A 144,179-nucleotide genomic window follows, 5' to 3' on the forward strand; every position below is an offset into this window, starting at 1 on the left:
TGTGCAGCAGGTACAGTCTTATAACTCTTAACAAAATTCAAAACTCCAATTTAGACCTACTGATGTGATAGCTGCTCTTCAGAGTAGAACAATAAAAGCCACCTACACAATTATAACGTGCGGTAGCCCCAACTTCTTTTTCCAAGTTTATTTATTTATTTTGAGAGAGAGAGAGAGAGAGAGAGAGAGCAGGGGAGGGGCAGGGTGGGGGGAGAGAGAGAGAGAGACAGAAAGAGAGAGAATCCCAAGCAGGCTTCACGTCATCCGTGCAGAGCTCAAACTCACCAATCGGGAGGTCATGACCTGAACCAAGACCAAGAGTTGGAGGCTTAACCGACTGAGCCACCCAGGAGCCCCAGCTCCAACTTCTGGAGAAGAATGGGCCTCATTCTACCACAGGAAGACAATTTTATAGAAAAAGCACTTATCCCAATGAAAACGACTGTGTTTCTAACACGTTTGCAATTGCTTTCTGGTTGTCGATATTCTCTGTTCTGCTTCAGACGATGGTCAACAGGATGTCACCAAGCAAACTCCTACAGCTCAAAGTCTCCGGGCACGGTTTCTATAAGCTTCTGTTGCCCAATCCCCTAACCTGTAGATGAGGGATGAAATGAATACTGATTGGCTACCTACTTGGTATATAACCCTGCTAGTCACTGAAGACAATACAAAGACGGATAAGGTGAATATTTTTTTTTTTTAAGTTTATTTATTTTTGGGACAGAGAGAGACAGAGCATGAACGGGGGAGGAGCAGAGAGAGGGAGACACAGAATCGGAAACAGGCTCCAGGCTCTGAGCCATCAGCCCAGAGCCCGACGCGGGGCTCGAACTCACGGACCGCGAGATCGTGACCTGGCTGAAGTCGGACGCTTAACCGACTGCGCCACCCAGGCGCCCGGATAAGGTGAATATTGACCTCAGGTTGCTCACATGTGTACTGGAGACATTGAAGTCTATGTTGTCATGTTAAAATATGTGGTACAGACAGGATGCCCACAAAACGCTCACAATCTTCAACGACCGTATCCCAATATACTACACTAGTGACAGGCATTATAAGTCATTTGTTACCAAGAACTTTTAAGTTGCTGAAGGTTGAAAAACGGTGTACTTAAAATGTAATTTTGTCAACAGTACTGCCTGTCACTTGCCATCACTTACAGTAAACCCTTGGATCGCGAGTAACTTCTTCTGCGAGTGTTCCGAAAGAGGAGAAACCATTTCCAGTAAATTTTGACTTGATCAATGAGCGATGCCTTGCCATACGAGTAGTACACGACGCCGAATGTCACATGATCACAAGTGAGTCAATGGCTCTTGAAATTCGCTTTGATGTACAACGCTTTGGATCACAAACGTGGTTCTGGAACGATGTATGCTCGCAAACCAAGGTTTTACTGTACGTTTTCCTGAGAGAAAGAAGAATGTGTCAGTCGTGTGAGTATTTTGCCCTGGGACTCCTCTGCATGGGTGCGGGTGGCAAGAGTGTAGACAACATTAGGAAAGGGGAAATGGGTGCAGAGGGTCTAGCTGGAATCTTGTTTATATCCTTGTGAAAATACCTCTTTCTCTGGGGATTGTATTTCCATCGTCTTGCTTTTCTCTCTTGGGCCTCTCTTGTGTCCACGCTTTCCAGGTAAATGGCCCCCAAACTTCCAATTACTTCCCAGTCGCCTTTAGACCGTTCTCAATCATGATATGAAGTAAGTAAACCATGGCATGTGCCAGAACCAAACCCGGGCATCATGGGCCTCTGCAAAGATTGTGGTTTGTGTATCTAGTAACGATGTCCACCCCAGGCATAGTTGGCTGTGTGTTTCTGTGTTTGTGTGGCAGGCGTAGGAAGGAGGGAAGGTCTACGTGAAACTGATCGGCTTCCCTGCTTTGTAGTTACAGAAGTAGTGGGAAGTACAACTTCGTGGATTCCAGAAAGAACAAAAGTACCTTACCTTTCCAGGACCAGTGTTTGAATAGGGGAGAGAATCTCTCCCTTTTTTTTCATGAGAAGCTGAGGCTCACAGAGCTTAAAACTTTGCCCAAAGCCACACATCTCGTAGAATATGACTGCTCAGTATTTTTCTCTCCTAAGTCAGCAGTGGAACAAATGGTCATTCTTCTGTAACTGCGATTTTCCCTCCTCCTGTTAGCCCTCTCTGTCTTTTTCCGACTCTACTGACCACACCTGTGTGTCACTTTGCCAATACTGGCAGAGAGCCAGGCCTGGGTGACATCTAACAATAAAATCCCTTTGTACCCACAGCTCGTTTTGCTCGTGGTATCGGCGAGGCACCTTCCTTGGCTTGTCCCTTAAGATCTAAGCAGAGTGTCTTTTCGAAACAAGCAAGTTTCTCACCTTTCCCGTCTTCTATCCTATTGTATCAAGAAATAGCAATAGACACAGTTCAGCTTCTCAAGGTTAACTTGCTGACTGCTGACATTGGGATTTTCCGGGGTCTTGTCTTGTCTTGTCTTGCACTGTACGTTGTGTAAAAACCAGAAGTGTGGCAGGTGCTCACAGATGAGCCAGCGCTCGAAAACGTATGGCACCTTTCCCTAAACCTTGAATGGCAGGCTGCCTGGAACTCCCTGACTCGTGCTCCACTGACCTTTATGTGATTTCCAATACTCCCACCTGATCAGCTTACAAAAATGCCCAAGAATGCCTTGTTTTGGTTGGGGGGGGGGTTGTGTTTTGCTTTGATTTTTTTGTTCTCATCTTTGGAGCACCTGTATATGTGGGAGATGCTGAAGCCACCTCTATCCCCTTCAGCTTTATCTTGGGGAAATAGGATTGTTTAACATTTTATACAGATTCAAAGTCTTCACCCATATGTCGTCTCTGATTTCCATCTCATTCCATCCATTCTACTGTAGCACACTGCACATGTCTGCCTCGCGGGGCCAGAATTTCAATTAATGTTTGGATTTGGATTCTTCGAGATGGATGTGGCCCTTTTGCAGTGCAAAAGGGAGACTGTCTGTTACTGGAAAGTATCAGGGTGGGAGTGGGGAGAAACCAAAGGGTCGATGAATCAGTAGAAAATGCCTCTGCCTGACTTCCATCCTGACTCTTGGAGTCTAAAAACTCTATACTGTAGAAATCTTGGTGGGAGGGGCTGAAAGATGGGGCTACCTCCAAAGGCCATACTAATATTCATGCTGATAGGTTTTTATCCTACGAGTCTGGCACTGTCTCTCTTCACATCGAATGGAGCGGTCCCGATGCAGCAAATGGCATAGACAGGTGCATATGTGCTCACGTGATCCTTAGCCAGACTATCAACTCCCCCAGGAATGAGTCAGAGTTCTATTGCTTCTGGACAAAGAGGGGTCAAAACGGGATCATCGAGAAGCTCTGAATAGAATCGCAGGATGACGACTCGGTGAGAACGCGTTGGGTTTTGCAGCCAAGTTTGGGGACGTTGGGCACTGAGGCTCAGTGGCAAAGGGTGAAGGCGCAGGTCTCAATATCTGTGAGCGGAGGCATTCATTTACCGCAGTAAAATGTTGATGGCGGCAGCACGCTACCTTTGTCCTCTCCTTGGCAGAGAAAAGCATCAAGAGAGTAATGAGATAGCACTGATCCAGCCTGAAACTTACCGAGCAGGAATTGCCCAAAAGAGTGGAAAAGAAAGAAGACAATGTTTCACCCAATTCATTCTCTGCTATGTTACTGTAAATCTCATCAGTGTAGTGAGCATGGGACTGGATTCTTCTGGTTGACCTGTGGTGTTTGGAGATACAGCGAGAGGCCCCCAACTTAGGATCATTAAAGACCACTGTAGAATCCAACATTCTTTTTTTTTTTTTCCAGCAGACTAAAAAAAAAAAAAAATCTGTGCTACTGTCAAAAAAAATTGTTAAATAAATACACCTGCCCTGCTGGAGGATGAAGCAAATCTGAACGGATTGCCAAGCTTCTGACTAATGAATCACATAGTGGGGCTGACAGAGGAGGAATCATAGCTGTATGCAAAGACAGAGATATTGGGCTGTGTCCACACTGACGGCCCCACTCACTAAAGCGTTTGTTTTACGAGTAACAAGTTTAGTTGGTACTATCTGAATAGTGCAAATGTTTGCTTTAAAAATGGAGGTGCACTTCACTGGGTCATTTTCAGGAACTGTAATAGCGATTCCATTTGTTGTAATTAAAACAGACCTCTTTTTTCTTTTTTTAATATGGGAGCTATTAAAATAGACAGACATTTTCAGAACATTCCTCCTTCACGTTCAGTGGGAAAATACTCCTGCTGAAGCAAACACCGAATTTGCTCGTTTCAAATATGAATGAAAGTGGGATTGCAGCTGAATGATGGCACAGGGGAGCTCAACTCTCTGCTTGAAATTCTTCTTTTATGTTTTAATTTCTACAGTAAGAATGTGCTATATTTGAGATTTAAATATATACATGTAGATATCATTATAGATGAGGTGTCAGCGACACTGGGTTCATGAGTGTGGTGATTAGCAGCATAGGATTTTAAATATGACAGATCTCGGTTCATATTTCATCTGTACTAATTATTAAATACATGGCCTTGGGCACGTTACCTAACCTCATTCGGAAAATGAAGATAATAGTACTTACCTTAAAGGATTGCTGAGAGATTATGATAATGTATGTAGAGTGTTTTCCATAGTGCCTGGCACACGAAGGGATCCAGTTAATAATTAGCTATTGTTTGTATCACTTACATAGTGCTTTATTATTTTCTAACTCCTTGCAAACGCTATTTTATTCAAATGTCCCAGTACAGCTGAAAAAAGTCAAAACCAAAGACAGATTTCAATAATGGCTGGTACTTTTTCCTAATGGAATGGTCACCGATGTAGACAGCCCCCACCCCCGTGCCCCCAAGCCCCCAGCTCCTTGCGGATGTCTGTTCTCTCTGTTTCTAGTTGTGTCCAATGAGATCTTGCCTTTATGCTCAATAGTTCAATGTTCAAATATGCTCAAACTGCAACATATAGTTTTGGAAATGGTGACCGCTGAGCTCGCGTATCATTATCCAGAATATAGGGATATATCCTTGAAGTGTTTTTAACGTTTCTGGAAAAAGCAAAAATAGATTAAAATCAAGAGGGTCTTTTTGTTTGTTTTTTTGTTTTTTGTTTTAAATATGAAATTTATTGTCAAATTGGTTTCCACACAACACCCAGTGCTCATCCCAACAGGTGCCCTCCTCAACGCCCATCACCCCCCCCCCCCACCCCCATCAAACCTCAGTTTATTCTCAGTTTTTAAGAGTCTCTTATGGTTTGGCTCCCTCCTTCTCTTTTTTTTCCCCTTCCCCTCCCCCATGGTCTTCTGTTAAGTTTCTCAAGATCCACATAAGAGTGAAAACATACGGTATCTGTCTTTCTCTGTGTGACTTATTTCACTTAGCATAACACTCTCTAGTTCCATCACGTTGCTACGAAAGACCTGATTTCATTCTTTCTCATTGCCAAGTAGTATTCCATTGTGTATATAAACCACAATTTCTTTATCCATTCATCAGTGGATGGACATTTAGGCTCTTTCCACGATTTGGCTATTGTTGAGAGTGCTGCTATAAACATTGGGGTACAAGTGCCCCTATGCATCAGCACTCCTGTATCCCTTGGGTAAATTTCTAGTAGCGCTATTGCTGGGTCCTAGGGTAGATCTAATTTTTATTTTTTGAGGAACCTCCACACTGTTTTCCAGATTAGCTGTACCAGTTTGCATTCCCACCAACAGTTCAAGAGGGTTCCAGTTTCTCCACATCCTTGCCAGACTCTATAGTCTCATGATTTGTTCATTTTAGCCACTCTGACTGGCATGAGGTGGTGGTATCTCAGTGTGGTTTTGATTTGTATTTCCCTGATGAGGAGTGACATTGAGCATCTTTTCATGTGCCTGTTGGCCATCTGGATGTCTTCTTTAGAGAAGTGTCTATTCATGTTTTCTGCCTATTTCTTCACTGGATTATTTGTTTTTTGGGTGTGGAGTTTGGTGAGTTCTTTATAGATTTTGGATACTAGCCCTTTGTCTGATATGTCATCTGCAAATATCTTTTTTTTTTAAGATTTTATTTTTAAGCAATCTACACACATCATGGGGTTTGAACTCACAACCTCAAGACCAAGAGCCACACGCTCTAGTGACTGAGCCAGTCAGGTGTCCCTAAATAAGTTTCTTTCTTTCTTTCTTTCTTTCTTTCTTTCTTTCTTTCTTTTTTTAATATTTTATTTTTGGAGTGAGATCTACTCCAACGTGGGGCTCAAACTCACAGCCTTGAGATCAAGAGCCCCGTGCTCTCCTGACTGCCAATCAGGTGCCCCAGAATCAGGAGGTTTTTTTATGAAGAGAAATGCTCAAATTCAGCCTCAATGGTAGATACTTAGGTTCACTGTGACAGAGCAGATCTAAGGATCATCTCAAATGGCATCCACATCAAGCTATATTGATCTAGATCTAATAAAAGAAAAAAAAGCTCTAATATCGAAGAAAACAAAATCTAGAAAAGGCTACAACTATATTTCTATTCTTGCCTCTTATGGACTTAAGTTTTATACTTGTATGCTTTTTCATTTTTACCTTTAGGAAGGACATCTTTCTGGCATACGCTTCTTAGAGAATTCCCTTGTGGAAAAAGACTTAGACTGATGGTTCTTTAAGCATTACCTGGAGAGCTTGTTAAATAAAATACAGATTGCTGAGCCTCGGCCCCAGAATTTCTGATTCATTTAGGAACTACTCTCAGGTTCTCAGATGATGCTGATGTTGTTGGTTTGGAACCTATTCTTGGAGAACATCTGCATTCAAATAAGGAAGGGTCACAGAGATTTTGTATTTGTAGCCGATTAGAGAGCAGAAACTAATTTTTATTCACCTATGGTATGGACACAGTGATGCCACTTGTCACCTAATGACTTGGCAAATGAGACTTTAAAGTATAGATAAGGTCAGTGGAGTGCCTGGCTGTCTCAGTCGGTAGAGCTTGTGACTCTTGATCTCAGGGTTGTAAGTTGGAGCCCTGCGACGGGCGTAGAGATCGCTGAAAAAATCTTAAATAAATAGAGAAATAAAGTATGTATCAGGTCAAAAATAAAAATAATTTTAAAAAGTCTATCAGTTCAATGAGTATTTATCTGATATGTACCGTGTGTCAGGCACTGTACGAGATCCTAGAGGTAGAGCATAAACAAATTAGACAAAATCAGTGAACCTCATAGGTTCTAGTAGGGGATGGCAACAAACAATATTGAAACATACCAGATAATGATAGCTTCTATGAAGAACAAGAAAACCAAATAAGGGGGTAGAAAAGGACAGAGGTGGGGCACCTGGGAGGCTCGGTCGGTTGAGCCTCCAACTTCGACTCATGTCATGATCTCACAGTTCGTGAGTTCGAGCTATGCACATCAGGCTCGCTGCTGTCAGCGTGGAGCCTCCTTTGGATCCTCTGTCCCCCTCTCTCTCTCTGCCCCTCCCCCGCTCGCACATTCTCTCTCTTTCTCCGAAAAATAATAAAAGTAAATATTAAAAAGAGAGACAAGGGCAGAGGTGAGATACTGTTTTCTAAAAGATGGCCAAGGGGAAGCATCTTTGAGGAAGGGAGATTGAGTAGAGACCTGAATGAAGTAAAAACGCAAGCCAAGAGAACGTCTTGGGGCTAAGCTCTCCAGGTAGAGGGACAGGCCCTGAGGTCGGCTTAGAGTCTTTAAAAGACAGTGTGTGGATCATTGTGGCTAGTGAAGGCTGAACAGTGAATGAAGAAATGAATGATAGGACCCAGTTCACATGGAGCCTTGCAGGCCGTCATAAAGACTTTGGATTTTATTGTGAGTGAGATGAGACTTGAACAACATGAAGTGGACAACATTTGCAAGATGGCTTGGATTTGTCACTTTAATCTATTTTTTTTTAATTTTTTTTTAACGTTTATTTATTTTTGAGACAGAGAGAGACAGAGCATGAACGGGGGAGGGGCAGAGAGAGAGGGAGACACAGAGTCTGAAACAGGCTCCAGGCTCTGAGCGGTCAGCCCAGAGCCCGACGCGGGGCTCGAACTCACGGACCGCGAGATCATGACCTGAGCCGAAGTTGGACGCCCAACCGACTGAGCCACCCAGGCGCCCCTGTCACTTTAATTTAGATGGTTTGATATTATATGCACAAAGTCATCGATGGCATTAGATTTTGCAAATTTCAACATCAAAAATTTCTCATTGTTATTCTTTTCCCCCCTGGGGACAACTTTAGACAAATCTCATGTTTAACTTTAAGTTAGCCCAATCATTTGTCAAGAGTGAACGAAACAAATACCATTTTCCCTAGAATGCTTGCTGTCATGTTGGTGGTATTTCTTTAATTTGCTTACTGTCTTTTCTGACACTTGTTTGTCTTTTCCCACCGTACAGTACACACTGAAGAGCTTACAGACCACAACTGGAATTTCTTCTCCTCGGTGATGCCGACTGCTATCTTGTCTTTTTTCCAGGGGATCTGGAAACATGCAACAAGAAAATGCACGTCAGCTCCTCAAATACAGGGAATAGAGAATTCTGATAAGCTTGGAGATGTCCTGATAGGCTGAACCCCTCTGTGAGTGAAGAAATGGTTAAAATAAGGACAACTCCCTTCAGTGATCTCTTGCTCTGATGCCAATGGGTCACGTAACATTTGTGGAGTTTGAGACAAAGCAGAGCAGTCATCAAAAGACAAATTCTGTATGGATCCACTTATACGAGGTATCGAGAGCAGTCAAATTCACAGGAACAGAAAACAGAATGGTGGTTGCCAGGGGCTGTGGGAAGGGAGGAATGGGGAACTGTTTTTTAATGAGCCTCACGTTTCAGTTTTGCAAGATGAGAACTTCTGGAGGTTGGTTGTACGACAACACGAATATACTTAACGCTACTGAATAGTACGCTTCAACATGGTTGAGATGGTCAATCCGATGTTGTGTGCATTTTACCACATTTAAAAATAATGCAGTAGGGGCGCCTGGGTGGCTCAGTCAGTTAAACGTCCGACTTCGGCTCAGGTCATGATCCCGTGGTTCGTGGGTTCAAACCCTATGTTGGGCTCTGTGCTGCCAGCTCAGAGCCTGGAGCCTGCTTCGGATTCTGTGTGTGTCTCTCGCTGCCCCTCCCTCACTCGTGCTCCGTCTCTCTGTCTCTTGAAGAGAAATAAACATTAAAACAAGAAAATAAAAATAATGCAAGAAACGGGTTGAATCTAATAGTGGCGATAGTGAAAATGAAGTAACAATACAACCGTGCTGCGGAATGATAAAATCAAAATCAGAATATGGATAAGATCGTATCCCCTAGATGGCCCTAGATCAATTCAGTAGACAGTTCCGGTCGATTATGTATATGACAGAAGGCGAGGTGCCATAGATGCAGACAGGAGTAAGAAGATGACTTTTGCCCACCAATAACCTGGACTCTGACAACAGCAACAAAAAAAGAATGTTACTGATGCTATACTAGAAGGATGACCAGAGAGGTTTGGAAATCTGATAACTTAGGGAAGGCGTAAAGGAAGGTGACTCCTAAATTTGGTTTTGGAGGGTGAGTTTGCACCTTGGATGGGGGAATAAAGGGCATTCTAGCCACAGGGAACCGACTGTGGCGGGAGACACTGTGTAGTTTTCATGTGAACTCCAATGCAGAAACCGGCAACGATGGAAAGGAGAGGTATTTTGAGAAAGATTTGGGAGGCAGAGATCACAGGTCCTGGTAACTAGTTGAGATGAAGGCAGAAAGGAGCAGTAAATTGAAAATGGCCTCTGTCTTGTTTGGTTGGTTGGTTTTGTTTTTGTTATTTTTGGCCTGGCTACTGGCTGGGAGTACTATACACCTAGATATAGATCTGGAAATAGACACAGAGATGGGGATTTAGAGTCTAACTCTTAGGTCTGGGTCTGTGTTTAGGCAAGTGTAGGTACTTCTCCACATGGGTTTATTTGAGGGAGGTCAGAATTTCTGTTTAAAATGGCCATTCAATCTTCCCGACCTGAAATACCCAACGTAGTCGCGAACTGATGACGTACGAAAGGGTTACTCCCAGAAGAAGACCGCAGAGAAAAATCTCCGTCACGTAATATCAATGATACCATACGTTAAGTCATTCAACATGCCTGTCGTCTCCCTGCTAGCATGCCTTTCCGGTGACTTGGTGACCACAAGGTAAAATTTCCTTTTTCAGACTACCTTGCAGCTAGAGTGCGGGCATATGACCTGGTTGGGCAGAAGTTGCATTTGGGGAGATAGAGGTTGTGACGCGCAGAGCAGCTGAGGCACCCGGGTCCTCTGAATCAGCCGTGGCACGGTCCGTAGCTCCAGGCTCAATCGAAACGGAAGGTCACGGCAGTCTTCCTTCTGCTATAACCATCCTGGGGTACGGTTGGGCTTTTCTCATTGCTGCCTCATTGCTCCGGGCTATTTGGCCTCCAAGCCCGGTTCCTGGCACTCTCAGAGATTCTATGGGGGCACCCAACCTATTTTACTGAATCTCTTTCTCCTTAAAATTAACTGGAGTGGATTCAGTTGTCTATACCGAAGAACTCTGGCCAACGTACATGGGGCTGGCCTTCTCTCATGAGCACATTCGACTAAATCAACTGGTTGACACTTAAGCCCCTTAGAGTACTCAGGTTAGAGAGGTTTCAGCGGTGGAAGCAATGGGGTATTGCAGCTCTGAGGTCAGACAGATCAGGTTTAAGTTCTGGTTCTACCGTACGCCATCCATGTTCCGTACTCAGGTAAGTTCCTTAACCTCCATATATTTTAGTTCCTTCAACTGTAAATTGGAGATGATCACAGCCTCTGACTCATAATGTCATAAGGGTAACACGAGATAATTAGTATAAAGACCTTATCCTAGTACCTGGAAAACGTGCTCAAAAAAATGTATATATTTGCTCAGAGTAACAATGCATGTGTAGGCTTTGTGCTGCTCACAAGGGTTTCTTGGCTTGCCACTGAGACTTGTTTTTGTGTGTGGCTAAGCACGCCTATTTCTCTGTACAATACACAACAATTACAATCTATTCTATCCTTATTTTATGAATTCTCTCAGTAAACGAATGAAAGCAAGAAGAAAAAGGAGGAGGAGGAGGAGGAGAAAGAAGAAGAACACAAGGAAGACAGTTCTGTGTATTAACTCAAGTCTGAACTTGGATCAACCTATGAACTTCCATGATGGCTCTTAGAATTTTTAGCAGTCAAGAACTGTGGCATTTCAAATGCTAGGGCTATGCCTAGGTTCCTTTTAGGATCAGGAAGTTGTTTCACTCTGTTTCCGGTTTGAGAATTGCAATCTCTTTTGTGTAGGTGGGGTGGACAAGAGGTGAGGCAACTCTCCTCACAAAGGCCATGAAAGTTCATTCACCCGTGTTCAAGGGGCCTAGTGGATTTTTGCCCAACTGTACGTATGACTAAAAAGTAATGAGACATACATCCACACGAATGTTATCCATTTGGAAAACCATACACATAGGTCAGTGGTCTGCCATCATCTAAATCATTTTTAGAACTTGTTCTTGTCCTTTTGTATTGTCTTAAGGGACAGTTTCTACTTCTCCCTTTTCCTTTTGCACATGCATGCACATATGGCCGTACATAGATGCTATTTCATGATCTTGAATAGTTTTAAACTCCAAATGGGGACACATGGCTAGGTTACTTTGCTAATATTCTTCATCAAATTTATTGCTGTTTCAACACAGTTAGGCCCCTTTAAGATCCCTCTCAGCTCCAAGAAGGAAGCCAAGATGTAGAAACAAGTTACACACGAATAATTAGTTCCTGCTAAGGCAATTTCTAAGTCTACTCCTTATAATAACTTCCTCGTCCTCCTCATTGTTATCATCTCACCTTTGAAGATTAGAAAAAGTTTTTTTCTGGTGATCAAATCCCCTCACATTGGATGATATGAATATTTTCCTATGTAGGAAATTCAAAGGAATATGCTATAAAAACTGTCGACTGGTACCGTTAAGTGAGTGAAGAGGCAGGCTACAGTGTGGGAGAAGATATTTATAACACATCAGCCTGACAAACAATATATATCTGGAATATATAAAGAACCCCTACAAATCAAAAAGGAAAAAGGAAGACAGACCAACGAAAATACATGGGCAAAAGTGCTGAATGGTCACTTGACCAAAGAAGGTATCCAGATAACCTGTACACATGTTGGAGGGTGCTCACCACCGTCAGTCAGCGGGAAAATGCAAAATAAAACCATAATGAAATGCTGGTACACACTCCCTTGTATGGTTAAAATTAGATGGATGAACAATACCAAGTCCTGGTGAGAATGCGGCGCCTTTAGGATGCTCCCGTTTTGCCGATGGAAGTATAAACTATTACAATCACGTTTGAAAAGCACTTGATGGTATTTAAAAAAGTTAATCATGGTAACATACACACAACATAAGATTTACTACCTTGACCATTTTTAAATGTACCCTTCGGTGGTACTAAGTACATTCGCATCGTTGTGCGGCCATCTCCGTAACCCATCCCCAGAACTCTTTTAATCTTGCAAACCGGAAACTCTGTACGATTAGACAACTCTCTATGACTGCCTCCGGCCAGAACATTCTACGTTCTGTCTCTCTGAAGTCGACTAGTCTAGGTACCTCATATAAGTGGAATAATACATTATTTGTCTTTTTGCGACTGCTTCATTTCATTTAGCATAAGGCCCTTAAGGTTCATGTATGTTGTTTCATGGCAAAATTTCTTCTTAAGGCTAATATTCCATTGCGTGTCTATACAACATTTTGTTTATCCATTCATCCGTCGATGAACATGTGAGTTGCTTCTACCCTCTGGCTCTTGTGAATAATGTTGCTATGAACACGGGTAGGAATCTACCCCCAAAACCAAGAGCACACTGTATACCCTGTTATGTTAGCCACCTTGACAATAAATTATATTAAAATTAAAGAAATAAATATCTGTTCAGGACTCTGCTTTAGTGCTTTTGGGTTGGCAGTACTTTTTTTTTTTTTTTACAAGCTAAATACTTTGATATAGTTTAACAACTCCACTTTTGAATAAGGAATGCTATGCCCGTAAGAAAGTGTGCACAATGATATGCATAGTGGTGTTATTTGTAACAGCTCCACGTTAAACACAACCCAAGCGTCCTTTGGTAGTAGAATGCATACAAAAACTGTGGTAGGTTCACACAACCCAATGTTATATAGCAATAAACACAAGAATATGGATTACTTTAAGAACACAATGTTGAGCGAAAGAAGCCAGAATACCCAAGAATGCATAACGTATGCTTCTATTCATATATAGTTCAAAAATTGTCAAAACTGGTCTGTGTTTATACTGCTTAGAAAAATCGTTTCTCTGGGGGAAGAGTAATGGCTGGTAGTGAACATAAAGGAGCCTTCTGAGGTTTTCGAAATGTGCTACATCTTGATCTGGGTCCTGGTTACATGGATGTACACATACATAAAATGAATTGACTTGTCTACTTGGGATTAGCGCCCGAGGCTATGGCTGTTGATTCACTGAAAGAGGAGTCCAGGGGCGTTTGGGTGGCTCAGTCGGTTAAGCATCCGACTTCGGCTCAGGTCATGAGCTCATCGTTCGTGAGTTCGAGCTCCACATCCAGCTGTCTTCTGTCCGCACGGAGCACTCTTCGGATCCTCTGTCCCCCTCTCTCTCTGTTCCGACCCTGCTCACGCTTTCTCTCTCTCTCGAAAATAAATAAACATTAAAAAATATACAAAGAGGCAATATTAATATGATCGTATTTGTTCTGATATGGTTATTAGAGACAGGCACATTACTTTATAGGCACTCCTATTGGGTCCTATCCACAGTAGAGAATCTAAGAAATAGAAACAAGTGTATCTCTGGGGGCAATATCAGAATATGGTGATCTAGGAACTTACCTTGGACTTGGACTTTGGCCTTTGCAAAATACTGAGCAGTCACCGTTAACTAGTTTAATGCCCAAGGCTAAAGAACTCATGAAACATTTTTAAGCATTTCCATCTCATTGGTTGTCTTGATTTTTACCAGTCATTAAAAAAAAGAAAACACTGCCTTTTACTCCCTTTAAGGTTGAAAGGTGACCATCTGAATTCTATTTAATGCTGCATTTGTGTTTGGTTATGGTTCAAAAATGTTCCTTTAATCATGAAATGGGGAATTCTTTTTGGATGCCAGATATCATATGCTATTCCAGACCCTTTCCAATTGTGAACACTAATGTTTCTTGTATACTAACCTTTCCTCAGTTGTTTCCTTGATTTGGCTATCTTCCCACAAGTCACGAAGTAAAGAGTTAACATTAGTCATTGCGAAGAACTTTCAAGTTTCAAATCCCAATCTGCTGCCAATAAATGTGGAGAAAATTAGTAGATGTCATGTTGCGACACATGCGAAAAGAGCAAACGTTAAAAATGTCACATGCTACTTCAGATCTATAGGACTTCCGGTTAGCGTTATTTATTAATATTTAGAGAAAACAGCTTTTCTTACACCGTGTGTTTTCCCGGGAAAGGAAGAAACAGCACCCGATAAATGCCAATCCTCTTGTATGCCAGTGTAGAGATATTTTTGAAAAACAAAGCAAAGACTGTAATACGGGCACCCAGATATCACCTTTACTACAGGGAAGGGCCAATTTGAGCGTTTGTCGTTAGGTCTGGTATCCAACTGGATGTGCTCACTGATCTCCAGAATTAGGCAAATACATCTATTCAGTCTTAGAACTGGATGGGGGGCCAGGCTGGCTCAGTCCATGGAGCATGTGACTCTTGATCTCAGGGTTGTGGGTTCGAAGCGCAGGTTGGGTGTGGAGAACTTAGGCTGTCCGTAGGAAGGCTTGCGCCGAAGAGGAAACAGGCAAAATCAAGCCAATCATGCCCAGTTCTTCTTCCCAAGTTTATGGATCACGTGTGCTCTCCCAAGTCCATGCCGGCAGCATAAATAAAGGATTCAGAAAAAGGTCCCTAGGAGACTAAGAGGACTCTGCAAAAAGGGAACATTGGAACTGGTAAAGTGTCCCTAACATAACTTTTTCCGATAACTATCTCATTGCCTCTTTCTTCCTCATTACACACACACACACACACACACAGTAGGTAAAAATAAAGAATGAAAAAAAAACATGTAAATACAGACAGAAGGCATAATCAAAACCAAAGCCTAAATGGATTAATATTCCTTTATTATCAGCCATGGCACTACTCCCAAATTAAAAAAAAAAATATTTCTAAAACCATCAACTACAGCATCAAGGCAAGCGGAAAGAAAAGCCCATGTAGAAAACCTGACTATGATCATATTTGTTTTCCACCAGCTTCAGAATCTGAACTGTAAAATATTAAGATTATATTCCCTCAGATGCTTTTACTATTCAATGCAAAGAATAATGCGTAGAACATTTCCAGAAAAATATTAAATCTTCATTTTATAAAGCATAAGCCAATTTCTCCCACACCTAATTTTGTATTGCAACCTCTGTTCTTTCCCAGAAGCTCACTTTATCACAAGGAGGTCCTTCTTTTTTTTCCACCCCAAACTTGCTAATTTATTTTAAATGTAAATCATCTTAAATTAAAACTAAATTTAATTCCGGTGTAGCTCACATTCAGTGTTATAGTAGTTTCAGGTGTGTGCCACAAAGTGATTCAACAGTTCTATACATTCGTTACTCTGTGCCTATGCATTACTCAGTGATAAGTGGACTCTTTTTAAAAAAAATATTTTTTTAACATTTATTCATCTTTGAGAGACAGAGTGCGAGCTGCGGAGGGGCAGAAAGAGAGACACACACACACACACACACACACACACACACAGAATCTGAAGCAGGCTCCAGGCTCTGAGCTGTCAGCACAGAGCCCGAAGCGGGGCTCGAACTCCCAAACCGCGAGATCATGATCTGAGCCGAGTGGAGGCTTAACCCACGGAGCCACACAGGTGCCCCGGTAAGTGGACTCTTTAATGCTCATCCCCTATTTTCCCCAACTCCCCACGCTCCTCCCCTCCGGTAACCATCAGTTTGTTCTCTATAGTTCAGAGTCTGTTTCTTGGTTCGTCTCTTTTTTCTTTCTTTTGTTTCTTTTTTTAAGTTTATTTATTCTTTTTGAGAAAGAGAAAGAGAGAGGGAACCAGCGGGGGAGGGAAAAAGAGAAGGTGACAGAAGAACCGAAGTGGGCTCCATGCTGATGGCAGCAAGTCTGATTACCGGGCTGGAACCCACGACCCGGGAGATCATGACCTGAGCTGAAGTCAGATGCTTAACCCGCCGAGCCCCCCAGGTGCCCCTGTTTTATTTCTTAAATGCAAGGAGATCCTTCTTATCACATAGCTTTCCAGGCCGTGTTGCTAGACTGCTCCTCAGGTACTTTTCTGTGCTACTTTCTGATAACGCTCCTGCAAAGCGGTCTTGTCTACAGTCTGTCTGCTATTCTAAAAGATAGAGGTCCTCATTTTATGCTTTTCTAGAATGCAAAGTCATATGCATTGGATTCCGCTATGTGAAATAAGGATTTGAACACATTTTCCGAAAGATAGTTCATTTCATAGCAAGAGAACCAAATAAATTGCTCCCCAAATAAAATTACTGTTGGTATAAAAGTAAATGGAAAATAAAGCTTTAAATTACCTCCCCATTATTTAAAAAAAAAAAAATGAAAAGAACAGCACTATTTCCAGAGTGTATCCTATGAGTCAGACACTGGGTTTCAGGCACTTTTCATATGTTATTTTACTTAATCCTCACAAAAATCTCACGAGGAAGGTGGCATGATTCCCATTTGGCACATAAAGAAACTAAAGATTAAAGAGACCTAAAGGTGGCTACTAAGTGATGGAGGTAGAATTTGAACCCAAGAGTGGCTGACTTCAAAGTTCCTGGTCTTTCTTTATCAGGTTAGAAAAATGGAATGTAAGGGGGGGGTGCATTTTTTGGATAGTTTTAACATTTTCTTTAACCTTTATTCATTTTTTGAGAGACAGAGCGTTAGCGGGAGAGGGGCAGAGAGAGGGGGAGACACAGAAGCCGAAGGCTTCGAGCCGTCGGCACAGAGCCCGACGCGGGGCTCGAACCCACAGACCGTGAGATCATGACCTGAGCCGGAGTCGGTCGCTTCACCGACTGAGCCACCCAGGCGCCCCTTGCATAATTGAGGTGAATTGAGAAATTCCTGACCTTATCGGCTATAATTTACCAATTATAATCAGCTATAATGTCATATACCATTGTCTGGCTATTTTGGTGAAAATGTAGATACTCCCTCCTAGACACCATTGACGGTATTTTATGCACCAGACCACACCATGTCAGACTAAATAGCATTGTGATATCTGCAAAATTTGACTCAAAGACTCTTAGGAAATCATTGGTGATCACAAAGTTCTGTCATGATTTCGCCCAAGACAGGAGGTGCTGAATACTATGTGATACTTAGACTTCCCAGCCAAAGGTTGCACATTCCCTATTTCTAGCCCAGTGCTTCCCCCATACCCTAACATATTTCCCAGAAGCGTGATAATGCCTTTTTTGGATCCTAGGGTTTTGGATAGACCTTTCAGGATTCCTAGACGTTTCTTTGTAACTTTCCCTAATTGCCTCAAACTATGCTAGAAGTCATAACTCGTTTGAACTGGAAAAAAAACCCAAAAAGCCCCACACATGAAAATATAGCTGCTTTTGTGCTTTGGGGGCGAGTGGTTTCTTTATTTTTAAAGGAAACAGAAAAGAAATCAGCAAATGTGTCACGACACCAGCCTAATCCTAAACCACTCTAACTATGCCAGCCAGCCAGTTGTTGAAGCAAACTGACCTGTTCAATTACCTAACTATCCAGCCAAAATCCACTATGCCATTGGATAGGCAAAAGCAAAGGCAAAAAAAAGAAAATCCATTAAAAAAAATTTTTTTTAACCTTTATTGACTTTTGAGACAGAGAGAGAGAGAGAGAGCATGAATGGGGGAGGTTCAGAGAGAGAGGGAGACACAGAATCCGAAACAGGCTCCAGGCTCCGAGCTGTCAGCACAGAGCCCAACGCGGGGCTCGAACTCACGGACCGTGAGATCATGACCTGAGCCGAAGTCGGACGCTCAACCGACTGAGCCACCCAGGTGCCCCAGAAAATCCATTTTTTGACCAAATTTAAAAATTTATAGCAAATGTATCCTCAAAAGGCATCGGGTTAAAAAAAAAAACAGTTACAGAGCAAGCCTCGTTTTGAAATGACGGCGAGCCAAATGGCTGCCTGTCTAAGTGAAAATGATCACATGTATTAGGATTCTCCGTTGAAAGCCACTGAGGCTGACTCTGACTTGATTTTAAGAGAAGTGTACAGAATGGACGGGAAGACTGTGTAACTAAGCTAATAAATCGTGGACCAAAGATGGTGCTACGAGAAAAGTGCAATGAAAATTAAAGTTAAGAAGTTGTGATTGATTCTGGGCACGATGCGCGGGGCTCGAACTCACGGACTGTGAGATCATGACCTGAGCTGAAGTCGGACGCTGAACCGACTGAGCCACCCAGGCGCCCCTGGGTGTTTTTTTTTTTTTTAATGTTTATTATTTATTTTAAGAGGGAGGGAGGGAGAGAGAGAATCCCAGGCAGGCTCTGGGCTGTCAGCTCAGACGTGGGGCTTGAACTCATGACCTGGAGGTCGTGATGTGAGCTGAAATCAAGATTCAGATGTCCCTGGATACGGGGCTTTTCTTCTCTGCTAGACCGATGTTCCCTTATAGGAAACAAAATAGGGATTTCCTATTTTGTCAGCATCTAGTGCCATTCATTGTATACATTTAAGATCATTTAATATGTATTTCTTTAATACCTACTCTATGCTCAGCACTATATACTACATCCTGGAGATAATAAAGTGAGCCAGAAAAAGGCTTGACTTGTTTCCTCATGGAGCTTACAGTCTGGTGGCTGAAACAGATATTCAAATGATCACATTAATGGATGCATTTTTCAAACTGTCAGAAGTGCCGTGAGGGAGAAGAAACGAATCCTACAAAAGCATACCACGGCGGGGGGACCAAGCCTTGTCTCTGAGGAGTAGAAGACTTCCGTGCCGCAGTGACAGTTGAGATGAAGTCTGAGAGACGAGTAAGGATTTGGCTTCGTGATGGGGGGAAAGAGGTATCTCTTCTCCCGTCCAAAACGTATCTTTCTTCCTGCATTCTTAAAATTTTTTTTTTCAACGTTTATTTATTTTTGGGACAGAGAGAGACAGAGCATGAACGGGGGAGGGGCAGAGAGAGAGGGAGACACAGAATCGGAAACAGGCTCCAGGCTCTGAGCCATCAGCCCAGAGCCCGACGCGGGGCTCGAACTCACGGACTGCGAGATCGTGACCTGGCTGAAGTCGGATGCTTAACCGACTGCGCCACCCAGGCGCCCCTCTTCCTGCATTCTTATTTATACCCTTGCTTCCTCGGAAGCTCATCAAGTCTCCTTTACTTCCCCTCCATTCTCCATGGCCCCTCTCCGCTAGATACTTTCCGCGGAGATATTATGCTTCAGTCTCCGTGACCTCCAAAAAACCGAAACCATAGACAAGCGTTTCTCTGAATCCTGCATCCCTCTACATTACTTCCTGTCTTTAACTATTTTTCTTGGCGAAATTTCTAGAATAACAGTACCCTCCACTTCCTCAATTCCCACTCACTTTCTAAGCTTCCTAACTATGGAAACTTGCATAACCATTTCACTAACAAGATCTTGCCAGGGTCACCAATGCCACCTTGCTGCAAAATTCAGTGGATATTTTTCAAGTCTCATTTTATTTGACTCTTAAAATATATGTGTATATATATATATATATACTCAAGTGTAATTAACACACAGTGTTCTGTTAGTTTCAGGCATACGGTATAACAATTTCATCTTTTTTTTTAAAGGTTTTTTAAATTTATTTTGGGAGAGAGAGTGAGAGCATGAGCAGGGGAGGGGCAGAAGGAGAGAGAGAAAGAGAGAGAGAGAGAGTGAGAGGCCCAAGCAGGCTCTGCACTTGTCAGTACAGAGTCCGCCACGAGGCTCGATCTCATGAACGAGAGACCATGACCAAGAGTCAGCAGCTTAACTGACTGAGCCACCCAGGCAGCCCAATGATTTCATCTTTTTTGGCTCTTGACTACTAGCCATCTTTTGGGTGTCATGACACTGCTCTTTCTCTGTGTTCCACCTTTTTCTCAGTGTACTTAAGAGCCTCTTTTATTTCTATCTCTTAAATATTGGGATTTCACCTTTGGCCCGGGCTCTCCTCATCCCACGCATTATAGCTGGGTGAGCTCTTTTACCCCACCTCTTGGCCCCTGGGCAAATCCTTTCCGTTTTGTGGAGCCTTGCTCAAAACTTAAACATTGTGACACTTTCTCTGACTCCCTTAGTCACTCTCAGGGCTTACCTTTCTAAGCTTCACGGCATTCTGTGTATATATACTCCTGTAAAAGCAAGACTTATTTTTATTATGTTTATCCATGTGCCAGCCTGTATCTCCAGCTAGATTGGCGGGTCCTTGAAAATGGGGCCATCTCTTCGTACTGAGCTTTTAGCCCAGTGCCTGGCCGAGAGCAGATAATCAATAAACATTTATAGGTGAGTGGATGGGTGGCTTTTGGTCAGTGCTTTGTCATCTTTCCAGCCCTGTAGACGATGCCAAGGGAAAGCTGTGGCCCCCTGAAGGGTGCACAGGCAGTAGATGGCAGAATCGAGCTCTTGCTGTTTCCATGCACTAGAATAGGATGTCTCTTTGCGTAGTGATTAGGCTCCGCAAACTGCCTTCAGGCGAATTATCCCGTATCACTTTCATAACAATCCTGCGGACGGAATAGGGTAATTTTTTGCCTTTCATATATCTATATATAAGGAAACTGAAGTTCAGAAAGGCCGTGATTGATGTTTACAGAGGTAGTGAGTGGCAGAGCGAAACCGCGAGCCAAGCTCTTTAGAGTGCAAGCCCAGTGTACCATCCACTCCGTTCTGAGGCAAGGGAAAGAACAAGGTCTCCTCCAGGAAGCCTTCCTTGGATTTGTCAGCCCACGCTGACCTCAGTCTTCCCCCAGGCTACTGGGACACTTCCAGTTTAGGTCATCGAGATTTTCCACTCCCTTGTTATGGGGGTGCTGGTTGTATCTCTGGTATGCCTTCCTGGATCGAGTGTGAGCTTCTTGAGGGCAAGGAGTCTATCTTCTGGTTCTAGCCTTCTGCACCTAGGAGGCATTCAGGAAATACTGGTACTTTGATTTGCCTTGCATCCTTCACTCTTTATTTTTTTTTAATATTTTAATGTTGTATTTATTTTTGACAGAGAGAGAGAGAGAGAGAGAGAGAGAGAGAACATGTGGGGGAGGGGCAGAGAGAGGGAGACACAGCGTCCGAGCTGGCAGCACAGAGCCTGACGCGGGGCTCGAACTCACGAACCGCGAGATCATGACCCGAGCCGAAATCGGACGCTTAACCCGCTGAACCACCCAGGCGCCCCGTGCGTCCTTCACCCTTGATGTCAGTAGTAGGTGAGCGAAGGGAGCCCCCCAAGGGAAGAATGTGAACATCTCTGCATCTTTAGCTCTGCCGTGTAAGCCATATTGGCGAGGAACTGGACACAAGGGCTTGCATTGTGTCAAAAGGGAGAACCAACACCACATAGTCCTGTCTTGTTTTTCTTTCGAGTTCTGTGACCGGGGGGTGTGTGTATTTTAGGGAAGAAACACACTATCAATCCTGTTTGATAAACCGACAGGGTCGGGGCCCCAGCAACCTCCTTGTTCTGGTTATTCAAGGGAAGTTAGACACAACAGATGTGATTTGCATTCACACCTACAGTTGAAGGCTTTGAGGACTTACTGGTGTGCCTCCTGAGACTACTTCTGTCCCCACTTTCGGTCTCTCTGATAAGAAGCCTCTGCACCTGGGCAGTGCTTGATGCTTTATGGTTTTCTACGTGGCCACTGCTGGTACCTTAGTCCAGATCACCATCGTCTCACGCCTACGCTATTGCAACATCCTCCGAACTGGTTTCCCTGGCTCAGTCTTTTGCTGTTTACAATCCATTCCTCACGCTGCAACCAGAGTGACTGATCTAAGACACAAACTTGATCATGTCCCACCCGTGTTTAAAATTCTTTGGTGTCTTGGGACGCCTGGGTGGCACAGCCGGTCAAGTGTCTGACTCTTGATCTCGGCTCAGGTCACGACCTCACGCTTGGCGAGTTCTAGCCTTCAGTGTGCTTTAAAAACAACAACAACAAAACCCCAAAACAACTCTTTGTGATCTGTCTCCTGCCCAGCTCTTCAGCTTTATCTCCTACTATCCCTTACCCCCCTCTTCCACTCCGAGCTCCAGCCCTCCTGAAATGCTTCTAGACCCACCGGGGTGCTGTTTTGGGCTCTGTTCTTTACACCACAGTGCCTTTGCACATGTCCCTTCTGCCTACCTGCCTCTGACCTCTAATGGTCCTTTTCTCCATCTTGAAAGACTTGACTCAAATCTCACTTTCTCAGGGAATCCTCCCCTAAGTCATCAGCCATTATTACTTCTCTCGTTTGCATATACCTGCTCCTCCTTGTCGTGTCATCAATATCTGTTTAGCTGTCGACGTCCACAACCTGTGAGTTTCTTGAATGTGGGAACGATGACCCACTCCCTCCGCCCCCACCCCCCCCCCACCTTGTTCCCTCGGCACTGCACAGAGAGTAGGTATTCAGGAATGCTGTTAAAGTGAATAATTATTATATTTCCTAACTTAAAGGACTCTTTCTGACCTCAGAGTTGCAACAAAATAACCAGTTGTTCAACTGTCCTCAGGCTTCGGGGCTGGGTTGGGTGTGGTCCTTTCTTGAGAAAGGATGAATTTAAATGTCTTGTCAAGTTTCTTCTTAATTCAAGATTACATAAATAAACAGAAGGTTGAATAATCGGCTCTGCGATGCTGAAGCCAAAAAAAACAGCTCCTCTTCTTCGCTTTATACCTTCCAATGCTTCCTGAATATATCATTCTCTCTAGGTCCTTCTCCTATACCGATCACCTATAACAGGAGTTGCCTGGGTGATTTGTGGCCCCTGGCTCTACTGAAGCTCAACCAGGACCACTGTATTCCATCATATACATAAACACACACACGTATATATACACCTAATCTCTTATTTAGGGCTCACAAATGCCCTATGAGAGAGTTACTATGGTGATCCGTATTTTGTAGATGAAGAAACACAGAGGTTGATCAACTTGTGCAAGGCCATACAACTCGGACGTGATGGAGACTGGATTTAAACTTGGATCTGATTGTAGATAGCCTATGTTTTAACCATGACCCCGCATTCCCTCGCCTATTTTTACAAGAACGGATGGAGCTAGTCGTTTGCCCCCTTCCCTCCCCTTAAGAGCTCCACTGGGGCCAAGCTATGAGGTTCCAAAGATCCCCTTGTCCATTTCTTTTTCTATGATTATTTCTCATTGAGATATGCTGTAAGGACTCCTAAAATGGCACACTCAATAGTGATCCTCAGGAGTTGTGGTTGCTGCCCCTCTGTTACCTTCCTCAGAGGCAATTTGATCTTTTTAAGCTAAACGCTACCCACAGCTGAGTCTGAGATAGGCAAATGCACATGTCTGGGGAAGCCTCTGTTCCAAAAGCGTGAGAAGTCCTCAGAAAGTGGGATATTTCACGAAGGAAAGGAAAACCTCACATGTAGCAAAAAGAGAACCGTGTCCTGAAGGAAGGGAGTGGAAGAAGGAATAAAGCCCCCCCCCCTTTTTTTTTAACTATGTCGCCCCTCAAAACACCTGGAATAAATCGTCACTGCAGGTGTCTCATAGAACAGAACAAAGAACCCTGGACTTGAACCCAGAGGCCTGGGCTCGATTTCCGCATCTATACCCTACTAATAATGCAACCTGAGCTGGCCACTGCACCAGTCTGAGCTTCCCTTTTCCTCATTGTTAAACTGGAGATGAAAACAGGAACTACCTCACCGGCTCCTTCCTAGAATGAAATGAATTCAGTCATGTTTTAACAAAGCTTTATGTACTTCCGCTCATATGAGATATTATTCCAACTCACCTTGGTTCAGTGCAAAGCCACCGATCTCATTACCTTTCTTTCAATACCGGTCCTTCTTTGGCCACAGCCTGACTCCACGGAGCGCCACCTCCCCCCCTCCCCCCAGCAACCCCCAGGCTCACCGAAAAGGCAGCGCTACGATTGTTTGGTCGACGTGAGCAGATAATACTCATGGCGATCTGTGGCAGTTGACTTAATTATGATACAGAATATCTGGGTGCCAGGAGGCCTACATCTAAGCATTCCTGTTGCCTATTTCTAGACAAGTAGAAGGACACCAGACAGAAAGAACAGTCGGAGCCAGTTGCTCTAGTGGGAGAGGGAAGAAAAAAATGGTCTGTTTTGGGACCAGTGAATCGCACCAGTTCAAGGGTCTTGAAACTCGAAATTTGTTTGAACGTCGGAGTGACTGAGGGGTCAGTGAAGAGGACGGGAGTACAGAAGGAATAGGCCACCATGTTTCCTGGGGTCACAACTTCCCCAGGGTGGTTAGCATGTTGCTGACTGCAGATTCCACACTGGAAAGAGTCCTAACGGAATGGAAATTGAGGCGATGCAAATTAGAAAGCCAAGTATCTCTTAGAGCTCAGGTTGAAGGGCAGGGTGGAACAGCATACGTGAAGATCAACGTCTAAGGTTGAGTATCGTGGGGCCAAAACAGACGGAATAATATCTTTGTGGTGCCATCACTGGTCCAAGTCTCCACTTTGATTGCCTTCTCCTTCTTTATGGCCTTCCTCAAATACTTCCTATTCATAGAATTTATAGCAGAAATAATGTATTTCTGTGTGTTTCAGTGTATGAGGCAATTCGTAGCAGTGAACAAAATGAAAATGTAAGAATTGGGGCATGTCAGAGGAAAGTCAGTAAAAACGCTATTTTTGTGTGGAAGAGGTCTCTCGGATCAAAGTGCTCACATAAGGCTTAAAAATCAAATGGTATGCTTGTTTACTAACATATTCTGAGATTCTTCCCCCACCCCCCGCCGCCCCGCAGATGTAAAAACTGTAAAAAAAAAAAAAAACAGGGCTATGCTCGCATATGGAGGTAATTTGTTCAGATGCGCAACTGGGCTCGAGCCATCAGTAACCCAGTTACAAATTCTGAACCCCCTGTATTTTCTTATTTCAGAGTATATTCTCCTCCATTTAAAGACAAAAACCAAATCAGAATTTCTCTGAAAGATACCACACGGAGGGTTCTGAGTAGAGAAAAACATCACTGGCACCAGTTTGGACACTGGATTATACCAGGTCTGTCTGAATTTAAACTCAGGAACTCTCATATATTGAAGTCCAACATAAATCGTTCAGTTTTCAAGTTCCCTTAAGCTAGGAAAATTAAGACTTCCTGTTCTTCAGGGAGAAAAAGGGCCTAACAACTTAAGAGGTTAGAAAATGTCTTGAAGCTCTTCATAATTGAGCATAAATGAATCCAAACCATATGGACTGCATTTCCTTTTTTCACTTTGAACACTGAGGGGAAAAACATGTTTGGCAAAATGCTTCTTGGTTTTGTTTTTTTTTTTTCAAACCCAAATATGTTACTTTCACCCCTGAGCCTTCTTCCCAAGCTGCACCATATGCCTGGAATGTTCCCAGGGCTCTTCAGTCTGTAGTCTGCAGCTCCTGAGAGGCCTACCTTTTTCGAGAAGTCATCCCTGGGTGACTAGAAAGAACATTCCAAATGCCTCCTGAACCTTACCGGGTAACATAGAACTTTCAAGACTCCCGTCCTTCCACCTTCTGCTTATGTATGTTGCTACTTGTGTTTGCTAAAGGCTTATTTTGTTCAGATGTAATAGCTCATGTCACTTAGTCTATATTTAAAAACCACTTATTTAGCATCTAGTGGATCCATATTTTGATGGACAAATGCCTGCATCAGCACGATCTTACATTATACTTAATGATGCAACCCCATAGAGAACTAAACATAGCCCTGGCTAATCATCCTCAAGTAAGACACAGCTTAGAAGAGGGATTGGAATGGTCCTACCTGAGGAGGAAGCCTCTTGATGATGGGATTTGAAAGGCCCCAGTAAGTCTTCCCCAAAAGTATCAGATTCGCTTGCTTGAACGCATAAAGCTATTTAAAAGGACAAGTGGCTCTTAAAATAGAAAAGTGAAATTTTATTTATTTAAAAACACGGTTTTAAAAAAATTTTTTTTAACATTTATTTATTTTTGAGACAGAGAGAGACAGAGCATGAACGGGGGAGGGGCAGAGAGAGAGGGAGACACAGAATCGGAAACAGGCTCCAGGCTCTGAGCTGTCAGCACAGAGCCTGACGCGGGGCTCGAACTCACGGACCGCGAGCCGAAGTCGGACGCTTAACCGACTGAGCCACCCAGGCGCCCCAAAAACACGTTTTTAAAGTAGGCTCCACACCCAACGTGGGACTTGAATCACACCCCCGGGATCAAGAGTTGCAGGTTCCATCCACTGAACCAGCCGGGCACCCCCTAGAAGTAAAATTTTAAATGGTGCCATTCGCTTTCTTCCTCCTAGCTAGCTCCCGGAATTTTACACACTAAGGGAGGGTGGGGGGGATGCATGTTTCAATAGGAGTGGTAAGCAAATGAGAACAATTTGGAAGGATATGCACGATAGACTTTTATTTTGTGATACATCAGAGCTACTTGTTATTTGAGCGAGTTGAAGTTAGAAGACAGAGGAAAGACAGAAAGTGAGAGTGGATATGCGTGTGTGTGGGGGGGGGGGCGGAGACACATGAAAACGTGAGAACTCGCGAGAGAAAGCATGTTTGGTAGAAGAGGATATAAACAACTTCACTTTAATTAGAATTTGACTTACGTTTAGGACTTGAAGAGAAACCCCACAGAAAGATAACTCAGGTTGGAAAGGAAACTGCCTAGGATACATATAATATTTAGTCTTTATATTTTATTTGCCTTATTTCTTTCCCTAATGAAGCTGGAAGCATTTGGGGGGTGGGTTAGAGACTGTCTTACCCTCACGTCAACACCTAACCAAGCCTTAGCCCAGAGGGGACGTTCAATTCTTGGTTGACCGATTATAGCAGCTACTCAAAGCTTCGTGAACAGAGAGGATGCCCTTGGCACTGTGTCAGGCATTGCAGAAGATACACAATCTACGAGAGGATAAAACAATCTTGATGGTTCTATGTGGAAGAGGAAACCCTGTATGTGGGAATAACCAAAGCCAGGTGAGGATGACCCCACGGGTTACCGGATTTCCATGCAGACCCTGGGACCTTATACCAGGAGAACATGTGATTAAGTCTAAAGGAAGTTTTCGGCAAAGGAAATGGTGTAGTATTTTGTACGGTGGAATTCAAATTTAGGAAACTTGTTACCCTGAAATGATATAGGCTGAAAATATTTGGGGGTAGCTTATCTTACTTTCTCCATTTCATATTTCCTTTTTTATATAGTTTTTTAATGTTTGTTTATTTTTGAGAGAGAGAGAGAGAGAGAGGCGGAGGAACAGAGAGAGAGGGAGACACAGAATCTGAAGCAGGCTTCAGGCTTTGAGCTGTCAGCATAGCTGACCTGAGCCAACGATGGATGCTTAACCAACTGAGCCACCCAGGCACCCCAATCCCCATTTCATGTTTCTCAAGGACTTTCTCCTCCTACCTCTTTTTCTATTGTCCTTCTCATAACTCTCTTAGGACTCTTTCTATGGCGAGGAGGGGAGAGATAGACTGATAAACACGTTCAATAAGTAGATTTGTTTTTATTTATTTTGTTCTAAAGGCTATTTATTTTGAGAAAGAGAGAGAAAGAAAGAGAGAGAGAATGTTGGCAGGGCAGAGAGAGAGAGAGAGAGAGAGAGGGAGAGAGAGAATCCTAAGCAGACTCCAAACTGTCAGTGCAGAGACGGATGCGGGGCTCGAACTCATGAACTGTGACATCATGACCTGAGCTAAAGCCAAGAGCCCGACGCTTAACCGACTGAGCCACCCAGGCACCCCTAGGTTCATTAGATAGGTTTAAAAGGGTGATTTCACACTGACAAAATAAGACGAAGTTAATTATTTGGGATATAGCCCTCACCTCTTAAAACTAAACTGCCGGGAGCACATTTCCACAGAAACCTTAGTTAGAAATCACTTTCAGTCTTAGTGGCTTATTTCTTTAAAATTCCTGTAGGAATTCAAGAGAGAGTGAGCCTCTAAGGAGGAGGTGGGTCTTGGCCGAGCCAGGCAATGAGAAAAGCGAGAGTGGGTGGGGAACACATTTAAATTATGGATCCAGAAAAAGGGAGTGAAACCGGGATGGATGGGGATTACGAGGAGCTGCCCCGGGCTTAGGTGAGATAAGGAAGAGGGTAATGCTTATCTTATTTTGACTGACATTAGGGAGCAGATACGACACCGTGCTAAGCACTTTGCATGCATGACCTCATTTAATTAATGCACAATTTATGAAATAAGGACTGTGATTTTATTCATGTTACAGACGAGAAAATAGAATTTCAGAGATCAAACGATTTCCCCAAAGTCACCCAGCTAATACAGGCTATGAAAGCAGAACTGCCATAGCCCCATTTAACCACTTTAGTATACTGCCTTAAATGGATTCACTTTGTTTGGGTCCCGGGGTGTTCACACGGGAGAAGAGTCAATGGCCACATGTGGTTATATCTCCGTCCGTGGGCTCACGTTATGATAACTTGGGGGAACAGGAAGTACTGAGACGATTGAGACAGATTCCAAGTCCTGCCTTTACAACTTGCCTGTCTGGATGTTTGCTCAGGTACAACCACGCGAAGGAGATGGGTCATGTGGAGCATGTTGTGGAAACAGGTCGGAATGACGAAGGGACCCACTATCGTATCTCCTGAGGGATAGATAAGAAATGTGGGATGATTAGCTTGAGAGGAAAAGCCTATTGACATGTGATAGCTGTCTTCAAATATTTGATAGACGGTCAGGTAGAAGTAGCATTGGACTTATCCTATGTAGCACTAGAGGAGAAATGTGGGGATAATGGGAAAACATTAGAGGAAGATAATTCTGGATCAACAGAAAACAACTACATAAACATAACGCAGTTTCATAACATTATCTTGTGCCTTGGACCCTTTTGGAAATCTGGCAAATCCTATGAATTCTGCTTAGAATAATGGTTTAAAAAAATTTTTTTAGGGGCGCCTGGGTGGCGCAGTCGGTTAAGCGTCCGACTTCAGCCAGGTCACGATCTCGCGGTCCGGGAGTTCGAGCCCCGCGTCGGGCTCTGGGCTGATGGCTCAGAGCCTGGAGCCTGTTTCCGATTCTGTGTCTCCCTCTCTCTCTGCCCCTCCCCCGTTCATGCTCTGTCTCTCTCTGTCCCAAAAATAAATAAACGTTGAAAAAAAAATTAAAAAAAAATTTTTAAAGCTTATTTTGAGAGAGCGGGCGTGCCCGTGCGTGTGCGAGTGGGGGAAGGGGCAGAGAGAGGCGGGGGGCGGGGGGGGGGGGAGAGAATGCCAAGTAGGCTCCATGCTTTCAGCGTGGAGCCCCAGGTGAGGCTTGAACTCACGACTGTGAGATCATGACCTGAGCCGAGATAAAGTTGAATGCTAAAATGACTGAGTCATCCAGGCGCCCCAGAATAATGTTTTTTTTTTTTTAATGTTTATTTATATTTGAGACAGAGAGAGACAGAGCATGAATGGGGGAGAGGCAGAGAGAGAGGGAGACACAGAATCGGAAACAGGCTCCAGGCTCTGAGGCATCAGCCCAGAGCCCGACGCGGGGCTCGAACTCACGGACCGCGAGATCGTGACCTGGCTGAAGTCGGACGCCCAACCGACTGCGCCACCCAGGCGCCCCCAGAATAATGTTTTTTAAGTGCAGAAAAAAAAAATGTGTAAGATTTCGCAGGAAATGAATTATATGGAAATACAATTTTTTAGTCTTAAAAAAACTGAAGATATCTGCAATGATTTTAAGTTGTTTGAACATATCTGAGTTTTTTGGTTCTTGATAATCATACTACTAGGGTTTGTTGCCTACATTCATAATAGAAGAAATGGTCAATTTCAAGTGGCAATTGGGGAAAATAAAGATATATATATATATATATATATATATATATATATATATAGCCCATCAAAGTTCATGGTATCTCTAAGGGATTTGTGGATTCCATGTTAGGATCTCCTGAATTAGAGGTATCCAAGAGTGGGATGAAAAGCCATGTAAAGTTGTAGTTTTTCGGTCACAGGAATAGTTTTTAAAGAAACAATGTCAGGGATGTTTAAGTAGGATTCCTGCTTTGGTTACATACTGGATGAGATATAAACTCATGTGGGATCCTAATTCTAATAGTCTATGCTCAAAACCCTTTAATGACTTTTATTATCTACAACAAGGATTTTTCAATTCTTTAAGCAGGGGAAGACTTTCTGCAAAATAAAATCCTACACGATCCCTCAATATATCAAACAGGAAACATGGGATCAGTTTTACCTGGAAACGGATGGCTGAAATCGGCCTGGTTAGCTTCCCTCTATCCCGCCTGCACCAACTGAGTTTTTAAATGTGAGATCTCTTCTGAAGAGCCCTCGGGCTCTGTGAAACACAGCCCTAGGATCCAAGATAAGCTATTTAGATATGCATTCAAAGCCCTGTAAAATCTTACCTCTCAGCTGCCGCTCAACAGAGCATTCATTGTCTCCAAACAACCTACAATATTCCTGACACCACACCTTTGTTCACACTGCTCTCCAGTCTGGAATGCCCAACAGGCCCTCCTCCTCTTGGCCATTTCCCTAAACTATACCCTCTTTCAAGTTCAAATGAGGCTCCACTTCCTCCAGGAAGTATTCCCTGATCAGTCTACCCTTGGTGATTGTTCCTGCGCTCTGGGTCATTTTAATATGGCTCTATGTTCGACATTATGTAAGTGATGATGCTTTGCTTTCCTTCCTGTGTCCGTTCTTCTGTCTCCTCCCCAGGAGACTAGGCAACCAGAGCTTCTAGACTACTGTGTATCTCCGGGGCCCCATAAAGTAGCCTGTAGACGGAGGGTGCCGAATCACTTCTTGTCTGTGGAATTCATCTTTCAAGTTTGCCCCATTTCCCTAAAGAAATTGTAAACGTTTTGTGGACAAGGACTTCCTTAGACATTTCGTCTGCCATAATCTCTCCAGCACTTAGCATGATCCAGAATCCACAGGAGACCTGAACTGGGCAGAGTGAGACCCGGGCAGGAAAGCCGTTAGATAAGAGCAGTTTAGAAGGGATGAAAAATACAATTTGATGTAAAGGGAGTTGTATCTGTTGCTGGGGAAGAAGACAGATGCCAAAAATAAGGTGTGGAAGGATATCCTTGAAGGCAAAGGAGCAGGTCAAGACATGATTAGGTGAGGCAAAGAATAAGATGTCAGAAAACACGAGTGAGTCACGGTGAGAGAGATCAACAGGGATTAACATGGAAATTCGATTTGAGATAAAAGGCAAGGGATAGAACCCTTCTCTTGCTGACCATTCATTAAAGCTCAGAGTTATGCAGTCCAGGCTCAGACGAAATCTACTTTTGGCCCTAGATTCTGAGTTAAGACTCAGGGTCTTTGACCCGGTCCTCAAAGAAATACTTGAGATTTCCACATTCTCATTTGGCAAAACATGGTCGTGTGAGGTGTCTCTAAGCCACTAATATCCTAATGTCTGTTTTGTACCACATGTTCAGAAATCCAACGTAATGACACTAAGATTTAGTAATAAGCACCATCGGCTGAAGGCTTACGATGTGCAAGGCACCACGGTAAGTGAGTTAGTTGAGGGAGGGGAGTCTGGAATTTCAGGAACTGGATAGGGTGGGATAAAATAGGATAATAGGATAAAATGCTCCCAAGAAGTCAAGAAGGGTGAGAACCCATAATAAATAACAATAGCTCACAATGCCCGTATCAGAGATAACAAAACTGAGAATCAGAGACATCAGTTGACCTATTTTCGGTTGCCCAGCTAGTATGAGTGGCAGAGCGGCAGAGTCGGGATCCGAACCCAGTCTCCAGTGGACGCTCTTTTCTGTGGTTTAACTACCCCTATCGCTATACTGTCAAACATCATCCCTAGTTGCTGCACAAGAAAGAAAATGCAAGAACTCATTCAGTGAAATTGCCAATTGTATATAGAGTCGTATACAGGGGCCAGGGAGCTTGAGCGCAACAGAAAGCCAGAAAATCGCCCAACCTCAGTTGAACCAGGCATTTCAGCCCCCTTCCCTGGCATATTTCAGTACCCCTCCCAATATCCCTGGAGACTTAGAAATAGCTAATTTTATGTGGCCAACAGGATTGTAATGTCTTTCTTTTCATCTCACGTAGGCTATGAGAACAAGGACCTTATGAGAGAGCGCAGCGGAGATCTGGGAAGGAAGAGCCAGCGTCACTTACAAGACAGGAAGCGGAAAGAATCACAGGGTAACTGGCGCTTCATCTTGGGGGGCCGGGAGATGCTTCAACTGGAAGGTTTGTAACTGACACCGGGTCAAAGCAAGAGTCATCGGTCAAGAGGGGAAAAAATTCTGCCAAGTTTTCCTTCTGAACATCATGTTCAGGTAGCAGCCCTCTCTCCTCACTAGGTCAGAGATCTCAGTGGGATTCTCCTCCAGCTCGGAGTCAGCAATCCAGCCTTATTTACCTCTCTCCTTGAGGCATGGACTCCTCCGCAGGCATGAAGGGATTCTTGCACTTCAGGAACCTCTCGAAAGGGTTCACACAAATCCGGCTGGCCTCAGGGCCAGTGCTTGAGCACGCATTTGGTGAAGGGGCGCCAGACTCCATCTCCAAGGCCTCTCGTGGCAAAGCCTCTGAATCAGTGCTAGCTACTTCCTCCTAATTGTCTCCTACCTGTCCACACCCTCAGATTATCTTCTTAATGGAATATGCACAGGTGTAACCCTTTCCAGGTCAGTGCTCTTGCCTGGAATGCTTAAATTCCCTCTTCAAATCTGCATTACCCCACCCTGTTCTTTTCTTAGTTTTCGCGGGGTAAAAGGGGACATTTGTTTACAAATACAACTATCACTTTTCAGCCTAAAAATGTGTCCATGCTGCTCCAGGGTCGAGAGAGGAGGGTACACCTATGGCTCAAAGTTAGAATGCTTTTTCTTTCTTAAATCCACGTTATTGAGGTAAAATTTACATCAAGTGAAATGTACCCATTTCAAGTATAGAGTTCAGTACTTTTGACAAATACGTACCCTTGAGGAACATTGCTCCTAGTGAGATATAAAATGGAACGTCCCAGAAAGTTCCCTCCTACCCCTTTGAAGTCAAAAACTTTCATGGAAACCCCGACCTTCCGGCTGCCACTGACCTGTTTTTATCATTATAAAATAGTTAACCCTTTTCTAGAGCTTTATATATGTGAAATAATACAGTATTATTTTATTTAATCTGGAGTCTGGAAATTCATCCATGCTATCGCATGTATCAGAAATCTTCATTTTTAATTTCTGTTCATTTTTAATTATTGTCCATTTTTTATTACTTTCTAATTTACATTTCTTTATAGAATCTACGACAATGTATCTATTCTCTGTTGATCAACCTTTGCGTTGTTCCAAGGTGTTAGATATTCTAAATAAAACTGTTATGAGGCTCCTGGGTGGCTCAGTCGGCTGAGCGTCAGACTTTGGCTCAGGTCGTGATCTCGCGGTTCGTGAGTTCGAGCCCCGCGTCGGGCTTTGTGCTGACAGCTCGGAGCCTGGAGCCTGCTTCGGTTTCTGTGTTTCCCTCTCTCTTTGCCCCTCCGCTGCTGGGACTTGAAATCTTATTTTCCATGAAGTCTGGCTTAGCATTTTTTTTTGTTTGTTTCTATTATGAGGAGCGTGGTTTTGTCTTAAGAAATCAAGGTCACAAACATTTTCTTTTATATGTTTTTCTAGAAATGTTATAACTTTCGCTTTTATGTTTCAGGTATATGATCCATTTCAAGTTAATCTGTGTATATGGTATGAAGTAAAGATTTATTTTTTCCCCCATTTGTACATCTAGTGGATCCAGTTCAATTGAATTACTTTGAGACCATTGTTAAGACTCAGTGGAGTGTGCATAAATAAATCTATTTCGGGGTTCTATTCCATCGACATTAGTTGAATATGTTTTCACCAGTATCACACTGTCCCGATTACCAGACCTTTATAGTTGGTTTTGACATGAAGTCCTCTAAAGTTTCCAGCTTTGCTTTCCCTTTGAACATTGCTGTGGCTATTTTAAGTTCTTTGTATTTTCATATTGTTAACATAAGCTTGTCCATTACGCAAAGAATTTTGTTGAGCTTTTGACTAAAATTGCATTGCATCTGCAGATCGATTTGGGGAGAAGCAACACGTTTCCAAACGTAAGTCGTCCCATCATGAGTATGGCATACCTGCCCATTTATTTCAATTTTCTTTACTCTCAGAAATGTTGTATAATTTTCAGCATACGGTTCTAGTACGTATTTTGGAAAGTTGATCCCCAAGTGTTTTATGCATATTGAACGAAGTTATGTATAAAATTTATCTTTATACTTTTTTATTCTTAGTATGTAGGAATACATTTAGTTTTACTATAAATTGGCCTTCTATTGGGGTGGCGCAGTCGGTTGAGCGTCTGACTCTTGATCTCAATTCAGGTCTTGATCTCAGGGTCGTGAGTTTGAGTCCCATGTTGGGCTCCATGCTGGGCATGGGACCTACTTAAAAATAAATAAATAAGTTGACCTCGTATCATGTTACTATTCTTTTGTGTGCAATAGATCATTATTCACCAGCTGCTTTTAAGAATTTCTATCTTTGATTTTTAGCTATTTGACTATGATGTGCTTGAATGCGGTTTTCATTGTAATTAGCCTGCTGGGTTTTGCTGAGCCCTTGGATATATAGGCTGTTGTTTTTCACCAAATTTAATAAAGTTTGAACATTATGTCTTCAAAAAAATCTTTCTGTCCCATTTTCTCTTTCTCCTTGCCTCTGGAGATCCAATTACATGTATGTTTGAGAGCTTTGTATTGTTTCACAAGTTACTGAGGCCTTTAATTGTTTTTTGGTGTTTTTCTCTGTTTTTCAGATTAGATAATTCTAGGAGTCTGCCCCCAAACTCCCTGATCCTGTCTTTTGCTAACTGCAGTTTGTTTTTAAGCTCTTTGAATGAATTGTTTCATTTCAGATACTTTACTTATAATTTCTAGAATTTTCCTTTGGTTCTCCTCTATTGTTTTCATTTCTCTGATAAGACTTACTCTGCTCTCTTATTCCATTTGTTCTCTTATTCAAACCGTATTTTCCTTACATCTTTAAATACATTTTTAACAGCAGCTTTAAAATTCTTGTCTGTTAATTCTAAAATCTGGACCATCTTGGGGTCTCTTTGTATCGATTGCTTTTTTGTCAATTTGGAGTCATATTTTGTCTGTTGAAAAAAAAATCGAATGTGTTGCTAGACATTTTGGTTGATACACTGTAAGGAATCAATGATGTATGTTGCCTTTGTTTTACTTTACTGGCAGTTCTCCTTGCTTTTGTGGAGGTTTGGTTATAGGCTTTTTTAGGGTGGGTCTCGGGTAGCTTTTACCCCATAGCACTGTCCTTTTCCTAATGAATGGCCTTTCTGTTATCTTAGCTGAATGCTGGGGGTTTTTACTGAGGGCTCTCCACTCTGGTTGTGGTGGAATTTCCATGTTTCCGGGCACCGTGCAGCCTCTGGGATCTCTGTTCCGCTCTCAACCCAATGAGAGCCTCTTGCTGCTACGTCCAGCACAGTCCTGCCCTGCACACGTACAGCCCCATCCTCAGCCAATAACTTATGAGAAACCCCGACAGAGTCACCCGTGAGCCCTACTGCACAGCTGTCTCCTCCCTGGTATCCTTCCCTAAACTCCAATCTTCATTCCCTCAGCTCAGCAGGACAGTTATTGTCTGTTTCATGTTTATTTCCCTGTGTCTTATTCTGGACTTTGCCAGGAGGCAGAGAACGGACATGAATGCGGGGCTCGCTTGGTATGTTTTCCTTTTCTCAGTGATTAAAGTCCTGCACTGCCTATGTCCAATAGCTTAAAGCAGTTGCTTTATATTATGCTCAGCTTTATAGGTTTTTTCATTTTTTTCTTAAATCCTTCCTCATGGAGGTAGCTTTTGTTGTTTTTTTTTTTTTAATGCAAATCCAAGTTAGTTAACATATAGTATAGCATTGGTTTCAAGAGTAGAATTTAGTGATTCATCACTTGCGCACAACACCCAGTGGTCATCCCAACAAGTGTCCCCCTCAATGCCCATCACCCATCTAGCCCATCCCCCCACCCACCTCTCCAGCAACCCTCAGTTTGTTGCCTGTATTTAAGTCTCTTATGCTTTGCCTCCCTCTCAGTTTTTATCTCATTTTATTTTTCCTTCCCTTCCCCTATGTTCATCTGTTGTGTTTCTTCAATTCCACATATGAGTGAAATCATATGACATTTGTCTTTCTCTGACTGACTGATTTTGCTTAGCATCATACATTCTAGTTCCATCCACTTTGTTGCAAATGGCAAGATTTCATTTTTTTTTTGATCGCTGAGTAATATTCCATTATATATATGTATATACCACATCTTCTTTATCCATGCATCAGCCTATGGACATTTGGGCTCTTTCCATAATTTGGCTATTGTGTTTAAAATTTTTTTTAATGTTTATTAATTTTTGAGAGAGAGAGACAGAGACAGAGTGGGAGAGAGGGGAGGGGCAGAGAGACAGGGAGACACGGAATCTGAAGCAGGCTTCAGAGTCCGAACTGTCAGCACAGAGCCCGATACCAGGCTCAAACTCACAAACCTGAGATCATGATCTGACCAAAGTCGGATGATAGGTGGAGTTCAGCCACATTTCAGAGGCTCAAGCGACTGAGCCACTCAGGTGCCCCATATTGTGTGTTGCTTTTTTTTTTTTTTTTTAAATAGCAGGAGGGCATGTTTGGTACTAGTTATTCTATATAAACAGAAACGGACCTCTCCCCTGCTTTCTTATGCTTTAGCAAAATTTGATTTCCAAGTGTTAACTATTATTGTTGTTGATGCATTTGAAGAAATTAGGAGATGCTCAATGCATGAGCCAAGATCCAAATCCAAGCTCTTTAACTCTAAATCCCGTATGCTTTCCATTATACTGTGTTGCCTCTACTTTCTGTAGAAAGTAGCGATTTGATACGTGCTGAAGAGGTACCATTATAACCAAATCTTTTCCCCCACAGTCGAGCACAGAGACCTGAAGGCTTCACTACCTCAATGTCCTTTTAAAGACTTTAGCCACCCGTAAGTGTAGTTACAACGATCAAATAGCAATGGGCCATTTTTTAACACTAGAAGGGACCTCAGCAACGATCCAGAACAACTCAAGGAAATCGAGGCAGAAAATAAAGCAAATTATCTGCTTAAGGTCATCTGCTTAGTAAACTGAAGAACGAAAGACTTGAACCAAGTTCCTCTCTGTCTGATGTTCTTATCACCAGACTCGGGAGCCTGTATGGCTGCTTGGAGAAAGGTCTCGGAGAATGGAGTTTTGAACAGTTGCCTAAGAAAAGGCACAGCATTTCCCAGTCGTTGTTTCATGTCTTTGAAGAGGCAATGATGATATCAGGAAAGTGTCCTTGTCCCTTTGTGTGATCGTCCACTGAGAAGTTTCTGTTTCTATTTCAGAGAAGGAGAGCTGGGCCTAAGCAGGAAACAGGGTCATAGCTACAGGGATATGAGACGTGAGCCATACATCTTCCCAGGAAGTAATTACTTCTCAACACAGTGGCGATGTAGCAGTGGGACCAGGCGTTGAAATTTACATGGACTCAAGGGGTTTTTTAAGTGGAACAAAGCCACCCTGCTGTCTACATTGCGGTCATGATACCACATCTGGTATTCTTTCTTTTTTGTTTTCATTGAAGTGTGTTTATTTATTTTGAGAGAGAGCGCAAGCGGGGGAGGAGCAGAGAGAGAAGGAGAGAGAGAGAGAATCTCAAACAGGCTCTTCTCCGTCAGCGCAGAGCCTGACGCGGGGCTTGAACTCACGATCTCAGGTGAGATCGTGACCTGAGCTGAAGCCAAGAGTCGCATGGCTGCTCAACCATCTGAGCCAAAGTAATCTTTGCATCTGTTGTAAGAAAGAGGAGGCTGACTTCACTGGGGATTTCTTTCGCTTAGTCTTCAGCCATTCAGATAGCAGAGCCCGGCAAGTCAATACATCATGGCCCCTCTTGGTTCTAATTTTAGCGATTTCCCATTGTTTTCTAAGCTTGTTTCCAAAACCCTGCTGTAATCTCTCCATCTCCCTAGGATCTGTTTTTCCTATCTACCAGTCAGACCAAGGGGAGTTAGATTTTCATCTACCTGGGTTCCACATTGGGAACCGGCCAAAATTACTTCGGCGCTTTCTCACTTTTGGGTGTGGTTGACTGTCACAAGGTGGACATCCAGACAAATCCCTTGCCTCAACCGTCAGCCCCAAGAAGCTGGGAATCTCCTTCCCCCTTAGAGTTTCCTGGGCCAGCAGTTGAGAAGACTGAAGACAGGGGAGTTTTATCAACCAGACAAACTCAACCTACCACGTCTCGCGTTCCAAGACCACAGTCCTACACGTAGGCGAACGAGAGAGATGGTTTGATAGGCCTTGGCTAGCGTATGAAATCCTGTAACCTCAGTACTGAAGTATCATCCCCAACCTTCTGGTCGGAAAGGAGTATGAGGAGGCTCACTTGTATCACTGTACCCCTCAAACTTCAAATAGACCAGGAAAAGAAATGTGAAGTTGCCACAGTCCTATAGGTTGAATTATCGACTATAATAGCCAGAACAATACCAAGAGCTTACATCGGTTACATACCATGGATGGTTCTGGGCACTTTACGTGTGTTCATTATTCTGCTTCTTGCAACAGCCCTATGAGGTAGGCGCTATTCTGCCATTTATAGGTGAAGAACTTTAGTCAGAGTGGTTAAGTAATTGGCACAAGGTCACAGGACTGGTTCAGTGGCTCAACCCAGATTTGCACTAGGCAGCCTGCCTTGAGAACTGTACTCCTAACTATTAGGCAGGAGTAACATGCATTATCGTTGGCTGTCTGCCCATATCCAAACTATGGCTTGCATTCCAAGTCACCATGCTTACAAGGATTTTTTTTTTTAATCCGTGAATACTTTTAAAAGGTATTAAGAAATTGTGACAGTCTATTTGAAACTAAGGACGGTTCCTTGCCTGTAGTTTAATTGCTTAACTAGCAAGCAGATGTGGAAAGATTTGTGTGGCTAGTGGCCTGGGTTCTGGCCCCGGTTCTTCTGTTAGCTAGTCTCGTACCTAATCGTTCTGGAAGCCGGTTCCCTCACTTGTAAATGCAACAAATACCGAGCACCTCCTCTGTGCCAGGCACTGCGTTTGCTGCTAGAGAAACAGTGATTAACAAGTCGATGCCTAATTATGACGACCGAGAATGTCAAACGAGGCAATCTGTAAAGTCCCTTCGGGAACTAAGCGTAATCAAAGCCAGCAGTGTTCTAGACGCATTCTCCAACAGTAGGGTGCTGATGAAACGGTCACTTGACTCACTAGGAAAAATGTATAAAGCCTGGACTGGAAGCTGACTCAGAAATGAACTTCTTTGTGACCACAAATCTTCCTCCGTCATCTCCCAGTTGCTAGTGCAAATCATCTCCTGGGCAAGACTGATGGAATGTATCCTCCCTACTTGGTGCAGGCCCTGGGACCAAAAAGCCATTGTGATTTTTATGCTGGCCTTCTCTCTTCCTACGTTCTGGCTTGGCAAACAGTTCCCTTTACTCACAGGGATTAATAGCTTTAACATATAGGGACAATCAGACACGGAAGGAGGCATTTAGTAACCAAAAAATTGAGATAAGTGGGCAAACAGAAGTCATGTTGCTGAAAGCTCACATCTATTGATTTTCAATCAAGAGGATCCAAAGGTAGGACACCTAAATGATGCCACCTTCGTTCCAGCCAAACCATCCAGGAGAAATCGGACATATGTAGCCTAGACCCTTTCTTCCTCCTTTCCTTGGGAGTGACCCTGTCCACAGGGACCCCGTATCTTTCTCTGTCCCTCTAGGTCATAAATGTTAGGGAAGGCCCCTCTCATGAGTACATTCTGTCTGTGTCCTACAATTGGATCTATCTGACTGACTGAGCATAGAGTCCGTGTGTGGAAGTGACTTGAGATGGGGCAAGGGTCAGACGACCATGGATAACGATGTCCTTCCATAGGTTACGTACTTGAAATCAAGAGTCACTGACTGAAAGCTGCCAAGTTTTATTTAGTTTTGTCACCAGTCTGCATAAAAGAAGAATCAGAATGTCATTTTGCATTTCAGATCTATATACTCACGCATCTAAACCGTCCCTCATGTATTCATATCCCCTCATTTTACAGATGGGGAAACTGACACCTCGAAACATGAAGCGATATGCCCAAATCACACTCCCTATCAGAAGCAGAGTGGATGCTGCTGTTTCTCAAAATAGAGGAGTCGAATTCTGAGAGAGGGAGAAATCTCAGGTTTGGGTTTAATATAGTTAATTTCTATGAATATTTTGCACAGAATGGGATCTAAGGTTCCACACCTCCTAGCCTCCGATCCATGCTAATCTGCAAAGTGTCCCAGCTGCCAGCCCGTGCTATGTTCACTCACACCGCCACCACCAGAAGATTCTCTTCTGTTTTTAACTTAAAATAAATGTTTATTTATTTTTGAGAGAGACAAAGACAGAGCACCAGCAGGGGATGGTTAGAGAGAGGGGGAGACACAGAATCCGAAGCAGGCTCCAGGCTCCCAGCTGTCAGCACCGAGCCCGATGTGGGGCTCGAACCCACGCACCGCGAGATCGTGACCTGAGCTGAAGTCAGAGGCTCCACCCACTGAGCCACCCGGGCGCTCCCACTAGAAGATTCTTTCAAGGCTTTGACTTCTCTCAGTAGCACCGAGTCATGAGCCACACCACAGGCTGGCCAGTTGGAGCAAATACAAGAAAGCTATTTTGCTACAGGTGAAGTAAGGGCCTTTGAGGGGTCAGCTATATGAAGGCAGATGAAATATACTAGGCTGTGTGACCGACCCTGGGTCCTCCTTGAAGGAAAGTACTTCCGGTAATGTGAATGACCCAGTCCCGATGTGCTTGCAGCCAGGATCCGTCTCTGCTTCACGGACTGAGAAGTTCCATTTCTCATCCTGGTTCTGCCTTTTTATTTACCCTTTATTTGCAACTTGGACCAGAACTCTAGTCCTCTTTGGGTCCCGCTAGATGGAGTACGTTAGAGGGGCTGAACACCCTCAGGCCCCTGAGGGGCAATGTTCTCCAGATTCATAGGACTCTCCCAGCTGCCCTGCTAATGACCGGTAAGCTACTCCACATGCTATTTTTGCCCCATTCTTGGCCCCATTTCTCTTATTGTCCACTCCTCCCTTTGCTTGGGTTCCAGTGATACTCTTTTCAACCTTTGTCGAGCTGCACCAGCTAAATCAAAGCATCTCATCCTTCCCAATTGCAAGTACCAATTCCACTGTTTTCACACATTAACAAATCCAACCATATTCCCCAAATGGATTCCTCAGTGGTCGATGTTTTTTTTGTTTTTGTTTTTTTCTCCAGAAGACGCAGCAAGGACACAGACCAGGAGTCTCTTTTTCGTGCTTTAAGGAAACCAACATTGAGGAGGTGTGGGGTGCAGCTTGCTAGTAACACGGCTTGAACTGTGCTCGTTGTTGTTCGGCCGGGTTTCTCGGGGAACTTTTTGATGAGCTGGCGCCCTTCTGAACTTGGCCTTAAGATCTGAATTAACCTTATTCACAGACCTCGAAGACAATATAAAATACAAGCAAAATAAAGACCTTGAAGCAATATAACATATCGGCTGAAAGCAATTCCCTTCCATGGCTCTGGCTCCGTTGCAATTTACTTACGGATCACAGCTTCCTTCCCTTCTTATCCCAATAGGGTAAACAGCCATTTACCAGCTTTGCTTTTGGCTTTAGTGGAAACAGATCTTGATTGGGAGCAATCGAGGAGGCAGACAACTGAGAGACCATCTGTGTGCATAGCACAACAGCCCGAAAATTCAGACAGTAGATGCAGATCTGAACGCCACTAGATAGCTGCGTAGCCAATGTCACAAAGGTGAGCCAAGTCTCTGAATATTCCATGCATCTCTCTTTGAAATACTCAGACCGGAACGGTATTTTACTTTGAGCCTGGTGGCTTCTCACTAAAGCCCAAAGAGGTGGCCGGGGTCAGCAGGCATAGCAAACGTCCCAGAGCGGGGAGAATCGCTCATGTAGATATTTGTGTCACGGATACGAGGCACGCAGAGTCATTTTGGTAACAGGAAACGGGATGACCACCAGCCTTATTCACTTGTTGAAGAACTGGCATTTATTTTCCACTGTGCTTTGGGGGAAATTTGTGAGATTTAAAAAGCGTACACACTGAAAGCTGTGATAGTCTAAAACTCAATAAGTAACCATACTTAATATTTTGGCAGATTTCCTGCTTTTTCTGTGGATCTTATACCTAAATGAGATCACACTGGGAGATTTATTATTTATTTATTTACTTAATCCAAAATGTGTTTATTGGGATAGTTTCCCGCTCATCTTTTTTTTTTTTTTAAATTTATTCGTTTACTTTGAGAGAGAGAGAGAGAGAGAGAGCAAGCAAGGGAGGGGCAGAAAGAGAGGAAGGCAGGATCCCAAGCAGGTTGCACCCTGTCAGCACAGAACCCAACTCGGGCCTTGAACTCGCCAACCGTGAGATCGTAACATGAGTAGAAACCAACCTATCGGCGACTGAGCCACCCAGGTGCCCCGCCCATTCCTCTTGATTCAGGGTGCTTTTAGCGCTGCTTCCATCTGAAGGAGCATCCTTCTGCAAGCCTTGCTTTTTCTCCTGCAGGTTGCCAGGGACAGCGGAGAAGCCAACACACAAAACTACCATTTGGGCACGGCTTAAGATGGTGGTGGTTTTGGAGCATCCTGGGTACCTCGCGTCCATGAAGGAGGAGCTGGGGCTCTGCACCATAAGCTTCTTCCTGTGTTTCCTCTTCTCCTCTTCCCCGGGAGGGTGGAGGAGGTCCTTTGGGAGGGGATGTTCTCATGGGGAGATCATCACCGCCGGGAAGGGGGACTATAGGGAGCTTTTTTAAGCTTTTTATAGGGAGGTTTTTTTAAGAATTATAACATGGTAATAATTTCCCTATGTTGTACATTCCTTTTTTTTTATTAAAAAAACCTTTTTAATGTTTTATTTATTTTTGAGAGAGAGATAGACAGAGCATAAGCAGGGGAGGGGCAGAGAGACAGCACAAGACATAGAATCCGAAGCAGGCTCCAGGCTCTGAGCTGTCAGCACAGAGCCCGACGCGGGGCTCGAACACACGGACCGTGAAATCGTGACCTGAGCTGAAGTCGGACGCTTAATTGACTGAGCCACCCAGGAGCCCCTGTATATTCCTTTTAATAATATCTTAGGGCATGTACAATGGCTCATCTCTCATACATGTAGCTTTCCCCCAACCTTTTGCTTTTATAAAACAGGTCATGAGCATTTTTGTGCATAAAAATTTTCCTGTGTTTTGGATATTTTTTTCTCCTAGCGTAGATTCCAGAATAACACCATTGAGAAAAGACTTTGACCCCATGACACGACTGACTGGTGCATGGATGTTTTACTCTGTTCTTACAGGGGTTTGAACACACTTGATTAAATTATTTGGCCTCTGACCAGATGTTGGGCATCACTCTGTTGGATCCTTAGTGACAAGATTACTAATTTCGTAATAAAGGGTGTTAGTAGTACATGTAATTGATAGCACGTTTTATTGAGTACATACTATGGATCAAGTGTTGTGCTAAAATTCTTATGGGAATAATTTAATGTTTTTCAAGATTTCATGACCATCACATGTGCTTGGATTTACAGTACAAATAATAGAATCTGAGAACGAGTAAGTCTTTAATGTCTCTGGGCTTAGTTACCTCTATCAATGGGGCAAAAGTACTGGCCTTACCCAACTTACAGGGATAGTCTTAAGGAAATCAGAGTTTTACTAAAACTTTACACAAGTTATGCAACTCCATGTAAAGCAAGTTTTTAGTATTTTTAAAATTGGTTTATTGTAATTATTGGTAAGAAATACTTACCTACACCTTCGGCAGTGTTGAAAACTTGGGTAGCCTAGAGGCACTTGGGTAGCTCAGTTGGTTGAGTGTCCAACTCTTGGTTCCAGCTCAGGTCATGATCTCACGGTTTGTGAGTTTGAGCCCCACATCGGGCTCGGTGCTGACAGTGCAGAGCCTGCTTGGGATTCTCTCTCTCCCTGTCTCTCTGCCTCTCCCCTGCTCACTCTCTCTCAAAAATAAATAAACTTAAAAAAAAAATCTTTGGTAGCCTAAATAAACCAATGTAATGAGAGCTGGGCTGGAGAAGGTGGGAATTTCATACTTCTTTATTTTTGAAACACATTATTAAATCATGTAGGGAAGATTAAAAAAACAGGCTAATGCATATATTAAGAATTATGGGATATTCACTCGTATGAGTACTTTAAGAGACAAAACAGATGAACATAAGGGAAGGGAAACAAAAATAATATAAAAAGAGGGAGGGGGACAAAACAGAAGAGACTCATAAATATGGAGAACAAACTGAGGGTTGCTGGAGGGGTGGCGGGAGGGGGGATGGGCTAAATGGGCGAGGGGCACTCAGGAATCTACTCCTGAAATCATTGCCTCACTATATGCTAACTAATTTGGGTGTAAATTTTAAGAAATAAAAAATAAAATAAAATAAAAAGAATTATGGGATATTGCCCTTTTGTACTAGAAATTCTATACAGGAGTTGTTTGAGAGTACTAGAAGTTCTATATAGGGGTTGTTTGAGACTGCTTAGAGTTTATTGTGATGTTTGAGATATCACCTATCTTTATTTACCATCCCAATAACTGTAAGTAGGAAAGGAAACATAGACTTTAGTACACTTGGGGGAAAATGATTGGACACGCCTTATTACATGGCATATCGGCAATGAAGTCAACTATTAATAATTCTGTTTAAATAGGTCCCGTGTCAGTTAACTACTGACATTTACTGAGGAATTGATGTATAATAAAAGGGAAGTGAAGTTCAGGTAGACATTTGGGAAGAAGAGACCGAAGGTAACCTGTTTCACTGGCCCCTCTAATAACTTGGAAAGCTGGGCCATGATTGGACATCTTTAAAAGCTGCTCTAATTAATCTTGGGTTGTCATAATCTCCCCCTTGCTTTTAGCCACCCACCTTCTTCCTCGTTCCTGTGATACTTTGTTGGCTTTTCCCTTCTGGTAGTTTTTGTCATTAACCCTTTGTGCCACTAAAGCTTCTTTCTGGAAAATAACTGTTTGGATACTGGTCAAGCATACCCTCCCTGACTTGGGGTCCAAGGAAGAAGTTCCTCCTTTCCCTAGTCCAGCTCATCTTGTACTAACCTAACACAAAGGGCCCGTTGAAGACACTTCTGGGTCATAAAAGCCTCTCTTTTCAATTTTTAACTTGAAAGTTTTGAACGTAATACACCACTAAGCCTAGTAGGAAGATAAAAAACAAAACAAAACCCAGGAACAGGGGCACCCTGTGGCTCAGTCAGTTATGTCCGACTCTCGGTGTCGGCTCAGGTCACGATCTCACAGTTCGTGAGATCGAGCCCTACACCAGGTTCTACACGGGCAGCACGGAGCCTGCTTGGGATTCTCTCCCTCCCTGTCTCTCTGCCCCTCCACCTCTCATGGGCACGCTCTCTCTCTCTCGAAATAACTAACTAAGTAGCTAACTAAATGAATAAATCAATAAATAACAGGGACAGTTTGGCAGGATTTTGATTTTGACGAAGAAATGCAAAAGTGTATAAGGGTATGAACCTCACTGCTGTCTCAGATGTCTTTTGAAGGGTGGGCCCTGGGACCTTTTGCAAGCATATGTTGCCCGGGGTTCTCAGGGATGAAGACCAAGTAACGAGGCAACATAACTGCTAGGGACACATGTTTCTGTCGCCAAACGGACCTGTCCGTTACACAAACGTTTAACCAGTTTGTTACCGCGCAAGCTTTCGCATATGCGGCGATAGGAAAGTCCTGAAGCTGTGCACCTCAAGGATAGAAGGTCGTGTCTTTAGATGAAGGCTGGAGTCAGTTAATCCCAAGGACAAATACTTCAGAGTTGAGAGGGAAGAACCAAGAAGAATTGCATCGATTTGGTTGCCAACTAGTCATACAGAAAGACAAACCAACTTAAAGAGTGTTGTAATCGTGTGCATTGCCCAAAAGTCGGAATTTGCAAACAAGCTGAAATGATATTAAAATAAATATCATGGGGTAATCCATATTTTTCCTGTCATAGCTTTATCAGTCCTTGCCTTTTGGAGGGCCATCAAGGTGATTTAGTCTTGCTCACAAGGATAATATAGCACTTTGCAGTCAATGGATATTGTTCAGGGGCACCCGGGTGGCTCGGTCTGTCAAGCGTCTGACTTCGACTCAGGTCATGATCTCAAGGTTTGTGAGCTCCAGCCCCACATCGGGCTCTGGGCTGACAGCAGGGAGCCTGCTTGGGATTCTGTCTCTCCCCCCTCTCTTCCTGTCTCTGCTGTGCTCTCTCTCTCTCCCAAAATAAATAAATACACTTAAAAAATCTATTAGAAAAATAAAAAAGCATATGAAATACTCCCAACGACTTAGGATTGTCTTAGAATTCATGCTCTTCTTCAATGAAAAATGTAAACTATGCATGTATATGTATGCAGAATCTCTTTTGTGTTTTTGCTTAGACTGTCCCTTCTGCTTGGAATCCCAATCTTCTCTTGCCTTCCCAGCAAACTTCCGTTTACTCCTTGAGACTCAAATGTGCTTCCGGAAGACTTCCAAGACTTTTACAGAGAGGTAGTTGCCTCCTCCTTTGTATTCCCATAGCATTTTATCCATACCACTTATCATATTGCTATAATCGTGGGTCTCCTTGCTGCCTCCCCCACTAGCATGTACGGGTCTGGAGGAAAGGGACTACATTCTAGTTTTCTCTGAGCAGTTAGAAAAGAGTAAACGCTTGTCCAGTGTTTTTTGAATAAATGGATTACTACCTTAGATCTAACGGATTGTTGCTGGCACCTGTGTTTGCTGAGCTCCACGGGACCAGTGAAGGCAGTGTGGTCTGGTGCCAGGAAAGGGTAATTGAGTGGCGCCCTAAGTAGAGTCCATAGTTACTTTTAACAGAAAAGGAAGCCAGCATGGTAATTTTCTAACCTGGCTGCAGATTAGATTAGAATCTCATGGAGGACTTTCACAGCTCTCAATCCCTGGTCTCATCTCCGACCTTAAATCAGAATACTGGGGATGGGGCCCAGGCAGTGATAGTATTTAAGTCTTTCTGTGGGATTCTAACATGCAGCCAGGGTGAAGTACCACTGAGCTTGAACCTGAGGAGCCCAGTATTGTCAGGTAGTGTCCATGCTGAAGTGGAAATAGGAGAGGAGATGAGGTATAACTACAAAGTCAAGAATTTGAATCCAGGAGTGAAATTACGGAGATAGACCCATGAAGCAGGGAGGAGCCCAAATCAGAACATAGAATAAAGGGCTGGTTAATGCTAAGTTCCATAATAATAGCCAGATAAGAGTCAGAAGTTCGATGTGCAGAGATCAGAGATGGTCAGAGAGCAAGGTTTCTAAGTATAACAAATAGGTGCCGGAGATTGTACACTCCTTTGGAGCCATGGTTTGGGTCCATCAAGCTTGACTAATTTACAGGGTCTCACTTCTGCAGTCAAGGGGCTCCAAAACAAATCGGGTTTATTATGAAACCATAGGCTTTATATGTGTACACAGTCTGTCTTTCTCCAATTATTTGGCTCATCAGCCTTGGATATTTTTGAGAACTCAGGAAAATCCAATTTTCCACAAAAATTCTCCTTTGCCCCCTTTTCTCTTCCCCTTCTTCTTCCTTTTCTTCTTCTTTTTTCTTCTTCTTCCTTTCTTCTTTTTTTCTTTCTTCTTCTTCTTTCTTCTTCTTCTTCTTCTTCTTCTTCTTCTTCTTCTTCTTCTTTCTTCCCCTTTTTCTTCTTCTTCTTCTTCTTCTTCTTCTTCTTCTTCTTCTTTCTTCCTCTTCTTCTTCTTCTTCTTCTTCTTCTTCTTTCTTCCTCTTCTTCTTCCTCTTCTTCTTCTTCTTCTTTCTTCCTATTCTTCTTCTTCTTCTTTCTTCTTTTCTTTTCTCTTCTTCTTCTTCTTCTTCTTCTTCCTCTTCTTCTTCCTTCCTCTTCTTCTTCTTCTTCTTTCTTCCTCTTCTTCTTCTTCTTCTTTCTTCTTCTTCTTCCTCTTCTTCTTCTTCTTCCTCTTCTTCTTCTTCCTCTTCTTCTTCTTTTTCTTCTCCCCCTCCTCCTCCTTCTTCTTGCTATTATTATTAATATTCGCTGCAGCAATCATGTCAGGTTAAAGTTGAGTGAAAGTAGTCTGGGATACAAAGGTGAAATGAGTGTAATGCATTAAAAATATCAGCAGATTGACAAGTGCAGTTAATACTAGACAGTTGAAAAACAAGTCAAACAAGATAATTTTCTGTGTGTGCCACATACTTTGTTATATACAGCATTTCCTTTGAAACATTTTATTATCTAATTTCACATGTATTTGTGTGAGATCTTTATTTATGCCTAAGTGGACTTATTTTGAGGTGCCTATCTCTACATACACTTCACAAGAAAAATTATTATGACACGTATTGAGTCAAAATATTCCTCTTAGAGGCAAGGTTTTTTAGGATTGCATGGAAAATACAAGATTCCTGATGTAAGACTCTCTCCTTTGATAGCTGACTACTTATTTGCCATGTTTTCTTAGTTTTACCATATTATTTTCCACGACAATAATTCAGACTTAGGGAAGTATTACAAAGACTTAGAAGTCAATGGACTTGGGAATAAGGAAATCACTGGTGATATAGCAGAAGGTAGTTTCAATGGCAATGGTGTCTTAGCCAGATTACAAGGTGCTGATGAGTAAGAGGGTGGTCACAAAGTATAAGCAAGAGAAATAAATTCTTGGTTTTTGACAAGTTTATAATGTTTTCCATTTATTTTTTAAAGTTTATTTATTTATTGTGAGAGGGGGGAGGGACAGAGAGAGGGAGACAGAGAATCCCCAGCAGGCTCTGCACTGTCAGGGCATGGAGCCTGACGTGGGGCTCGAACCCACCAACCTCCAGATCATGACCTGGGCCAAAATCAAGAGTCGGACGCTCAACCGACTGAGCTACCCAGGTGGCCCTTGTCAAGTTTGGAAGTAAAAGAAGAGGCAAGGTTGGGTGGCAGCTAATGGAAGGAGTACTACTGAAGTAAATTTTTAGAGTATTTATAAACTTAGAAAAAAGAACTTGAAGAAATTATAGGTTAAAGATAAATATCAAGGGGGGGGGGTCATAGAGACTGCCAATTGTACCTCAGTATCTGTCCTCTCCTTCCTTAGTTATAGAAACCTCATGTAATGTTTTGAGTTTATTTATTTATTTTGAGGGAGACAGAGACAACGCGAGTGAGGGAGGGACAGAGAGAGAGGGAGAGAGAGAGAATCTCAAGCAGGCTCTGGGCTGCCAGCACAGAGCCTGATGCGGGACTCAAGCTCACCAAACCGTGAGATCAGGATCGCAGCCGAAACCAAGAGACGGGCACTTAACCGACTGAGCCATCCAGGCGCCCCATGGTTTTTGTTTTTATTTTTTTAATTTATTTATGCAAATTTAAGTTAACATACAGTACAGTATTGTTGGTTCCAGGAGTAGAACCCAGTGATTCACCAGTTACATATAACACCCAGTGCTCATCCCCCTGCCAAGTGCCCTCCTCAATGCCCATCCCCCGTTTAGCCCATCCCCCTCCCCCTCCCCTCCTCAAACCTCATATTTTATCTGGGCATGTGCAAAGGTGTATTTCCCAATCCCCTTTGCAGCGAGGCGTGGCCATATAACGAAGTTCTGGCCTACGGGAGATAAGCAGAAGTGATGTGTGCACTTCTGGAAAGTGTTCTTAAAAGGAAGGAGTGTGCCTTTTATCCTTTTTTCCCCTATTGGCTGGAATGTGGACCTAATGGCCAGAGCTATAGTTCCTGACCTATGAGATAGACTTTGAGGTGAAAGCAGTATGATGGGAATGGAAGAACAAGATAGAAGGAATCTGTGACCTGATGCTTGTGGAGCAAATAATGTGCCAGTCCTGGGCTGCTTATGTGTATCTCAGAGGGATCTTTCATCTTGTCTAAAGCACTACTGTTTTGGGTTTTCCATCACTTGCAGCTGACGTGAATCCTAACTAATACAGCAGATAATTGATATTGGGATGGGATTGGAGTGAAAGTGATGGGTTTTACTCGATAAGGGGGAAGGATACGTGCCTTACCTGAGATAGGACGGAAGGAAGAGAGAATATTAGAGAGCGAAGGAAATTTTAGATCAGTGATCCTCAGGGCACTTGGGTGGTTCGGTGGGTTAAGCGTCTGACTCTCAAGTTTGGCTCAGGTCATGGTCTTCTGGTTTACGAGATTGAGCCCCACGTCAGGCTCTGTGCTGATGGTGTGGAGCCTGCTTGGGATTCTCTCTCTCTCTCCCTCCCTCTCTCTATCTCTGCCCCTCCCCTGCTTTCATGTGTGCACATGCATGCACTCTCTCTCTCTCTCTCTCAAAATAAAAAAATAAAAGAGATCAGTGCTACTCGAATTGTGGTCCCTGAGCCAGCATCATCAGCGTCACCCGGGAACCTGTTAAAAATGCAAAATCTTGGGCCCCATCCCACAGCCACCGAATCAAAACCCTTGGACGTAGGGTCCAGAAATACATGTTTTTAAGAGGTTCCCCAGGTGATTTTTATTACAACTTTTGAGGAGCACTGGTCTAAGCTTGGGCCATGGGGGCAGTGCCTCTTTCGAGATGTGAATAACAATCCTTGAAGTTCTGCTGTGAATATGGCAAGATGATAATGTTGGGGATGATGATGACTTATCCAGGGTGTGGGTGGGAGAAAACTTCGACGAGTTAGAGGATTTGTCTATGGCCAAGCTAACTTGGCATTACATTTTCACTCTACTCCAGAATAAGGCAGAGCGAGACAAGTCGGGTTGTCATTGTCTCTCAAATTACTCTAAGTCCTTGACCTCTCCGGGTCGTCCACCCTTAGATGGCGAACGATTTGAAGGCACAGGTCTTGGATTATTTGCATTAAGCCTCCAGATACTTGTGTCTGGTCACTCAAATGTGCATAAACCACATACGAAGCAGAACTGTTACTGGTGTAATCCAACCAGTCTCCTATTCTCATTTTTTTTTTTGGTTGGGTGTGGGAAAACATTGGAGAGTAAGGACCAAAAATTGCTTTCCCTTCCCCAGAACAATCTTACTTAGAGCTGGGGCTAAAGTTAGGGGCCCTAATCCCACACTTGTGCCTATGTCGATCTCTGTATTTCTCTGCAATTGAATCTTTTGTGTTGGGCTATGGTCAACTTTGCAAAGACCATTTAAAACATCATAGGCCTGAAAGATAGGTGTAGATTTATTCACTTTTGCACTGATATCCCCTCTGTCGTTTTTTTTTTTTAAAGACTTACATAACATTTCTACTGCACTAACCCAAACTCTCCAAAAATCCCTTACATATCCGATCACTACAAAATGCATAAAGCTAAAATTATACCAAGATACTACTTGCAAGTGAAAAGAAAAGAATAGCGTGTAGATAAACTCAAACCTCCAAACTCTCGAAAGTTCCATTTGTCTTTGGCATGGGATTGGGGTAAAAAGTCAGCTGTTGGATTTGAATCAGTTTACTCATCTCGTTTTGCCATAAACAGTATATGGGGACATGTCAAATCTTAATATGGCAGAAGGAACAGGAAGATAAGGAAGAAAAATTATTTTGTTTATATGAAACTATTTTGGTCACAAGGCAAAAAAAAAAAAAAAGGAAAGGAAAGGAAGTCTGACCTATGGCTAATATCTATTTATTCGTGATCATAATCAGCTTCTTGTCCTAAGTTTCTATGTATATAGGATTTAGGCTGTTATATAATTGCCGTGATGCCCATTAAGATAACATTTACTTTTATTAGTATTTTAATTCAATCCTTTGCTAACTTAAGCAGAGGGCTTTGGTAGCCAAATGTACCTCAATTGAAATCTATACTTCATGGGAAATGCATAGTGACCTAAATAAAAACTCCAAATGTGGTCCTGACGGCCTCCTTAGACCCAGGAAATATTGTTTCTTAGCAGGGACTCCTTTGTGACAGGATCATTCCTCACCGAGCCGTACAAAAAGTGCAACCAACACCAAAAAAAAAAGTTTCAAACGAGTTTGAATGGAGTTCTTTCCAGCGTCTGGTCTAATAATGCTGGTGACACATTTCACGTGTTTCACTATAGACAGAAAGACATTTAGTAAAGCACTGAGGCTCCAGCAGAAAAAAAAAATGCGACAATTACATCTTCAACCAGTGACTCTAGATATTGGCCGGAACCCATGTGCTCAGAGAATTTGTCACAACTATGACAACAATATTCAATACCGAGTGTTCCTTTCTTCTGGATAGGGCTAGAAGCTTTACATGAATTACCTCCTGTAAAGCCTCAGAGCACCTGGAGGAAGTAAGAACTATAATTATTCCTACTTTATGGATGAGCAAACCAAGGCACAAGGAGCCCAAGGCCACAGAGCTGTTCCCACGCAGAGCCAGAATCGGAATCTGCCTTTTTCTCTTTCTAGAGCCCTCGATTTTATCCACTACAGGCATACTTCTTTTTCTTGTGCTTCGATTTATTTTGGTTAGCAGACACTGTGGGTTTTTTTTCTTAACAAATTGAAGGTCTGTGGTTTGTGTCTCTGTGTCACATTTTGGTAATTCTTACTATATTTCTTTAAACAATTTTTTTTAAATGTTTATTTGTTTTTGAGAGAGAGAGAGAGAGCGTGAGCGGGGGAGAGCAGAGAGAGAGAGAGAGAGACAGAGAATCCAAAGCAGGCTCCAGGCTCTGAGCCGTCAGCACAGAGCCCGATGTGGGGCTCCAACCCACGAACCATGAGATCATGACCTGAGCCGAAGTCGGACGCTTAACCGACTGAGCCCCCCAGGCGCCCCCTCGCTATATTTCAAACTTTCTCATTATTTTTATATTTGTTACAGTGATCTGTGATCAGTGATTATGACTCACAGAAAGTTCAGATGGTGGTTAGCATTTTGTAGCAATAAAGCATTTTTAAATTAAGGTCTTTGTATTTTTTTTTTTCCGACATAATGCTGTTGCTGTACCACATGGAAGCAAATAAATACACTGTTAGTTCTATTTGGTGATTCTATTTGACCAAGTGACTGACCAGATACTTGGATAGGGCAACCGAACTGGCCAGCCAATTCAGTCCCAATGGCCAATCTGGTGATTCACAGGATAAGGCAGCCTGAAGACTGCACAGAAGTTTTACTGTAATTCTTTAATGGTGTTTGCATGGTAGATATGCTGTATGGCTGTTTAGGAGGAAAAATTGCTGTTTCTCTCCTTTTTAAAAATTTATTTTGAGAGAGAGTGGGCGGAGGCAGAGAGAGAGGGAGGGAGAGAATCCCGATGTGAGGCTCGAACTCACGAACCCGTGACATAATGACCTAAGCTGAAGTCAAGAGTTGGAGCTTAACCAACTGAGCCACCCGGATGCCCCTAAAATCGCTGTTTCTTTCTTGCGTGAAACACTCAGGCCACTGTTTGGGGGAAGGTGGTAAATTCCGCTTCAGGCCGCACTGCAGATAGGTTCTGGCGGAGAACATCTTTTCGAGGGCAGTAATCTTTCTGTTTTTTATTTTAGTCTGTTTTGTTCTGGAACCATGCCGTCCAATATGGCAGTCACTGCGCTCATGTGGTGAGTGCAGCTGAGATGATGAAATACACACCGGTTTTGATTTCATACAGAAAAACATAAAATATCTGGATTTTAATATTGATTATGTGTTAAAATGGTAATACTTGGGATATGTGGATTAAATAAAACATGAGTAAAATGAATTTCACGGCTGTCCATTTTTGCTTTCTAAATGTGACTTCTAGAGATCTTTTTTTTCTTTTAAAATGTATTTATTTAAATTCAAGTTGGCTAAGGGGCACCTGAGTGGTTTAGTCGGTTAAGCGCCCGAGTTCAGCTTGGGTCCTGATCTCACGGTTTGTGGGTTTGAGCCCCGTGTCAGGCTCTGTGCTGACAGCTGGGAGCCTGGAGCCTGCTTCGGATTCTGTCTCCCTCTCTCTCTCTTCCCCTCCCCCACTCATGCTCTATCTCTCTCTGTCTCTCAAAAATAAATAAACATTAAAAAAATTATCATATATATGCTGCCTCCATGCAGCCTTTTTCTTTGTTCTCCTCCTACACTTGACTCTCTTCTTTTTTTGTAAAATTTACTTATTTATTCTGAGAGATTGAAAGAGTGCACATGGGGGAGGGGCAGAGAGAGGGTAAGAGAGAGAATCGCAAGCAGGCTCCGCACTGTCAGCAGTGAGGAGCCCGACACGGGGCTCAGTATGGGGCTCAACATGGGTCTCGAACCTGGAGAACTGTGAGATCGTGACCTGAGCCGAAATCAAGAGCTGAATGCTTAACCAACTGAGCCACCCGGGCGCCCCATCGTTTGACTCTCTTCTGAGGCCTTCATTCCCCCTCCTTAATGCCTCCCTTTCACAGCATCCCCCTTAACACGTCCTGACCTGTCTTCACGATTTACATTGTGAATTGTGTCCTTCCTACGCCGTCTTCCTCTTCAGTCAGTCTGTCCCGGGCTCGGCTGCCCGCTAAGCACACTCTTCCTTAGCAACCAAGTCATGTGTATGGTGCATTTCTTCCATGCCTTGTACTATGCTAACCACCACGGAACATACTGATGACTTGTTTTGGCAGTTGTCCCCCAGTGGGGGACAAATGTGAAATGTTTTCGTGACTTTTTTTTTTTTTTTAATTTTTTTTTTCAACGTTTTTATTTATTTTTGGGACAGATAGAGACAGAGCATGAACGGGGGAGGGGCAGAGAGAGAGGGAGACACAGAATCGGAAACAGGCTCCAGGCTCTGAGCCATCAGCCCAGAGCCTGACGCGGGGCTCGAACTCACAGACCGTGAGATCGTGACCTGGCTGAAGTCGGACGCTTAACCGACTGCGCCACCCAGGCGCCCCTTTTCGTGACTTTTCCGTCCCTGAGTTCATTCTATTCTGTAGACTCTTCCTGTCTTGTTTCTTTTTTTTTTTTTTTTTTTCTGGGAACTTATTTTTCCAGGGATTTTACGTAATTTTCAAGGCACTTTTTAAAAAGCAACAGCCTTGGGGCACCTGGGTGGCTCAGTCGGTTGAGCATCTGATCTCGCGGTTCGTGGGTTCAAGCCCCGTGTCCGGCTCTGCGCTGACAGTGTGGAGCCTGCTTGGAATTCTCTTTCTCCCGCTCTCTCTGCCCCTCCCTCACTTGCTCTCTCTCTCCCTCTCTTAAAAAAATGACATTTCGCTGCCAAATGCAAGGCAACAGGTAAAGTCTTGCTAAAAATCATATTATATATAGAAGAAAGCTATGCTAAAGTTTAGAGGAGTTAAACCAAACTGCTCCCTATGGAAATTTATCGCGTTTATGATCTAAACCAGAGGGCCTCTCCCATGTATGACACATGATTGATGCATTCACTTATAAGACAAACTTCCACGGATTTGGTGAGGCTTATGAACAATTTTCGATAAGCTAGCAACGACTTTCTCTTTCACTCAAGAAAGCATATTGGATTCATTTGAGTAATATTATTAAAGCAATTACCTTAAAATTGGCCCTTGCTGGTTAAAGAGTACTTTTCACAGGCTGACACATTTTTATTAGTACTAAATTCTTTGTGACACTCTTTACAGCTGATCATGACACCGTGTTCAGAAGCGGCTGACCTAAACCCAAAAGCTTAACGCTTTATCTAGTTTTGTTTTCAACAAAATTGAAGCTGTCCTGGAGGCAGGAATTGTATCTAATGTATACCTGATACTTAATAAATTTTATTTTATTTTATTTATTTTATTTTATTTTATTTTTTTTAATTTTTTAACATTTTGTATTTTTGAGAGAGACAGAGACAGAGTGCAAGCTGGGGGGGCAGGGGCAGAGAGAGAGAGGGAGACACAGAATCCGAAGCGGGCTCCAGGCGACGAGCTGTCAGCACAGAGCTGGACGCGGGGCTCGAACTCACAGATCGTGAGATCATGACCTGAGCCGAAGTCGGACGCTCAACCGACTGAGCCACCCAGGTGCCCCAATAAATTATATTTTAGACAGATGGTATTCCTAAATATATAGATCCAAGTGTAAATATAAATGTATATATAAATTTTATATAGACACTCACGACTTTAGTTGAGATAGAGCAGAAATTATTAAGCCAGGAGCGACTAGAAAAGAAAAGTGTACGTTTTTTATAGGCTCAAGACATTACTTTTATTAAAAGAAGACAGAGGTTTGACATTGATTTCGCCTTTGTCACAGCTTCTACATTACTGGTTTAGAATCAAGAAATGCCGTGTTTCTGGATTCCTCATGGAGCACTCCACGGCCGGCGCTCCAATCGATGCTGATTGAAGTAAACTAAGTGGAGGTTCATTGTTCACTCTATGGTTTCCAGAAACCTTCTGCCCAAGTCTGGAATGGCTTCTTTCCACACATGACTTAGGGTAGACTCCTTCTTTCCTTCCATCAGTAGTCTCCATTAGACCTAAGTGTCCTAAAATGTTTTATAGATTGGATTCTTCCAAAAGCAAACTCTGAGACAGAGGTAAGCATTCAGGAAGTTCATCAAGTGGTGCTCTCAGGATCAACAACTGTGCAAGGGAAGAGAAAAGAAAGAAGGGAAATAAGAAAAGAAGGGAAGAAACCAACAGCGGTCACAGAGAGAAGTTCAACTGTGAAACAGTCCCAGCAAAGGCCTCAGCCATGCCAAGGTGAGCTCTGAAACTGGTATCTTCCTTTAGAGTCGTCCCACATTGTGATGAGCCGTCAGGGCTTTCTACTTCCACCTTGACCAGTCGTGGATGCATGCGGTCCCTGGGAAAAGGTTGTGAACTTGGGAGACGCAGTTCTCTGTAGCTGATGATGTATCTGGAGAGGACTGGCAGCTGAGTGCAGTCAGCCCCCCGTTCCTAGAAGCTGGGGAATAAACCCTTTGGTCCTTAAGTGGAATCTGAGGTGCGTTATAACATCCACTACGAAGGTCTTTCTTGAATTAATAATTATCCCTGTGGTCAAATTAGTTTGGCAAATGCTAGGCTAAAAAGGTTTCTTTACTGGAGGAGTTCTTGGAAATTTAAGTATGTTGGTACGCAAGGTGAATGTCCAATGGGGGAATGGAACATGGAAAAGATAGAGACCATAGGTGACCTGAGAACATATCTTTCGAGAAGTATCTCTTAAACATAGTGCCGTTAAAATTCAGCTTGAGAAATGCTGTTCCAGAGGCAAAGAAGACAGAATTGTGGGAACCTCAGCTCTGTTATCTCGGATTTCGTCTCGATGGTCCAACGTAGCAAATAACCTACCTTGATTCAACTATTAGTAAGGTCTATTGCCCTTGATCAGAGTGCTATGAACTATTAAGTCCCATCCACAGCTAAATCAAGCAGGACTTATTTCTTTTTTTTTTTTTTTTTAATTTTTTTTTTCAACGTTTATTTATTTTTGGGACAGAGAGAGACAGAGCATGAACGGGGGAGGGGTAGAGAGAGAGGGAGACACAGAATCGGAAACAAGCTCCAGGCTCTGAGCCATCAGCCCAGAGCCTGACGCGGGGCTCGAACTCACGGAGTGTGAGATCGTGACCTGGCTGAAGTCGGACGCTTAACCGACTGCGCCACCCAGGCGCCCCTAGCAGCACTTATTTCTTAATGAAAGTCTAGCTTAGTATGGAGACAAATGTTTGCTTTATTGTTGACCATATTTCTTCTCATTCTAACGGGTTTCATTCTGATGGGTTTATGGGCTCGATGTGTTTTTGGAAATTGACATGGTTGACCATAAATGCAATGTTGCTTTCAAGAAAAATTCGTCATGGAATAGTATTGCTGTATGATGCAAGAAGGCCTTGAAAAGAATTCAGAGTAAACTACGACTTTGCTTAGCCTGATTTCATGTCAACTTTCACACCTCTGTGATTATTGACTATTGTTAAATCTGTTTTCTCACTGTCATCTTCTTGAAATAGTTTCCACCTCGGGATGTCTGCTTACCTGACTTTCACATAAATCAATTTAGATTAAGCTAGAATCAGACAAGAGGCAGTTTCAGGAATGAAAAAGAAACTCTTCACTGAAATATACTAACTATCTGTATTTGAGAACATTCATGGACAGGAAGACATAACACTTTAAGAATACGCTTTGAAAAGTTAGAGAGAAATATTTACCTTCAGAAATGGCAAAGAAGGTCCTGAATGCCCACTGTGATCTGAAACTACTTTTGTTAGAAGTATCGTGACACTAAGTTTTCTCAAAGTCGGTGAGAAAGAACATGTGGCTTTGAACATGAACTTTCAGTATCACACAGGTGTGCGCATGTGTGTAGGAGTGTGTGTGTGTGTGTGTGTGTGTGTGTAGAGGGATAGAGAGGGAAAGAGAAAATTCATTTAGAGGTAATCTATATTATACTATAGGATACTAGACTATACTATATCATGGTATACTAGTATAACATTTTATGTTACACTAGAATAATCTAGATTATACTAAACCCTATATTATGGGAGTTTACTAATGGGATAAGTTTTGGCTAGAGGAATCATTATTTTCTATTTCAAAATGAATTCCTATGCTTTACAGTCCTAATATGCTGATTTTTGGTTTATCAGTGTTTATTTGAACCTTTCTGTCAACCTGAGCTTGTCAATCTCGGGCAGTAGGATTCTGTTTCATTTTATTCTTTTTACTAAAATAGTGTCAGTGCCTCTTCCTGACCAAGTCTTTCATTTTAAAAAATGATCCCTAAAAGAAAAAGACTCCGTAGAGTGGAATTTTTTAAGCTATATTTGACAACTGCAGGAACTGACTGGGGGGGGGGGGGGAGTGGAGCTTAATTGAACTCTGCTAAATAGAAAAGCAAATAAAGTTCCTTGTTCAGAAGTACCCTGGCTTTTGAAGATACCCGAAACCAAGTAAACTACGTTTTAAGGAAGTACAAGAGGGTTTGTAAGAATAAATGAATTATTTGTGCCCTATTAAGATGTGCTTTCCAGAAGTTTGGCAACCTATTCTTCTCCAGTCAAAAATGACTTTAAAATTTTTTAAAAAATGTTTATTTATTTTTGAGAGACAGAGACAGAGTGTGAGCAGGGGAGGGGCAGAGAGAGAGAGAGAGAGAGAGGGAGGGAGACACAGAATCCAAAGCAGGCTCCAGGCTCTGAGCTGTCAGCACAGAGCCCGACGCGGGGCTCGAACCCACGAACCACGAGATCATGACGTGAGCTAGAGTCGGATGCTGAACTGACTGAGCCACCCAGGTGCCTTACCAGTTGCTGCTTTTAATCAAGTTTTGGTTAAACTAGTTTTCGATATAGGTGCAATTTGTTTCATGTTCATATTTGGTTGAAAGATGAGATTGAACTTCAATTTAGATGTAAACCAATTAGGTATTTCATAGGATGTGTCCCACCCTGGGCTAAGCGTTACACGGAACCTAAAGCCATTGTATCAGAAGGCTCTCGTCCACCATTGTGATGGATAATTTTATGTGTCAACTTGGCTGGGCTAAGGGATGCCCACATACCCGGAAAAAAACATCATTCCTGAGTGTGTCTGTGAGGCCGTTTCTGGGAGAGATTAGGACTTGGGTTGGTAGACTGAGTAAAGGAGGTCACCCTCACCCAAGCGGGTGGGCAGCAGCCAATCAGTTGAAGACCAGAAGAGAGGTCTTCAGAAAGGAGGAGGGAGGGGGAAATTTCCTCTTTGCCTGAGTTGGAACATCCATCTCTTCCTGCCCTGTATCATCCGTGGCTCCCGGCTCGTGGGCCTTTGTACTCAGATTGGGACTTCAACCTTTGACCCTCTCTCTGGTCCTCAGGACTTCAGACTCTGACTGAATCGTGCCATTGATGTTCCTGGGGCTCCAGTTTGTGGATGGCAGATCATGGGACTTCTTGGCCTCTACAATAGCATGAGCCAATTTTACTATCTATTATATCTATTAGAGAAATGTAAAATTTATATGTAAATATGTAAATGTAAAGTACCTACAGATATGTCTTATTTGATTATATATATGTGTATATACATCCCATTGGTTCTGTTTCTCGGGAGAACCCCGACTAATACAACCATTTAGTCACAACTCCTACTGTCCAAGTAAAGCCAGGGTAGCTCCCTAGGCTCGCCCCTTCCCAGACTTACCTTGACCATGCCACACAATTTCTAGTTTTCGATGCATTTATCTTAGTGGCTTGTGACAACCCCATGCTGTGGGATGGGAGAATTCATGGTCACCAATTATGTTGCCAAAGACCAGTAAACATATAGGATTAGGTTCTTTGGTTAACGATACAGCCTTATTCTCCCCCCCAATGGCCAGTCCCTTTTCCCAAAACAATTTGATATTTAAACACTGATTTTATCTATTTATTTTTTAATTTTTTAAATTTTTATTTATTTTTGAGCGAGCGAGAGAGACAGAGCATGAGCTGGGGAGAGACAGAGAGAGAGAGGGAGACACAGAATGTGAAGCAGGCTCCAAGCTCCAATGCTGTCAGCACAGAGCTCAAAGCGGGGCTTGAACTCACAAACCGTGAGATCATGACCTGAGCCGAAGTCGTCCGCTTAACTGGCTGAACCACCCAGGTGCCCCTATTTATTTATTTTAAAGGTGTATTAATTTTGAGGGACGCCTGGGCAGCTCAGTTGGTTAAGCGTCTGACTTTGGCTCAGGTCATGATCTCGTGGTTCATGAGTTCAAGCCATGTGTCAGGCTCTGTGCTGACAGCTTAGAGCCTGGAGTCTGCTTTTCTTTCTTTCTTTCTTTTTTTTTTTTTAAGTGTTACAGTTTGTCTATTTTGAGAGAGCACACAAGCACAAGCAGGGGAGGGGCATAGAGAGAATCCCAAGTAGGCCCCGCACAGGCAGCTTGGAGCCCAACTTGGGGCTTGAACTCATGAACTGTGAGATCATGCCCTGAACCGAAATCAAGAGTCAGATGCTTAACCAAGTGAGCCACTCAGGTGCCCCTATACACTGATTTTAAATATCACATCCTCTATTAAATTTCCGAGTCATTAGCATCTATTTTTAGACTCTCTCTTAGGTTTCACTACTGTGTCTATCTCTTCGTTCATGGTGTGAAAATGTTTTAATTAGTTGAGCTTTATTTTATAATACATTAAAAAAATCTGCTAAGGCTAGTTATCGCTCTGGTGGGTATTATCTTCAGTATTCTTCTGGCTATCGCCATGTGCTCATTTGTGTGTGTGTGTGTGTGTGTGTGTGTGTGTGTGTGTTTGATTTTGAGAATCAGCTTAGCTGGTTCCAAAAATATCCTTTTAGTATTTTTATTGGGATATGTTAAATGTATGGATTATTTTAAGGGTTTACTTTTCCCGTCCATGAACCAGGTATAAGGTGTGCGTTTAAATTTATTTACACTTCTTAACTCAGGTTTAATGTTTTCAGGAAAATTTTACATTTCTCCTTGTGCATTTATTATAATTTTTCTAGATGTTTTCTCTTTTAATTTTTAATTGTTTCCATAGCTATGTTTACATTACCTTTCTCATTCTTTACTTCCTATATTTGTTACTTCTCTGTATTACACTTGACTAGTATTTCTTCTGTTCTCTAAATCATAAGTTTCTGATTTAATCTTTACTAATTCCTTATTTCTGTTTTCTTTGGATCTGTTTTGTCCTTTGCTAGCTTTTTGAGTTATAGTCTAAGTAATGTATGCTTTCATTCTTCATATTTAATAAGAAGAATATTTATAGCTATGAATTATTGTGAGTACAGCTATGGGAATAGTCCATACTTTTGATATGTTGTTTTCTAAAGCACTGGGTTTCTAAATCATTGGTAATTATTTTTAGAAATTATTGGTATAATTATAGTACTTTTCATTTTCTTTTCTGAGCAATAAGTTATTTAGAAGTGCATTTGTTATTTTCATAACTCAATTTTCTGGAATTTGTGTTGATTTCTGCCTTACTGCATTGTGGTCACAGAATGGGATCTGTGTGTTTCGTGCTTTGGGGACCTGATCACAGTCTAATCAATCAGAAGGAAGTCGCGCTTTTATTGTGGAAGGTACAATGTTCAATATCTAATAAATTACCTTGTATTGTTCTTATTTATATTATTTATCCTTATGCATTTGACAGACATGATTTTTTAGTTTTTTTTCATTGAAGTGTAGTTGACCCCCAATGTTACGTTAGTTTCAGGTGCAGGACATAGTGATTTGACACCTCTATGGGTCATGCTGTGCTCACTACAAGGGTAGCTGCCTTCTATAGACAGGAGGGATTTAAAAATCTGACTCTGCCATTTACTGATTGTGGTCCTGGGCAAATTACATAATCCTTCCCTGCTTCCTCATTGAGTTGAGTCTAGTTCATGGACTGTTATGAAGGTTATACAGTTTAGTGTATAGTGTTTTGCATGCTGAACATAGAACATAGAACGTAGTGTGCTTTGGGGCGCCTGGGTGGCTCAGTCGATTGAGCGTCCGACTTCGGCTCAGGTCATGATCTCACAGTTCGTGAGTTCGAGCCCCGCGTCGGGCTCTGTGCTGACAGCTCAGAGCCTGGAGCCTGCTTCGGATTCTGTGTCTCCCTCTCTCTCTGACCCTCCCCCGTCCATGCTCTGTCTGTCTCTGTCTCAAAGATAAATAAACATTAAAAAAAATTAAAAAACAAAGAACATAGTGTGCTTTTATCTAATAATTATTTATTCATATTTTTGCCACTGTCTTTTTGATTTTTCGAGTTTATTTATTTTGAGAGACAGAGAGTGAGCAAACAGGGGAGGGGCAGAGAGAGAGGGAGAGAGAGAGAATCCCAAGCAGGCTCCACACTGTCATCGCCGAGCCCAATGTGGGACTCGAACCCGTGAACCGTGAGATCGTGACCTGAGCCGAAATCAAGAGTGGGACGCTGAACCGACTGAGCCACCCAGGCGCCCCTTATTTTGATTTTTAACCCAATGTGAAGATTTTTGTTTTCTAATAGGTGAATTTAAGTCTGTAAGTTTTGTTGTCACTTTAATGGTTTCTCTTTCTTTTCTTCCTTACTGCTTTCTTTTCTTCTTTTTTTAATTTAAATATTATTTAGTTAATGTATAGTGCAATATTGGTTTCAGGAGCAGGATTCAGTGATTCGGCACTCCCATACAACACCCAGTGCTCATCACAAGTGCCCTCCTTAGTACCCATCGCCCATCTCGCCCATCCCCCACCCACCCCGTTCCATCAACCCTCAGTTTGTTCTCTGCCGTTAAGAGTCTCTTGTGGTTTGTTTCCCTCTCTCCTCTTTCCCCACCCTTCCCATATGTTCATCTGTTTTGTTTCTTAAATTCCGCCTATGAGTGAAATCATGTGGTATTTGTCTTTCTCTTGACTTAGTGACTTATTTTGCTTAGCATAATACAACTTGAGCTCCATCCACGTCATTGCAAATGGCAAGATTTCATTCTTCTTGATGGCTGAGTAATATTCCATTATATACGTGCCACATCTTCTTTAACCATTCATCAGTCTTTCTTTCCTTCCTTCCTTCCTTCCTTCCTTCCTTCCTTCCTCTTTCTTTCTTTCTTTCTTTCTTTCTTTCTTCCTTTCTCTTTCTTTCATTCTTCTTTTCCTTTCTCTTTCTTTCTGTTGTTTTCTACATTTTACTGTATAGAGCATGCTCTGACATGTTTTTCTTCAGTGATTTTGAATGTACGCAGTATGTTTACCTTTAGGCACTGTTTAGATCCGAATCTGAAGTTTGAGACTGAAAGTAGAGAAGACACCTGATCACTAGATGAGAGGGGATCAGAGAGGTTCCGAACAAAATGCATCAGTGTTTCACACCTGTACCAAGCAAGACTCTCTCAATGTAGTGAAAGTGAGATGTGCACTTTAAGACAACTGTGTGGGGTTTTGTGGCAAAGGACAGAATGCGGTATTTTAAGTGAGACCGTGAGTTTTTTGGCACAGCCTGGAGTAGACTCTTCTTAGCTTGGCAGTTTGTTGCACGAAAGTTGCCTTTCAAGTGTCTCCTGAAAGGGGCAGTACATTCTGAAAGGAGCAGGGTTTTTTTTTTTTCTTTTTCCTTCAACTCCCTGGGCTTTGGAGCACCTTCTCTAAGGATCTGTAGGCTTCTTTTCTGTTGAAGAATCGATGTGAGCAGATAGTACAATTACAATTTTTTTTAATGTTTTATTTATTTATTTATTATAAAATTTTTTTAATGTTTATTTTTATTTTTGAGAGAGACAGACAGAGAGTGAGTGGGAGAGGGGCAGAGAGAGACAGGGAGACAGAATTGGAAGCAGGCTCCAAGCTCTGAGCTGTCGGCACAGAGCCCGACGCGGCCGGGGCTCGAACTCACCGACCGCGAGATCATGACCCGAGCTGAAGTTGGACACTCAACCGACTGAGCCACCCAGGCGCCCCAATAGTCCAAGTTTTAAAAAGCCATCCTGATAATAATTCGTGATGTTTACATGTAGCGCTTCTTCATCTGTCCCGTTTGATGCGTATGTGAAATATCATGAAATAGGGAAGGGCGGGTGTGATCGCTCATATTTTGCCAGCAGAGAAACCGAGGCTCAGAGAAGAGACAACTTCAGCCGGCTTTTGTAACTCCTTCAAGCAAGACTCTCAAGATATACTGGATGTGATTGCAAAGGGTCAGAAACCTCCCACCCTGGCTGGGACTTACAAGCCTTTGCCTAATGCCTGCCTCTATGCTTTTGCTTGAACGCTCCCCTAGCTTCTCTCCAGATCCGGGCCATTATCTCTTTCTGCACTGGGCTTAAAATTCTTTTTTGCCAAGAACACCCAAACGCTGTCAACCTGGGGCGACTCGGGTCACGATATTATCGTGCTAGGCATGCTGGCGTCTCCTAGCTTTACAGCACGACCTGGGGAAAGTCCGACAGACCGTGGACGTTCCCTCCGCTTACTAGAATGTCATCTTCCATACACCCACAGTCGTTTGACCTCTTGTTGCCTCTTTCTCATCCGTAACATACAATAGCTAATATTTGTTGAATGCTTTGCATGCATTGTCTTTAATCCTTAGAGTACACATGCAAGGGAGATCGTATTTCCTCTTAGTAAAACAAGGAAACTGGGATTCAAGTGGTTAAGTGATTTATCCAGGATCACTCAGCAAATGGTAGCACCTAGATTTGAAGCCAGCTCTCTCTGAATAGAAATCCCACACTTTTTCCAAAATACCGGAGGGTGTCCTAAGAATACTGACGTCTCAGTGCTATTCATAGGGACAGACAAAATTAGGCTTGCAAATGACCTAGCACCGGGCCTTGTTCATTTGTTCTTTCCTCTCTTTCCTTACCGTTGTCCCACAAGCCACAGCGTTAGGAGCTGTTCAATTCTCTTTCATTTTCTTGCCCAAATAGTTTTCAGCCATAGCGTATCATCTTACAATTACAGGTAGGAAATTAGTTCCCTTACCATTTAAGAATTTCCTGGCATGAATTGCCCTATTTCATCATTTCTGAAATGTATTTTTTTTTCACATTTTAGAAGCTCTGACATCAAGATGAACCTTAAAAATCTATGGTGCCTTGTAATTATAATTGACTGTGTCCTTCCTTCCTTCCTTAGTGACACGTAGAATAATATGTCTTAGAATCAATGGCTTCTCAAAGTCCATGATATATGATATGTACAAGTCAATGCATTATAGGTATAGGGCATATTTTATGAAATCTAGCCTCTTTTTAGAAACTGTCACAGAATGATAGAAATAAAATTCTGTGTGCAATTATTTCATTGATGAGGGAACTGAAGCTTAGAGAGGAGGGATGTGATTTTTCTCAGTTTCATGGAACTTCTAGGAGACAGAGGCAAGACTACAGTGTAACTTTCTGAATTTCTATTACACCACCCAACCCTCACCTTTGACCCCTGGAGAAGTTTCATCGGAATTCTAGTGCACTCTTTCCCCTCCTTCCTGAACGCTGCGAAAATATGTTAATTCTTATGAGTCCTATAGGCACATATCCCATATTTACTCTGACTTACAAATGCAGGCTAGTTCACAACACTCTGAGTGGATGTGTTCTCTTTTACAAACAGAGGTGTGTCCCTAGTTATTGACGCTTTTCCTTTCTTTCTTCCTATCTCCTGTCTGAACTGAACTCATTACTCACAATTCATTCGATTCATTGTATTTATTACCTGCCAATAAAACAGTCCATTTCTAGTCCATTTCTGTAATGGATATTTACAAAGTTTCTTTCTGAAGTACACAGAGGTATGTGTAATTAGCATAACGGCAGACACGGAGTTATTAATCACACTTTTTAAAAATGTTTGTTTATGGTTGAGAGAAAGAGAGAGTGGGCGCGAGCAGGAAAGGGGCAGAGAGAAGGGGGGACAGAGGATCCGAAGCAGGGTCTGTGCTGACAGCAGACAGCCCGACACGGGGCTCGAACTCATGAACCCTGAGATCGTGACCTGAGCCTAAGCCGGAGGCTTAACCGGCTGAGCCTCCCAGGTGCCCCACACTTTTGTTTTTGATGTTTCTACTCTTCTCAACCTCCTCAGCACCTGTTCACAACTCTCGGCTCCTACTAGGGGCTTGCTCAGTGAAGTCTTGCCAACAGGAAGCTAGGATACCAGTGGATCTCCAGCCGTATTTCTCTCTGCCTACTAAATCAACAGCAGAAAGCAGTACCCCGCGTAGTGCCTGGCACATCCAAGGCACTCAATAAGAGATCACTCCTTTGTCTCGTTTTCTAAGCAACTTTATCCATTTAGTAGTTTATAGCTGTGGACTTGGGCCCTGATAGGGGCTCTACTAAAGTTCCAGGCCAGACGTTTTATGTATATACCTCAGATTTCTGACTTACCAACTTAGATAGGGATAGGAAGAAAATATGAGTAATCATTCGATCCGATGTCCTCATTGTGCAGGGGAGGGCCCATGTTGTGAATGCTTGCACCTTGATGTAATTCGCCCATTCCTCCTGATGCCAGTTAAATTTTGGCAGTTAGAGGACACCCCTCCCAAACCATGTAAGCTTCCAAATGTTTCCAAACGTCCTAACTTCTAAGCCATGGTTCTTCTGTTTTTCAGACATTGACTGAATATTTGCACCAATGTCATATAGAAAGAAAGAAAACGGACTCTGCCTTTAAAGACTGTATAACTTTGGTCAAGGTGGGTGACCTCTTTGAGTGTTCATTCCCGACTCTAAAAAATTAGGATAATAATACCTCTCTCTTGTGCTTGTTGTGAGCTCACATTTATGATTTTGTTAATGTTTACTTATTTTGGGGAGAGAGACAGAGTGCAAGTGGGGGAGGGGCAGAGAGAGAGGGAGACACAGAATCCGAAGCAGGCTCCAGGCTCTGAGCTGTCAGCACAGAGCCCGACGCGGGGCTCGAACCCATGAACTGCAAGATCATGACCTGAGCTGGAGTTGGACGCCTGACCAACTGAGCCACCCGGGCGCCCCCGAGCTCACATTTATAAAACAAATCACAGTGCTGGCGATAGGCGCTGGTTTGCTTTCCATTCCTTTTCCAGGCTTTTCTGATCTCTAGCTAACTGTTTAGCTCTTTTTCTATCCTTGTGTGTTGATCAAAAGCCTTCGCTGCTACTGGTTTAGAGTCTTGTTTAGGGATCTAGCTCTGTTCCTTTCTACCAGGTCATCTCAGCGGGCCAACTGGGCTGTGAGTAAAAACTCTTGAAGTAATGTCAATAAGCGAGGTGTGCCGATGTTAGTGCTGTCGTGGCGGGGCCAGCGAGAGGTGAGGAAGGAGGTAGGAAATAATAGACTTTTGATTGTGGTTAAGACACGATTGTGTACTTATTTTCCCATGTGCTACTTTATAGGTTTGAAACACCCATTCTCAAACTGTGGCCTGGGGGTACCTGGGTCCCATTCTGGGGAACTGCAGTGTCTTTCCATTGCCACATACACATCTGTGTTAGGTTGGATGTTCTTCATATATTTCGCCAAACAACTGGGTGAATGCAAAAAGCAGATATGCAAATCCTACCGTCTTCTATTAAGTTATAATGTAACAAAGTTGCAAAAATGTGAAAACAAAGCCATTCTGACTAGATTTTATTTTGAAAATATAGTCACTTCTCACAAGAATGTTATTTATGTTAATACACAGTCGGTTTATTATTGTGGTTTAAGTGAATTGAAAGACAAATATTTGGGGAGCGCCTGGGTGACTCGGTCGGTTGAGCGTCCGACTTTGGCTCAGGTCATGATCTTGCGGTTCATGGGTTCAAGCCCTCTCTGTGCTGACGCCTCCGAGCCTGGAGCCTGCTTCAGGTTCCATGTCCCTGGCCCCCTCTCTCTAGCTCTCCCCTGCTTGTGTGTGTGTGTTCTCTCTCTCTCTCTCAAAATTAAATAAATAAACATTTAAACAAACAGATATTTTTTTAATTTCACAATTTGAATTTCTAATATGGTAAATATCGCTAGGTATAACCTTCATAAACAAAAAAAGCTTTTTGGAGTCCTCGATAATTTTTAAGAGTTATGAAGAGGTTCTGAGACCAAAATATTGAGAACTGCTAGCCTAGATGAAAGAAGTTAGACTACAAAGTTATCATTGTTTTGTAAATTCCTCCATATTGGGGATCAGCGAGCTACTGCCTAGAGCCCAACAACAGACTTCCTCCAGTTTTGGCAAATAAAGTTTTATTGGAACACAGGCATGTCCACTCATTATTTATTGTCTACGGCCGTTTAAGGGGTACAATGGCAGAATTGCATCACTCAGACCTACGAACCACATATGTGTCTCATGTGAATTACAAAGCTTAAACTATTAACTATCTGGCCCCTTATAGAAAAAGTTCACTGTTTCTGTTCTATGGTATAGAAAGTCAGTGTACAGGTTTTAAAAGTGAAATGTATTTCTCTTATTTGATTCCTTCTAATATTCACCTTACTTACACCTGTCAAATCAGTCTTGATGATCAATGAGGAGACAGGTGATAGAGCTATACTGCACAAAATCACTCAAAAAATATTTACCGATAATCTACTGTGTTTCAGACACTGTGCAGTTGAACAATAAAGACATAGACCTTGCTCTCCTGGAGATTATATTTGTTTACTCGGGCTCATTTTAATTTTGTTTATTAAGGATAGATCACTCCAAAATGCATGCATCTTGGCTTTATAAACCTTTGTGTAGAATAGAGATATTGCCAAATGAATCACGAAGTGTTTTGGGTCGGTTGTGGCCCTTTGAATGAACATGGAAGGGCACCCAAATTTGAATTTGGAAGACGTGACCTTTGGATCCAGCGGGAGTGAGGGTTCAGCAGTAACCTGTATTTGATACACAAAATTTATTAAGAAACTTCTATGTACTGAACACTGTGCTTGTATATGACTCCCATCCTCTGTGCTTACCAAGTAATTAGGGTGCATCATGCCATGGTTAGAAAGAAGGAGGAGGGATTATTATTATTATATCGAGATGTTGTTTCTGAATTCTAGTCCTTCAATGAGCTGTGCAGATGGCCGTGGAAAAAGGACCACTACCTTTTTTTTGTTTTTGTTTTGTTCAGTGCCCAGAATAAGATGATCATGACTTTATTTTATATCTCTTTCATTGAATTTCAAAGGTGGATTTCAGTTACAGGAAAAATCACACACCCAGAGCAGTTTAGAGTTAGAAGAGATTCAACTTTTCAAGTCTGAAGTTGAGAAGCTGGGAGGTTAAGTGGTTTGCCTAAGATAATACACCTCGTTTGTGGAGCACTGGGAACCAGAATCCCAGACATGAGCTCTTTTCATTGAGCCACGCTATTCTCTCTCTTTTCCAAAGTGTTTACTGTGAAAGAGACATGAATATTGCATATAATCTACTGCCCTGTCAGGACAAAAACATGAAATTAAAATCCATCCATGATGAGATCATGTCTCTGAGTGGTTCAGAATAATTCTTTGATATAGTCATTCACATGGGAAGTAGGTTACCAAAGCAGGGACAATGAGAGGCAAAAATAAACACTGTTTTATGGATTGGGAGGGGAGGAGGGTGAGACAGGAGTCAAAATTACTAAACAAGAAATGAGCACATGACCAGTAAACCAACTGGCAGTAACAGTGTGTTTTTGTGTTTGTAACTAGAGAGCCAATTTAAATTGTTACTCAGAAAGTACTTCAACATCTCTAAACTTCAGGTTTCCTATATGTCAACATGAAACTAAATAAATACACCTGCCCCTTAAGATTGTTGTAAAAATTAGAGATGATTATGGCAAAACTATTTAACTCAGTTCCTGAAGTAGGGTAAACATTAAGTGGAAGGTGAGTATTATCGCTCTTGTGAATTAATGTTGTTATGTTCGCTTTTAACGATCCAAATGTAATTGAGTTTACATATAAAGATATCTCAGCAGACTGGCGATTCCGGTATGCCAAAGTGTCTTCATCTTTTCTTTTTCAATTGACAAAGAGCCTTGTATCTCCAAGAAGGTGTTGCAAGGAACCCTGGGGAGAAGTTACACTTGGACAAATGGATTCAATGATACGATCTCACAAATGGATATAAACTCATATTTCAGCCTTCTGACTTTTAAATGAAAAAAGGAATAAAGAGGAATTTATAAGTAAGTAGCATGGCATATCCATTCTTCTTTTCTTAAAATTTATTTATTTTGAGAGAGACAGAGAGAGTGAGAGAGGGAGGAGCGGTGGGGGGGGGGGGTGGGGGACGGGCAGAGGATCCAAAGCGGGCTCTGCGTTGATAGCAGAGAACCTGACGCAGGACTGGAACTCATGAACTGCAAGATCATGACCTGAGCCAAAGTCCAACGCTCAACCGACTGAGCCACCCCGTTGCCCCAATCTCCATGCTTCTGATTGGAAGAACACATCATCGGGCTGGGGAGGGGAATGTTGGAGCAGGCTTTTAGAGATGAGAATTTCTTGCTCAATTCATAGACTTCACAATTTGCATATAAGACCTGTTCTGCTAAGTAGTCATTTACTCTCCCCAACAAAGTCAATAGACTTCTAGAAACACCTTGGTGGTGATGCCGGGTAATTGCATAACTAGGAAAATAACTCAACGTCCTTTGGTTTCAGGACCATTGGTGTTCTAATGAACATTTATTGAGTACCTACTAAATGCCAGGCACTGTGCTGAGCACTGGAGAATAAGACCCAGCTCTTGTCCTTAAGGCAATCCATTAATTTAGTCATTCAAAAACATGCCGAATATACGTTCATTGCCGACTCTGTGTTACATGCAGGGCATATAATAGCGAAGAAGCCGGATCCGGTTCAGCCTTCAAAGAAGTTGCTGTCTAATGAGAGAGACAGATTTAGTCGAACAAGGTGAACAGTTATAAACGGCAGTGCATATGCTATGAGGAAAGAGTGCTTTGTTGTCCTGAGAGCACATAGGAGGGGGACTCAGCCTCATTTGGGAAGGCTTTCCTGAGGAGCTGACTTCAACTTAAGATCGGAAGGATGGGGGGAGGGTTAACTAGAGAAAAGAAAGAAAGGGAATCATTCCATAAAGCAGGGGCAGCACGTGCAAAGACTGTGTAGCAGAATGAATTATAGCAACTCTGAGGAGCCAAAGGGTCAATAAGGTTGGAGTGCAGAGATCAGGGGAGAAGAACAGGCTGTGGAATCAAGGCCGGAGAGGTAGGCACAAGTGGGGTCATGCAGGTCCCTGTAGGACATGGAAAAGAATTTGGATTTTGTTTGGCAAGTGCAGAGGGAAGCCATTTAAGTCTCGAGCAGCAAAGCTGCATAATCTGCTGTTTCATTATTGTTTTAAAGATTTATTTATTTATTTAGTGATCTCCACACCCAACGTGGGGCTTACACTCATGACCCCCCCTAATCAAAAGTCGCACTCTCCACTGACTGAGCCAGCCAGGCATCCTCTGATATCTTATTTTTAAAACTATAATTTTGGCGGGCACCTGGGTGGCCCCGTCGGTTGAGCATCTGACTTTGGCTCAGGTCACGATCTTGTGGTTCATGAGTTTGAGCCCCACGGTGGTGTCCCTGATGTCAGCACAGAGTCCGCTTCCGATCCTCTATCTCCCTCCCTCTGTCCCTCCCCTGCTTGTGCTCTGTCAAAAAGAAAACATTATATATATAAAGAGGGATATATATATATGTATATATATATATATATAAAGAGGGATATATATATATAAAGAGGGACATATATATATATATAAAGAGGGATATATATATCAAGAGGGATATATATATATATATATATAGAAGGATATATATATATAAAGAGGGATATATATATAGAGAGGGATATATATATATAAAGAAGGACATATATATATATATATAAAGAGGGATATATATATAAAGAGGGATATATATATATATATAAAGAGGGATATATATATATATAAAGAGGGATATATATATATATAAAGAGGGATATATATATATATATATAAAGAGGGATATATATATAAAGAGGGATATATATATATATAAAGAGGGATATATATATATATAAAGAGGGATATATATATATATAAAGAGGGATATATATATATAAAGAGGGATATATATATAAAGAGGGATATATATATATATATATATAAAGAGGGATATATATATATATAAAGAGGGATATTTATATATATATAAAGAGGGATATATATATAAAGAGGGATATATATATATATAAAGAGGGATATATATATATATATAAAGAGAGATATTTATATATATATAAAGAGGGATATATATATATATATAAAGAGGGATATATATATATATAAAGAGGGATATTTATATATATATAAAGAGGGATATATATATAAAGAGGGATATATATATATATATATATAAAGAAGGATATATATATATATATATAAAGAGGGATATATATATATATATATAAAGAGGGATATATATATATATATAGAGAGAGAGAGAGAGGGATATCTGGTAGGAGCCTACTCAATTAGGGCAGGCAAGAAATGATAGTGACTTCAACTAAGGTGGTTACAATGAAGGTGGAGAGGAAGGGATGAATTTGTTTCAAATAATTACCCTATCCTATTATCTGACCAGGGCTTGTCCTTTCAAAACATTGCTGAGGATTTTTCTCTTCAAGAAATCCCTTACCAAGGCCACCTGGCTTAATCATTGCCCCAACTGTAAGAGGTATTCACTGCTTCCTTCTGTTACCATGTCTGTATATCTCAGCGATACCTTTTGCCTTTTTAGTACTTTGATACACTTTTTTAATATTAAATTCTTTTCTGAATGATTTATCGGTTCAGTACAATACACACTTGCTTTGAATTTTTACCAAGTATTTAAAAATGTCATCATGTATGTTATTGTAGGAAAAGAGTAGTAGCTACAAAGTTGTCACTATAGATCATCAGAGTCCACTAATTGTCATTTAGAGAAGCAAGGCCAAACATCCAAGATGGCAAAATGAGTTCTGATACTCATAGATTTTTAGAGCTGGTAGAGGGAAAAGAAATTTAATCCGGATTCTCACCACTTTCCGAGTGCGTTTGAAGGTGAACTCCCCCACACCAGAGATCCAGAGATGTTCATTAACTTGTCAAAGATCAGGGGCGCCTGGGTGGCTCAGTCGGTTGAGCGTCCGACTTTGGCTCAGGTCACGATCTCACGGTTTGTGGGTTCAAGCCCTGCGTCAGGCGCTGTGCTGACAGCTCAGAGCCTGGAGCCTGCTTCAGATTCTGTGTCTCCCTCTCTCTCTGCCCCTCCCCTGCTCATGCTCTGTCTCAAAAATAAATAAAAACATTTTAAAAAATTAAAAAAAAAACTTGTCAAAGATCACAGAGCTATGTAGTTAGCAGAGGCAGTCCAATAACCCCAGATTTCTTCTTGAATCCAATGTTTAGTCCAATACACCATGCCTTATTTGACAATCGACATGGCTCTTTATGTGTTAGTATAGAACAGAAAAATGAATCAGTACTGAAATGAGCCATTACTATTCAGATTTATTTAGATTTTTATGACCTCGAACGCCAATAGTGCAAAGGGGAGGGGTGGATCTTTGCATCCTTAAAATTTTGCAGAAACTGAGAGTGAACATGATCACTTCCTTAAACTATTTTTCATAACTTGCAAACATCACCCCATGGGAATGTAACAATTGGAAAGACAGTTCTTGGCAGGTCAGCACCCCCAGGGCACTGCACAGACAGCAGACTGAAACATAACCCCAGTCTTTTTGTGAAAAGGCCCTATTTACTTAACCTGTTGCTTCAGTCTGAGGGAGAGGCTTCAGGTTTCCCACACATCTAGAGATTAAAGAGGTGCTATCAGGGAATGGAAGCAGGAAGACACTATCCTTGGGCACTTCCATGGCCTTGCTACAGCTTGATAGACTTCCCAGAAAGGAACTTATACGCTTGTCTGGAACCCGAGTTTTTGCAACTGTTGTACAAAGGCCGCCTCCAGATCTCCTGGTCTGGAGGCATGCGGGGATTAAAATTGTGGCCCCACAGAACTGTGTGTTTGCGTACGTTAAAAGCCTGAGGGTCTGGCTTCCAATCGGCCAGAAACTACATGCTAAATGATATTCCTCCCCTGGTAACACTGACAGGTCTGGACACGCCCTTAACAACAGGGACATATCAAGAAGAAATCAGGCAATTTAGGCACTCACAAAGGTTCAAGAGACAACCAGGACCTAGGGCAAGTCTGAACAATAACGTACACAGCGCCAATCCTTCAACACAAGAGCTTCGCCTAATGCATGGAGACAAACGCAGAGCATCAAGCAAAATGAGGAAACCGGGAAAGAAGTTCCAAACGAACGAACAAGACGAAACCTCAGAAAAAGACCTTAATGAAATGGAGATACATAATCCGCCCAAGATAGAGTTCGAAGCGTCATGAAGATGCTCACCGAACTTGGGAGAAGAATGGATGAACACAGTGAGAACTTCAGCAGATAAAAAAATGTAAGAAAATAGCAAAGAGAAGTCACAGAGCTGAAGAATACAGTAAGTGAATGGGAAAATGCACTAGAGGGGGTTCAACAGCTTCCTGGACGAAGGGGAAACTCATCAGCGAGCTGGAAGACAAAGCAATGGAACACACCCAGACAGAGCTGGAAAAAAAAGGAAGATAGCTTAAGGGACCGATGAGATAACATCCAATGGAGTAATACTCACATTAAAGGGACCCAGAAGGAGAAGAGAGAGAAAGGGGAAGAAAATTTATTTGAGGAAATAATGGCTGAAAACTTCCTAACCTAGAGAAGGAAACAGACATGCAGGTACAGAAAGCCCAGAATTCCGAATAAGATGAACCCAAAGAGGTCCACACCAAGATGCATCAATTAAAACGCCAAAAGTCAAAGATGAGGAGAGAATCTTAAAAGCAGTAAGAGAAAAACAACTTATTACGTACAAGGGAACCCCCATAAGGCCATCAGCAGATTTCTCAGCAGAACCTTTGCAGGCCAGAAAGGGGTGGCATGACATATTCAAAGTGCTAGACGGAAAAAACTTCCAGCCAGAGTCCTCTACTCAGCAAGTTATTATTACTATTATAATTTTTAAATGTTTATTTTTGAGAGACAGAGAGAGACAGAGCATGGGGGAGGGGCAGAGAGAGCGGGAGACACAGAATCCGACGCAGGATCCAGGCTCTGTCTGAGCTGTCAGCACAGAGCCTGGCATGGGGCTTGAACTCATGAGCCCTGAGACCATGACCTGAGCCAAAGTCGGACGGACGCTTAACCGACTGAGCCACCCAGGCGCCCCTCAGCAAGGTTATTATTCAGAATTGAGAGAGAGAGAGAGTTCCAGACAAAATCTAAACAAGTTCATGACTACTAAACTTGCCTTACAATAAATGTTAAGGGACTTCTTTAAGCTGAAGGGAAATGGCGCTAATTAATAAAAAAGAAAGCATATGAAAGTGAAAATCTTACTGGAATAAGTAAATATAGAGTAAAGGTAGGGGATTAATCACTTTAAAGCTACTACGAAGGCTAAAAGGCAAAAGTAGTAAAATTAACTAAAATTACAAGAATTTGTTGAGGAATACATTTAAAAAAGATGTAAAGTGTGACACTGAAAGCAAGACTGAGGGAACTAAAACTGTAGAGTTTGGGAATGTGTTCAAATTTACATTGCTATTAACTTAAAATAGACTGCTGTATACATAGGATAATATATGTGTATCTCATTTTAACCACAAAACAAAAACTTATAGTAGATACACAGAAGAAAATGAGAAAGGACAGAAAGAACAAAAAACTATAAAAACAGCCAGAAAACCATTGACAAAATATCAGTAAGCACATACCTATCAATAATTACTTCAAGGGGCGCCTGGGTGGCGCAGTCGGTTAAGCGTCCGACTTCAGCCAGGTCACGATCTCGCGGTCCGGGAGTTCGAGCCCCGCATCAGGCTCTGGGCTGATGGCTCAGAGCCTGGAGCCTGTTTCCGATTCTGTGTCTCCCTCTCTCTCTGCCCCTCCCCTGTTCATGCTTTGTCTCTCTCTGTCCCCCCAAAAAATAAATAAACGTTGAAAAAAAAATTAAAAAAAAAATAATTACTTCAAATGTAAATGGACTAAATTCTGCAGTCCAAAGACAGAGTGACTGAATGGGCTTAAAAAAAAGGAACTCGTTTATTTATACACTTCCTACAAGAGACTCACTTCAGCAGTAAGAACACAGACAAACTGAAAGTGAAGGAATGGAAAAAGATACTCCAAGGAAACAGAAACAGAAAGAAAGCTGTTGTAGCTATCGTCATATCAGACCAAACAGACTTTAAAACAAAGACTGTAGTAGAAGACAAAGAGGAACACTACCTAATGATAAAGGTGTCAATCCAACCAGAAGATAGAGCACTTATAAAAATATATGCACTCAACACAGAATCACCAAAATGTATAAAGCAACTATTAACAGACTTAAAGGGAGAAATTGACAAAAATACAATAACAGTAGGGGACATTAGCACTCCATTTACATCAATGGGTAGATCGTTCAGACAGAAAATCAATAAGAAAACTTTGCATTTGAATTATACCTTATAAAATGGACTTAAACATACACAGAACAGTCCATCCAACAGCAGCAGAATACACATTCTGCTCAAGTGCACATGGAACATTCTCCAGGATAGATCACATGTTAGGCCACAAACAAGTCTTGATAAATTCAAGAAGATTGAAATGATATCAAGCATATTTTCTGATTACAATGGAATGAAATTAGAAATCAATTACAAGATGAAAACAGGAAAAACTACAAATATGTGGAGACTAACCGAAATGTTACCGAAAAGCTAGAATAAATTAGTAGAGAAATAAAAAAAAAATACTCAGAGACAAATGAAAGCAGAAATATATGAAAATCTATGGGATGCACTAAAGAGGTTCTCAGATGGAAGTTCATAGCAATATAGCCCAATCTCAAGAAACAAGAGAAATCTCGATTTAACTTCACACCTAAAGGAACTAGGGAAAAAAAAAAAGAACAAATGAAGCCCAAAGTTACTGGAGGTAAAAATAATATCAGAGCAGAAATAGATGAAATAGAAACTAAAAAGACAATAGAAAAGACCGATGAAACTAGGAGCTGGTTCTTTGAAAACATAAACAAAATTAGCAAATCTTTAGCTAGGCTTACCATCAACAAAAGAGAGGAGGCTGAACTAAATAAATTCAGAAATGTTCTTATTTTGTTTCAGTAAATACTCAACAATGGAATTACTGGATTGTATGGTACTTTTATTTTTAATATTTTGAGGAATCTCCATACTGCTTTCCATAGGGGCTACACCAATCTACGTTTCTACCAACAGTGCATGAGAGTTCCTTTTCCCCACATTCTCTCTCTAACGCTCGTTATGTCTTGTTTTTTTGATACTAACCATTCTGACTGGTGTGAGGTGATATTTCATTGTGGTTTGAAATGAAAGAGAGGAAGTGACACCACGGAAATACAAAGGTTCGTGAGGCTACTATGAACAATTATATGCCAACAAATTGGACAACCTAGAAGAAGTGGATAAACTCATAGAAACTTATACTGCCAAGACTGAATCATGAAAAGCTAGAAAGTCTGAACAGAACAATCACTAGTAAGGAGATTGAATCAGTCGTTAAAAACCTCCCAACAAACAAAAGTCCTAGACCAGCGTGGCTTTGTTGGTGAATTCTACCAAACGCTCAAAGAATTCATACCTATCCTTCTCCGTCTCTTTCAAAAAATTTGAGTAGGAGAGAATGCGTCCAAGCTCATGACATCAAATACCAGCATTACCTTGATACCAAAGACAGACAGGGATACTGCACACAAAAAAAGGAAAGACAAGACAAGAAAATTACATGCCAGTATCCCTACTGAACATGGATGCAAAAATCCTCAGCACAATATTAGCAAACTTTAATTCAACAACATATTAAAAGAACCATATACCATGATCAAGTGGGATGTATTCCAGGGATGCACAGATGGTTCAGCATCTGTGAGTCGATCAGTGTGATACAGCCTATCGACAAAATAAAGAATAAAGATCATATGATCACCTCCGCAGATGCAGAAAAAGGATTTGACAAAATTCAGTACCCATGTATGATAAAAACTCTCAACAAAGTGGGTATAGAGAAACGTACCTCAACATAATTTAGGGTGTATATAACAAGCCTGTAGCTAATATCGTACTCAATGTTGAAAAGCTGAAAGCTTTTCCTCCATGATCAGGAACAAGACAAGGGTATCCACTCTTGCCACTTCTGTTCAACATAGCAGTGGAAGTCGTAGCCACAGCAATTAGGCAAGAAAAAAAATAAAATAAAAGGCCTCCAAATGAGAAAGGAAGAAGTGAAACTGCCACTATTTGCAGATCACATGATACTACATATAGAAAACCCTAAAGACTCCACACAAAAAACTGTTGGAACTCGTAAACAAATTCAGGAAGGTTGTAGGATACAAATCAATACACAAAAATCTGTTGCATTTTTATACATTAATAACGGGCTATCAGAAAGAGAAATTAAGATAACAATCCCATTTACAATTAAGTCAAAAAGAATAAAATATCTAGGAATAAATTTAGACAATGAGGTGAAAAGCCTGTACACTGAAAACTTTAAGAGATTGAAGAAAGAAATGGAAGAAGACACAAATAAATGGAAATATGTTCCATGCTCATGGATTGGAAGAATTAATATTGTTAAAATGTCCATTCTACCCAAAGCAATCTACACACTTAATGTAGCCCCTATCAAAATTCCAATGACATGTTTCACAGGACTAGAGTAAATAATTCTAAAATGTGTATGGAACCATGAAAGACCCCAAATACCCCAAAAAAATCTTGAAGAACAAAGTCAGAGGTGTCACACTCCCTGATTTCAAACTATGTTACAGGCTATAGCAATCAAAACAGTATGGTATTGGCATAAAAACAGACACACAGATTAATAGAACACAGTAAATAGCCCAGAAAGAAACCCATGCATCCATGGTCAATTATTTTATGACAAAAGAGGCAAGGATATACAATGGGAAAAGGATGGTCTTTTCAACAAATGGTGTTGGGAAAATTGGACAGCAGCACACAAAAGAATGAAACTGGACCACTTTCTTCCACCATATAAAAACATTAACTCAAAATGGATTAAAGACTTGAACGTAAGACCTGGAGCCATATTAATGGCTAGAAGAAAACATAGGCAGCAAGCTCATTGACATAGGTCTTCATGATGTTTCTTTTGGATCTGACTCCAGAGTCAAGGAAAACAAAACCAAATATAAACACACTGAACTACATCAAACTAATAGGCACCGTGAAGGAAATCATCAACAAATGAATGGGTGAAGATATTTTAATAACCAACAAAACCCTCTGACAATCCAATTAAAAAAGGGGCAGAACGTCCGAATAGACGTTTTCCCAAATAAGGCACGCAGACACATGAAAAAATGTTCAACATCACTAATTTTCGGAGAAATGCAAATGAAAACCACAATGAGATATCACCTCACACCTGTCAGAATGGCTATCAAAAAGACAAGAAATAACAAGTGTTGGAGAGGTTTTAGGGAAACGGGAACCCCTTTTACACTATTGATGGGAATATAAATTGGTGCACCCACTATGGAGTATGAAGTGTCCTCAAAAAATTAAAAATAGAACTGCCATATGACTAGCAATTCCCCTACTGGACGTCTATCTGAAAAAAACAAAAACATTAATTTGAAAAGGTATATGCACCTCTATGTTCACTGCAGCATTATTTACAATAGTCAAGATATGGAAACAATCTAAGCGTCCATTGATGGATAAAGAAGATGTGGTCTATATATCCAATGGAATATTTCCTAACCATGAAAATAATGAGATCTTACTATCTGCAACAACATGGACGGAGTTTGCTGCCGTTATGCTAAGTGAAGGAAATCAGACAGAGACAAATAGTGCATGGTTTCACTTATGTGTGTAATCTACAAAAACGAAACAATCAAACAAAACAAAACAACCCCCCAACTCCCCACCTCGTAAATACAAACAGATTGGTGGCTGCGAGGGGAAGGGGGTGGGAGGGGTGAGATGGGTGAAGGGGATCAAAAAGCACAAACTTCCACCTATAAAATAAATAAGCCATGGGCATGTCATGTACAGTAGGGGGAATACAGTTAATAACATTGTATTAACTTTTTATGGTGACGGTCACGAGACTTATTGCAGTGTTACTTCACAATGTGTACCGATGTCACGTCACTCTGCCATATACCTGAAACTAATGTTTCAGTTATGTGACAATAAAAAAGTAACTTGGGAACAGAATTTACAATACAATGGCTTGATTGTATACATTAACACATTCTGAAATTTATAGTTTACATTGAAACAGAGACTCTGGGGACATTAAAGAAACTAACTCGAGTTAGTAGGTGAGAAACTAAAAGGGAAAACAAGGGTGAGACATAAAACAGAACCAGGAATGAGTTTAATAAAAAGAACGCATCCCTCAGAGTCCTTGCTGGCCACGCGTGGACCACAGCTCTGACTTTAAGCCTTCGAAATATTTTTTCGAAGAAGGAAAGTCTAAATTTGATCAGCCGCATCGGTGGTTCTCAACTCTGGCTCTGCATTAGAATCACCTGGGGAGAGCTAACATGTTGATTCCCAGGCCCAAATTAGGCAGAATATATCAAAAATTTTCTTAGCGGGGGCTTGGATCCAAATATCGGTATTTACAAAAACCTTCCCGGGTAGTTCTACTGTGTAATCAGGATTGAAAGTCACTGAGATATTTGAAATGCCCACCATCACCCACTTGCAATAAAACAAGACAAACAAACAAAATCTGCTTCCGGAAAAAAAAGGTCACTATTCCTGATCGTGAGACCAGGGAGAGGTATCTATCCAATCTACGCTTAAGAGAACACCGAGTAATGAAAACAAACAGACTAAAACAAAAGAAGAAAAAAAAACGCCAGAAAGTCCAGTGTCTTTACAAAAATACACATAAAGTTCAATAAATATGTTTTTCTCCGCTCAGCTTTTAATGGATGTTGGGTGGTTGCTCTTCCAAATTACCAATTAAATAGATCTTTAAATGACAATTTAGGGTTGGCCTTGTGTTGTGAAATTTGGCAGCCAAAAAGACATGTGCCCAAGAAGGCCATCATCAGGACCTTGCCTTAATTGCTATGTTTTTTCCCTTGGGTGGTGATGGATTTGCTCTGGGCCACCCACATTCAGATCCTGCTATGGCTAATGATACATATTTGTAAGCCAGCTCACCCTGGGCTATGCTTTCAGCCTGTGAATCAAAGAAAAACTGACTGTACCTAATAGTTAAAAGCATGGGTTCTGAAGTCAGACAAACCTGGGCTCGAATCGCGGCTCCTCCCTTAGTACCCGTTGACCTTGGGCAAGTGGGTTAACTTCTCTGACCCTCCTTTTCCTGAGAATAATACTAACTACCCCAGGTTGTTGTAAGGACCAAATGGGGTAAGGGGTACCACTTTCCTGTCATACGACGTGTGCTCAATCAATAGCAACGTAAGAAAATGGTTTATCGGTTAAGCAAAAAAAATTCAAATCTATGTTAGCCTAATTTAACTAGGTGAGCTAACCACGTGGCTAGGTGGGCGTTGTGGCCAAAGTCCTTCTAGTGTCTTAGAGTGGAAACTTTTCTGACGGTGTCTACCCCAATGCTGTATCTTTAAGTCAGCAACGCTCATCAAGTATCCCCATTTTAAAAGAGGTTTTATTTCTTTACAATAATGGCCAGATTTTTTTTTTTTTTTTTTTTTTTTCCGATTCACTCGTGAACTTCTATCTTATTTCAGTCTTTTCCTGGCTGCTGATCCTTGGCATTTCCCCGCGTTCTCAGTGCCTGGACTTACCAATCTTGCCTGCCTCTGACTCAGGCTCAGAGCTCTTGAAGAAGTCTGACTCATACTCACTCTACGGTTCCTTCTACTCCTGGGTGTCGCCAAGATAACCCTGATCTGACTCCAGCCTTTTGCAACTGAAACTCCAGCACCATTCCTCTAAGCAGGCCTGCTGTGGATGGTTCACACGATCTTCTTTCGACGGAGGGTTGAACCTGAAGCGAGGAGGGCGCCTGGGTGGCTCAGTCGTTAAGCCTCCGACTTCGGCTCGGGTCGTGGTCTCACAGTTTGCGAGTTCGAGTCCTACGTCGGGTGAACTTGAGCCCCGCTCGGGGTGAACTTGAGCCCCGCTTCGGGTAGAACATGAGCCCTGCTTCTCTCTCTCCCTCTCTCCGTCTGCCCCTCGCTCACTTGCACCCTCTCCCTCACACAAAACAAACAAAAAACTGAAGCAAGGAGAGTAGCTGGGAATATGTGAAAATGTCAATCGTAAACGTGTTACAAAATGGAAAAGTACCCCCTCTTATTGTTTCGGTGGGTATGTTTTCTCATAGCATGTGATGTAGGCTGCTCCGATGGTAATTCATTTGGACGGAACTTCAAAGAAATCAGTGCTGCCAAGTCATCTGTTGATCTAAAATAAAGTTTTTATAAGAGCCTCGTATTTGCCTAAGGAGGGAAACACTTTTTTGTTTCTAACCGATTACGGAAAGAGATTGCATTTTAATAGCCAGAGTTATCTCCGCCTGTTTAATCTGAAACCACGGACCAAGCGTTTGGCCAAGGGAAAACAATTTCTTCCCTCCTCTCGTTTTCTTCCTCAAACGTTTGCCACGCTGCCATTTCAAACTGGGTTAGGGGCACCAGTTACTAAGCTTCTGCTATATGTTAGCTACTGCCTGGGGCGCTTGGTGTCCCACACTAGAAATCGTTAGAACAATTTTATTGGAGACGGAGTATTGCCTCCCAGTTTTAGAGGGAGGAAACGGTGTGGCTCAGAGAGGTCATGTACATTTCCCATGGCGACACGCACAGGAAGGGGCTCAAGTCTCCATGAGGACACGTGACTATGCTTGCTGTCATTACACCGCCCAGCCTCTCAGTGCATTAAGAATCTTCTCACACCAAACAGGGGACTTTGCACCACCAGAGTTGTCACAGCTTCTATCTCAAGTGAGAGGCATGTGTATTTCTGGTGGTGGTGAGTGTCTGATAAAATCTAATTAAACTATTTCTAATTAAATTTTTTTTTTGTTTTTGTTTTTTTGGCCTCATTTCAGAGTGCTTATGGAAATTTAAATGGGCTTCCTAAACACGAAGGGCCTAGCTTAAGACTTTCTACACTAGGGCGCCTGGGTGACTCGGTTAAGCATCCGACTTCAGCTCAGGTCATGATCTCGCGGTCCTTGAGTTCCAGCCCCGCTGACGGCTCGGAGCCTGGAGCCTGCTTTGGATTCTGTGTCTCCCTCCCTCTCCCTCCGCCCCTCCCCTGCTTGCACTCTGTCTCTCTCAAAACTAAATAAAACATTTAAAAACAGGAAAAAAAAAAGACTTTCTACACTAATTCTCAAATTAGCCTCAGAGAGGCCAACCTATAATATAGCTGGCAGGAATGAGTGGCTCTTTGAGACCTGTTTAGCAAATGTGAAAATGCCTAGTTACTGCCCGAATGTTCTTCCATTTGTTGGCGTCTCTACCCAGATGCAGTCTTGGTTAGGGAGCTTTAGGCGCATATCGAAACAATAAGTCAGCCCATAAATCCGAGAATACAGCACGTCTCAGTGTGTAAGCCACATATTCCAGAATTCTTAGTCAGTCTTATGTGCACTTTTCCAGAAGCATATCCACCATGAGCTGTAATGGTACTTATGCCAAATCAGATTAGAGAAACAGAGAGTGATTGGCTCTCATTACACATTCAAACTTCATTATTGAAAATTCCCGTTGGATAGAGAAAAGATGCTGAAATCTTGCCAAGAACAGGTTTCCACTTTTAATCCAGGAAAAGGGAAGCATTGCTTCCACGAAGCTAAACCCCCAAACTCAAGATATGCCTTTAAGAGGTTTTTAAAAATACATATAAAACTCATCGTGAAATGCCATGAGTTCTAAGAGGGCAAATAAAAAAATTCTCACCAAAAAAAAAAAAAAAAACCTCATCTAATGTTCCTAGTAAAGGCATTTTATTATAATGTCAGAAATTCAATTCCTCTAGGGATTTTATCTCTGGAAAGAAAATTGCAAACCAAACACAATTAGTGCCAAATACTACTTGTGACTCTGTACATTTAATAATAATAATAATAATAAAACCCCAAAGATAAACATGCTGAATGGCTGCGATCTTATTCTCAGGTGATGTTTTCTCTGTTTCCAGAGATATTGGATATAACTCTCATCTGACCAAGCTGGTTGGGTGTTTTAGAGCAGAGGTAATACACGGGTGTTAGAAACCACTGTGGAACATTAACTCTAATCACTTATTGCTAAATCTGGTTAAATCTGTGAAGTTTGGGAGTGTTTTTTTTTTTTCTCTTGCGAATTAAGTTTTTGGAAAAGATCGCCGTGAATAGGTTAAAACCATCTGCATCCGTTCCACACAAAGCACTGGGTACAGAAAACCCTGGATGATGGAAAGTTTTTCTATGGTTTGAGCTTGAGAACTCCCACTATTTCCACCTTCTGCTGTTTCACGGTTTTTCCTCCCTTTCACAGGAAAAGTGGCCTCAGAATCCATCTCCTGAAAGCTCTCCATGGATGTCGTTCTCAATTCAACCGAAGTTTATGTTACTGATCTGGGTCAGCAGCTAGAGATTCTTGGCCCAAAAGTATAGGGCCAGAGTCTACCAAGGCGGGGAGTAGGACGGGGTCTGTGGACCTATCTTTCTCTCTTTTAACTGCAGTATAATTGACATAGAACATTGCATTAACCTCAGGCGTACCACATACTGATTCCATATTCGTATGTTGCAAAATGATTACCCCAAGTCCGGTTAATGTCCGTCACCATACGTGGTTGCATTTTTCCCCCTTTTTTTCCTGTGTGATAAAGACTTTGAAGATGGACTCTCTCAGCAACTTTCAAATATTCAATACAGTGTTTGTACCTGTCCTCACCATGCTGTATGTTACATCCTTTTGACTTACTTGTTTTATGACTGGACACTTGCACCTTTTGACTTATTTCACCCGCTTCACCCCCCTTTCCCCTTCTGGCAACTACTAGTCTGTTCTCTGTATCGATGAGCTTGCTTTTTGTTTGCTTTACTTTTCCCATCCCGCATATACATGAGATCATATAGGCGATGATTTTCTTAAGAACTAATTTACAGCAGGTTCAAAACTGCTCCTGTAAGAACATCCTTTCCCTCACTTGTATTTTTTTGTTGTTGTGCTGAAAACACGTAACCCAAAATTTACCATCTTAACCATTTAAAAAAATTTTTTTTTAACATTTATTTATTATTGAGAGACAGAGAGACACAGAGCATGAGCAGGGGAGGGGCAGACAGAGAGGGAGACGCAGAATCCGAAGCAGGCTCCAGGCTCCGAGCTGTCAGCACAGAGACCGACGCGGGGCTCGAACTCACAAACCGCGAGATCATGACCTGAGCCGAAGTCGGACGCCCAACCGACTGAGCCACCCAGGCGCCCCATGACAGGATTTCTTTCTTTTTGTAAGGCTGAATACTGTTCCATAGTGTATACATATACTACATTTTCCTTATCCATTCCTCTGTTGATGGACATTTGGTTTACTTCTACTTTTCTTCTACTATGAATAATGATGCGATGAAAAGACCATGTTTTCAGTTCTTTTTTAAAAAAAACGTTTGTTTATTTATTTTGAGAGAGAGAGAGAGCAGGGGAGGGCCAGAGATGGGGGGAGAGAGAATCCCAAGCAGGTTCCGTGCTGTCAGCATAGAGCCCAATGTGGGGCTCAATCCCGCAAACTGTGGGATCATGACCTGAGCTGAGATCAAGAGTTGGATGCTTAACTGACTGAGCCACCCAGGTGCCCCTTCAATTCTTTTTTGATACATATCTAGAAATGGGATCTCTGGATCATACGATAGTTCTATTTCTAATTTTTAAATGAACTTCCGTACGATTTTCCATAGCAGCTGCACCAATGTACAATGCAACCAACAGCATGTAAGGTTCTCAACATCCTTGCCAACACTTGTTATTTTCATTTCTAAAAAAAAAAAAAAAAAAAAAAAAAAAAGTAGCTGGGGCACCTGGGTGGCTCAGTTGGTTAAGCGTCCGACTTTGGCTCAGGTCATGATCTCCATGATCTCACGGTTCGTGAGGCTCTGGGCTGACAGCTCAGAGCTTGGCACCTGCTTCAGATTCTGTGTCTCCCTCTCACTCTGCCCCTCCCCCACTCATGCTCTGTCTCACTTTGTCTCTTAAAAATAAATAAATGCTAAAAAAATTTTAAAAATTAAAAAAAAATAGTAGCTATCTTAGTGGGTTTAAGATGATATCTCATTGTGGCTTAATTGACACTCCCCTGATGATTAATGATGGTGAGCTCTTTTCATATGCTTGTTGTACATTTGTATATTTTCTTTGGAGAAATGTCTATTTAAGTCATTTGTCCATTTAAAATTTTTTTAATGTGTGTTCATTTTTGACAGAGAGTGAGAGGGCAGGAGAGGGGAAGAGAGAGAGGGAGACCAAGGATCCCAAGCAGGCTCTGTGCTGACAGCAGAGAGCCCGACGCGGGGCTCAAACTCATGAACCGCGAGATCATGACCTGAGCCGAAGCCGGACGCTTAACTGATTGAGCCACCCAGGTGCCCCCCTTTGTCCATTTTTAAACTGGATTTCATTGTTGTTGTTGTTGGGTTGTAGGTGTTCTTTATATGTTCTGGATATCAGCTCCTCATCAGATACATACTTTGCAAATATTTTGTCCCATTCTGTAAGTCTCCTTTTTACTCTGTTAATCGTCTCTTTTGCTGCGCCCCGTCACTTGTATCTTGATATACTTTCTTGAGTAGATGAGAAGTACGTGAGAAAGGGATGAACTAACAGTTAGGGAACTGGGTATTGCCCATGAGATCTATTGCTCATTTGTCAAGTGCATTCTGGTAGAAAGAGGATTGAGATCTGCTGATTTAGAGCGGGAGGACATAGGAGTTGCCACTATATGCCCACCCACAGACCTTCTATTTTCCTAGTCTGCCACTGATTTTAAGAACTGTGAGATAATTTTCACTCTTTCCTATGGCTCCTGATGACATTCATTCATTCATTCATTCATTTATACACCCAAGAGATATTAATGAAGCATCTTTTAACGTTAGAGGCACTGTTCAAGGTGCTTGAGATTTAACAGTGAACAAACAGACAGGAATTCTTGCCCCGATAGACCTTACGTTCTAGCAGTTAGAGAGAGTCAACAAGTGACAACAGAAAGTACTATAAAGAAAAATAAAGCAGCACAAGGGACAGAGAGTACCCTTTTGGAGAGTTGCTATTTAGGTAGATAGCTTGACGAGGCCTCTTCTGATAACGTAGCTTTTATCAGAGTGAGAGCAACAACAGAGGAGGAGGAAGGGTTAGCTGAGTGATCCTAATGGCTTTGTAGCACCTAACTGGAAATCTGTGCTTCTATCACCTTGGCGGGGATGGGACGACAATAAGGACCCAAAACCTTGAGCCTTCTGGTTCTGGCTGTGTCTGCATTGGACGGTGTTGGAGATCCCTCTTTTGGTTCCTTTTCCTAGACCTCTTCCAGATTAATCCTCCTTCTGCTAACCCGTTCTTTCTCAGTATATGTCAGAACCATTGCTTTGAAGCTGGCAGATGGCTGCTAATCCAGGAAGACAGTCTTCGAGGGAGGACAAAAGCAGCTCGTGTATGTATCTACATTCGCAAGCGAACAGATATCTGAGACTTAGCCCTCTCTCCTTCCCCACACCCCGTAGAAGAAACATGTTGCCCTTGGTGACCAAGTCACGTTTTCAAAGGTTTTTATATTCTTTGCCTAAGAAAGAGGAGAATTACGGTATTATTATTATTGATTCAAAACTTTTAGATGTTTTCATTATTTATTTTTGAGAGAGAGTGACAGAGCGTGAGCAGGGGAGGGGTAGAGAGAGAGAGAGAGAGAGAGAGAGAGAGGGAGACACAGAATCAGAAGCAGGCTCCAGGCTCCGAGCTGTCAGAGAATTAGAATATTATTTGTCTCAAGACTCTCACTGGAAACAGCGCTATGAAGTGACTTCCTCAAATTTTCTGTGGGTTTTTTTTTTTTTTTTTAAAACTCCTGCTGATTCCCTGCTACATTTCCCACTGATTCTGTTGTCAATGTTGGGATTTGCTGGATTGATTGCTGTTCTCCTTTGACTTCTCCTGAAGCTAGTTTCCTGCTCTTCTAGTGACAACGTATTTCTGGATCCATTCTTGTCTGTGCCCTGTTGCAACTATCTATTCCTTGATTTTTTGATTCTCATCTGCTTCCGGGTCCTCTTAACCCTTTCTCATCTCAAGGCCTCCTTATATCCCATTCGTTCATGGATTTACCTGAGGTTGCCATGGATTTGGTGGGAACATATAATAACTGTCTGCCTTATGCTATAGGAGAGGAAAACTTTTCCCTTCCCCCCTTCTAGGTGCTAACTTAATAATTAAGTTGACATAAAACTGATCAACAGGAGAAAAACAAATTTGCTTTTGTACGTACGGGAGCCCTAAGATACGAGGCTCAGAAAAGTGACCACAGCAATCACCTTTTATATCTTTTAGACAAAGAAACGATAAACGTGTGAAGAATTGATAAGATAAATAAGTTTTGGCTTGTTGTAGTAAATTAGTGAGGAATTAACAAGGTTTGTTTATACAGCCTTTTTTGCCTTGAATTCCTTATCTCTGGTGATAAGGATGCCTTGTACCCTCCTGGTACAGGGAGGATACATTCACAAGGGAGATCTGTTTCTTGTTTTCAGGAGGACAGAGGGGAATCAGAATATCTCTCTTGTACTGGGTGTTTCTCAAGTAACTGTAATTCAAAATAATCGATATGCCAAAGTGTTGTGTTTTGGGGTGGCATCTGCCAGTGTCCCTCGGTCCAGCTTTTGAAACTTCCCAAAGAAGTTTCACTATCCAGAAATTGAGTTGGTAGATTGTTCCATATTATTGAGCTGGTCTCTTGTTCCATTTGGTCTCATTTTAGGATGCGGTAATGCAGGTGGGATCCCCAAGCGAGGCCTGTAGTGTGCAAACAATCAGGCATTTAATAAGAGGCATTTCTATGGAAACAAAAGAAAAACAATGGTTAATGATGGGAGCAGACTATAATTCTAGTTTCTGAGTTCTGAAGGCAGCCGGTCGAGGAGATTCCTACTAGGTGGCCGGCTAGAAGCATTTTTAAATGGACTGAGGGCAGGAAGTGGCAATCTGACAGGTTTTCCTGGTTTGAGGTGTGAATTTCCCAGGTGATCTTCCTGAGTGTCTACGTAGCAACAGGCATGAAGATTGTCCACATATGGACTATTGTGTTAGTTTCTCTGAAGTATATATCACGTTGTCACATTTTAGCTTGCATGGCTTCTGGAAAGGGGCAGTTTTAGTTCCCGACGATTCCAAATCAGAGAAGTGGGAGAACATTGGAGACATTAGTCTGGGGAGTTACAGCGAAATATCAGAAGAACTAAAAGAACTCAGGATCCAGTTAGTTTATGGTAGAAAACAAAACCAAATCGTTCCCCACTTCTATCAACCATAACCACAGCAAGACTAATTCGTTTGCAAATTCAGTATAGTTTTTTGTTTTTTTTTAAATTTTTTTTTTCAACGTTTATTTATTTTTGGGACAGAGAGAGACAGAGCATGAACGGGGGAGGGGCAGAGAGAGAGGGAGACACAGAATCGGAAACAGGCTCCAGGCTCTGAGCCATCAGCCCAGAGCCCGACGCGGGGCTCGAACTCCCGGACCGCGAGATCGTGACCTGGCTGAAGTCGGACGCTTAACCGACTACGCCACCCAGGCGCCCCTTCAAATTCAGTATGGTTTTAATAAGCTTGGTCTGGTTATTATAGCGATTGACTATGCAGTCTCTTTTAAACCTGCTCTGTGGGAACTTTTCATAAAGAATCTCAGATAGAGCTCTTAAAGCGTCTTGAAGGTTAGGAAGCCAAGCCAAGGACTCACCCTCACACTTCAACTGCAATTCCTATAAATCTGGGTCAGTTCCTGTCTTCTTGAGACCCCTAAAGTATCCTCAGGTTCCTGTGGCTGCTGGGAAGTGACCTTCCTTACTCACCTGGGAAACTTATCAGTAAGGTACTAGGCTGATTTTTCCAAGGGGCGTTATTGGACCCATAAAGTCAACCTTAGTTCCTTAAAGCTGAGTTTAGGTGCATCTCTCTCAAATATGACATTCCAGTCAAAGCTTTAGTAAGATAACCAATGTTTCCAATTGTGCTCGTTATGAGAACAGAATCTCACTGAATTTATGCAAATAACTACATTGCCGTAAGAATAACAATGCTCACTAAGAGTTTCCCAATTCTGGAGGCATGAGGTAGGGAAAGAAGTAATTGCTTCAATAGGGAAGAAATGAATGGTTTCAATTCTTCTTCCAAAGGTATAATTTACCAAGTTGTTGTAAATTATAGACAGTTGAAGAGAAAAGAGAAAACTTTTTCCTTAATCCGGAAAAGCAAACATTTTTAAAAAGCAGTGTTTCAAACCAAAGTTCATAAAAATCATAATCCATTAGTTCTGGAAATTCTTACCCAGTTCAGTTTGATGACCTTCAAGTTATCAGAAACCTGGATTCTAGAGTACTTCTCAGAGTCCTTTCCATTAATCTCTCTGAAAATAAAGCAGTTTTGTGGGGTCACTTTTGCGAAAGCAACAAAATAAAACAAAAACCGTCTGTAAATGACATGTGTGACTGACAAGAAACTGTAATTGTTTCTCTGACACACATTTCAAGATAATAAGTAGAATTACAAATGATAACATTATACCTGCACATCCGATTTCTAAGAATTTCATTCAGTTTCTGGAACATTTATGACATACACCTATACAAATGCAACATAAAGAAGGCTTAATATTACTTCTTACTTGGCAAGGCTTCCCATGTAATTTAACATATCAAATATGCCTACTTAGTTCAATGTCCTTTTTTATAAAGGGAGAGAACAAATCTTTTGAGATGGTCCAAGGACCCTCTGAAAAACCCCAAAGTTAGAATTTGATTGTAAGAAGTTTGTCAAAAATATCAAAAAGGTTTTTAAAACACTTTATTAGCATCATAGGTCACTGTGAAATAATCCTCATTTGTTTAACAAACACTTTGCAGGAAATACAGAAAGTTACGCAATTGTAAAAGACTTTATCTCTTTTAATAAAAAAAAAAAACACCCTGTTTTCCTTAGTAATCAAAGAGCTAACAAAGACAACATGAAGCACAGGAAATTATTTTGATAAAACACAGAATCTTTGTTTCTAGGTAGATTATTTAAAAGGTAAAAAAAAGTCTTTTGCAATCTCTTATCAGGAGCAGATCAATAAAAGAGTCCAAAAAAAAACTTTGTCCTTTAATCAAAAGAACAAAATTAAGTTTCAGTTTTACATGAGTACACTATTGATATTAAAGCTTATTATTATTTTAAAAAATTTTAAACTTATTTTTAAAACTGTTATGAAAAGTTCACTTTTAGCCAGCTTGATTACACAAGGTAAAATTCCCTCTTTCTCTCTCCCCCAATTTCTGTGTCCAGAGTTTGTCCTTTATTTTCTTTTTTTCCATTCTGAAATAACCAGCTTCATTTCAGGGCAAAATTTACTTTCTTTTCTCTTAACAAAAATGCGTCTCTGTACCTCATACCATTTCTTTGCCAAAATTACATCCTACTTTATTTGTATTCAGGATTGTTTCCCTTATTTCTAGTAGTTTTAATTAACTACATTAGCATTTTTATCCCTTAGCAAACTTAATTTCTGGTAAAAACTAATTGTGAACTGTCTCTTATACCAACATTCTCTAGACTGGCAAAGTGATTAATATATTTCATAATTTCTAGAAGCTTACGCTTTCTCACAGTATGATTTTTTTAAATGCAGCACCAGATATGTTTACTGTCATATCTGATTCAAATATCTTTAGTTTCTCTCTCAGAAGAAGCCAAAATTGGATATGTTCAATAATCAATGTTTCTATATTTTATCTTATTTGAAAATGACCTAGAAATTTAATGAACTCCCATCATTTAACTTAACTTAGCAAAACTCTAAGGATGTATGTCACCAAAGAGATTTTGGAAACTAAGTAAACACATCACAAAGCAATCACTGCTAAAAAGTTCACCTAAGACTCTATCCTACTTCTGTCTCTTTTATTCACTTGTTCTTAACAATTATACTTAGATCACACATGAACATTTAATGAAACATTAAAGCAGTTAGTCATTATTTTGTTACATTTCCAGCTGACAGATTTTGTAACAGAGATAACATGACCTTATTTGACTTAATGCTGGTAACTCTAAATACATGACTGTATTCATTAAAACCAACAAACTTAAACTAGATTTTATTTACTGAAAATGATTCTAGATCACAGAAATTAAAAAAAAAAGCATTGGGTTAGTTTCTCTTGTATCTCTGAGATTTAGAAATACCTTTTTTAAAAAGTTTATTTGTTTTGGGGCGCCTGGGTGGCGCAGTCGGTTAAGCGTCCGACTTCAGCCAGGTCACGATCTCGAGGTCCGTGAGTTCGAGCCCCGCGTCAGGCTCTGGGCTGATGGCTCAGAGCCTGGAGCCTGTTTCCGATTCTGTGTCTCCCTCTCTCTCTGCCCCTCCCCCGTTCATGCTCTGTCTCTCTCTGTCCCAAAAATAAATAAACATTGAAAAAAAAAAATAAAAGTTTATTTGTTTTGAGAGAGGGAGAGAGAGGGAGAGTGGGGTAGGGCCAGAGAGAGAGGGAGACAGAATCCCAAGCAGGCTCTGTATGGTCAGGGTTAGGGTTAGGGTTAGTGATGTGGGGCTTGAACTCATGAACCACGAGATCACGACCTGAGCCAAATTGGATGCTTAACTGACTGAGCTACCCAGGCGCCCCAAGAAATACTTGATTCAATAAGCACTTATTTGCCTTTAAGCTAATTACATAGAGCTCTTTACAAATTAATTTTGGTTAATACCATCTGGAGGTAGAAAAATATCATATATATCCTGATACATTCGATATGAACGATCTGCACAAACAGACCCTCTAGGTTCCATTTGAAAACTGTAGCCATGGGGCGCCTGGGTGGCGCAGTCGGTTAAGCATCTGACTTCAGCCAGGTCACGATCTCGCGGTCCGGGAGTTCGAGCCCCGCGTCAGGCTCTGGGCTGATGGCTCGGAGCCTGGAGCCTGTTTCCGATTCTGTGTCTCCCTCTCTCTCTGCCCCTCCCCCGTTCATGCTCTGTCTCTCTCTGTCCCAAAAATAAATAAACGTTGAAAAAAAAAAAACCTGTAGCCATGAATCAGGTACAATATAAAACTTACTACTTTATAAATTATTGTCTCTGGCAGATGGAACAAGTTACAGTCACCTGCTCGAATGGTTAAAGATTTTTACTCATCTTTTTGGAGAAGACTTTTAAGATGCGTATTTGTCCTTAACAAATAACCTTGTGGAGGCTTCAGACTAGATTTGGGCAAGGGAGCCTTTGTAGTAGTTTGTATTTTAATTTTTTTAACGTTTATTTATTCTTGAGAGACAGAGAGAGACAGCATGAGAAGGGGAGAGGCAGAGAAAGAGGGAGACACAGAATCTGAAGCAGGTTCCAGGCTCTGAGCTGTCAGCACAGAGCCCGACGCGGGGCTTGAACTCACGGACCGGGGAGACCATGACCTGAGCAGATGAAGTCATCAGAGGGGAGGGAGGGAGGGACGTTTAAGAGACTGAGCCACCCGGGCGCCCCAGTGGTTTGCATTTTAAAAAGCCTCTTTCTCCTCTTCCTTCCTTCAGTTTCAGGTGACAGTGGGCAGTGTTTTAGTTTTCATTCCTGGGGTGTTTACATTTAAAGACATGGTAAGATTTACATCTTCAAGTTACGGAAAAAGAAGAAAAGTCTTTCCTTGGAGTTTTGGGGCATACCTGCCTACTATCAGAAGTTTAAGGCAACTACCGTGTACATTTTTCCGTGTCTTAAGTGCAGAACAATATTGTGCTGCAAATGTCCTGAGTTTTACGACATCTGTTAAAGGTCTGCAGGCAAATAAGAAAGGGGCTGAGTGGACTTTCAGTTGCTCTAGCAGTTATGTTCGTGTTTCTCTACAGTTTCCAGCTGCACATCAAGGGTTGTTGATTTGAACTCGTTTTTCTTTTTGTTTTTCTTGCACTCCTGTAAACCATCTTCAAAGCACTGGGTAGCCGGTTCCATTGTAATGCTTAGAGGCTTACGGGTCCACCCGAGCGCACGATTTTGAATTTGCCTTTTATGTTGGGGAGAAAATGTGCTGCTCGGGTAGAAATGAAAAGATTTGTTTTGAGGGAGAGGTACAGAGCAAGCGGGGGAGGGGCAGAGAGAGAGGGAGAGACAAAGAATCCCAAGCAGGCTCGGCACTGCCAGGGCAGAGCCCGGAGTGGGGTTTGGGCACGTGAACCGTGAGATCATGACCTGAGCCGAAATCAAGAGTCAAACGCTTAACTGACTGAGCCACTCAGGCACCCCTTGTTTTTTATTTTTTTTTTTCCTAGGGAGATATCTGCCTTGTCTGTTAGCTATAGTATAATCATGGGTTGGGAAGAATGTCACTCAGCAGTCAGCTAAAGTCCCCGTAAATTGGGATGTGAGTGGCCACCGATCTTTCTAATTTCTCTCTAAGTGTGGTAGGATCTTCCCCATGTGGAGGTCAAAGGCTTTTATAATTGCAAAGACCTGTTGGTGTCCAGGGACCATGAATGCTCTGTGGTGGGCGGGGGGGGGGGGGGTCCGAGATTCATCCCTAAAGGACATTGCATTGGAAGACCCGAAGTTGACCAAGCGTTACAGTCAGTCCTGGGTGCTTCCGCTAAATTTAATCCCTGGCTTTCAGCATTTACGCGAGTAGCCGGTACCCTCTGGGCCTGGAGATGAGGCTGGAGTAAATCTTGTAAGAGTAAATTGAAGTGAACCCCCGCAAATCTTGGAGGGAGAGGGAAGCTAAAGCCGGCAGCTGGGTGTTCAAGGAAATTTTCTGGGGAAGGTCGAGGAGTTTGGGAGCCATGGGAATTTACGGAGGAAATGGGCCTGGATTTAAGGAGGGGGATCTATGTTCCACGTGGGCTTTGGTTTTTGTTCTGAGTCTATTTTCTATTCTTTTATACTATTAAGAGAGGACTTAAGGCCAATGAACCTAGAAGCAAAGAAGGGAAAAGTTTTTCTCTTTCACAGTTTTCGTGCCAGCATTGGGAGTAGATTCCGGCGATTCATTGCTTACGTACAACACCCAGTGCTCATCCCAACAAGCGCCCTCCTCAATGCCCATCACCCATTTCCCCCCTCCCCCCTGCCAATCAACCCTCAGTTTGTTCTCTGTATTTAGGAGTCTCTTATGGTTTGCCTCCCTCTCTGTTTGAAACTATTTTTTCCCCATGGTCTTCTGTTAAGTTTCTCAAGTTCCACATATGAGTGAAAACATGGGATCTCTGTCCTTCTCTGACTGACTTATTTCACTGAACACAATACCCTCCAGTTCCATCCACATTGTTGCAAATGGCAGGATTTCGTTCTTTCTCATTGGCAAGTAGTATTCCATTGTATACATAAACTACACAGAAGATAAAAATTCTTAACCACGTCGGTCTCTCACGTCTCTACGTGCAGCGTCTGTTGGAAGCAGGAGTGGTGAGCATACTTTCTCCTTTTTGTAAATTTAGATTAGCCCGAGATGGGACCCGTGGGTGGCTCAGTCGGTTAGGCGTCCGGCTTCGGCTCAGGTCATGATCTCGCGGTCTGTGGGTTCGAGCCCCGCGTCGGGCTCTGTGCGGACAGCTCAGAGCCCGGAGCCTGCTTCGGATTCTGTGTCTCCCTCTCTTTCTGCCCCTCCCCTGCTCGTGCTCTGTCTCTGTCTTTCTCTCTCTCTCTCTCTCTCAAAAAAAAAACATTAAAAAAATAAATAAACTTAGATTAGCCAGAGAAAATATTTGGGTATAGTGACTTCGGTAAAGATGCGTCACAAGGACTCTTGTTTCCTTCTGCTCCCTTTCCTCCCGGAGAGGGTCATTGTGTTCCCTTGTGCCTGTCTTTTGTGTCACTTGCCACAAGGAGGAAAACCGTAGGGTAGGACAGAAGCATGGGCCCCGCAAGCCTGCCGTTCAAGCTGGCCTCGCAGACGAGTGAGTTCAAGGTTCTTTGGCGGGTCCAGTAGATTAATGCTGTGCCTACGGGAGCCCATAAAAGTCTAAGACTCAAAGAAGTGACCGAAAGAGCCAGATTTTACACATTTTAGAAAAGAACCAATTTGCGGAGAATTGACAAGACACAAGTTTGGGCTTGGGGTAGGTAATTAGCGAGGAACCAACAAGGTTTGTTTACACAGCCTTGTGGGCCTTGAATTCCCTATCTCTGGCGATAAGGATGCCTTCCACCCTCCTGGTGTCGGGAGAATACCTTCTCGCCGGGAGATGTTTATTTCCTGCTCTCAGGGGAACAAAGGAGGGCCAGAGCGTCCTTCCCCCAATATCTGTTTCTCCAGTAACTTGAGTTCAAAATAATATGCATACGTGGTATATTTTGGTGTGGTACATTCGGCTCTCCCTCAATGACTTCTTCAGAAGCTGGCTGCCTGTTACAAACCCGTAACCCCTGAATCTCTATTTTCTTTTTCTTTGCATATCCCACTGCAATAATACGCCCCACGTGTGTACTTCTTGCTGTGTTAAGACACATTTCCTCCTATTGGTCATAAAACCACCTTGTTTAAGTTGCAAGGAGTGTTCCCTGGATTTAGTGTTAATATGTGTCTAATGACGTCAGGCTCACAGTGTTTATCCTTTTCCGTTGCCACAGACACCACTGATGTTTCAGGTCACAAGGCGGGGGGGGGGGCACAAGGCGGGGGCAGTGTCTTTCTGTGTCCCCAAACGATTCCACCTAATTTGGCCTCCAAATCCCCAGCCACGTTTTCAAAGATCTCCACAAGAGAATCCCCCTCTATTCTCTGAGCTTATGTTCTATTACTCTTTTCCAGGTGCGCCTTTCCGCCCCCCACCCCCCACCCCCAGCCGAACACGATTATTTGCTCTTCCTCAGTTATGCCCCATTTGTTTTTGAACCACAAGCCTTGGCTATTCCCTCTTCCTGGAGCACCTACTACCCATTAAATTTTGATTGTTGGAAAACTACTGGTCTTCAAAGGTTTGTTCGAAGCTCTAGGGGAGACGCTGACCCGAATCCCTTGCGAACATTCTCCCTAATTCCGTGCCAGAAAGCCTCTGCTCCAGCCCAAATGGTCTGTTCATCTCCTCACCATCCAACGCTTACGTCGGCTCTTGTGACTTTGCCCATGATGTTTCCTGTGCTGGAATTTTGTCGGGGGCCCATCCACCGTCATAAATCAAAGAAAAGAGAGGTGTTTGGGCGTTCAGAAGAAACTTGTAGTTGGGAGAAGTAGGACAGCGTTCCAAATAACCTTGGACTATGGATAAGATTTTATTTCAGTGGAAAACATGGAAGAATGACTGGGTCAGTGTCTGCCTGTATCTCTATCGGTGTGCCTGTGTTGGTCCCATCTGTCCCCTTTCCATTAGGAGAGATCGGGAGCAACCTCACAATTTTCTAAAACCTGATCCAGGTGAGATAATGACCTGAGGACCTGTGATAGCTGTTCAGGCCCGAGCAGCATAAATTTCGGCTTACTAAAGGTAGGCTCACCCTATGTTTACCTCATAAGGGAGCCTCCTTACTCTAAGAGGACTCCCCCCATTCGCACCTAGTTCTGAGAATCACAATACAAGCTCGGGTTGGCACGGGACTCCACGTGTTGAGCTGAGGTTAAAGTTTATCGCATGAATTCTGAATACAGCGATCACGATGAAACTCTCGAGTTCTCTGCGTAGGCCTGAACAAAGCAGCTCTAAAATGGGCAAGCAGGAAAATAAAACCACAACGAGATTTCACCTCGCCCCTGTTCGAATGGCTTTTATCACGAAGAGATAACAAGCTTTGATGAAGCTGTGGCGATAAGAGAACCTCCGTATAGTGTTGGTGGGAATGGAAAACAATATGGTGGTTCCTCAAAACATGAGAAATAGAACTACCACATGATCTAGCAGTCCTTCTTCTGGGTATATACGTGAAGGAAATGAAAACGCTGTACTGAATAGATATCTGTGCCCCCATGTTCACTGCAACATTATTTACAGTGGTCAAGACATGGAAACAACCCAAGTGTTCATCATTGGGTAAGTGGATAAAGAAAATGTGATACACACACACACACACACACACACACACACACGTACATACGCGCATGTACACACACAGTGGAATACAATTCACCTATAAAAAGGAAAGAAATCCTACTATTTGTGACACCTTGGACGGGCCTTGAGAGCCTTATTCTAAGTGAAATAAGTCAGGCAGAGAAAGGCAAATCCTGTGTGATCTCACTTACGTGTGGAATCTAAAAAAGCTGAACTCATCGATACAGAGTAGAATGGTTGTGACCAGGGGCTGGGGGGGAGGGGGGGGGAAGGGGGGAGATATTGGTCAAAGGGTACCAACTTTCCATTACAAGATGCGTAAGTTCTGTGAATCTGATATACAGCATGGTGACTATAGTTAACAGTACTGTATTATGTACCTGAAAGTTGTTGAGAGTAGATCTTAGATGTTATTACAGCAAAAAAAAAAAAAATGGTAATTATGTAAGAGGATGGAGGTATTAATTAACCCTACTGTGGTAATCATTTCACAACAACTACCTGTATCAAATCATCACATTGTACACCTTCCATTACCTCTGTGATATGTCTCTAATATCTCGATAAAGCTGAAAAATTTATTTTTTATTAAAAAATTTTAAATTTATTTATCTTGAGAGAGAAAGGGAAAGAGAGACAGAGAGAGAGAGAGAGAGAGAGAGAGAGAGAGAGAGAATCCCAAGCAGGCTCTACATTTTCAGCACAGAGCCCGATGCGGGGCTCAATCCCACAAACCGTGAGATCGTGACCTGAGCTGAAACCGAGAATCGGACGCTTAGCTGACTGAGCCACCCAGGCGCCCCTGAAAAATTTATTTTAATTTAATATTTTTAATTTAAGAAAAAGAAAATGGGGACACCTGAGTGGCCCAGTCGGTTAAGCGTCCGACTTTGGCTCAGGTCCTGGTCTTGCAGTTCGTGAGTTCGAGCCCCGCCTTGGGCTCTGTGCTGACAGCACGGATTCTGTGTCTCCCTCTCTCTCTGCCCCGTCCCTGCTCACACTCTGTCTCTCCCTGTCTCTCAAAAATAAATAAAAGCAATTTAAAAAAGGAAAAAAAAAAGAAAGAAAGAAAAGGAAAATGTAATTGGCCAATAAAAATAAAAATACGCTCCACCACACTGGTAACTGAACAAATGCAAATTAAAACCTCATTAAGCAACTATTTATAGAATCCATCTGTATTGCAAAAAGGACATCCAGAAAATATCCGATAATGCCGAAGCCTGGTAAGAATGTGAGCCACAAGGACTACTTGGGGAAGCGTAAAGGAACATAGCCTATTTGGAGTGTAATTAGGAAGCAGTACCGAATGCAACTCAAATTGCATACATAGGTTGTGTATTGGACCTAGGTATATACCAAAGATAGGCTCTCATCCGTGAGTTCAAGGAGGCAAGTGCAATAACGTTCATCGTGTCGTTCAGTCATATTTAGTGAATGCCCGCTATATACCTGCCACTGTTTTATGCGCTGGGGTTCTATCCCTGAACAAAGCAGACAAAAATCCCTGTTCCCGTGGAGCTTACATTCTAGGGGAGGGCAATCGCTGCAAGCTATACAGAAAAATAAAATCAGCCGGCATGGCCACCAGGAGAAAATGAAATGTAAGAAAACTATAACATGTTTATTTTTTTCCAACAACAGAATACCATCAAATAGTGAATACGTGATAGGTCTAGATGTTCCTCCTCACTTTGTGTGAGAGAAGTAGGTGGCAGAATACGTAGTGCGTGCCATCGATGTAAGCGTTTATTGTTTTTAAATGTTTATATTTTATTTTTGAGAGACAGCGTGCACGCGGTGGGGGGAAGGGGCAGGGAGAGAGGGAGACAGAGGGGTCCGAAGCAGGCTCTGCGCTGACAGCAGAGAGTTGGAGGCGGGGCTCGAACTCACGGACCGCGAGATCATGACCTGGGCGGAAGTTGGACGCTTAACCGACTGAGCCACCCAGGCGCCCCGGTGTAAGGGGGGTGGGAGGGAGGGGAGGATGGGTGATGGGTATGGAGGAGGGCACCTTTTGGGATGAGCACTGGGTGTTGTATGGAAACCAATTTGACAATAAATTTCATATATTGGAAAAAAAAACCAAGAACATGTTCTATACTTTTTGTAAGTACACGTATAGGCATGTAAATGTGTTATAACAAAATAACAAAGGAAGGATGCCCACTAAAGTCATGAGGTGGGCTGCCCCTAGAGAGTGTGTATGTGTGGATGGAGGGAATAAAACAGAATTGGGGATGGGGACAAGGAGTACTTCAGTTTCACCTGTATTGTTTGATTTCTTTTATTTAAAAGACATAAGGCCAAAATGGCAAAATGCTAGTAATTTCCTATTGTAGGTCGTAGGTTTCCTGTGTTTCTTAAAGATTTTTTTCTTTAAGAATTTCTTAAAGAATACTAACCTATTCTATTAAATTCTCAAGAAAAAAAGGAAAAGCTAATTGACTAAAATAAATCAACCGATAATAAATGCCAAATGAATGATATACAATTTCCTCCCTCCCTCCCTTTCCTCTTCTTTCCATCCCTCTTTCCTGCCTTCCTTCCTTTCTTCCTCTCGGTAATGCCAACCAGCATACCAGACCCATTTTTTTTTTCCTGCTGACCTTGACTCCTGTCCGTATTTCAGCTCAACTTGTCAGAGTAACTGCAATGTGAATGCCTGTTGTCAGAAATAAAATTACACTCGAACCTCCCAATTCATAGCTACAGATGGGAATTACAGCATCACTTTTGCTTATTTCAGCTTTTCATCCCCAATAATGTACATCCAGTCATGATCAGAGACAATACTCAGTTTATAGCAAGGAATCAAGTTGAAGGACTTTATATTATGAGCTTACAGGAAATATGAAATTGTCGATACGCATATGTTTACATATATATTGTTGACAATTGAGGAGCGCCCACCATGTTAAATATTGTAATTTCGATTTGGATTCGTAGAGGCTATACATGTTTTTTTTTTTTACACAAAATTGCCTAAAAATGTATTCGTGCATCACTAATTCAACGCGGAATGAGGGAGAGACCGAGGGAGAGGGAAAGGGTAGGTGAAGCTTTTTCAATGAATCAAGCACCAAGCATTAATAAGCACCAGATGTAGGCAGTATGTGTGTGTCCAAGTTATAGGCTTGTGGGACTTTGTTTAGGGTTTATGGACTGTGAGTTCTAGAGAACTGGGCTTTGTTCCTCACCGTTGCAATATGCGGGAGGTGAGTGAAATACTGCATGCAGATTACTGGCCTACCTAGAGAGCTCTCAATAACTACTTCTGGTGGATAGTTTGTAAGTACTTTGGTTGGGAGAAAGCCTTTCAAATGATAAAAAGGAAAGCATATCTTTATCCTCATCTACATGATCAATAGGGGTCCATTTAACCAAAAAGCAAACTGGTATTATAGTTGGATTCTAAATAAGCTTGTGTGTGTGTGTGTGTGTGTGTGTGTGTGCTTTTTAAAGTCCCACATCTCATTAAAACTACATAGGCAACCAATAAATCTCTTTTCGTATAAGCCCAAAAGCATATAAGAAAGAAGCAACGTATGTGTTGGGTCCATAAGTCAGGGGGAATGCTTCCACCAGCCTCATGAGACAAAAATGTGCCTCCACACCTTGAGGCCACACCTCGGCCTTCTGAACTCCCTGTTGTAAAATGGAAACCCTCTGTCTCAGCTCAGATCCTCAGATGCTGACAAGTTCCAAAGCTGAGTTTAGAAGGAGGAGATGGAAGTAACAGAGGAATTGAGACTGAGCAGCAGCTAACGCGGGTGGTAAAGTCGCAGACTTTCACACAAGCCGCCGAGGAACATGACGAATGGGCCGCCCATCTGTGTCAGTGCTTTATCATTTGCTAATAACGGCATGAGTTGAACTCGAAAGCGGCCACATTGGTGTGCGCCCGCACGTGCTGCCGGTCCCTGAGATGCAAAGATGTTACACTGCTGTGTGTTTGAATCGACCTAAGAGCTGGTAGTCGTTGCACGAGAGCTCCACTGATGCCCTAGAGAGATCCCATTGGTAGGAGGGCATTTTGGTCTGTACGGAGACCTTTGGAGCAACTGAGATCTAGTTAGCTTACCTTTAAAATGTGACCCAGCATATGCGGCTTCTTCTTGTCTCTGGAGCTCCACAGGGGTCTCCCTGTTGCAGCATGGGGTCAATTTGTTTCTGTTCTGTTTTGACCCCGGGTGACCAGCCAAGGCGATGAAAAACGTCTTAACGAACTTGACAAATCTTGTGCGGTGGCTGGGGGATAAGGATGTCTTACTGCAAATAACCTATAAACATTAGAAAGCTACAGCTATCTTTTAAGCTATAGCCTCTGACCCCCAGGGTGAGAAAGGAACAATTTTATTTATTAATAGCCCTCCTGACTGCACCGAAAAGCATTGCCACCATTACTTAAGGCCTATGATGAGCTATAGAAATCAAAAGTAACAGAAAGGTCCTGGCCCTCTTAGAAGCACTAAGCCAAACACAACAGTGGCATAAATGGATACGGTAGCTAGGTATAGATACACAGAAAAAAATTTAGTATTTACCCACACGATATGAAAATGAAATAGTTACAATATAGAAAACATTTTACTTTTTCTATTACTATGGCAAACGCTCACGATAGCCACGGATATAATTCAATCAGTGATTGACTTCCATACCCGTCCCTGCTCCATTTTCAATTAGGGGTGCATTATCTTTCCGAGGTGGGCATAGAAGCACTGAGAGATGCGTAACGGTATGGAAACGGAGTGGACAATCACCACTAAGACTTGCCAGGCTTTACCTGGGACCCAGATGAATTTTACTAATGCAACTGGACTCCTGAAAATGGAGGCCTATGACAGCCATCTAAAATCACCTCGTGGGACTCCTGGGTGGCTCGGTCCGTTACGTGCTGGACTGTCAATTTCTTTTTTTTTTTTTTTAATTTTTTTTTTCAACGTTTATTTATTTTTGGGACAGAGAGAGCCAGAGCATGAACGGGGGAGGGGCAGAGAGAGAGGGAGACACAGAATCGGAAACAGGCTCCAGGCTCCTGAGCCATCCGCCCAGAGCCCGACGCGGGGCTCGAACTCACGGACCGCGAGATCGTGACCTGGCTGAAGTCGGACGCTTAACCGACTGCGCCACCCAGGCGCCCCGTGGACTGTCAATTTCAACTCAGGTCATGATCTCGCTCGGGTTCATGAGCTCGAGCCCTGCATCGGGCTCTGCGCTGACAGTTTGGAGCCTGACTGGGATTCTCTCTCTCTCCTTCCCTCTCTGCCTCTCCCCCGCTCTTGCTCTCTCTCTCTCTCTCTCAAAACTTAAAAATAATAAATAAAATAAAATCACCTAGTCATTACATTTACCCTCATAATAAAGCAGCCCTACAATTTACAAGGTTGACTTTGGGACCCTGTTGGTTGGTTTATAGCAGAGATTTTTTACATTTACAAGAGCTATCATGTATTGAGTGCTTTAGTATGTATCAGGAATTGCGCTTTATGTAAACGTCTCATCCCTATAGCAACCTCAGGCACAATTATTATCTTCATCTAACTGGTACAGAGGCTCAGAGAGGTTAGGTAGCTTTCCCAGAATCACGCAGCGACACGAGCTGGAATCCAGTCCAGAGTTTTTGACATCAAAGCCCCAGTGCTTAACAACTACTATACCACAATGTATCCTTCCTTTTCTTGTGCACTTTCTTGTCTCACAGCCCATAAGAAATCCAATTAAAAAAGCAAATGTAGCTAGGGTGGGCCCCCACCTTCTTGTCCTGTTTCTACTCTGTCCTCTCCCAACCACCGAGAGGTCAAATGCTAGCCAATAAGACTGCATTGCTTATTAGAATAAGAGTGAGAAATGCATTGATGCGTCTTCTCATAGGGAAGATGCTTACTTTTTTATTTAACGAAGTATGATGAGACATTTTCTGATGTTTCTTTTTTTTAATATGAAATTTATTGTCAGATTGGCTTCCATACAACACCCGGTGCTCATCCCATCAGGTGCCCTTCTCAATGCCCATCACCCACTTTCCCCTCCCTCCCACCCTCCACTTTCTGATATGTTTCAAGACCCAGAATGGAAGTTTACACCATTATGTTCTTGTAATGGAAACGTGTTCTCTATTTAACAACTTCAAAATGAAACGCATTATTAATGCAATATGGACCAGAAGTGTGGCCAAGCACTCAAGTGGAAGAAACAACAACAACAAAAATGAAAACCATGACCCAAATGACCAAATTAGACTAAAATTAGTGAAAGCAGAAACTGGCAAAATGAAGAAAAGCCTCTAACCTCCTTCCCCAATCAAATACACACAGGGGCACCTGGGTGGCTCAGTCGGTTAAGCTTCCGATTTCGGCTCAGGTCGTGATCTCGCGGTCCGTGAGTTTGAGCCCCGCGTCAGGCTCTGTGCTGACAGCTCGGAGCCTGGAGCCTGTTTTGGATTCTGTGTCTCCCTCACTCTCTGCCCCTCCCCCGTTCATGCTCTGTCTCTCTCTGTCTCAAAAATAAATAAAAATAAAACGTTAAAAAAATTTAAAAAAAGAATTAAATACACACATGTAGCTGGTTAAAGCTTTAACTTTCTAAATTTTAACAAAACAATCCTTTGCTTGGGTATTGGTGGCCGACACCGGAGTCACACTCAAGTGGAATGTAATTTACTCATATATCATCTAGGCAACTGATAGGTCCAGAACGATTCAAATACACCTACTCACTATAAGCATTTCAATTTTGTCTCTAAAGCTTGTCATCTGCTTTCTACAAAATGAACAGTCAAATATTCCTCACTGGATCTCTTTCCCAGAGTGAGAGTCAGAAAGAGGTTGTGTTTCGTTAGACTTCCAAGTCTGAAGGTTGACTTCACCCTCTACCTCATTGACTGCACACCAGCGCCCCTAGCCCTGAACGTCCCTGCTCTTGTATGTATGCATGTATGTACTTTATTTTTCCCTCCGCTTTCCACTTCTGTTATCCTTCCCTTACCACAGACAGCCATTCTAATGCATTTGGTGTGTATCATCTTATTTGTTTTTATAAAATGCCACATCGTACTTTATGCGCATGTATTTTTTTTTTTTTAAGTAGGCTGCATGCGAGGCTTGAACTCACGACCCCGAGATCAAGACTTCAGCTGAGATCGACAGTTGGACGCTTAACCGACTGAGCTGCCCCGGCACCCCTGTATTTTTAAATTTATATAAATGGCCCTGTTCTGTAGACCTCATTTGGTTTCTTATTTCTCACTTAACATGAGATGCACACACACACACACACACACACCCACACACACAAGTATATGTAGACGTGCGTGTGTAGTTATCCAAAGCCTAAAAATCACAAAAGAGGACTGTTCTTCTGCATACTTTTCCTAATCAATTTTGCCCATTCTTTTGGGGAGTGGGTACATTGAGTGTGAAATATGGAAAGTGATTTTTGTTTTGAAAGGCATGGTGCTGAAATCACTTGTGAGGGTGAACTGCAGAAAATCAGTGTGTACTTTTAAAAAATATTTGAATTCAAGTTAACGTACAGTGTAGTCTTGGCTTCATGAGTAGAACCCAGTGATTCACCTCTTACATATGAACCCAGTGCTCATCCCCAAAAGTGTCCTCCCTAATGCCCGTCACCCAGTTAGCCCATCCCCCCCCCCACCTCCCATCCAGCAGCCCTCAGTTTGTTTTCTGTATTTAAGAGTCTCTTAGGGTTGGCCTGTGAGCTCCCAATTCTAGCCCTAGCTCGACTACAAACTCACTGTGTGACTCTGGGCAAGTCCTCTGTCTAGGCTTTCATCTATAAAATGAAGAGAGTTGGACCAGGTAACCTCTGAGGTTCCTTGCCGGGCTGTTATTCCGGGTTAATAGGGTTTGGAGCTGTGGCTCAGTGAACACTCCATTTCTTCTCCTCCCTATCACCCGGTTATACCCGGTAAAAACAATAGATTAGGCTGCCTTTTATTTTGCCCATGAGAGCTGGAAGATGAGAAGTCCAGGAGCAGGAACACGTAACAATAGATACCTTTGAGAAGCTAGCCATAGACAGAGGTAAGACTTGCCTTACAGAGGCGTATTGTGGATTGTTCACAGCACTACAGATAATAAAAAAAAAATGGTCCCTGGAACAGAAACTCGAATCCACCAGGCAGGACGAACGATTTTTCAAAATATTATGCTTGAACAGCCCTCTCTGTGGAAAAACCTTGAAAATGCTATCTCCGTGTCGGCGCTGAAGGCAAACATATTCCATTGAATGAATGTGCCTGAGCGTCTGCCTTACACAGATCCAGAAAACACTCAGCTGGCCCAAGTCAGATGCAGTGACAGATTTCAAGACCGTTGGGACTGAAGGCGGTTGGGAGATCATTGATCCAAGTCTGAGACTGGCTCGGAGTCAGGAAATGAACTTCAAATGCGTCATCGTCCCGGCTGGAGAAGGCCCTGCTGTACAGCAGAATTGAGCGCTGCCCCAGTACAACCTTAGCAGGACCCTTTCCAAGAACATCAACTATGCCTTTTCCAATTACATCTCCAGACCCCTGCCTCCTTCTAGTGCCTCGCTGGCTCCCACCCCGCTGCCCAGTATTCCGAATTCCTACGAACCTCTTAGGTAGTACAGTCTCCTGCATGGTGTCTTTCTTGTTGATATCTGGTGCTAAGCCCCGCGCTGTTGGAAGGAAGGTCTTAGACCAGGGTCAAATTCTGGCTGTGGCGATGGCTACCCACGTGTCCTTGCAAAAGATATGATCCAAGATCCTGATGTGATGGGAAAGGTCGCCGTGGCCCAAAGAGGTTAAATAAGGGGCTGGTGCTTGCACAGGTACTCAGCGGCAGTACGAATTAGGAAGGAAGTCTTTCCTCCGACCCCTCACTGGGTGTTCTTTGGACCTGTGTGTGTGTGTGTGTGTGTGTGATTCTTTTCTTGAGAGCGTTGAGCCACAAGTTGTCGAGAAACAGTTAACAATAAGCGTCCTGGTATAAAGTGAGGATGCTAAGAGCAGTCTCTGAAATTGGACAGATCAGGGCTTGAATCCCGGGTAGAATATTGTAAGGTATGTGACCTTAAGCAAATCAATGGAGTTCTTTGTTCTGTAATCTATTTTGTCTAATAGTAATACAGCCACTGCAGTTTTCTTTTGAACAGTGTTAGCGTGGACTATTTCTTCGATCCCTTTAACCTGTTTGTGTTTTTACATTTCAGGTGTATTTCTTGTAAGCAGCATATAGGGGGAATCTTGCCTTTGAATCCAATCTGATGATGTGTGCCCTTAAAGCGGAACGTTAGATTATTTACATTTCATGTGATTATCGATACGGTCCCATTTAAGTCTATCATCTTGGTTTCTATTTGTTCTGTCTGTTCTTCCCTTTTCTTTCCTTTTCTGCCTTTATCTTTTGATCAGGTGAATACTTTTTTAGGATTCATTTCTCTCTCTCTCTCTCTCTCTCTCTCTTTGGCTTATTAACTCTTTGTTTTGTTATTTTAGTGGTTGTGTTAGGATGTTTGGCTTACATCTTTGACTTACCACAGTCTGCCTTCTCGAATTTTATACTGTTACATACTATTTTACAAATTTTGTTTATTTACTGTTTTACTATTTAAAATTAGTATATTAACAGTGAGTATTAATTATTAATTAGTATGTTAATAATGTATTTATAACAATCTTACAATAGTATACCTCCATTTCACCTCTTCTGGCCTTTTTGTTATTGGTGCTATGTATTTTACTGTTATCTATGTTTTTTTTAATTTTTTTAAACATTTATTCATTTTTGAAAGTGAGAGAGACAGAGCATGAGCAGGGGAGGGACAGAGAGAGAGGGAGACACAGAATCCGAAGCAGGGTCCAGGCTCTGAGCTGTCCGCACAGAGCCCGACGCGGGGCTCGAACTCACGAAAGAGAATTCATGACCTGAGCTGAAGTCAGATGCCCAAACGACTGAACCACCCAGGCGCCAACCCCCCCCCCCCCCAGTTATCTATGTTTTAAAGCCTTCAATACATTGTTGTTAATTTTGCTTAAACAGTCAATTATCTTGAGCCCAAAAGAGGTCCTTTAACACTTCTTGTAGTGAGGGGCTCCTGGTGATGAGTCATTTCAGCTTTTGAATGTCTGAAAGGGTGTTTATTTGTCTTCCCTTTTCAAAGATATTTTGGCCAGGTGTAGAATTCTAGGTGGACAGATTTTTTTTTTTTCTTTCAATACTTTGAAGACATTGCTACACAATTGCTTTTTTGTTTTGTCTCCCATGAGAAATCTGCTGTCGTGGTTACCTTTGTTACTCTGTATGTAACAAGTGCTTTTTCTCGGGCTGCTTTGAAGAGGTTTCTCTTCATCAGTTGGTCTTAGGCAGTTTGATCATAATGTGCCTTGATGTCGTTTTCTTCGTGTTTCTTGTGCTTAGAGTTGAGCGGATTTCGTGTACTGGCGTATTTGTAGTTTTCATAAAATCTGGAATTTTTTCAGCCCATTTTTCTGTCTTGAAGTATTTTTTCTGCCACTCATCTCTCCCCCCTCTTTTTGTGACTTCAAACAGGTGCATCAGGCCAATTAAGGTGTCCCATAGCGCCGTTTCTTTGTTTTTTTCTTGTTTTTGTTGTTTGTGTTTCCTATTGGATAGTTTTCATCACTATGTCTTTAATTCACTGATCCTTCTTCTGCAATGTACAACCTTGCTAACCCGATCCAGTGTACGTTTCAGTTCACACATCGGAGTTTTTAATCTCTAGAAGTTTGATGCGGATCTGTTAAAAAATATCATCTGTGTCTCTACTCAACTTTTTGAACATACCTAATTGAGTTATAAAAATGTTTTCATGTCTCTCTCTGCTGATTCAACCACATGGGTCCATTCCGGGTCAGTTTCAATCAATTATTTTCCTCATTATGGGTCATGTTTCCTGCCAGACATTGTGATTTTTACCTTGATGGTGGCTAGACATTTTGGTACTTCTATAAATATTCCTGAGCCTTGTTCTAGGATGCAGTTAATTTACTTGGAAATATTTTTATCCTTTTGGGTCTTGCTTAATGATTTGTTAGGTGGTTCTGGAGCAGCGTTCGGTCTGGGGTGACTTATTTCCCACTATTGAGGAATGACCCTTCTGTGTACTCTGCCCAGTGCTCATGAATTATGAGTTTTTCCAGTCTGGATGGTGGGGACAGGTACTATTTCCAGCCCTGTGTGAGCACCAAACAGTTTCTTCTCTTTTTTTTTTTTCCAGCTGGCTCTTTCCCAGCCGTGGTTATTTTCCTCACACGCGTATATCAATAACTACCCTGCCGAATACTTTGGGGTATTTTCTGCAGGCCTCCAGGGTTCTCTGGGAAGCTCTGTCCTTTCTGGTCATCTGTCCTATAAACTTTAGCTGCATTAGTGTCCCCACTGTCTTTGCCTCAATTCCCCCTCCCTATGTGACAGCTCAAAAAAATATCTTAAGATAGTAAGTTGGGGAGCACCTGGGTGGCTCACTCGGTTGAGCGTCCAACTTCGGCTCAGGTCAAGATCCCATGGTTGGTGAGTTAGAGTCCCACGTCGGGCTCCATGCTGACAGCTCGGAGCCTGGAACCTGCTTCGGATTCTTGTCTCCGTCTCTCTCTACCCCACTCATGCTTATGCTCTCTATCTCTCTTTCAAGAATAAATAAACATTTTAAAAAAAGATAGTAAGTTGGAACTATCGTAGGGTTCACCTTATTTGTTTCCATCTCTGTTATCAATGTCCTTCATTGACTAATACCCAGGGTCTTAAAAACTGTGTCTTCGTGTATGTTGTCTGTTTTTGTTTTTGTGGTTGTTTTAAGCGGGAAGGTAAATCCCATGCTCGTTAGTATACATTGGTTGGAAACTGAAGCCCTGGATGAATTTCTCTGGTAATAATGGTGGCTCCTATGGCCACCGAGTGTTTGTGAAGGTTGAGATGATACAGGTGAAACTTTCTCATAGTGGCTGCTCAATAAATATACATTACCTTCCCTTCTCCTTTCTTACATGCTAGCTTACTCCCCTACCTGATTTTTCACTGGGGGACTGGTTCTTTTAATGGTTCTTAAGGCCTGCCGGAGTCATTTGAGTTGTCTGTCCCCAGTGTAAACTGTCCGTCCTTTCGAATTTATTCCAAAAACTTGTCTGGATAAAGGAAAAGAAGAGAATCACACCTGATCTATCTTAAGAAAACAGCTTGAAATTTGTATTTTCATATTTCTTCCGGTGCGATCAAACTCTATCGCTACATCCAAGGAACATTCATTTTTTGCTAGATATGTCTGTTTAAGAGCTTCAGGAAAGGGAAAGACAGAGACTGAGAAAGAGAGAGAGAGAGAGAGAAGACAATATTCATCATTATAACACACACAGACCTTGAAAGGGCTTTATGTTATTTCAAATTTAGTATTCCCCGTGCTTAAAGACAACTAGTGTTTGCTTTTATAGCTTAGTTAAGTCTCTGGATAATTCATGTATAGTTCTCTACGCCTTCTCCAGGAAGGAACATACTTTTGAGTGAGGAAGTCCCACACCCTCTTAGAAAACTGGATAGAAAGATTGAAACAGTCTCAGATGGAAAAGGAGGGCAGACACCGAAAGACGGCACAGGCCAAGGAGTGAGTCACAGCTCGCATGCAGCATCCGAATATACTGCAGAGTATAACTTGACCTTTAAAGAAGGAAAAATTTCTCCAACGACTGAGTCACTTTAGAATTTGTATCGCCCCCATGCACATTTTAGCGTACTGCCTCGATCGCCCCTGATGAACTACACTCCATTCATTCAATTGTTTATTCAATTGGCAAATATTTATTCAGCATCTAATATGTGCATAGCACAGTGCCACAGGCAGTGATGAATAAAATAAGGTATCGCACTTCACGTCACTTTTATAATGAAACTGCTGCAGAAGGTAAAGTGACCCCAATGGGTGTCCTTAATTTTAATGGAAGCACCACCAAGTCATTGTGGGGATTGGGGACGGGGAGCCGGAATTAACCTTTTAAAGTTATGGTTCATTTAAGCCTTGACCCTGTAGGTTTAAAAAACATTTTTTTAAAAAACTTTATTCATTTTTGAGAGACAGAGCATGAGCAGGGGAGGGGCAGAGAGAGAGAGAGAGAGAGAGAGAGAATCCAAAGCAGGCTCCAGGCTCCAAGCTGTCAGCACAGAGCCTGACATGAGGTTCGAACCCACGAACTGTGAGATCATGACCTGAGCTGAAGTCGGTCGCTCAACCGACTGAGCCACCCAGGCGCCCCACCCTGTAGCTTTTTTTAAAAAGAAAAGTTTGCTTGTTTGTTTGTTTGTTTGATTGTTTGTTTATGAGAGAGAGAGAGAGAGAGAAAGCAGGGGAGTGGCACAGAGAAAGGGAGACAGAATCCCAAGCGGGCTCCCCAGAGCCCGTTGTGGGGCTCAAACTCACAAACCATGAGATCACGACGTGAGCCATCATCAAGAGTCTGACACTTAACTGACTGAGCCACCCCAGCACCTCCTTCCTGATCCTGCAGCTTTAATTGAGTCATGTTCACTGACACACCATATGCTCTCAGACCAATAAGGTTAAAGCCCATGTTCAGCATCTACATAGGACCTACAATGCATCTCTCTGGGTTTACCTGCCGTTCCGATCCGACGGCACTATTACTGATGCACGATTTTGTTTCTCCTTTTTTGATGCAGCTACTGACCTTTGGATTTGTCACCTTGGACCAACCACTGTGCATCCGGCTTGATTCTGGAGGGGCTTTCAGCTTACCTCTCTGGATCTTTTATTCTGGGACACTTCACGTAGGGCAACCTGATGTAGCTCTAGCATTCATGACTCGAGTTCTGGCTCGGCTATTTCTGGCTCCTGGGAGACGAAAATAGGGCATTTCAGAATTCAGACATCAGGCAATAAGGAGCATGCTCAGGAAGTAGTTCAGAAATTTATTTGTTCCTTTGACCTGTATATATTAAGCAGCTATTTTGCGCCGGGAACTCTGCTCTGATAAAGCTATCGTCTGGCACGAGAAAGCTACATTAATTTAAAAAAAAAAAAGAACAAACAAATGTAACCTAACAATTCTGATAAGAGCCACGAAAGGAAATAGGCCAATGCTTGCTCTACGGGATAGGTAAGAGCCAGTAATGCAAAGATTCATGTGAAGAAAGAGCATTCTAAAATCCTAGAGGAGAACCCAGGCAGCCACCTCTTTGACCTTGGCCGTAACCACTTCATACTAGACACGTCTCCGGAGGCAAGGGAAACAAAAGCCATTGGGACTTCATCAAGATAAAAAGCTTCTGCACAGCATAGGAAACAGTCAACAAAACTAAAAGGCAGTCTTCAGAATGGGAGAAGATATTTGCAAATGGCATATCGGATAAAGGGTTCGTATCCAAAATTTATAAAGAACTGAGCAAACTCAACACCCATGAAAAACAAATAATCCAGTGAAGAAATGGGCAGAAGACACGAATAGACACTTTCCCAAGACATCCAGATGGCTAACAGACATATGAGAAGACGCCCAACGTTGCTCATCATCAGGGAAATACAAGTCAAAACTACAATGAGATATCACCTCACGCCTGTCAGAACGGCTAAAATTAACAACACAGGAAACAACAGGTGTTGGCGAGGATGTGGAGAGAGGGGAACCCGCTTACACTGTTGGTGGGAGTGCAAACTGGTGCAGCCACTCTGGAAAACAGTATGGAGGTTCCTCAAAAAGTTAAAAATAGAACTACCCTGTGACCCAGCAATGGCACTACTAGGTATTTACCTAAAAGATACAAAAATACGGATTCAAAGGGGCACATGCACCCCAATGTTTATAGCAGCCTTATCAGTAATAACAAAATTATGGAAAGAGCCCAAACGTCTATCAACTGATGAATGCATGAAGAAGTTGTGGTACACACACACACACACACACACACACACACTGGAATATTACTCAGCCATGAAAAATACTGAAATCTTGTCATTTGCAACAACATGGATGGAACTAGAGTATACTCTGATAAGGGAAATAAGTCAGTCAGAGAAAGACAAATACCGTATGATTTCACTCACATGTGGAATTTAAGAAACAAAACAGATGAGCGTGTGGGTGGCAAAGAGAGAGAGGTAAACCATAAAAACAGACTCTTGGGGCGCCTGGGTGGCGCAGTCGGTTAGGCGTCCGACTTCAGCCAGGTCACGATCTCGCGGTCCGTGAGTTCGAGCCCCGCGTCAGGCTCTGCGCTGATGGCTCAGAGCCTGGAGCCTGTTTCCGATTCTGTGTCTCCCTCTCTCTCTGCCCCTCCCCCGTTCATGCTCTGTCTCTCTCTGTCCCAAAAATAAATAAACGTTGAAAAAAAAAATTAAAAAAAAAAAAAAAAACAGACTCTTGACTATAGAGAGCAAACAGGGTTACTGGAAGGGGGGTGGGTGGAGGGATGGGCTAAATGGGGGATGGGCATCGGGGAGGACATTTGTTGGGATGAGCCCCGGGTGTTACATGTAAATGATGAAACACTAAATTCTACTCCTGAAACTAATATCATTCTGTATGTTAACTAAATAGAATTTAAATAAAACCATGAAATAAACAAAGAAACGCATAGACATAGACTCCCTCTAGATAGAGGGAACAGCAAATGAAAAAATGTCCTGTGGTTTGTAAGAGGAACAGAATGGAGGCCAAAGAGTCTGGGGAATTGTGAGCAAGAGAACAGTGACATGAGATAAGATTGGAGCCATGGCAGAAACTTGATCTTTGGGTTGATTTCATGTCTGTGGTATACCGGAAGCTTCCATGTTCTCTGTTGCTGGGACTCGACTCCTTAGCAGGAGCCTCAGATCAAAGTCACGAAGCCCATGTTCTAGTATTATTCTGTAATGAATTTATGTCTCTCTCTCTCTCTCTCTTTTTAATTTTTTTTAATGTTTATTTATTTTGAGAGAGATAGAGACAGAGCATGAGCAGGGGAGGGGCAGAGAGAGAGGGAGACACAGTATCTGAAGCACGCTCCAGGCTCCGAGCCGTCAGCACAGAGCCGGACGTGGGGCTTGAACTCATGAACAGTGAGATCGTGACCTGAGCTGAAGTCAGATGCTTACCCAACTGAGCCGTCCAGAGACCCCTTACATTTTTTTTAGTTTTTTTTAATGTTTACTTATTTTGAGAGAGAGAGAGACAGAGCGTGAGCAGAGGAGGGGCCAAGAGAGAGGGAGACACAGAATCCAAAGCAGGCTCCAGGCTCTGAGCTGTCAGCACAGAGCCTGATGCGGGGCTCGAACTCACGAACTGCAAGATCACGACCTGAGCCAAAGTTGTAGCTTAACCCACAGAACCACCCAGGCGCCCCAAATTTATGTGTCTCTTTTAATGATTCACTTCGTTTTCTTCTCCCCTCAGTTTTCTCATTGGAAAATGAGAGGATTGGCTCAGACTTTCTTGAAGGTCCCCGTAAACTTTAATAGTCTATGATCTCTAAAAATAACTTGCAAAATTCTGACTAAAAACTGATTTATGGGTTAGTTTCAGCTGAACTGCTTCAAACCTTGTGACTTATTTGGGGGGCTCTAAATCTTCGGGGATCTATTCTTATGCAGAATTTATATTTCAATGAGTTTTCTCATAGTTAATTTCAACATATTTTAACTATCTCTGAAATAAGGGATAAGGCATGATATTTTTTATCCTGACTTACCTTCCCAGTATGGCTTAGGAAAAATCATCTTCTTTAGAAATGTTGAAATTGTGGCTCTGTGTATATAGATGAATCATTGAAGATGTTTGAACAATATTTTATAAATAAAAGCTTTATTGAGAAATAATTCACGTATCGTGTAATTTGCCTATTTAAAGGATACCATTTGGGGCACCTCGGTGGCTCAGTCCGTTAAGCGGCAGACTCCTGATTTCAGCTCACGTCATGATCTCGCGGTCCGTGAGTTCCAGCCCCGAGTCAGGTTCGGCGCTGACAGCGGGGAGCCTGCTTGGGATTCTCTCTCTCCCTCTCTCTGGCCTCCTTTGCTTGCACGCTTTCTCTCGAAATGAATACATAAGCATTTTTAAAAAGTAAATAAAGTATACCCTTCAATGGATTTGAGTGTATTCAAGAGACCTCACACCCGTTTGCAGAAATCACAGTTTTGTAAAGCCTACGGACATCTTTAATTTGGGGGAAGTGTCATTAACTAGCATTCAAAATGGTGATCTATCGTCTTGGATCTCTGTGACAGCTAATTTTAGAGGCTTTGGTTTGTCTCCTTCCACTGTGGGCTGTGGTATATAAGTTTAGAACGGCACAGTAAATCTTTAGCTATGTGCTTACACTGGCTACTTAGACGTGTATTTGTGTTGCTCTGGGAGCCGGCAAAAATCTCTCCACTCCATGATTTGATGTCACTGGCTGAAGACTGCTTGGTTTGTATGGAGACGATGAGGAAAGTTGATGAGCCTTAGTTATGGGACACTGATAAAACGTGAGCCGAGTCATCAGGCTTTTCTTGTTTCTCACAGGACATTTTGTGTTATAGCGAGGGCTTCTTTTGCTCTTGGCCTCTGATCTACCCAGAGTGACAGTGTGGCCACCCTGGGCGAAGACAACACCAAGTTCTAAACTTTGAAACGTTAGGTCTCAAATTGCTCCTGTGGTCAGCGTTTCATCCACATAGCATATTATGGTTTTCCTCAGTATCCGGTGTTCTTCAACACCTTTGGAACTCTTCCAAGAGCGTTTATGATAAAGGAGATTAAAAGTGCAAGGTGAGACTATTCTAAAAATCATGACAATGTTAAGGGTTTGAGCTCCAGCCAGTGGTCCGTCAGTTAATTACACTTTGGTCTCTGCCTAAGCAGCCGAAGCAGATTCCGCCCCCGCCCCCCCCCACCCCATTGTGTGGTTGACACACAATGTTATGCTAGTTTCAGGCGTACGACACAGTGATCGACAACCCCATACGTGGTGCTCTGCTCACCACAAGTGCAGCTACCATCTCACTAGACGATTCTGTTACAATATCATCGACTATGCTGATAGTCCCCATGACTGTCATCCCCACGACTTCCTTATTCCATAGCGGGAAACCTGTACCTCCCACTCCCCTTCCCCCCATCGTGCCCATCCGCCTACCCCCTCCCTTCTGGCAGCCATCGGTTTGCTGTCTGTGTTGACAGATCTGATTCTGCTTTTTCTGGTTGTTGTTCGCTTATCCATTTGTTTTCTTGTTTAGATTCCACAGACAAGTGAACTCATATGGTATTTGTCTTTCTTAGTCTGACTTATTACACTTAGCACAGTATCCTCTAGGTCCATCGGCGTTGTCACAAATGGCAAGATCTCATCTTTTTACGACCGTGTAATATTCCGTTCCATATTCCATATTCCATATATATCACATCTTCTATCTATCAGTGGACACTTAGGTTGCTTCCATATCTTGACTATTGTAAATAATACTGCAATAAACATAAGGGTGCATGTATCTTTTCAAATTAGTGTTTTTGTTTTGGGGATAGGGAGATACCCAGTAGTGGAGTTATTGGATCATAAGGTATCTCTATTTTTAACTTTTTGAGGACCCTCTGTATCATTTTCCCCAGTGGCTGTACCAATTTACATTCCCACCAACGGCGTACGACTGTTCTTTTCCTCCACATCCTCGCCAACACTAGTTATTTCTTCTCTTTTTGATTTTAGCCACTCTGACAGATGTAAGGTGATATCATGGTGGTTTTGATTTGCATTTTACGTGAGGTATTTTAAAGGTACCCCAAATTACACCTATCTGCCTATTTGTCACTTGAAATTTGGTCATGCAGAATGGTCATTGGGGTGCCTGGGTGGCTCAGTCGGTTAAGAGTCCGACTTCGGCTTAGATCATGATCTTGCCGTGAGTGAGTTCGAGCCCCGTGTCGGGCTCTGTGCTGACAGCTCAGAGCCCGGAGCCTGCTTCAGATTCTGTGTCTCCCTCTCTCGCTGCTTCTGCCCCACTCATGCTCTATGTCTCTCTGTCTCTCAAAAATAAATAAATGTTTAAAAAAATTTAAAAATAAAGAATGGTCATTGGAAGATCTCCTGGGTATTTTCTCTCAAGCACATCCCAACAGCAAGTTTATTCCGGGGTTTAAGAAAACATACTTCTCAGGGGCGCCTGGGTGGCTCAGTCGGTTGAGCGCTGTCCATCAGCTCAGGTCATGATCTCGCGGTTTGTGAGTTCGAGCCTCACATCGGACTCTCGGCATGGAGCTCACTTTGGATCCTCTGTCCCCCCTGCCTCCCCGCCTCTCCGCGCGTACCACACTCATGCTCTCTCTCTCTCAAAAGTAAACATTTTTTTTAAAAAAGGTACTTCTCAGAGAGGCAGCAACTTGAAGGTGCTTTCACGCAGACCTTCTTGAATATTTAATAGTGCCCCCGTGAGAGATACCACCAGTCCCTACCCCAGACCTATTGGGAAATCACTAACTGAATTTTCACAAGTGCCCAGGTAGCTCGTGTACACATTAAAGTTTAAGGAGCAGCACAGCGGATCGCCTCTAAAGATATCTACTAGGCTCCGCAGTACTCCTGAGACTTTAACGTAGTAGGTCTGCAGTGGGGACCGTAATTCTCCATGTATATAACAAGACCCAGGGTGATGCCAATGTCGTTCGAGCAGTAACGAGCTGGTCTTCTATTTTTTGTGAGTTTGTAACAAGAATGTGGATTAGGAGGACCTAAGTACATACGCGTTCACCTAAATTCTTCCCTGGTTTGATCTGAAATGCCTCTCACGTGAATACGGGCTAGCTAGCCTACCTTGAGCGTTACCTAGAGGAATCTGTGTGTCCGTTACAGAAATCAATTACTTTGTAAGGTATTTTATACTTCTGGGACAAATTGCAATACATGATCTCATTTGATCCCAGAATGCCCGCTCTTATTGTCTCTGCGGGGGCCTTCTGGGGGTGCGTCAATAGGAAGGCAGATTCATTTGGTCGGAGACCCAAACCCAAAACACTAAAGCTGGAATGTTGAGGTGGTGACCATTAGGCTGGGTTTCTTTTCCCGGCACCAGAGGTTTCCCAGAGTATTCTGGGAGGAAAGAGTGCTCCAAATGAGGACTGGCCTCTTAAGAAGTAAATGGGGCTATAAGAAAAATCCATGTGGTGTGGAGATTTAGTCTTAAGACACCAAGATTTAACATTTCTGCCCTTTTGCTCTATCTCAGTGGAGACAGAAGAGGGAGAGGGACACTGATTTGGTAACTACTGACGCTTGAGACACGTTAGAAGAATGCTCCCAGATGGTTTGCGATGGCGCGATCAGTCATCAGTTACAATTCCTATCTTCTTTTTCACTTCTTAACGGCAGTTCCCTAATCAAAGGGCAAAGAGCAGTGTAGTGTAAAATCTTCCCCCCTCCCTCACGATTGTGGCATGGAAACATCCTGAACCCGTCTCCTCCTATGAACACGACAAATCTCCAGCTACATATGGAACAACTCCTTCTGAAAATGATCTAAAATCTAGTTGATCAGTGCCACCACGGCCAAGGACAGAAGGTTCACACTGAGATGGGTAGGGCGTGGGGGGGGGGGTGGTCTGGCAAGAAACCACACCCCAGGCGTGGTGACCCACGGTTGAGAAGGATCTCATAATATGGTGTTTGTTCCTGAGGAGCAGTGGGCTTACGCCCCATATCAACATGCCAACCCTTGGGAAGTGCACACGCAGATGAGCCCCCCAAAGCGTCTAGCCTTGAAAACCAGCAGGGCTATCAGGAGAATCACAGGGCTCTCAGGAAAATCCACTCTTTTTTTTTTTTTTAATTTTTTTTTCAACATTTATTTATTTTTGGGACAGAGAGAGACAGAGCATGAACGGGGGAGGGGCAGAGAGAGAGGGAGACACAGAATCGGAAACAGGCTCCAGGCTCTGAGCCATCAGCCCAGAGCCCGACGCGGGGCTCGAACTCACGGACCGCGAGATCGTGACCTGGCTGAAGTCGGACGCTTAACCGACTGCGCCACCCAGGCGCCCCAGGAAAATCCACTCTTAAAGTGCCTGCACACAGACCCACTCAACCTGGGACCCGGCACAGAAGTAACAGTTTGGAAGGCCTGAGCCATATGAGGAGACCCATTTGTTAATGTTAAAGCATCTGCTGGAGGGGCAGGGACCAGTTGGGACTTTCCTGGGGATGGAGGCACTGGGAGGTGCTAGTTTGGGGTTCTCTTTCTGCCTTGTTGGAGCCTGTGCTGACAGGGGCCATTTTTCGCACCCCTGTCTCACCCGCCAGCTCTGGTGGGACCACCCCACCCCCACAACCTGCCTGCCCCAGCGTGGCCAGCCGAACCCCCAACCCCCCACAGGCTGTAGTTATGGTACACCCAGCCACAGCGGGAAGATGCCCACAGGCCACACGGAGGATGCCCCTGGAGCGCCTGGGTCTGAAACAATTGGAGAGATAGTCTTTGGCAGGCTACCGTGCCCAGGGCACGGCGCAAACAGCAGACTCTAACATATCCCCAGTCTTTACCAGGAAAAGACCTGTTTTCTTGTCCTGGAGCTTCCCCTTCAGGGGCAGGCTTCAAGTTTGCCACTACAGAGGCACCACTAGGAAACCTGGGCAGGGAGCCATCATATTAGCCCCCTTCCCTGGACAGGACACGGCTCACTGGTACCTCCCAGAAAGGAGCTTATACACATATTTAAGGCCACCCTTTTTGCAACTATCACCCAGGGGACACTTCCAGATCTCTGGGTCTGGAAGCCAGCAGGATTGATGGCTGTGGACCCATATGACTGTGTATATTTACATACTTTAAGTACTGCTGTTTGAAGAGGTGACTTACAATTAGACCGAGATTAGGCAGTCCGAACCCCTCCCTTTGGAACACTGTCAGTCGTCGACACACTGTCAGTAAGTGGAACCTATTAAGAACAAGCCAGACTACGTAGACCATCACAAAGGCTTGAGAGACAAGCAAAAGCTAGGGCAAGGTTGAATGATAAGTTTCATATCCTACACAGAGTCACTCCTTTAATACTGGGAGAGACAGTAGTTTTCCTAATACGTAGAAACAAACACAAAAAGTCAAGCAAAGTGAGGAGACAGAGGAATATGTTCCAAATGAAAGAACAAGACCAAACTTTAGAAAAAAAGACCTTAGTGAAACAGAGATAAGTAGTCTACCTGATGAAGAGCTCAAAGAAATGGGCATAAAGATGCTCATCGAATTTGGGAGAAGAATAGATGAACAGAACCAAACTTCAGCAAAGAAATAGAAGATATGAAATAGAAATAGAAAAGGAAACCATAATAAAATGCCAAACAGAGGTCACAGAGCTGGAGAGTACAGTGGCTGGACTGAAAAATACACCAGAATGGTTCAATAGCAGAATAGATGAAGTAGGAAAACGGATCAGCAATCTGGAAGACAGGGCAGAGGAAATACTTATATCAGACAAGATAGACTTTATTTATTTAAAGTTTATTTATTTATTTTGACAGAGAGGGGGGCGGGGCATGGGAGCAGGGAAGGGGCAGAGAGAGATGGAGAGAGAGAACCCCAGGCAGGCTCTGTGCTGTAAGCACGAGGTTTGATCTCACAAACCATGAGATCATGACCTGCGCCGAACTCAAGAGTTGGATGCTTAACGGACTGAGCCACCCAGGTGCTCCAAGACAAAATAGACTTTAAAACAAAGACAGTCATAAGACAAGGAAGGACATTACAAAAAAATAAAGGGGACAATCCAACAAGAGGATATAACAATTTCAAATATATATATGCACCCATATAGGAACATCCAAATATATAAAGCAGATCTTAACATACCTAAAGGCAAAAACCGGTAGCAATAATAGCAGAGGACTTTAACACCCAACTTACATCAATAGATAGATCATCCAGACAGGAAGTCAATAAGGAAACATCCACCTTAAATGACATATTAGACCAAATGGACCTAATAGATAGAGAAAGAACAACTCATCCAAAAGCAGAGTCCACACTCTTCTCTAGTGTACATGGAATATTCTCCATGATAGATCACATACTAAACCACAAAACGAAGTGTAAATAAGTTTAAGCAGAGTGAAATCATGTCAAGCATCTTTTTTTTTTTTTTTTAACACAACAGCATGAACCTAGAAATCAGTTATAGGAAGAAAACAAAAGATCACAAATATGAAACACGCTACTGAGGACCCATTGGGTCAATGAAAAAAAAATCAAAGGAGAAATAAAAAATTATCTAGAGACAAATGAAAATGGAAATACAGTAGTTAAAAAACTATGGGATAAGCCCACCTCAAGAAACAAGAAAAATTTCCAATAAACAATCTAACTCTACACCGAAAGGAAATAAAAAAATAACTAAAAAAAGAACAAACAAATCAGTAGAAGGAAGGAAATAATAAAGATCAGAACAGATACATGAAATAGAGTCTAAAAAGACTATTTATTTATTTATCTATTTATTTATTTTTTAATGTTTATTTTTTTGAGAGATAGAGACAGAGCATGAGTGGGTTAGGGGCAGAGAGAGAGAGGGAGACACAGAATCCGAAGCAGACTCCAGGCTCCGAGCTGTCAGCATAGAGCCCGGTGAGGGGCTCGAACTCAGGAACGGAGAGATCATGAGCTAAGTGGAAGTCAGATGCTTAACTGACTGAGCCACCCAGGGGCCCATAAAAAGACAATTTAAAAGATCAATAAAACCAAGAGCTGGGTCTTTGAAAAGGTAAACAAAACTGACACACTTTTACCTAGACTCACACAAAAGAGAGAGAGAGGACTCAAATAAAATCAGAAATGAAAGAGAAGTTATCATTGATACCACATAAATGTAGAAGATCATAAAAACTACTACAAATAATTAGATGTCAACAAATTGGACAACTTAGAAGAAAGGGATAAATTCCTAAAAGCATACTCTTCCAAGGCTGAATCATGAAACACTAGAAAATCTGATTAGACGAATTACTAAGAAGATGACTGAGTCAGTAATAATAAAAACAAAAAAAAAAAAAAAAAAAACTCCCAACAGCCAAAGCCTAAGACCAGATGGCTTCACTGGTGAATTCTACCAAATATTCAAAGAAGAATTAATGCTTACCGTTCTCAAACTCTTCTAAAAAACTGAAGAGGAGGGAGTGCTTCCAAAATTATTTTACAAGGCCAACATGACTCGGATATCCCCAAACCAGACAAGAGGCACCTGGGTGGCTCAATCGGTTAAGTGTCCAACTGTTGATTTCGGTTCAGGTCATGATCTCACACCTCCTGAGACTGAGCCCTCTATCTCCCTCTCTTTGCCCCTCCCCCACTCATGCTTGCTCTCTCTCCCTCTCTCTCTCAAAACAAAAACAAAAACAAATGACAGACAAGGACACGACAAAAAACAAAATTATAGGTCAATATCCCTCATGAACATAGATGCACAAATCCTCAACAAAATATTAGCAAACTGAACTCAATAATACCCTAAAAGGGTCATACACTATGATCAAGTGGCAATACAAGGAGTGTTCAACATCCGCACCACCTTGACAAAACGAATAACAAAAATCATCTGGCCACCTCGATAGATGCAGAAAAAGCATTTGACAAAATTCAACCTCCATTTATGACAAAAACTCTCAACAAAGTGTTTGTGGAGGAAACATATCCATCTCAATATAATAAAAGCCATATGGAACCAACCCACAGCTAACATCACACACAATGTTGACAAGCTGAAAGCTTTTCCTCTAAGATTCTTTCCTCTAAGAATGCACACTCTCCTGCTTCCATTTGACATAGTAGAAATAAAAGTCATCCAAATAGGACAGGAAGAAGCGAAACCATTGCTATTTCTAATGATATGACACTATATACAGAAAACCCTAAAGGTTCCATGAAAAAGGAGTAAAAGTCATCCAAATAAGAAAGAAAGAAGCGAAACCATTGCTATTTCAAATGATATGACACTATATCCAGAAAACCCTACAGGTTCCATGAAAAAATTTTTAGAACTAATAAATGAGGTTTAGCAAAGTTGCAGGATACAAAATCAATATGCAGAAATCTGTTCCATTTCAATACACTAATAATGAACTATCAGAAAGAGAAATTAAGATAGCAATCCCATTTACAACGGTATCACAAAGAAGGGCCAGAAGTACACACGCCCTGATTTCAGTCCATACTACAAAGCTATAGTAATGAAAGCAGTATGGCGTTAGCACAGAAACAGACACAGAGATCAATGGAACAGAACAGAAAGCCAGCAATGAAGTCATGTATATGTGGTCGATTAATTTATGATAAAGCTAAAAATATACAACGGGTAAAGGACAATGTCTTCAATAAATGATGCTGGACCATAAAAAAGAATGAAATCATGCCATTTGCAACATGGATTGAGCTAGAGATTGTTATGCTAAGCAAAATAAGTCAGTCACAGAAGGACAAATACCATAGGATTTCACGCATGTGGAATTTAAGAGACAAAACAAGTGAGCAAAGGGGAAAAAAAAAGAGGGAGAGAGACAAACCAAGAAACAGACTCTTACCTATAGAGGACAAATGCATAGTTATAGGGGTGGACGGAGGGGACAAGGTGGGTTAAATAGGTGATGGGGATTACGGAGGGCACTCATCGTGATGGGCACCGCGTGGTATACGGATGTGTTTGTTGAATCGCTGAATTGTACACGTGAAACTCATTTCACACTGCACGTTAACTCACTGGAATTTAAATAAAAACTTCAAAAAATAAAATTACATTAAAATAAATGGTTCCGGAAAACTGGACAGCCACATGCAAAAGAATGAAGCCAGACTACGATCTTACACTGTATACAATAATTAACTCAAAGTAAATTAAGAAAGAAAACATAGGCAGTAAGGTCATTGGCATTGGTCTTAGAGATTTTTTGGGGGGAGGCGGGGGGATCTGACTCCGAGAGCAGGAAAACAAAAGCAGAACTAAGCAAATGGGACTGCATCAAACTAAAAAGCTTCTGCACAACAAAGGAAATCATCAACAAAAGAAAAAGGTTTGCAAATCATATATGCAATAAGGGGTTAATATCGAAAAATAGAAAAAACTCCTACAACTCAACAACAGCAACAACAAAACCAATTTAATTTAAAAGTAGGTAGAGGATCTGAAGAGACATTTTTCCAAAGAAGACATACAGCTGGCCAACAGACGCATGAAAAGATGTTCAACATCATTATCAGGGAAATGCAAATCAAAACCACAATGAAGTATTACTCTACACCTGGTAAAGTGGTTATTACCAAAAAGACAGAAATAACAAGTGCTGGAGAAGATGTGCAGAAAAGGGAGCCCTTTTACACTGTTGGTGGAAATGTAATTTTGTGCAGCTACTACGGTAAACATTATGGAGTCTCCTCCAAAAACTAAAAATAGAACTACCATGAGATCTAGATATTTTACTTCTGAAGAATACAAAGGCAGTAATTCAGAAAGATATTTGCACCCATATGTTCATGGCGGCATTATTCACAACAGCCAAGATATGAACACAGTGGGAACGCCCATTAATGGATGAATGGATAAAGAAAATGTGACACACACACACACACACACACACACACACACACACGCACACACTGGGATAATACTCAACCATAAAAAAGAATGAGATCTTGCCATTTGTGACAACATGGATGGACGTTGAGGGTATTATACTAAGTGAAACAAGTCAAATATGGAAAGGCAAATACTGTATGATTTCACCTATACGTGGAATCGAAATAAAAACAGGTGAACAGACAAAACTAAACAAAACCAGACTCATACAGAAAACAGACTGCTGCCTACCAGAAAAGATAGGGGTTGGGAAGGTGGGTGACAAGGGTAGAGGGTCTCAATTTTATGGTGTTGGTTGGTAACTAGTGTGTTCAAATATCAAGTTATAATGTTGCACACCAGAAGCTTACATAATGTTATATACCAATTTTTACCTCAGTAAAATAAAACCTTCTCTGGGGTGTTGTGTTGATGGTTAAGTGGAAGCCAGATGAAATTTCAGACGAGGCTGAGCACAGGGGGAAAATGAGCTCTATTACTGATTTCAAATACCTCTGAAATCTTTGTTGCTGGGCGATGTGTTGGGCCGGTGGAAAGTTTAGAAATGCTCTATATCTTTATATTCTAAATATTTTTTTAATATTCTTAACCGATAATGGTAGGCAAAATATCTCTGGAAAATGTCAAATGATCCAACCAAAGGTTTACTTCCTAAGTATTCAGAAGACTGTAAGACTGTGAAGTCAGTAGATACTTTGAAAAGCCAGACTTTTTGGGGCGCCTGGGTGGCTCAGTCGGTTAAGCGTCCGACTTCAGCCCGGGTCACGATCTCGCGGTCCGTGAGTTCGAGCCCCGCGTCGGGCTCTGGGCTGATGGCTCAGAGCCTGGAGCCTGCTTTGGATTCTGTGTCTATCTTTCTCTCTGCCCCTCCCCTGCTTGCACTCTCTCTTTCTCTCTCTCTCTTTCAAAAATAAACATTAAAAAAAATTAAAAAAAAAAAAAAGAAGAGTATGTCTGTATAAGTGCAAGGCCAGGAACATTTAAGAGGTACTATTGCAGTATTTACCTAGGACCCACCTAGGACCATCCCCTCAAGATAGGACCATCAAAATAAGTAAATAACAGTAACGAGAGCTATCCTTTATTGAGTGTGGACTGTAGGCCAGGCAGTGTTGGAAGGGTTTTACAGACAAAACGTCATAGAATCCTCGCCCCAACTCTATGATGTAGGGGCCATTACTGTCGATGAAGAAACAGCCACAGAGCGGTTAATGAATGTATTCCATGACATGAAATTATAGTGGAATTTACATCCAGGTTCTTCTGACTTTTGCTGCCCTAAATTTTTTTACTTTTTATTCTGAAAATTTTCAAATGCGTACAAAAGTATGCAATAAATATTTCAGCGTATTCTCTCATGGGACGCTCTTTAAAAGCATAACCATGGGGCGCCTGGGTGGCTCGGTCGGTTAAGCGGTCGACTTCGGCTCAGGTCATGATCTCGCGGTCCGTGAGTTCAAGCCCCGCGTCGGGCTCTGTGCTGACAGCTCGGAGCCTGGAGCCTGTTTCGGATTCTGTGTCTCCCTCTCTCTGACCCTCCCCCGTTCATGCTCTGTCTCTCTCTGTCTCAAAAATAAATAAGCATTAAAAAAAACTTTTTTTTAAAAAGAAAAGCCAGACTTTTTGATGCAAAGATATGGCAGGCCTCACCATGATTAGAAGTAAATATTTATCGATGCCTTATTTACTTGGCTCTTGTTTGTATGTATGTATGTATGTATGTATTTATTTAGAAATAGAACTTGAGCAGGGGAGGGGCAGACAGAGAGAGAGAGAATCCCAAGCGACCCTGGGATCATGACCCAGCCGAAATCAAGAGTCAGATGCTCAACCAACTGAGCCACCCAGGCACCTGGACTTAGCCCTTGTGAAGAAGCTCGTCAAAGGAAGGAAGTCGAAGGCAGAACTAGCCGCAGATTCCATTATTTACAGAGTTCAAGCAGAAAACCTAACATTGACTCAATCTTTCCACGGGTATTTACCGAGCACTATAATGCAGATAAAACAGAAAATAAATTTGGCATTGTGTCTTTGCCCTCAAGAAGCTGACATCTTAATGGGGGAGACAGACAGAGGAAACAAGAAAATTTAGAGGAATTATGCTAATTACGGAAGGTGATGGCCGCTAAAAGGTAAATTTAAAAGGGGATTTTGATAGAGAGTGATTAAGGGCGCCTGGTTTAGAGTCATGCAGGGGAAGGCCCCTCTTTACGTGGTGATTTCCAATCTGAGACCTGAAAAAAGAGAATACGGAACAGGCAAAGAGCTTGCGGAAAAGCCTTCCAGTTCAAGGGACTATGTTGAAAGAACTTGAAGTTGTGAGGAGCTTGGCATGTTCTGGAAGGGGACAGAAGGTCAGCGTGACACTACATTGCTGAACATCACTGCGTCTTACTTTAGCCGCCAGTGAACTGCATGGGATTGGGGGAGGGGTTTGGTGGCAGGTGTTACTTCAGTGGCTACCTAGTGTTGACATTGTCTTAGGGATCATGAGGACGACCAGTGGATACAGGCCCCCCTTGCCTAATCATAGTCACAGTCCCCCCTCCCGAGGGTGTGCCCTTTACATCCAAAACAGAGCATACCGACTTCAGTGTGTCCCGAGAGATGTCGTGCCTTAGGGTCTGGACTTTGACGCATTTTAGCAAAGCAAGACATATATGTTGATTACACACACTTGAGGACCCCATACTGGAACTAAGGAATCTAAAGCATGTGAGCCATGGAGTTGAAGGAAAGCCATTACCACCACCACGGCTCGAGGAAGATGATGTCTAAAAAAGGCACAGACCCACCCTGAACTTATTCTGTCGTCTCCCTTACTCACTACCACTGTCTGAGCGATCAGCTCCTCGTTACAGCTGACCTGGATTATTGAGATATTCCTTGAGGTGGTCTCCCTCCCTACAGTCTCTCCTGCCTCTGCTCTGGTCCATTTTTCATACTAGTTGCTTTGTGTTCTGACGATTTGCGTACATTTCACGTTTTCATTGCTGTATTATAAGCTGGCAGAGGAATGAGGATACTGTCTCAATTATCATTCTCCCACAGTCAAAGCCAACTCTCTTCATTGATTCCATAAACGTAGATCAGTAGAAATTCCCATCCAAACATTTTGCTCACCTGCTACCGAAGAGCTGCACGACTCGCTAAACTAATTTACCCGAATACGTGTGAGATCAAAACTCCTCTGCTGAAGACCCAAGATTTGAAACAAGTTGGGATGCAGTTCTGAGTTCATTGGCAAGCTGTTCGACATGGAGAGCTGAAAGTAGTTCATTGGCACCTGAAGTCTATAAGCTTCAATGTCGATAGAAGAAAATTATCCCAAAGGCATTAAACGGCTATAAGTGCAGATAACCAAATGTGTTTGGTGTAGCTCTAGATTCTCTCTCAAATTTCATTTAGACATCGATGTTTAAAATTCATCATCGAGGGGCGCCTGGGTGGCTCAGTCGGTCGAGCATCCAGCTTCGGCTCAGGTCACGATCTTGCAGTTGTGAGTTCGAGCCGCACGTCGGGCTCTGTGCTGACAGCTCAGAGCCTGGAGCCTGCTTCGGATTCTGTGTCTCCCTCTCTCTCTCTCTCTCTGCCCCTCCCCCGCTCATGCTCTGTCTTTCTCTGGCTCACGAATAAATAAAACATTAAAAAAATTAAAAAAATAAAATTCATCATGGAGGATTTCAAACACATACACAAGTGGAGATGACTGAATTATCATCCCCCATGTACCCATCACTCAGCTTCAGTAATTATCTAACATGGCTAATCTTGTATTATCGATACTCTCATCCAGTGTCTCCTTCCCCTATTAGTTTGAATCAAAACCTAGACATCATTTATTTCATCTGCAAATATTTCAGTATGATTTTCTAAAGGACAAGAATTTTTATTTATTTTTTTTAAATGTTTATTTTTTGAGAGAGAGAGAGACAGAGTGTGAGTCGGGGAGGGGCAGAGAGAGAGAGGGAGACACAGAGTCTAAAGCAGGTTCCAGGCTCTGAGCTGTTATGACGGCACAGAGCCCGACACGGGGCCCGAACTCATGGGCTGCGAGATCATGACCTGAGCCAAAGTCGGACACCGACTGAGCCACCCAGGTGCCCCAAGGATAAGAATTTTTAGAAACCTAACCATAATTATCACAGTTAAATAATGAGCATACCTGGAAAATTACAAGAATTCCTTAGTATCATCACACATCCAGTAAATCATTCAAATGCAGAATTGTATAATAAATATCGTGTTTGCTTCTTTGAACGGTGATCAAAATTGAGATCCACGTATTACGATTGTTGGCTATATTTCCTCAGTCTATTTAATCTATGGGTTCTCTTTCCGGTTTCTTTTTCTTTTTCTTTTTTTCTTGAAATGTACCTATTGAAGGAACTGATTTGTTTATTCCTTGGAGTTTCCCCAGTCTGGGTTTTGCTGATTTTATCCTTAAGGTATAGTTTAACATGTCCCTCTGTTCTCTGTATTTTTTTTAAGTTTATTTATTTATGTTGAGAGAGAGAGCTCAAGCAGGGAAGGGGCAGAGAAAGAGGGAGAGAGAGAGAGAGAGAGAGAGAATCTCTGTACTGACAGCAGAGCCCGACGTGGGGCTCCCTCCCACCTGCTGTGAGATCATGACCTGAGCTAAAATCAAGAGTTGGATGGTCAACTGACTGAGCAACCCAGGTGCCCCGACAGCTTGTACTTTTTAGGCAATACTGAGGTCTTTTATCATCCTGCAGAAAGCAATAGAGAGTTATTGAAGGATTTGAAGAAAATGGCATGATCAGATTTGGGTTCTAGAAATGTCACTTGGGCTGTGTGAAGAGTAAGACCACATGACTGGAGGCCCAGAAATCAGTTTAGGAGGCTTTTGAGAGAGTCTAAATGAGAGATGCTGAAACTTTAAAGTAGGGCAAGGAACTAAATGGAGATGAACAAGAGAAGACTCCAGATAGGTTCTAGAAATAATCATTTGTTGAGACGTTGAATGTCATAGCATGGAGTGTTCGGAGAGAGGAGAATTAACAGATTCCCAGGTTTCTGTCTTAGGTAAATGGATGGCTATGGATGCCATCCACTCAGGTAGGAAAGGATTTAAAAGAAAGAAGTTGGAGGAAACTATTTGAAAGAAGAAAGGGAGGATGACGGGGACAGGTTTGAACATGTTAAGGATTACCCGAGGGGTGCCTGGGAGGCTCAGTTGGTTGAGCGACCGACTTTGGCCCAGGTCATGATCTCACAGTTCGTGGGTTCCAACCCAGAGTCGGGCTCTGTGCTGACAGCTCGGAGCCTGGAGCCTGCTTCAGATTCTGTGTCTCCCTCTCTCTCTGCCCCTCCCCAGCTCATGCTCGCATTCTGTCTCTTTCAAAAATAAATAAACTTAAAAAAAAATTAAAAAAAAAAAAGAACTACCCGAGAAATATCTTAGTGGAGATGTCTAGAGCACAAGAGAGCAGTCTGGCTGGAAATAAAGGTTTTTTTTTTTTCTTTTCCCTAAACTTTTATATCAAAGCATAACAAATATATAAAAAAGTGTGCAAATTATACATGTACAGCTTGGTGAATTTTTACAATATAAACACACCTAGATAATCACCATCCAAATTAAAACATAAAACATAACCAGAGCCCTAAAGCCTCCCCTCAGACCCTTTTTCAAGTCATTACCCACCTCCAAATTTAATCAGTTTGAACTATCATTTTAGATTACATTCACAAGCCTTTTGAATTTTATGTAAATAGAATCACAGGATATGTATTCTTTTGTGTCTAGCTCCTTTCAAAAAATTTTTTAATATTTATTTTTGAGACACAGAGCAAGACAGAGCACGAGTGGGGGAGGGGCAGAGAGAGGTGGGGGGGACACAAAATCCGAAGCAAACTCCAGGCTCTGAGCTGTCAGCACAGAGCCCGACGTGGGGCTCGACGTGGGGCTCGAACTCAACGGGACGCTTAACCGACTGAGCCAGCCAGGCGCCCCATCTAGCTACAGCATTATGTTGGTGAGATTTATACACACAGTTGTTTTACGGAACAGTTTATGGCTTTTCATTGCTGGATAGTTTTCTATTGTATATGTACACCACAAATTGTTTATCCACCCTATTGCTGCTAGATATTTGGGTTCTTTCTAATTTGGGGCTATTTGAATAAGCAACAATGAGTATATTTCTACGTTGTGTTTGGATGCACATTTGTACACATTTTTATCGGTTAAATACTTTAAACAGTAACACTGATGGATCGTAAGGTGTGCATTATGTTCCAGTTTAGTAAATGCTGCCAATCAGTTTTCCAAGAATTGTCCCAATTTATACTCATTGCTTCACAATATATAAAACAGAAGTCCGGGGCGGGGGGACTAAAAGAAATGTAGAGAACTAGCTTCATAACGGGAGAGAATGTACTCAATAAACCATAAAGCAAGTAGGCAAAAAAGTGTAAGAATGCAAAAGACCTGAACATGAGTTTTCATCGCTAATATGCTAAGTGTCAGCAAATGTAACTCACAAAACAAAAGTTTATCGGAATCCTTAGTAAATTTTACGAGTGCCTGAGAACACAAACTTGAGAACCACTGCCCTAGAGATTACAACATGCATCCTTCATACAGTTCAACTTAAATTAGTACTTTTACCCCTTCCTTGATAATGTCGCGACCTGACAGTAGTTCAAGTTCATTGATCCTCTTCTCTCTTTTGTGTTGCTGCAAAGTATCTTAACTCTACATATAGTTTGGGCCACACAAGGCTTTATTATGAACTTTATGTGTAGTCAATATCGATTTATATTTATCAAGATAGAAATCTTTCCATTGCCTTTCATCCTTTCGTGACTTTTTTTCTTTTAGTAGGGGGTTATCTCTCCATTACCTGATTGAATGCTGGACATTATGTTTGAGAGCTTGCTGGGCACTCTATGTGAAGAATAACTTTGACACTGCATACGAAAAACTGTAGAGACTGTGGATGATGCTATTTTCCTCCAGAGCGAGCTCACGCTAATCTCTAACAGGCAGGCTATTTAAGGATAGTTCACCTTGATCCAATCAAGGATTGAGTTTGGTGGTAGGATTTTTTTTTTTTTTTTGAGCCTCAGTCTATCTCTAGTTTGCCCCAGGCCTAGAGTTTAGCTCCCTACAAATCTCATCGGAGAGCAGTTGTGATTACTAAGAACTCTCCTGCTTTGTGAGACTGCATCACTAAGAAGTTGCTTGAAATTTGGCCTCAAGTTTTGCAGCTGCCTACTTAGCTCCTTACCCAGTCTGCTGCCCTGTCCAGGCGATGGCTTTGGCAAGTCCTCCAGATGGAAAAGGGCGGGATGGTAGGCTCGCTTTTCTTTGCCTTTCTTCCATCCGGAATGTTTGTCCTACACGCCTTGGTTCCCTTGACAGCCCCAAGCTCTTATTTGGTTTTGCTCCTGGTCCTGAAAGTTTGCCAGAAGCTTTGTTTACTTCTCTGCCTCTTAGCTACAGCCCTGTGCCTCCCCAGCCTCTCACCCTATACCTAGAATAGGCAAATACCCTGAAAAGAAACGCCTCTTGTGGAGAGTGTTGGTTCACTTCTCTGTACTTCCCTTTTCTGAGGTCCTGGTCCCTCAGGTTTCAGTCATCTTGACACCACTCGAATGCCCTCGAATCACTTCGTAATGTGTCTTTTACAGTTGTCCCCAGCGGAAACGTCATGCTGCAACAAGATAGTCTACCATAGGAGGCCTCAGCAGCATCCGGCAACTTTGAGAGGAGGTTGTTATAAGCAAAGGCCCTGTGTTTGGACTGTCTGGGCTTGATCCCTGCCTTCTTTGTGTCCCTGTGAAGGTTAATTGTTTTTCCTAAGCTTCAGTTTCCTCATTGGTAGCACGGGAGTGGTCAGAGAGCCTGTCTCAAAGGTTTGTAAAAATGAAGCAAAAGAATGCACACACTCATCGCGGTGCTTAGCACACAGTGTGCGCTGGGCGGATAAATACTAGCTTTTATTACTAGTAGTAGTATCTGTAGATTTTGTGTAGGCACCACCATAATGAGGGTTATTCAAGATAACACATCTCATGCACTTGACTTCTATGCTTTTGCAATGAATATTATTAAATACATAAAAGCCGAGAACAAGTAAAAGAGAGCTGGAGTGGATTCATATAAACGCACTTTCGTTTGTTTGGTTGCCTTGATTTTATCATCTGTGGATAATCTACCAATCATTCTCTTCGTTCCAGAGCTTAATAGCACTTAGGAGGGCTGTATATATTAACACCCTCAGCCTCAAATTAAAGTTTTATGTTGAAAGGATATTTGGATCATTACATTTCACAAAGTAGATGTTTTCCCTTCTTCCGCTTGCCCAAAACAAGTTTTTGATGTCATTATGTGACTCTAGATCTGGAGCAGAAGTATTTGTTGAAGCCTACATTGCTTTTTCTCCTCTCGTAATTGACCTACCTATGGGCAGGCCAGTGGGCCTCGTGAAACATGCCCACCAAGGGGCTTATTTGGAAGGAAACCTGGGGTAGAATGGACTTTATTTGTATTTATTTTCTGAACCACTTTATTTACGCCAGACCGACATACCAAAAGCCGTAGAGATTTAGTGTGTGCGGCTTGACGAATTTGGAGATAAGGAGACACTGATGAAACGATCAACACCATCTACGGCATAAAACATATCCATCGCCTCCAAAAGTTACAATGCACTCTAACTGGAAAGAAACAGGAGACACGCTTGCTTGGTTCAAAGGACAGTGGGCCATGGTTTGAAAGGAGAGAGTTTTCTGAACTCAGTATGTGCACCGTAAGGCACGGTTGTTTTCTGGCCCAGCCTGTCTGGACTCCTGCCTGGGACTTAGCCTGAAAGGCTAACGCAAGGGCATTGAGTAAAATCTCAAAGGGCTGTTTTCATTCCAGTCTCTTAGGTAGATAAGAATACTCTGTGGCAGGTGGTGCAGGTGGCTCCTGAAGAGACGGAAGACCATGCCTGTGGTCTCGGTGACAGAAGCCAGTACCCTTGTTGGGGCCATAAGCACCCGCTAAAGTGGACGGTGGCAGGCTCGATGTCGATCTGGGTAAACCCAAGGACTGGAAGCAGTGTCTCTGTCAGGCATCGGCATCACCGGCCTCTTTGCTGAACATCAGCAGCGTCGCTGTGACTTTTTGACGCTGGTGGTAATGGGATACCTGCCCAAGAAGAGTTAGAGCAAGCAAGGAGACTAGAGGGAAGGGGAATTGTGAATGCCATGGGCCGACTAAAGAGGACGTGGGGAAACACTCCCTGTGCATTTCCAGATACATTTGAAAGTTTTCTGAAGGGGGTTGGGGGTTGCCATCTCTACAGATTGGGCAGAAGCAGAACCGTACCTTGTGACCATTACTGTAAGGCCTCTAAAGTAGAGTAACCCGGAGAATGCAGGGGTCAGGAACCACGCTACTGGTGACGGCGATTTAGGAGCGACTAGAGTTTTCCAAATGCATCAACAAGATGCAAGGAACTCCCAGAACTCCCATGTGCGTGTTCACCACATACGTAGCTCCCAGTTTCTGAATGGAGCGGATAAGCGTATCAGATGTAACATTAAAGATTGTTTCAAGACAGCGGTCCAGGATCTTGGGCAGCCACACGGGAATGTTTAATCACGTGTATGACTCCTTTGCTAATTGTCTTCAGAAATAGGTGATAAGTCACATAAAAATATCAGTCTTGTTTTAAGAACATGGCTTAGTTGGGCTTCCGTAAGGCGCGATTGGTAGATAACTTTCGCTGTTGCCCAAACTCAAGTCTACCCTCCAAGAGTGATTAAGTGAAAAATCTACACCAGAAGCTCTGAAGGCATTTCTCAAAAAGGGTTTCTAGGGCGGTAATTTGAGCCGTATAATTATTATATAAGAACGGCTTCTTCTTTATTGGTAATAGAAATTTAGGCACATCGGTTTGTTATAGCTCATGTTTTTTTCCAGGATAACATCCGCTCACTAATTTCCTCACGAAATGCCTATTGAATATTTACTTTGTGTCAGTAGCCATCAGAGAATCAGACAAATGTAAAATCACAATGGCAATAACCCCTGGAAAAAAAGAGCTACGTAAGCACCATGAAAACATATTCTTGCCTGAGAGGTCAAGGAAGTCTCCCCAGGGGAAGTCTTATTTGAGCCAAGAATTGAAATATGAATAAGATCTGAAGTCATTCAGATAAGGCAAAACACAAGGCAAAACAAGATAATGGGAAATTGTGGAACTCACATTTTACAGACACCACAGGAAGACAAGCTTTCCATTTAGGAATCAGAATTCGCTATGACCTTTTCCCCCTTTTCACTCCTTCCCACCTACTGAGTAGGCTAAATTTGTGTATTTCCTCATTGTTCTCTTCATGGTCTGCAGTCACTTTAATCCTCTCTATTTATTTAATCCTTCATCCCGATTGGCTGCATCCCACCTCTCTCCTCAATTGGACCCCACAGGAAGCCATTTCAACAGTACTTTGCCAATAATTTTTTTTATCCTCTTGGGTTTATTCCATACTATTTCGCGGATCCCCAAATGTAGGTAGCCACCATTTGCTGTGTTCTCACTCAAGAATTCCAAGCTTTTGGAAGTAAAGGCCTTGCTAACGTGGTTTAATGAAAATTCGTGCTGCCCTCAGTTAGGTCCTTATTGCAACGTGTCTGTTCTTTAAAATTTTTTTTAATGTTTATTCATTTTTGAAAGACAGAGAGAGACAGAGCACAAGCAGGGGTGGGGTGGAGAGAGAGGGGGACACAGAATCTGAAGCAGGCTCCAGGGTCCGAGCTGTCAGCACAGAGCCCGACGCGGGGCTCGAACTCACGAACCGCGAGATCATGACCTGAACCGAAGTCGACGCTCAACCGACTGAGCCACCCAGGCGCCCCAGCCACATATCTGTTCTTTAACTAATATTTCATTAGCACCCTAAGCCATTCGTTCTTTAAATATGCATTCTGCCCCTTTCTCCCTTTCTTTTTCTTCCAAGATTTCAATAATGCACGGATTATTTCCACTAATGGTGTCCCGTAATCCACGAAGACTTTCTTTAGTCTTTATCACTCCTTTTTCTTTTTGCTACTCTCACTAGAGGAATCAAACGACCGGTCTTCTAGTTCACTAATCCTTAGCAATAATCGTGCCTCAGGTAAACCTCATTGGTTACGATACTGCCACTGAGTAAAGCTAGTTCACTAATTCTTTCTTCTACTTGGTCGAGTCTCTTTAAGTTTCATTGAACTTTTTAGTTCAGTCATTGTAGTCTTCAACTCCAGGGCTTCCGTTTAATTTTTTAATGGTTTTTATTTCTTTGTGGAACTCATTTGGGTCATACATTGTTTTCCTAATTTTATTTAGTTCTGTATCTGTGTTTTTGTAGTTCACCGAATTTCTTTAAGAAGACGTTTCTGAATTTTTTGTAAGACAGGTTGTAGATTTTCATTTCTTTAGGGCCAGTCGTCGGAAGTTTATTAGTTTTGTGTGTGTGTGGTGTCATGTCTCCTCGATTACGATCTTTGTAGGCTTGCACTCGTGTCTGTGAACACCTCTTCCAGCCTTTGCAGACTGGCTCTGGAAAGCAAAGATTTTCACCGGCCAGCCTGTGAAACCGGTGATTCTGGCTGGGCAGTCTGGTGGTGTCCATGAGTGGGCTTGCTCCTGGAGTCCTTGGGCAGCCTGGTGCTGGGCTGGGATTCAGAGATTCTCCCCTGGAGCCTGGGTTCATGGGTATTGAGAAGCTGAGGCCATAATATCCACCCAGGCTGCAGGCTCTGGCCAGTGCTTGGATGTACTTGGATCTGGGGAACTGCCTGGGGCCGTGGGAACCAGCCGGGGCCTTTGGAGGTGGCAGGCACTGCCTTGAGACAGGGGCTTGTGGTCCCAGGAGCCTGCAGGGAGCTCTGCCCCACAAGTTGCCGGGAGGTGCCAACCAGCCATGAGAGACGCCTGGAACCAGGGTGAGCTAGGAGCCCTGGGTTCTCGGGAATCTCTAGGGAGCTGTCTGTAGAAGCTGCCTGGGGTCATGGGTCGGGGGGGGTTCTTGGGGCCCCTGGAGTAGGCAGACACCTGGATGAGCTTGCTGGAGGCGTGGGGTCAGCGAGCACCAGAAGGAGACGGGGTCCTGAGTTCCTGGGAACCCGCAGGGAGCACTGCCGCGCAGGTCACCTGGGGCTATGGGAGGAACCCAGGGCTACTCGAGTAGTTAGGCACAGGGCGAGCCAGGGTCTGGGTTCACAGGACATCATTTGGGGTCGCAGGAGCCACCTGGGGCTGCTGCAGCCGGCAGGTGCCAAGGGAAGACAGAGGCTTGTGTTCCTAGAAGCCTGCAGGGGGCTCTTAGCGTGGAAGCTTGGGGAGGTGCTTGGGGCTGCTGGAGTAGGCAGGTGCCGGTGTGAGCAGGTTTTTTGATTGACGTGAGCCTGCTGGGAACCTCATGTCATGGGGGCTGCCTGGAACTGTTGGAGCCATTTTGCTGATGTCACTCCCCCACAGCATTATTTCTATAGTTTGTTTTTTTAATGTTTATTTATTTTTGAGAGAGAGAGAGAGAGAGAGAGAGAGAGAGACAGACAGAGTGTGAGCAGGGGAAGGGCAGAGAGGGAGACACAGAATGCAAAGCAGGCTCCGGGCTCCGAGCTGTCAGCACAGAGCCCGACGCGGGGCTCGAAACCTCAAACTGTGAGATCGTGACCTGAGCCGAAGTCGGACGCTCAAGCGGCCGAGCCACCCAGGCACCCCCATCCACAGCATTATTTCCAATAGCGAGATATCCAGAATCATGCAGCCAACAAGTGGCAGAGTCAGGACTGGAACTCAGATATTTTGCCACTGATGGAAGGGGGGCTCTTTTCGTTAAACGTTCACCCCTGTGTTGGGCGGATTCGAAAACCTGCCTTGGAGGCTTTCGTGACCAGAATGGGGAAAGGGTCTAGGGCATTCTAGAGACAGAGAGGGAGGCCGGGACGTCTAATCTTAATTCTACAGCCACCCACTCTGATAAAGCAGCTTTGTCAATGACTTCCTAATTTCAAACCCAAGTGGCTTGTTATCAGTGTCCTTGCAGCATTTTCCATCGTGAATCCCCTCCCTTGGCTTCCGTATTATCACACTCTTCCAGTTACTGCTCTGTGTTTGATGTTATCTGGTGGCGAGCCCTGAAGAGGGCATTCCCGAGGGCTTAGTCTCCGTTCCCTCCCTCTTCTTTCCGTATACTTTCACAACCCACCAACGTCACCGGCTTGAGTCATTGTAACATCCCTGTCCCTATCCGAGATCTGCCTCCTAAACTCTAGCTCCACGTTCGTACCTAGATACAGCACAGACACCACAGACACAAGTAGAAACAAGCCAAAACAAGCCTCTTCTCCTTTCCTCCCCTTATCTGAAGGGAGTCTTCTCTGTTATCGACTCGCTGATTTCGATCCATCATCAGCCTTACATTTTCTCTCTCTATCGTTGCCTCTCCCCTACAGCCAAACTACCTGTGGCATGAAGGCAAGTCTGAGGAGGGCGGGGGCACATCTGCCTTTTCCTCTACTTTATTCCTAGAGAGTGACAGCTTAACACTCCATGAATACGTGTTGATTAGCTGAATAAATGAACGTGCTCATCCATGTAATCTACTCATCCCTCTCGGTTTACGTATTTCGTTTCTTTACTGGGAGGGAGAGAGACAGCGCGTGAGCGCATGTGCACAGGCAGGGGAGGGACAGAAGGAGGAGAGAGAGAATCCCGAGCAGGCTCCATGGTCGGTCTCATGAACTGCGAGGCCACGACCTGAGCCGATATCAAGGGTTAGACCCTCAACCGACTGAGCCACCCAGGCACTGCCATCCATCTCTCTTCAGATAGATGAGTAACCACTGGCTGAACGGCTGAAGAAATCCACCTGATCCCTCTTCCATTCCAGAAGCCACCGCATCAGTTCCGCCTCACATTACTTGCTGCCTGGATCACCGGTCCAGCCTTCTATGTCACAGACGCCACAGATGTGAGATCAATGTTCTTAAGGGGCAGCTTTGAGTTTTTCTCTCTTGTTTAGAAAACCTCTATTGTGTCTGTATCTCCTTGGAGGTGAACTAAAACTCCTTAGCATGTGTCCCGAGACGTTCACCATTTGTCTATTTTATGGCACCTGTGCTCTCAGCCCCTGGTTCTCAAATCTGACTTCACATAAGAACTATCTGGGGAGCTTATAAAAATACCTATGCTTGGGACGCCTAGGTGGCTCCGTTGGTTAAGTGCCCGACTGTGGCTCAGGTCATGATCTTGCCGGTCGTGAGTTCAAGCCCCACATCAGGGTCTCTGCCGTCAGCGCAGAGCCCGCTTTGGGTCCTCTGGTCCCCCTTTCTCTCCGCTCCTCCCCTGCGTATGCGCACACAGGCGTGCACACACGTTCTCTTTCTCTCTCTCTCTCAAGATTGAAAAAAAAAATACCCATGCTTGGGACTCATCACAAACCAATGGGTCGGCACTGGCATGTGTATACGTCAAAGCTCCCCAAGTGATTCTGATATGCAACTGGGAAGTAGAACTTCTCCAAGCCAATTACACTATTTTTGTTTTCTTTCGGTTTCTAAATTTGAGCCGCGTATCTTGTTTTTCATACTAAACTTTTTTTAGAGGCGTAATTAACATACAGTAAGTTAAAGAAATGTCAAGGGTTTGGTCTTATGCATTTTGAAAGTTCTGGACATTCATATAACTACTCCCCCGAAATAAAAACATTTTCATCACCCTAGAAAGTTCTTTTGTGTCCTTTTTCCAATTGGTTTTCCTGCCTCCCAGAAACCACGTTTGGATTTCTAACAATATAGTGTTGCCTGTTCTTGGACTTCATATAATTACAACCATACGGTGTGTAGTGTGTTTTATCTGGTTTCTTTCTTTTCAAAATTGTCCATCAGATTGATGTCTCTTACATTATACACCGTCATTGGTTCTTCTTTCATTGCTTAGTAGTAGTCCCTTGCATGAATATGCCACAATTTTGTGTATTCATTCCTTGATTGATGGACGCTGGATTGTTCTGATATATTCACCATTGGAAGCTCTACCAATCGTTCAGGGCCCGGTTCAAATTCTAACTGTGTCAGGACACCTTTCCTCGTGCCTTGGTTACACGTGCTCTCTGTTTTCACTGAACCCCCATAGCATTTTGTGATGCCTGACACAGGGCAGGATACACGAGTCAGAGCTGGGTTGAAAATGTCTTTATCACAAACCAGTTCTTGGCCGCAGCAACAGATTGCCACTAATTTGGTGACTTAAAACAACACAAATTTATTGTTTTACAGTTCTGGAAGGAGGCAGACGTATGGCACAAGTGTCACTGGGTGAAGATCCAGGTGCTGGTGGGGCTCGATTCCTTTCTGTAGCCTCTGGGGAAGGATCTGTTCCCTTGCCTTTCCGGCTTCTAGAAGATGCCCGTATTTTTGGCCTTGTGGCCCCACCCCCCATCTGCAAACCCAGCAAGGGCAAGCTGAGTCCTTCTCACATAATATCACTTTGACCTTTCATTCTGCCTCTCACTTCTACTTTTAAGGACCCTCTCGATTACACGCGGCGCACTGAGACGATCCAGGATAATCTCCCCATTTCAAGGCAAACTAATTATCAACCTCAATTCCTTCTTCATTCCTTCTCTACCCTTTAATACCTCTTTGCCATGGAACATAACACACCCACAGGTACCAGACATCGGGATGTGGACATCTTTGGGAAGGAGGCATCAGTTTGCCTACCATACATCGTTAACTCTCGTGTTATAATTTCCTCATCTGGAAAATGAGAAGGATTCTACCTACTTCATGGTATTGTAGTGAGGAATTCAGCTAAATGAGTTCACGTAGCTGCATTGCCTGGCACGGTTTCTAGAAAAACTGCACAGCATCATTCATCCAACAAATGTCATTGTTGGTGCTGGTGATACAGTAATAACCAAAACAGACCAAGGATCTCCTTCACCTTAGCATTCCAATCGGAGGTTACAGGTAGTAAACGATTAAACAAGACAATGGATAGCATTTCATAAGGCGTTAAGTATCGTGGAGAAAAATGAAGCAGGGCACAGAGAGAGTGATGGATGTTATTTTCAGTCAGGTGGCTATAGACAACCTCTATGGAAGGTGCTATTTGAGCACAGGAGGGGAGGGAGGGAGGGAGCCCCGGAGACATCTGAAGGATGAACATTAACAGGCAGAAGAAACAGCAGGTGCAAAGGCCCAGAAGTCGAGTAGGCCGTCTCAGTGGGCTGGATGGGAATGAGAAAGGTAGGAAATGAGGTCAAAGAGGTAGTGCAACCTACGATGATTTTTCGATTGTCTGCTCCTTTTCAACTCTTTGCAAGGGGGGTGGGTCTCATTCAGTCCTACCTGCCTCTCAGCTTTGCACACGGTGACCAACACACCATAGCTGCTTAAGGCGACTTTGTTACATCAACTGATCTCCGCAGTACTTACTATCTATGTAACATTTATGTCAATCGCTTGGTGCCCGTATCCCCTTATTAACCTAAATCTTCTTTAGTCATCCATCGTAGAATGAAAATGTTCTTCTACCCTACCCTACCGCTTTTGTCTTTCATTTTGGTGCCTGCCTCTGCCTAGGAAAAAACCACCTTGTTCACCCATTTCTAAACAACTACAGATGGTCTGAGGATGATTGAGTACTCTTAGATTTCTTGCCAAAGAGCAATCTTGGACTATGTGATTTGCTTTGCCTTTCTACAGGGTCCCTGGTGAGAAGAGAATGTTAATCAGTTTTGTTTTGTTTTCTTCCTGTCCTCAGAGATACATGCTCCAGACCTTTCCATTATGTCACTAGTTATCCTGCTCTCTGAGGTGGCCCAGGAGGCCAGGAACATTTCAGAAATCTAGACAGATTTGGAAGTGCTGGAAATTTTAAATTCATGTCTATCCTGTTAGAGTTTATCTGTAGCTAGAGTTGCTAGGTAAAATGCAAGATGCCCAGTTAAGTTTGAATTTCATATAAACAGAGAATTTTTAGTACACATCTATACCAAATATTGCATTGAACATATTTGTACTAAGAATGGTCTATCTAGAATTTTATCTGAAATTTGTCTGAAATGACCTGTTTATTACAAACTCCAATTTAACTGAGTGTTCTGCATTTTTATTTGCTAAATCTGGCCACCCTATGTGTAACCTAAAGTCCTGAGAAGCTTCCTTAATCTATCACTACTTCAGTTCCTATCTTCAAAGAGTTGTCACTATTCGCTGTTTTCATTTCTTCTAGTCCCGTCCGATTTTATTTAATTTTTTAATTTTTTAAAAAAATGTCTATTTATTCTTCAGAGGGAGGGTGCACACGTGAGAGCCAGGGAGGGGCAGACAGAGGGGGACAGAGGATCTGAAGTAGGCTGTGCACTGACAGCAGAGGGACCAGTGCGGGGCTCAAACTCAAGGACCAGTAGATCATGACCTACTGGTCACGCTTAACCGACTGAGCCACCTGAGACACTCCTCCCATCCTCTTTTAAACCAGTTCTCATCAGGCTTTTGTTGTCACCATGAACTGAAATTATTCTTGTCAATATTCCCAGGAACCTTCAGAGTCTAAATCCCATGATCGTTTCTCAGCCTTCATCTTACTTGACCATCAGTGGGATTTGCTCAGTTGATGACTCCCTCCTCTTTGGGACGCTAGATTCCCTTGGCTTCTGAGACACCACTCTTTTCTCCTACTTCATTTTCTTTATTTCTCATCTACCCTACCCCTCAACATTGAAGGGGTCTGATACCTCTCAATGGCTCAGTCCTCATAACTTTGATCTCCCTCTGTGTCTCCTCTGATCTCATCCCATGTTACAGCTCTAAAGCTCATTCATCTGGGGCGCCTGTGTGGCTCAGCCGGTTAAGTGACCGACTCTTGATTTCAGCTCGGGCCATGATCTCATGCTTTGTGGGATCGAGCCCCACATCGGGCTCCATGCTGTCAGTGCAGAGCCTGCTTGGGATACTCTCTCCCTCTTTGCCCCTCCACTGCTCGTACTCTCTCCCCCCCCCCCAATAAATAAACAAGTAAATAAACAGACCTTAAAAAAAACTGAAGGTCATTTGTCTGTTGACGGACCCTAAATTTATCTCTATCCCAGACCTCTCCGTCTAACTCCAAACTCACACATCCAGTGGCCAACTCAAGGCCTCCCACTCAGATGTACAGTAGGCATTGAAAAGACAATACATCAAAAACTCTAAGTCTAGCTCCTCCTTCAGTTTTTTCCATCTCAATTAATGGCGGCTTCGGGGCGCCTGGGTGGCTCAGTCAGTTAAGGGTCAAACTCTCGATTTTGGCTCACGTCGTGATCTCATGGTTTGTGGGATGGAGCCCCCGTCAGACTCCGCGCTGACAGCATGGAGCCTGCTGGGGACACTCTCTCTCTCCCTCTTTCTCTGCCCCTCCCATGCTCACGTGCTCTTTCTCTCTCTCTTTCAGTATAAATAAACTTTAAAAAATGGCGGCTTCGTCTTTCTAGTCATTAAGCTCTGACCTGTGTCTTTCACTAACATTTCACCTCCGGCCT

General features: G+C 42.6%; 1 pseudogene; it reads right to left on the bottom strand.

The window, feature by feature from the left end:
* Positions 1-42,891: 42,891 nt before the first annotated feature.
* Positions 42,892-103,755, bottom strand: LOC124513748 (40S ribosomal protein S27-like; annotated as a pseudogene).
* Between the last annotated feature and the right edge of the window lie 40,424 nt (positions 103,756-144,179).

The sequence above is a fragment of the Lynx rufus genome, unplaced genomic scaffold, assembly GCF_022079265.1.
Source record: "Lynx rufus isolate CCGP_SWC_20201006 ecotype Redwood Valley unplaced genomic scaffold, mLynRuf1.p SCAF_19, whole genome shotgun sequence".
NCBI classification, from domain to species: Eukaryota; Metazoa; Chordata; class Mammalia; order Carnivora; family Felidae; genus Lynx; species Lynx rufus.